Genomic DNA, 144179 nt, shown 5'->3' with positions numbered 1-144179 from the left:
TGATAAAATGATTATGTTATGTACAATTTAAATTTATTCAAATATGATACATACATGCTTCAAGGGAAGTAACTCTTAGACACAATGTATAATAAAGAAAATTCCATACACGTTTCATACGGTAGGTATCACATCTTTAACCGTATTCCTTACTGTGATGTATACTGAAAATGTGTCAAACTATTACAATATTGTATTTTGACATGTCGGCAATCATATACCGAAAAATTTTAAAATATATAACAATATTTTGTTTTTATTTTTAACATGAATTACAAAGCTTGTGTTTCGACATTTCGGCAAGAATATCGTTTTGTATCCATTAAAACTTTATCATCAGATTATTTTCATTCTGTAGTGGCCGTGTGCCCATGTTTCACCACCTGTATTCACACAGTTTTTTACGTCAAAACTACAGAGGCCGGATTGTGTATGCATGAAAGTTGAGCTTGTCACTTCGGGTGGAATTCATATCGCACATTATGGATTTTGAACGAATAGACATTGTAGATACATGTGACTTAAGTCATGTACTATGGTCCTCCTATTGATTCTATCTGTTTAAATTGTTGATCGTAGACATACATTTTAGGCCTCAATCTGACTAACTCTTCCCACCTACTTCCTCTTAACTTTCCCAGTATATTTTTATCTGTGACGGCATAGCTCGGGTGGTAGGTAGGCTAGCTGGAGAGACCGAACAGGTGTTGGTCTTCGTGAAATGCTTCGAACAAGTCTGAAATATCCGTTATTTTTTACATTAAACTGTCGCTGTCATTAACAGACGGATGTTCTCGTATTTAGATTGCATGTGTTTGTAATGGAAATTAAGCATGATACATTTAGAGAGATTCAGAATACACTGGCCGATATATACGGGTTTATTGAGTACTAATTTAATTTGACTGATTTCGATTCCCAGCAAATCTTTGTTGAATATCTTGAATCTTGGAAATGATGGTTTTTACAAATTTTATTGACAAAATACACATTAACATTACAACACATGTCCCCACACAGGAGGGCTCTCACTCGTCACACTTGCCATCCACACTAACAATATAAACAAACCATAAACTTTACTACTATCTCCATTCCATTCCTTTTATATAAACTGCATTACACGTCACATACATTCGTCTCCCTTTCATCCAAAACTCACACAACCACAAATATGAACAAATACATCTATTCAAACAATAAAAAAGGACATTTTTTATAATATACTACTTAATTAGTTCATATAAATTTCTAATTAGTTCATATACACAAATAAACAATACACTCTGCAGCATACACGTTTACATATACACACAATAATTTCTCGTTACATACAAATACATCAGACAATAACAAACAAGTTTACATACACACCTAACAATTACCTGATTATGTACTTTAGACAATATCATATATGTTAACATTTCATTTTACCTAAAAATCCTACCAAAAATTATGTATGACATTTCTGTTTTACCAACATGTGCAATTGAAGGACTTGATATCATGGTTCATCTTGGGAAATTTCCAGCTTATATGAGAAAAACTAATTACATAAATTGTTCAGGGGATTCCATTTTTGATTAAATTTAAGCAGTCCCTTATTATTGTCTGCCACATTTTTTTTCAATTAGGTTTATTTTTTAATACAGTTTTTAACACCAGTAAAAGATGGTAGTATTTTTCTAAAACGACAGTAATAAATATGATTCTTTATAATCAATATCAAGTAATTGATAATAGCTGGACCTTGTTTGCAGAAGAGTAAAACATCTTCAATATTTAATTGATTACTTATTAATCCGTTATTACTAAACTTATTCACCCAGACCTTCAATTCGTTCCATATGTTGTTTACTTTAATACAATAAAAAAAAATGTTCTAGTGTTACTGGTTCATTTTCACAGAAGGTACACAAATCACTGTCTACCACATTTATTTTGTGAAGAAAACTATTTGTTATTAAAATTCTATGAATTATTCTAAACTGGAGATTTTGTAAATTTGTATACATTGTCATTTTGAAAATGTTTAAATAAATACATTTCCAAGCAACATATTCACTTAAGTTTTTATTTAATTTTCTGTTCCATTTCTCTTCTTTCTCCACAGGACAATGTTTGTTTTTCACTACTAGTGATTTATAGACACATTTAAAATCTCTTTTTTCTATTAATTGCTGTAAATAGTTTATGTTTTCCAAGGTGACCTGTTCTTGTCTTAATCGATTTTATTTATTCCTTGGTATTTTATTAGTCAGTGAAAAATACTGCAAAAAATTAATGTTCCTACATTTATCTTTCATTACATTGAATGATAAAAATTGTAAATTTTCATCCAATAAATCCTTTACTGTTTTGACCCCATTTGTCTCATTTGATTTAAATTGCTTTAATAAATTTAGAGGAATATAATTTAAAAGGTCACCATTAACAAATGCATTTGGGTCAATGTTATCATCTTTATACTCATTCCATGCTAAAACAACATCTCTCCAAAAGGGATTCTTTATATTATCTTATATTTCTTCTATTTTTTCCTTATCCAGGTTCCACATTCTGTCCATTCCATATTTACTGAAGTTGGATTTGGCTAAAGATTGCCAATCTCCTGTCCCTTTTAATCCATTTAATTTTCAAATATTTCATAAAACTTTCAATATGTACCATCTTTAATCCTCCTTCTTCATAGTCTAAAATCATTGTATTTCTCTTAATTTTTTCTGGCTTGTGTCCCCAAATGAATCTGAAAAACACTGAATTTATTTCACTAATCATCTGTTTGCTAGGATTTGGGAGAGAATAGAATAGATGTATGAGTAGAGGAAGGGCTAATGTTTTAATAACAGTAACTTTCCCTAAAAGTGTAAGATTTCTTCTGGCCCACATTCCCAGAAGTTTACGTATTTTGGAAATGTTTTCTTTATAATTCAACTCAATCATATGTGACAGGTCCAAGGAAAACCGTATTCCAAGTAACTTGAAATCTTGGGATGACCGGTTGAACTGGTATTCTGGACATATAATCTCATCAGAATACTTTTTATTACCAACTCATATTAATCGACATTTTTCAATGTTTAATTTCAGTCCAGAAACTTCATAGAAAATATTGAAATCAGTTATTGCACTTGATAATGACCTAGGAGAGCCATCTAGAAATAGAAAGGCATCATCAGCATATTGACCTAACATATATTCTTTAACATTTATTTTCACTCCTTTAATGTTTTGATTTTTTTTCGCTGCATGGCCAAAATTTCTATCCCAATTAAAAGTAAGTATGGCGATATCGGGTCCCCTTGTCTACAACCACGCTGTATCTCAAAGAATGAAGAAAAATATCCATTGTTAATTATTCTACTTTTTGCATTATAGTATAATACATGTATCCATTTGAGCAAAGACTGGCCAAAGTTAAAAGATTGCTAAGATTTTTGTATAAATTTCCATTCCAAAGAATCAAAAGCTTTTTCAAAGTCTACCAATAGAAATAAACCAGACATATTTTTTTGCTCTAAATCATGCATTATATCATAAACTAACCTTGTATTTTCACCAATAAATCTGTCTTCTATAAAGCCTTTCTGTGTATCACTGATAATTGATGGCAGTACTTTCTTTATTCTGTTTGCTATTACTGCAGAAGCTATCTTATAATCAGTATTTAATAGAGTCAGAGGTCTCCAATTTTTTATTAATCTTCTATCTTTTGATTCTTTCGGGATACAAGTTAATATTCCTTGACATTGAAAGTCTGATAGTGATCCATTATTATAAGCATAATTTATTGATTTACATATAAAATATTTCATATCCTTCCAGAAAAAACTTATAAAATTCTGCTGGAAACCCATCTGATCCAGGACTTTCTCTATTACTCATATCTTGAAGAACTTTACTACATTCATTAACTATAATAAGACCTTCACAACTTTCTTTTTCCATGGTTAAATAGTGGAAACTCATTATCACAATATTTTTGTGTTGTATAAAGTGTTTTATAAAATTGTCTTTCTTCCTCTAATATTTCTGTTATGTTTGTTAAATGTTCACCCTTTTCGTTGATAAGCTCATTAATCGTTTTATTAACAAAATTTTGCTTTTCAAGACCACAAAAGAAACCTGAGCATTTTTCACCCTTTTCGTACCATGTAACCTCTGACCTAAGCATAATTCCTTTAATTTTCTTTTCTCTTTCCACTGATAATAGTTTATTTTCTTCCTCTAATTGTTCATATACTTCATCGGAAGGCTGACTATTCATTAACTTTTCTAATTTCTTTATATTTTCTGTAATAATGTTTTCCCTTCTTTTTCTTTCTTTTGCTGCTTTAATAGAGTATTCAATTGTTAGGCTTCTAATTTTCATTTTAATTATTTCAAACATCATTTGATCATTTATTTGTAGTTCAACATTTTCTAATGTTTCTGAGTCCCCAGAAATCCTATATTCATTAAAAGTGTCTTTTATACATTGATTTACCAAATTAACCTAAGTTTTATCTTTTAATAAAGCAGTGTTAAATTTCCAATACTCTCTACCCCTGTTACTTTCTTCTTTCATACAAGTCATAGATATACATGAATGATCCGTCTTATAGCCTGGTGATATTTTGGCATCTGTAACTGTACTAAAAACATCTTGTGAGATAATAAGGTAGTCTAAACGACTTTGTTTGATTGGGTTTTTTCTGCGCCATGTGAATTTTCTTTTTTCAGGATTGAGAACTCTCCAAATATCAATGAAGTCTAAATATTCCATATTTCTTATGATACACTCTCTAGAAAATCTATGATTATCTTGAATAATATTGTCAGTATCTTGTTTTTTGTCTTGTGTTACATTCCAATCCCCACCTATTACAATTTTTGTGTTTGAGATTAACCTGACTTTTCTAAAGATATTTTCAAAGAAATTAGGAACATCATTATTAGGTCCATATAAGTTTACTAAAGTGATTCTAGCTCCATTAATTGTAACATCTAATATAATGTATCTACCGTTTGGATCTAACTCTCTACTATGTATATTAGTTTCAACTTTGTTTCCAAAAAATATCGCAACCACTGCACTTGATGTACTACAGTGACTAAGTATTCCTTTTCCTCCCCACTCATCTTCCCATTTAGTTTCAATTTCTACACAGCTATGTGTTTCATGTAGGAATACAACAGTATCATTTTTCTTTTTAATCCAATTAAATAAGTCTATTCTCTTATTTTATCTGAATGGAGTCCCCTGACATTTAGAGACATTATTTGTAAATCATCCATACCTTAGTTACTAACAGCTTAATTGATTAGCCTCTTGGAATAATTCCCTGAAGAAACCTAGTCCAAATAATTTTTTTTCTGGGCACATATTGGCATGTAAACTGAATATTTGGTGATAATGCAGGTATACACATATTACATAAAAACAACATTGAACATATAACCTGTATAAATACACAAATCAATTTCATGACAGGATGATCAGATCGCTTTATGCAAAAAAGAAAAAAAAAACATCTTGATAACTGCTCTTTGACATATGTATGTATATATATTCTATCTACTGTATATATATCTTCTTTTGGTTTGCAGGGATAGGTCAATTTCAATTAATCGCGATATTATACTAAAAAAAAAAATAAATAAAAGCTACTTATATTCCTGATTTGAGACTCTTACATGTGAAGTCAACAGTTATTTGTTCATTTTTTTCTGTATGTAGATCTACTTGTAGGTTAAAATTGAGCTTCTGAAGCGTATTTAAAAGCGGGCCCTTTAAAAGCAGCATACTATAATTGACAAACCCATAGCGTACTAACCGTAGACCTAGTGTAGTATATATACTCACATAAGGTGACTATTGAGTGTTACAAAAATGTTTTGCATTATGATAAAATTACTTGATATTGCTTTTTCATCAGAATGTAATTTTGAAAATTACGTTATTTTGCTTTGATACTGAATAGGCTATCATTGTCTGCCTCTGGACGAGTATCTGTGACCGGTAGCAAGCTGCAGAGTACCTCAGTGTAAATAGGCATAGTATTTGATTTCGATCAATACTTAACAGTATTTCAATCATAACATAGACAATATTTTATATAAAAGATCTGTTTTAACCCATTACGCTACTGATTTATCTTTAATGCACTTCCTCCGATGAAAAATTAAAAAGTTGACCATGTTATCGGCGCCACTCATGGATTTTCACCGGAAGTTCATAGCGTTACACTAATGTCCGACACATCTGACTATAGATGTATTACACAGCACCATGAAATGGCCAGTTTCTTTTAAGCCTAGGGCCTAGTAATTTTGAAAATTTTGATCTTATTATTTTCGTATACGATATAGTATTTTTTATTCTTAATCTGAGAAAAAAAAATAAAAACAGTGTGATGTAAGCTATGAACTAAATTAGAGATCGTCCTGTTACCTATGACGGATAAACGGGGCAGACAACTCTGTATATATATAGTGATACCTAAGACACATCAGTAGTCATATAGAATAAAAACATATGGTTATATATATATATATATATCAAATTTTGTGTTGAAGTTTTAAAGTAAGACCTTCGTAACCCGCTTTTTTCTCTTTAAATTCTGAAGAGTACATTTTTTAACATGCCTTGCGAAAAGTTGCATATATATGTATATACTAACTATTGAGCAATCATGCACACTGCCTCATCATAATAAAGAAAAACATAAAATCTTCCAACAGTTGATTTGTGTTTTGATAAGGAGGACATACTCTTTTCTATGTTGCACATAAAAAATGACTCTTTTACTACATGTATCTATTGTATATCATTTAATGACAAGTACAAGTCTTCACCAAACCGGATTTTTGCTGGCAAAGTACCTTGCCGAGCTCATCGGGATCGTGAAAAGGATCTATATACTTATTTACTTACTATAGAATGCTATTTGATATTTGACAATTGCAATATAATATAACAACTGTATGTCGCATTGGTCACCTCCTCTTGCTAGATTTTAATGAACAATGAAAATGGTAATGAATAGATACATGTATCTGCCTTATATCTGTACTTGCAAAATGTCATTATCATGCAGTATACAAATAGCCTATACAATAGTGTAATTACTTATTATATTACAGTTTCACTTTTACTGCAACTAGAACTATATCGTCGTTTTTACTGAGAGAAAAGAAAATTATCTTAAGCCACGAAAGTTGACATATACTAGATAAAAACTGGTACAAACACAGAAACGGCTTTACAAAAAGTTAACTTACTTACATTGTTATATGTATGAGTGTCTCTCTCTATTTTCTTTTAGCGTTCTCCATAACGTGCTGTCTGACCACTTCTTTAATGTCGTCGAAAAGATCGAAGCGTACCTTCATCTCTGTGGTCTTATATTTTCCGTATATAGCACAATTGTAGTACCATGCATATTCAATGTCTCTGTGTCCGTTCAGTCTTTGTATAAGGTCTAGGTTGTCTTTCGTGATGTCGTCTTGCATCTTCAACCCATATTTTCCTTGATGGTTCTTTTCCTTCTCATGCATGTACTCTTCACTTCGTTGTTGTGAAATTTGACGATCAATGGTCGAGGTTTTGCCCTGGACGGGAGTCTGTGTATGGCTACAATGTCCCTTTTGTTGATGTTTACTCTATCCCTGGCCTCTTCATCCTTTGTTGCTTCCTTACATGTCTGTATAAATCTATCTCTCAGGTTATCTGCTGTCTCATCAGTCACCTCTTTCATCCCCATCAATCGTATATTGCATTTCCGGCTATACTGTTGGTTGTAGTTTGTGTTACACTGTGTCAATTTAACCACATTTTTAAGATTTTCCATTTCTTCGTCTTTTTGTTTTATCTGTTCTTTTAACAAGTCAAATTCCATGAGACAACCATCCACCTTTTCCTCGGCCTTCCTCACTCTATTTTCGACTAAGTTTTTTGTTTCTGTTAAAATCTTATCTTTAAATATTTTTAGTGCACTGCCCACTATCACTTCAATTTCCTCTGATCTTGTAAGTGTGTGTAGTATCTTCATTTCCTCCCGCATATTTTTAAGTTCTTTTTGCACAAATTTTAAAGAAATATCTTCTCCAGCATCTAAACAGCGTGGGTGCATAGCCTGTGATGACTTAGAATTACTGGTCATTCTGGTCCGCATACCACTCATTACCGACTTTTCACGCAATAGTCACTGGACACTAGACACGAGCTAATACAGAGCAGGTATTGCACGCTCACCTGTCCACTGGTAAAAACCGATAACAAAGGAATGTACAAGTCCATGTATAGCACAGCTATTTATAGCACAGGTGTTTGTCCCAACTGAACAATACTCATTAATAAAGTAATATATACTGACATAAGAAAAATAAAATTTTCCGTAAATGTCTCCAAAATACGTCTTGAATTTTGTTATGGGTTATCACATGTTAATCACTGTTCCTTTACACACATTCTGGTATAAAATATGTCACAGCAGGTTTACATTTTCCCTAGTATTGGACCAAATTTACTGGAGCAGACTTACGCTCGACTGGTCAGTCCGATTGCCATCTTCTTTCCCCAAATATTTCTAAGTAAACTTGTAAATATCTTAAGGGACAGTTCTATATCACCATGCTTATGACTTGAATTTAGGTTTTGCCATAACCCTTTGTTGAGCGGAGATGACATCTTGTCTCAGGGAGAAGTGGCTAGTCCGAATGGAGGTGATGTAATTCTGGTGGATATTCTAGCTTTACTTCTACGTAACCAATGTCATCTTTTATGGGTATGTTTTGGACATTAAAAGGTTCTACATCGTCAATACACTGAAAATGGTAAAGGCTCGGCCATGACCTTACCGTGCAGATTGTTTCAATCTGTAGGAATAATGTACTTGTTAGGTTAAGAAAAATCATACATTTCTGATACGTAGGGTTTTTTAGTTTGTGGGCACTTGCTTGATGTCGCGAACACATCACCCCGTACTCCACTTTCCAATCAACAATTCTAAACTCACTGCAGTCATTTTGAGTGCAGGACTCAATGCAAGTCCAGGACTAACCCGTAGTAACACACACACAAGTCTCTGAAATAATCAGTTAGTAACAGTATGTCCGTATGGTATTCTCCCATGTCAAGAATGTCCAAACATGCCAAACATTCTGCGCATGCTCATAATCAACATCTGTTCTGTTTGATATACTCAATTGTCTGTAACAACCGACTTTGGCGGTAAACACAGGCTACGTATTCGTAGGTGTGACCTCATTTTTAACAGTAAGTTTGCATGTTCTGGAGGAAATTCGCCGGCCTAATATTTCAATGAATCTAATCCTTCTTGAGCTAGACTATTGACTTGTGATTCCAAACTCTTGGACACGAATTGAAACGAATCCATATAACGCAATTTCCCCAAACTAACGGAAATGTACTGTACATGTTGTATGTAATGCATTTGATATCGTGATCTTTGATAAACCCATACTCCTCCTAGGTTATGAAATAATAATGGATTAAAAGAGGGCTACTGAAAATTGAAATGACACACAGCTTGACCATCTACAGCGACCCGTCATCTGACAATTCTGACATTTTCTGGAGACATGTTTCCTTGTGTTTTCGAATTTGTTTATCTTCTTTTAGAATATTTTTCAGAACAGTTTTATTCACGTTGGACCGCGATAAGTAACAGGTTTGGTGTATTTAGCATCAATCCTGACTACTTAATATCCAAAAACACAATATTCGAATATCGTATTTTTAGTCGTACTCGACTGTTTTGAATGAGTAATAAAACTACCCACTCTCTGATCAAGTTTCAAAATCAGCATAGCTGACAAGAGGTACTTATACCTTTGGTACAAAATAATTAAAATTCTGACACGTTTTATCTTCTTCTTCCAGCAGTTCTAATTGTAACAGATCGTGCTTTGAACATTATTCGATGTGATATTCTAAATGGTCATTTCTAGTAAACCCTTGAAGACAATAATAGGTCATAACTCTTATGTTTATTTTGTTCTAGATAAACACTTATCGAGACAACAAATGAGGCTACATATGACCTTTCTCATGTTGCAATACAATACAGTGACGTGATTAAGTAAACATATGTTGTTTGTACTCTGAAAGTGTGGATACGATTCTTGTTTGTGAAGTGCTTTGTCTTCCTAAACCAGACCATCTGTATCACTAAATCCCGTGTAAAGTATGGCACTGCTTCGTGACGTGTTTCACTTCTTCCTCATTGGTATTGCTAAAGAAAATGAGTAAGTCAGCATAATGACCATCATTAGAGCAAATGGATCTGACATTAGCCGATCCATTTAAACTGCATTCATCTGAAAACCGATGTGCAGGTGGCGTGACAAGTCCGACCATGGAGACTTTCGCGAGACAGTCAATGTATGGGCGATCGTATGCGAAGGTCTATATATGGAAACGTTCCCACCATATTGATGTTTGTTTGCCACGTGTCTATTCAAATGGTCTTTCCCTGCAAAATAAAACAAAAGCGAAGACAGCGGTGAGGTCTTATATGGTCAGCAAAATGTCTTTTAAAATTGGGTTTTTTTTATCTTCTGATTCGGCTATCAGACGTGGCATTGGTATCCTTCTGAACTGGTCTTCGTTGGTGGTTGATTTTCTTTATTTTCTCTAAGCACTTTTTCAATTCTTATATTTTTGCCGCAACAACATCGTCTGGGTAGTCCATGACGGTCGATTACGCTGAGATAATTTCGTACTGATATACACCTAGGGGATTACAAAGGAATTTGTGAATTGGTCAAGGCAAGTGGATTCCTAATTACATGGAATGTTAAGCAAACATGATACTGTAAAAGCATTTACATTGTAAACGAATCAGACTTGCTTGACACTAATATCGGGGGAAAACTGCACCTTGAAAGAAAACCACTTAAGTTAACAGATTAATGTAATTTTTGTGAAATGTTCCGGCGTATCTTCTACTGCTAGTTGCCGCCCTTTATGTGCTTCCTCCATTTTGCCTACTGCCTTTTGTTGATTTGCTTTACTAACTTATTCACACCAAGGTGATTTACATCATTTACAAGCTCTTTTTCCCTATTGTATCACTTTAATATGTTTTTCGATTAATTTGTCATATTAATCATTCGTTAAGATGATGAGTTTTCTTGCCATTGTTCTCTTTTATTGTTTCTGTCTTATATGTTTTGTCAACGCCTTCCGAATGTCGTGTTGTAGTTAGATACGTTCTGTTCTTTCCATAAGTGACATGGACACGTTGTCAATGACCGTGGTACATATGATTTCCATCCATACTTTGAATAGGTCTCTGTTCAGCGTGATTATAATAGCCACCAGTGGATGGCATCAAGCACAAAACAAAAATAATCAAGAAAATATTTCATTATTATTTTGTTTCGTAGATGATTGGATCTTGTCCAGGTAATATACGAGTACGAAGTGGTGGAGATCTTCCGGGCTGTCGGAGACATTCAACTGAGGATCAAGTGTACAGGCATCGACAAAACGGTATCTATACCGTTTAGAAACGGCAGAAAGGTAACTCTGTCTAGAATATTCTAATCGTCTTGGAAACATCTTCCAAATGTCTCGATTTGTGCCTACTCTTTGTTGTTCCTCAACAGGATGAAACAATGAGTGTTTAAACTTAACGTAGGCATGACTTGCTTGACACTAATATCGAGGGACTACTATTCCTTGAAAAAATAGCCACTTATATTAACAGATTAATGTGAAGCATGGAGCAAATATAATCTAGAAAATATTTCATGTTTTAGTTTCGTAGATGATTGGATCCTGTCTGGGTATTATCCGAGTACGACATTCAACTGACATCGACAAAACGGTATCTATATCGTTTGTAAACGACAGAAAGGTAACTCCCTCTAAAATATTATAATTGTATTGGAAACATCTTCCAAATATCTCGATTTGTTCCTAATCTTTATTGTTCCTCAACAAGATGAAACAATGAGTGTTTGAATTTGAAGTATGCATGACTTTCCTTTCTGAAATACGTTTTGTACCAGAAACATGATCATTACATTTCGGTGATGTGATTATATTCAAAATATTTTCATCACCTGCATAGAATGACATTCTTCTGTCGTGGTAGGACACACGATGTGAACTGGTTTTTGTCATGATTTAAAGAGTGAAAACAATAAAGCGGGGTATGTACATTTTATGGATATTCTTAACATGTCTGGTCTCCCTCAACAGTTTCAAAATCAAATAGAAAAGAATGAGTGACGGAATCATATACAAATTATGCCTTATGTTTAAAATTGTTGCTAAATACACTTACTAAAGTGTTAATGGGTACGTTGCTTAATCGATTAAACAAGTATGTACAAGTTTTAATAGTGTAACTTTAAATGAAGTACAATTTGTAATCGTGTACGTTACATGTTGTACCGATTTCAAATAATAGAATAATGAAATAAGGGAACTTCCAGATCTGTAACTTTACCACCATCAAACAATTGGGGTATTTTGAGTATAGCCAAATTGGTGCCTGTCCCTACGTCTGTATCAGCCATCGGTATCTTTATACCATAATGGTGTCATCAACAGTGATGCTTTCGACATCGCGTTTTCTATCGTCAACTCTGACATCTTTGACATCACTCTGACATCTTTGACATCACTTCCTGTGTCGTCAACTGTGATGCGATTGACATCGCTTCCTGTGTCGTAAACTGAGTTGCGATTGACATCGCTTTCTGTATCGTCCATTGTGATGTCTTTGCCATCGCTATCTGTGTCATCATTTGTGATGATTCACTCGAATATATGTCTTGTATGCATAATCAGTAGTAGTATGGCTCTTCCCTGATACTTGACCACTGCAGGTGAAAATAGAGCTTGTAGCAATAAATTACCGGGTCCCACGAGTGACCGATTATAAAAATGGGTGCTTCTGCCCTGGCAATGGCTCTGAGGACCTTCACTCGACCCTTTTCAATAATATTTCTAGCAGAACGAATGCCTGTCAGATTGCTGGACCATCACTTGAAGCTATAAGACATGGAAATATTTGTTCCGTAGTCTGGAAAGAAATGGATGCATTGGTTTGAAGTTATAAATCATATCGCAAGACTGTAGCCAAAAGCCGCCCCCGGATTCCCAAGTATTGCAAATAGGAAGTAATGGAAATGGAAACAACGGAATTCTTCAGTCAATCAAAACTCTTGTATGTTATATTACACGTGGTAAATAGATAACAGGTGTAACATTACTTGCAGTGAATATGCTTTGTGATAAACAGTATTCAAATGTATAAAAAGTGTGCGTTTCTCGGATATATTACTACATCATCATACATAAAATCGACGTGAACCTCAAAGTTATTCATAGTGCTGAGTGTCTCATTTTCATATCAATTATCTTGTATATATACACTATATACACACTAATAAGTTGATGTATGCAAACATGCGACTTCCACGGGGACGTACATACAGTCAGTTTCTGGTCAGGGGAAAAATAATACTGACGCGGATTTATGAAATCAATGTTTTATTTCAATTCGTAATCATATATTGTCATATTCCGCAAACAAGGTTAATGCATTTTTCCAATATAATTATTGAAATCTGATTAAGGGAAAGCAAAATTGGAAACAATTTTAAAACACATGCAATTCACAACGTAGAATAGTGTAACTTTTCACAATAAAGAATTCTTTAAAATGTAACATATCATTAAATTAATTTACAAATAAATTGGTGTGATTTAAAACACAGCAAAGCTAAGTGATGATATATGTATATATATATATATATATTTGTTAAAATCACATCATATGTTTCAATTGAATTTCGTTCTAGTCCATTGATTGAGCGTAAACAAATAGAATCTCGTTTTCAATCCTTCATCGAAAAATACCAATACTTATATTTTGGGGGCGTTGTTGCCTTTATGAAAATTCGATGTCATCTCCAATCATTCATAGGATATTGCTAATTCATTTCGTTTGAGCCAATTAAGTTAAACCAAATAGGGTGTTATTTCCAATGAATCTCTTATCGACATCAATGTCAGTTAATCGATGGAACTACGCCTAATCAATAATATTTCCATATCAAAATAACATAAAACAATACAAATGATTGTAAAAGAGACATCGAGTAATATAACGTCATGTATTATTACTGTGTCCTGTTCAATTAACTACGGATACACTCCAACCAAACTTTTATAAAAATGATGGTATCCATCAAAAATATTTGTTCTTTTTAATTATTTCACTTCTTCCCGTAACTAATGTTTAAGTAAGCAATGAAATAAAATACGTAACTATCTATAATACGTTCTTGTTAGTAAAGTGTCGTGTAATGGTTGTGTCATCAACATATCTGTGTTAGTTTACAATAGTTCTAGCATCACCTAAATACAACCACGGCATGGCTTCAATGACTTGAAAAACTCATCAACAAATAAGGATTATCCAAAGCAAACAAAGTAGCAAATCAATTGCTATGATTATCAGATTATTTTTATAAGCACTGTTGTGTCTAATACATATCATACTAGCAAAATATGCGAACATCCTTCATCTGGTTTTGATACGGAAACCGATTTTGGTGGGATCAGACAACATATCAATATGTACATGGTTGTATCCGATGAACAACTGCAGTCCATTGATAGAGCATCCCGTTTTCTGCCTCACGATGTAAGATCGTTATTTGAAACGGAACTGGTGCTGCAAATACGGTATAAAATGTATGTATATAACTGACAACATGCTGTGGCATATCAATCTTTATAGGTGTATCGATATATGATATACGTCATAAGCAAACAAAACCAATGTCGGTACACATCTAACTTTATATTTTAGTATATACGTTCATGGACATACGAGTGGTTCACCATTTTTTTTAGTAATTTAGTAATTATATTACTATGTGATTATATCACTTTACACATAGAGTTCCATGACCTTATCATATATTATTTTTTACACATTAAATGATCATAAACATGTATTGGTTGTATGCATGTGAACTGTAGACGTTGTAATACTAGAATATCATTAATTGTTTGGTTTGATCTTGTTCTAATAAAGTCGTTGCGGTGCAAAGTATGAATTATGTTTGCTTTGTTATCATCTCCATCGGTTCTTGTTTCTGATTTTGATTTAAAAAAATGAAGTGAAAGAAGACACTTTCAGCAACAACAGTATCATTGACATATACTGCAGAAACAATAACGATGACGTGTATGGATATCAAATGGTAAGATCATTGTTTATCGGTCTGATGAACTATGATTATCATGGTATTTTTAGTTTTAATATTAGGATTTTTAACAACCTAATTACACTGAATCACTAGCTGTATATGAACTGATTATTATAAATTAAGTTTACAGAATATTCGTTCACACTTAGTACTTTAGATATGAAGCAATATTGTCATAACGACTTTACGGTCACAATATATTATACTTGTTTTTGTTTATAACTGTAATTTCAAAATTGAGTTCCGATACTGTTTTAGTATAAACACATAAATCAACCTGAAATATCTAGACCAGAGTGTCGATAAATCTACTTACCTCGCATTTCGGGCATTCCACTGGTAAAAAATAATGAAAGTATATTAGAACATCTAACATAACTGATATATGACGTTTTTGTCGGTTTATTTCGGAAATAAGAGTATTTACGAACACAGCACACGTATAACAGGAATCATCAAACTTTATCAAATATATACAGTAAGGTAATATGCAATTTATTATATAACGTTACAATATTATGGCGAATTGCATCCAATATAGGGCTGAAATTTAAGGGCTTAATAGAATGTAATACGCAACATGTCACTTTACAATAACAGATTTAAACAAGAGCTTACTTAAGTCAAATGGTTCACTGCATCGAATTCAACGCGCAGTACAGGAAACAAGAAATGAAACTTATTTATTCATTAGTACATAACAAATATATGCTTGTTTATGTAAAATCATCATTACATGTCATCGTACATCAACATTATTAAAGATGTAACTACATATCATAAATATACGTAAGGCTCTCCCACAAACGATGACCATCCAAGAGGACCAACTATCGGCAATGTGAATCTTCACCAAATTATCTGGTTTCCGTCCAGGCGTAGTCCTCTTCATACACTCAGTTATTCATATTTCATCCCAAATGATACACATGATTCATTTGATGTCTTATATGCGATCAAAATGTAATATTTGACTTACGCATGCTACCCTAAACTTTTATTCATTAACACGTCACTATTGATGTTTAAATTTGTCGCAGAAATAACCCTATTACAACTGTTCGTAATAACAAAAATGATAGTTACAGATGGCAAATAACTGTTGTGCTATTTGTATATGAAATCTTGGATGGAATCTAAAAAGCTGACTTATTCACAAGGTATGCACTACTCCCATAACCTAAGCATTGGCGTTAATAGATCTATGCCTCTTACCATATATGAGGCTACGTTAAAGGGAAGTGTTAGATTGGCATTGAAGATATATGATTATCAATTCGGAAAGTACAGAAACAAATAAACAACAAATGTCAACATATTCATGACAGGGAGAGTTATGTATATATTTTTGTCAAAACTATATCTATTCATTCTGATATTACTACTGTTAAAACCAATTGCTTCTGTCAGGATAACTTACACAAATAGTTTAAATCTAGTTCAATACGTTTGTACACATGTCAACTACATGTTAAAAATAATCTAGGTTGTAAGTATGTTTTATGCCCCTGATAAATACTGAAATTAGATAGTTAAACAGTTAAAACTACTTTCAGATGTTTATATAAATCGTATCTGAAGATCTGAAACCATATATACGCGATTCATCATTGTTAAAGACAATATTTTCGTCCTGAAAAAGAAGTGAAAAAAAACCACAACAACACCTTTTCACAACTGACCGTAATGTATGTTTTATATGACCAAAGACGTATATATAAATGATCTGATATTTTCTGATCTAATGATCGCGTTAACAACTATTTAGATGTGGTGATGAACAATGACTGTCTCGGCGGCTTGACGTTGCACGAAAGATCATTTCATATAATGAAACTTTCGTCTCAATGAATACAAAAAGTTGGAAGATATTCGCAATTGATAATTCCTTTTCTGTTGTGAAATGGTTAATGAATGTGGCCTTTTGATTCTTCAGAAACCTTAAAAATGAAGCGAGGCAATACAATTACTGGTGCTGGTGTGTGGCTGATATATCGAAAATAATTATCATTCTGAATACGGACCAGTGTTGTAACAATTTCAGTGATAATGATACAAAAAATGTATTGTTTGTAATTGTTTCCGAGTATTCTATTAATACATGTACACTGACTATCACCATTGTATATCGAAAGCGAAACACAACATACAAAACAGAACTAGTACTTTGCCAGTCAGTCTATTTCATACCGTACTCTTTTCTGTAAATTTGATTGTACAATTCACATATTACTTTTTCAAGTGATGCTTAATCAAGTTCTTCAGTTTAATTCCTACGCTTGAAGACACCAATGGCATCACACAGGAAAAATATCTAAATATTTCCTAAGGTGGAGGGTTAGACTATGGACATAGACGCAAATGTTATGCTTTTCGTAACTGTTGTTGTAATAACGGCCTAGCAATTAATTCGATATTGACTCAAAACAAGTTAACGGGTTGGGGAATTTATTTAGCTTTTGCACACAAATAAAACAAATTGTCTAACGGGATCTGTGCATTTGTGTAGCATTTAAATTGCAATTTAGAAATCAGGTCAAGGGTGCCAGGGAGATAATGCAGGTGATCTGCACAAATTAGACAGGGTGAGTGCAGAAAGCACATCATAAGTCTAATGTATTGTTGAATGATTCGACAATATATCGATAAAATCACAACCTACTAAACACGGATATGCATGCATTGGCAACCATTTACAAATCGACTGTAAAAGAGCAATGATTTAATATTTGTTTCAAGCGAAGACGTGATAACTTCAAAGTTGAAAAACGAAAGCATACATGTCGAATATATTACATCCCAAAGGAGAACTACAGCGGTCATGTGTGTAGTCTGCATTAACTGACATGTCAGCCTATTTGCGTGCTGTTCCATGTTTTTACTCATTTTGTGATGTGTCATTTTCAATTCCAGTTAGATGTACCATAGGATGTTAATCACATATGCAGTTTTATCATTAACAAACGAATACACGACAAATCTCCAATTCAACTTTAGCTTTTGACCGTTCGTGGTGGTTCAACATTTCGAAAAAATATCGGCTGTCACAGAATGAAAGGACTTATCCTAGAAAAGTGCTATATTTCTTGAGGTGACTGTGTTGCAAAATTTGGGAGCAGCATTAATACTACTTGGAAAATTGGGCGCAACCATTTTTCCGGGTATATGTAACTAAATTGAACACTTAAAACGGAATCTGCGTCTCAAAATAGTGAACAGTGATATGTCGTAGTAGTTTTAAAATTTCCGGAATATTAGTTAAATTTGTGAGTATCCACTAAAAAGAAGACCTAACTGCAAAGATTGATTATAACGATATTAACAATAACACAGATACATCGAATTAAAGTGCTCCCACATATGACTGTGCATTATATCTTAATAATTTACCGAAGGAAATGATAGTTACATTGTTAGATATCCGGAAACGGTTGTGCCGAGCAACAAATCTGTGCAGCATTAATAGTTCTCAATTTCTAGGTCACGTGACTCATTGAAATGAACTTGTAATTGCGTTATGCAGTGTATAAATGCTTAAAACATCCACGTATCCGTATCACGGTAATATGCGCGAGAGATAATTATTTGTCGAGATGATTAATACAATCTAAGTTTTCGTTGTGGTGACTATTTTACTTATTTCATGAGGTACTTTCACCCGTGTAATTACTTGCTTGATTGAATGAAATGTAAATAGTAGTCTCCGTATGTAGAAATCGATAATATCATTGATAGCCAACATTTGTCATTTGTTATTGTAATTCGAACGATAAGCTGTTTTTTTTTTTTTTTTTTTTTTTTACCTTTTACTTTTGAACTGAGCCACAGTATGTTTTTTACTTGTATGTCTGCTATTATAGACAATTTCGTTCTAATTACGGATCGACACATTTTCGATGTGTGTACAATACTAGCACCACACTAATAAAGATCACAACACTAGCACTACACAAATATTGACTAAAACACTAGCACAAGGCTAATACAGTCAGTACAATAGCACCACACTAATATGGACTGTACACCGTTAACACCACACTAATATAAACCTACAACACTAGCACTGCACTAACTTAAAGTGTACAACCCTAGCACTTGACTTATATTGTCTACAACACTAGCACCACACTAACATAGATGAAGCACCACACTTATATAGATGCAGCACAAAACTAATATAGATGAAGCACCAAACTGTATAATAAGCTAGCACAAGACTGATATAGACTGAACATCACTAGCACGAGACGTAATATTGACTGTACTAAACAAGACTGATATAGACACTAGAACCAGACTAACATCAATAACAACACTAGCAACATACTAATAAAGACAATAACACTAACACCAGGCTACTATTAGCACTAGCACCACACTAATATTGATTGTACAACACTAGCACCAGACCAATATAAACTACAACACTAGCATTGCACTAATATAGACTGTACAATACTAGCAACAGACTTATATTGTTCTACAACAGTAGCAACCACACTAATATTGACTGTACAACACTAGCACCACACTAATATTGACTGTACAACACTAACACCACATTTATATTGACTGGACAACACTAGCACCACATTTATATTGACTGTACAACACTAGCACCAAACTGTCATCACACTTATACTGACTACAACACCAACACCAGACTAATATAAACTACAACACTAGCACTACACTAATATATACTTTACAACACTAGCAACAACCTGATGCTGTCCACAACACTAGCATTTCACTAATATAGATTGTGCAACGCTAGCACCACATTAATATCGACTGTTGCTTTGTTGATACAACAGTTTAAATTTTAGATAAAAAACAAAATACAGTCTAGATTTTACTTTAAAGCTGATGATGTAGTTGACTTCCTCGAGAGCATGGGAAATGAATAATGGTACAGGTGTATGTGTAATCGGAGTAAGAGGGAGAGAGACTAAGGAAGAGGGACATCAAAAAGGAGTAAGGCAAAGAGAATTATAGAGGAAAGTAAAAAAAAAAAAATGAAGACGAGAGCTGGAAAACTAACATTGGATTTAGATTGATAAATATATTCGATCATCAGTGATAAATTATATAGAAAAGGAATACAAACATACGTGCAAAATCATAGCGATAAAGTGTCAACGACGTGCAAATCATAAGGTAGTTGATAATAACACATTTATTCAGTCCACAGTATAAATAGTAATAGTGTTGTTTTTATGATTCAACAGTTAAATATATCTTTAATCTGACCATAAAAGTGAAGAAAAAAAAAAAAAAAAAACAACGTCTTTTATTCTTTGTATACTTCACCAAGGAAGATTCTAGAAAAGTAACATTGTACAATTACGGAGAATTTAATTGAATATACAGTTTTAGGTTTTACTGTAATATAAAACCTTGGCATTTGAGTGAATGTTGTCTTTGATGACAAATGAACAGAATTTATAAATGTTTTGCTTACGTTTTATTCATAATTAAAAATGTGATTTTTGTCAATGCTACCTGTCTTCGAAATGTTATTATTTTTGTCTGTCGGAAAGACGATGACGTTACGAGTCATTCGGTAATAATGATATACTGTGTTTTACTATAATTACAAATATAGCTCTTCATCATTATCAATTTGATTATGTTTAAATAAAAAGGTGTACATTGATTTCGAATCGATTTAGTGTTGAAAATAAAATTTGTTAAAATAAAATTGAAATAGCCAATACACTTTATTAATTTACATGAAAAATGTAATGCTAATATGTTATGCTAACCAATAGTTAAAATTTGTAATTAATATCTACAATAATGAAAATAACAAGCAATATAACATGTTTGATGTTTGATTCCGGGACGGGTCTATCCAATACTAAGAAAAATATATGTTACTGGACCAGTGTTGAAATGCACTATGGAATATTACAACAGATACAATCATGAACATTGTTACATCCATCATTTAATACGATATTTGATCAACATCAGCTTTCAAAATGAGGATTTTATTACTTTCGCTGACCTCTCTGATCTTCTAATTAAGTACCGTCAATAACACTATTGTATTTCAATTAGCATTGAAAGGATTTTCCGCAGTTTTCCAAACTTGTAAACCTGATGCAAAGTCATATTTTAACAAAACTGATCATGTATTAGATAGTATTAAAACAATATTGCAAAATCAAAATCAAGGTGCAAGAGTCAGGTGAATTAAGATACCGGTTAGAACTGTAGGTTCGATATTGGCTTAAATCATTACCAGAAAAAAGGACTATAAATGTATTTGATGTATTCCCATCCTCTATCGTCCTAACAGATTAACCTTAAAACTGTTGATTAGAATATCCCATTGACTTAAAATAACTTTGATTGTATTCCATGCAACAGTCTTTTAAAAAAGAAATAGACATTACATCATTTCTACTAAAACAAGAGGAAAATACGGCAAGTATTGCACACCTGGTTTGATTTGCTGAAAACGGTTTAATTGTAAGCAGAATCACAACCAACGTTACGCAAATCATTTAAAACGAAATTCGGTCAACTATAAACCAAGGAATTGGTTGAACTCTAACATCTTTTCACAAGCTATGTAACTGTCAGTGACACAACAGTGTTTAATTAGTATTGTTATGGTTTCCATTCGCACTCTATAGATAAAGAAATGGTATTTCAATAGAATTGATCACTAAATGAACGATTGTATAGAAATCATTGTAGAAATGATACTATTTAAATAATAAGAACAAAATCACATGAATCCACGCGGTATTAGAGTTATTTGAATTTAGACCCTTGTTTGAATGTGGGTTTGATAAAGATGAGGCAGCTCTTATAATTCAATATTCGTAATATGGACTTTTGATGTAATTAATGTAGTCCCACTCCGGTACATCTAACAGGTAAGTCTTAGGAAGTGATTTTGAGAATATAATGCTGATGACTTAAAGCAATCTTGATATGATTGTATTCCAGGATAGTGTGAAAAGACATTGCACAATCCAAACTAAAATAAGAGTCAAATAGGCCTGTATTGCACACTTTGAATTTCTGAAATCGCTTCATTTAAAAATTATCCAATCACTTATGTATGTTTCTCCTTATTTTGGACAAAATTAAATCTTTCCTACAGAAAAAAAACCCACTGCTTTTCTCCTTTTCGACCCCGTTGCCCAGGTGCCTGCGGGCCGAGACTTACAAGGTGGTAAAAATAAGTAGCCTTCGTTCATGGATACTTTAAACCAGATGTGGAAAAAAATCCTGTCATGCTTACATCAAAACAAGGGTTTCGAGCATTTGTTATGTATGCACTTATGGATCCTGCCCTTAACGGTCAAAGCCATTGTTTTTTTTTTTTTTTTTTACAAAATCAGTTCTCCCTCGCCTTAGGTTTTTTCGGGTGAATACAGAGTACAATTATTTTGCAATTGTTTCTTCAAGTGTGTATTGTCAAATTCTTGAAAAAACCTGATAGTTCATCACTTAGTCATAGCAGTGGAACCCAACTTTCAAATTGGTGAGACAAAAACATCTCCAAACTTGATATATTTCCCCGAATGATAAATTTAGGAGTCAAATATAATTGGGTCAAAAATAAATAAAAGTGCTTATTGTTTTGATATAGTTAAATGTCTATCTGATCTGTAATAATGAAATCACATTCTGTTTCAGAACTCTTATGTCATCAAGATCTTAAACATACCAGATAGTTTAAGAAAAAGTATATTTGGTAATATTGTCATGTACATGTAATTAACATTTTGTGAAAAAAATCCAGAATTGAAACAATTGTAACCAAATAAACACAGAACCTGTATTATTAAATTAAGATAAAAAGAAAAAAACTGCCAACGTGATACCAATCATTTAGGAGAAAGATATATATTTGTACGTGATAATTGCATAGACTTATATAGATATATATAGCGTTCATGGTATTATGTTTTTCACCCATTTGAAAAAATACAATAGTGTAACCGATTTTCTGTATGAAATATTACATTAGGGTTATTAATTTTCCTTTGAATAATTTTATCTGACGTTTGTATATTAAATGTTGTTAAAATCATTACTGAATTAGGGTCTGGATTCGTTTTGTTACTACATAATTAGTCCCATTTAGTCAACCATTACGACTTTGGTGGAGAATGAGGGAAAATATATATCAAATGACTGCATTACAACAACAAAAGTTTTCTAGTATATGTCATAGCACTTCATACCTAAATTACAATTGCATATTTTACATAGGTTATCATTCATGAAAACAACTTTAATTTGAAGAGAACGCACCTCGCTATTTTCTACACTTTTCCTTTTTAAAACAAAGTTTTTTTTTCTCAAACTGTTTTTTGATAAAAAATATTAATAGTTAGGTTGCCTGTGATAACTCTTAATCATTTCTATAATTACCGCTATGCCCTGGGCTACCGGTTAGAGGTTTAGTATATTGTCTGTACGCACCATTCGCCGATATTTTGACAAGAAGTTTACGTCAATCATAATCCATTTTCAAATAACGCAGTGATATCACTGACCATACATACGAGATTTATCGAGATGTTCAGTTATTGTGTTTGGACATGATTTTTACCATGCCATATTTCAGCACAAAGTGATGGAATATTGCATGTAATCCGCGGTATCCTGTATCTTTCGACTTAAAGACACGAAAGCTTACCTCGTCCATTTTAGATTAATCAGGTGAATATGCTTACTTTGAAGGCAAAACGAGGTCAGGTGACGCGTGACGTAATAGTCTGACGTCGTCAATAGCAATAGTCTATTTACCTATAATATACAACTACACAGCTCACGTATATATTCATTTATAAACGTTCAAAATCGTTTTAAAGTCAAACTTACATTATTATATGGGTAATTGCCTTACATAATGGTATATGTCAGCGAATATACAGTGTATTTCTTGTCTTATTTAACGTTCATGTTCAAAAGGTATGAACCGATCACGGCTTTATGCAGTTACGTGAACGATCTTGTCCAATATGATTCATAGCCTATAACTAAAATAATTATAAGAAAATTGTTACTTTAACTAGATTTGTTCATCATGTGATATTGAGTGATAGCATTCATTGTTTTTAACATAACGCACATTAATGCGTCGCAGCATTCCAATTATTTTACACTCATATCCACCACCTCAGAACCAAACTGATGATCAGTGTATCAAATCAGAAAACGTTGAACTTGAAGAAAATATCCATTTTTGTCATATCTTTATTGTTTTGACATGTACAACAGCTTGCTTCACGTGTGCATTCACAAACAAACAATGTGTACCTTTACATATAGATCAAACATTTCATCCTGCATCGCATATGGCCAATCGAAGCACGTACAGTCGAAAGTACAGTAATCTCAAACTCCTTTAAGTCATTTAACTTATATGTTTTTAATCCTAATGTTTCCTTTCGACTTATTTTTTTAGTTTTTAGTCAAAGATATCCCCAAAACTCTATTGTCTGTGTTACTAGTGTTGACACATGTACACATGAATGGAACCGAGTACACGTGTCATGTGTACTTGTGTAAATGTCTGTCACAGAACCATTTGAAACTTCCGAAACTGAACAGTCGAAATCATTCAGAATATATTACGTTTAATAAAGGGCATGGGGGATAAAACGGGATAATGTGAGAATTCTTTAGTTAAATAAATATCTCACTTTCATTTAAAGACATTGAGATAAAATGGGATCATATGAGAGGTTTATGCCTTCTACACATATTAGACACGGCCGGTCGAAGTAATACATTGGTGTCACATGTACCACATGACCGCATATCTCGCCAAATTTCTCATTCACGCATAACGAGATCATTCGATTGCCTCAAACAGCATACTTGGCGTATTTGAGCTACGTCATTAGGGTCATGTGGGTGATAGCACTATTTATATTAAGATGTAACAGAATTTAATTGAAACCAACGTAATGGCCGAAACCCTTTAAGCGTCTTTCAACTACAATTAATACAGATTAAAAAGGGCGTGTATCGAATATAATCGTAAAGTATTTACAATCCACTTCCCCTTACTATGACCGCCGTCGTGAGGGAATGATTTATCATCCTAAGTGTTACCTTGGGAATAAGTCGGAGAGAATTCAGCTCAGTTATACTATTTCTTGGAACTGCCCAGGCACCCGTTATGATAACAACATAAAGAAATGCAGCTCCATCGAAAACGTTTGATTTTATCTTACATTCCTGATTTTGTTATTATATTGCTTTAACGGTCCATTAGTATCATATCCCTTTCTCATATATATATATTTTAATAGCTCAAGCTCACATCTCGAACATAAGCAGTCATTATATTGTAAACTTAGGTGAATCACTGAAAACCATATCGATACATGCCCTTTTTAATCTGTATTAATTGTAGTTGAAAGACGCTTAAAGGGTTTCGGCCATTACCTTGGTTTTAGTTAAATTATGTTACATCTTAATATAAATAGTGCTTTCACCCACATGACCCTAATGACGTAGCTCAAATACGCCAAGTATGCTGTTTGAGGCAATCGAATGATCTCGTTATGCATGAGTGAGAAATTTGTCGAGGTATGCGGTCATGTGGTACATGTGACGCCAATGTATTACTTCGACCGGCCGTGTCTAATATGTGTAGAAGGCATAAACCTCTCATATGATCCCATTTTATCTCAACGCCTTTAATTGAAAGTGAGATATTTATCTAACTAAAGACTTCTCACATTATCCCGTTTTATCCCCGTTTATTAAACGTAATATATTCTGGTTTTGATTGAAGAAATAAAACTGTTTGAATATAATCAAATTGGTGGGAAATCCACATTGAAGGATCGCGAGTCGAAGATATTCAATTATACAATTACGAACATGTCTGAAATCATGGACGTGGTATCAAAACTAATTGACATTGTTATGAAGAAACGTTTTGATAGATAACATGGAGTATGATTATGTATGTGTTTAACAGTTTTTTCTCCTATTTTATGATTTCGACTGTTCAGTTTCGTAAGTTCCAAATGGTTCTGTGACAGACATTTACACAAGTACACATGACACGTGTACTCGGTTCCATTCATGTGTACATGTGTCAACACTAGTAACACAAATAATAGAGTTTTGCGGATATCTTGGACTAAAAATTAAAAAAATAAGTCGAAAGGAAACATTAGGATTAAAAACATATAAGTTAAATGACTTAAAGGAGTTTGAGATTACTGTACTTTCGACTGTACGTGCTTCGATTGGCCATATGCGATGCAGGATGAAATGTTTGATCTATATGTAAAGGTACACATTGTTTGTTTGTGAATGCACACGTGAAGCAAGCTGTTGTACATGTCAAAACAATAAAGATATGACAAAAATGGATATTTTCTTCAAGTTCAACGTTTTCTGATTTGATACACTGATCATCAGTTTGGTTCTGAGGTGGTGGATATGAGTGTAAAATAATTGGAATGCTGCGACGCATTAATGTGCGTTATGTTATAAACAATGAATGCTATCACTCAATATCACATGATGAACAAATCTAGTTAAAGTAACAATTTTCTTATAATTATTTTAGTTATAGGCTATGAATCATATTGGACAAGATCGTTCACGTAACTGCATAAAGCCGTGATCGGTTCATACCTTTTGAACATGAACGTTAAATAAGACAAGAAATACACTGTATATTCGCTGACATATACCATTATGTAAGGCAATTACCCATATAATAATGTAAGTTTGACTTTAAAACGATTTTGAACGTTTATAAATGAATATATACGTGAGCTGTGTAGTTGTATATTATAGGTAAATATACTATTGCTATTGACGACGCCAGACTATTACGTCACGCGTCACCTGACCTCGTTTTGCATTCAAAGTAAGCATATTCACCTGATTAATCTAAAATGGACGAGGTAAGCTTTCGTGTCTTTATGTCGAAAGAAACAGGATACCGCGGATTACATGCATTATTGCATCACTTTGTGCTGAAATATGGCATGGTAAAAATTGTGTCCAAACACAATAACTGAACATCTCGATAAATCACGTATGTATGGTCAGTGACATCGCTGCGTTATTTGAAAATGGATTATGATTGACGTAAACTTCTTGTCAAAATATCGGCGAATGGTGCGTACAGACAATATACTAAACCTCTAACCGGTAGCCCAGGGCATAGCGGTAATTATAGAAATGATTAAGAGTTATCAAAGGCAACCTAACTATTAATATGTTTTATCAAAAAACAGTTTGAGAAAAAAAATCTTTGTTTTAAAAAGGAAAAGTGTAGAAAATAGCGAGGTGCGTTCATTTCAAATTAAAGTTGTTTTCATGAATGATAACCTATGTAAAATATGCAATTGTAATTTAGGTATGAAGTGCTATGACATATACTAGAAAACTTTTGTTGTTGTAATGCAGTCATTTGATATATATTTTCCCTCATTCTCCACCAAAGTCGTAATGGTTGACTAAATGGGACTAATTATGTAGTAACAAAACGAATCCAGACCCTAATTCAGTAATGATTTTAACAACATTTAATATACAAATGTTAGATGAAATTAACAAAAGAAAAAGTAATAACCCGGATATAATGTTTCATACAGAAATCGGTTACACTATTGTATTTTTTTCAAATGGGTGAAAAACATAATACCATGAACGCTATATATATCTAAGTCTATGCAATTATCACGTACAAATATATATCTTTCTCCTAAATGATTGGTATCACGTTGGCAGTTTTTTTCTTTTTATCTTAATTTAATAATACAGGTTCTGTGTTTATTTGGTTACAATTGTTTCAATTCTGGATTTTTTTCACAAAATGTTAATTACATGTACATGACAATATTACCAAATATACTTTTTCTTAGACTATCTGGTATGTTTAAGATCTTGATGACACAAGAGTTCTGAAACAGAATGTGATTTCATTATTACAGATCAGATAGACATTTAACTATATCAAAACAATAAGCACTTTTATTTATTTTTGACCCAATTATATTTGACTCCTAAATTTATCATTCGGGGAAATATATCAAGTTTGGAGATGTTTTTGTCTCACCAATTTGAAAGTTGGGTTCCACTGCTATGACTAAGTGATGAACTATCAGGTTTTTTCAAGAATTTGACAATACACACTTGAAGAAACAATTGCAAAATAATTGTACTCTGTATTCACCCGAAAAACCTAAGGCGAGGGAGAACTGATTTTGTAAAAAAAAAAAAAAAAAAAAACAATGGCTTTGACCGTTAAGGGCAGGATCCATAAGTGCATACATAACAAATGCTCGAAACCCTTGTTTTGATGTAAGCATGACAGGATTTTTTTTCCACATCTGGTTTAAAGTATCCATGAACGAAGGCTACTTATTTTTACCACCTTGTAAGTCTCGGCCCGCAGGCACCTGGGCAACGGGGTCGAAAAGGAGAAAAGCAGTGGGTTTTTTTTCTGTAGGAAAGATTTAATTTTGTCCAAAATAAGGAGAAACATACATAAGTGATTGGATAATTTTTAAATGAAGCCATTTCAGAAATTCAAAGTGTGCAATACCGGCCTATTTGACTCTTATTTTAGTTTGGACTGTGCAATGTCTTTTCACACTATCCTGGAATACAATCATATCAAGATTGCTTTAAGTCATCAGCATTATATTCTCAAAATCATTTCCCAAGACTTACCTGTTAGATGTACCGGAGTTGGACTACATTAATTACATCAAAAGTCCATATCACGAATATTGAATTATAAGAGCTGCCTCATCTTTATCAAACCCACATTCAAACAAGGGTCTAAATTCAAATAACTCTAATACCGCGTGGATTCATGTGATTTTGTTCTTATTATTTAAATAGTATCATTTCTACAATGTTTTCTATACAATCGTTCATTTAGTGATCAATTCTATTAAAATACCATTTCTTTATCTATAGAGTGCGAATGGAAACCATAACAATACTAATTAAACACTGTTGTGTCATTGACAGTTACATAGCTTGTGAAAAGATGTTACAGTTCAACCAATTCCTTGGTTTATAGTTGACCGAATTTCGTTTTAAATGATTTGCGTAACGTTGGTTGTGATTCTGCTTACAATTAAACCGTTTTCAGCAAATCAAACCAGGTGTGCAATACTTGCCGTATTGTCCTCTTGTTTTAGTAGAAATGATGTAATGTCTATTTCTTTTTAAAAAGACTGTTGCATGGAATACAATCAAAGTTATTTTAAGTCAATGGGATATTCTAATCAACAGTTTTAAGGTTAATCTGTTAGGAGGATAGAGGATGGGAACACATCAAATACATTTATAGTCCTTTTTCCTGGTAATGATTTAAGCCAATATCGAACCTACAGTTCTAACCGGTATCTTAATTCATCTGACTCTTGCATCTTGATTTTGCAATATTGTTTTAATACTATCTATTACATAATCAGTTCTGTTAAAATATTAGTTTGCATCAGGTTTACAAGTTTGGAAAACTGCAGAAAATCCTTTCAATGCTAATTGAAATACAATAGTGTTATTGGCGGTACTTAATTAGAAGATCAGAGAGGTCAGCGAAAGTAATCAAATCCTCATTTTGAAAGCTGATGTTGATCAAATATCGTATTAAATGATGGATGTAACAATGTTCATGATTGTATCTGTTGTAATATTCCATAGTGCATTTCAACATTGGTCCAAAAACATATATTTTTCTTAGTATTGGATAGACCTGTCCCGGAATCAAACATCAAACATGTTATATTGCTTGTTAGTTTGATTATTCTAGATATTAATTACAATTATTTAAAGATAATGTATTAGAAGGACGGCCTTAACTTAATCCAATACACAGAGTAATGCTACATAAGAATGCTATTACCTTTATATGCATCTATTTTATTTCATATAGAATCGCTGAGGTTAAATTTATGTTTTGCGGGGTTACAAAACAATTTCTTTTATTTCTTGTTATGTGAAACTCCTAGAATTAATTTCCGCTATTGGTTAGTATAACATATTAGCATTACATTTTTTTTATGTAAATTAATTAACTATTGGCTGTTTCAATTTTATTTTCAACACTAAATCGATTCGGAATCAATGTACTCCTTTTTATTTAAACAGAATCAAATAGATAATGATGAAGAGCTATATTTGTAATTATAGTAAAACACATTATATCATTATTACCGAATGACTCGTGACGTCATCGTCTTTCCGACAGACAAACTTATTAACATTTCGGAATGACTCGATCGGCTGTATATTCGATGAAGTTTATTTAATGTAGAAAATAATAAATCTATAAATTTTGATAAATGAGGTATTAATCTGCAGATACGAAGACAGGTAGCATTGACAAAAATCACAGTATTCATTATGAATAAAACGTTAGGAAAACATTTATAAATTCTGTTAATTTGTCATCAAAGACAACATTCACTCAAATGCCAAGGTTTTATATTACAGTAACACCTAAACCTCTATATCCGATTAAATTCTCTGTAATTGTACAATGTTACTTTTCTAGAATCTTCCTTGGTGAAGTATATAAAGAAGGAAAGACTTTTTTTCACTTTTGTGGTCAGATTAAAGATATATTTAATTGTTGAATCATATAAACAACAATATTACTATTAAAACTGTGGACAGGATAAATGTTTTATTATCAACTAACTTTATGATTAGCACGTCGTTAACACTTTATCGCTATGATTTTGCACATAGGTTTGTATTCCTTTTCTATATAATTTATCACCGATGATCGAATATATTTATCAATCTAAATCCAATGTTAGTTTTCCAGCTCTCGTCTTCATTTTTCTACTTTCCTATATAATTCTCTCTGCCTTACTCCTTTTTGATGTCCCTCTTCCTTAGTCTCTCTCCCTCTTACTCCGATTACACATACACCTGTACCATTATTCATTTCCCATGCTCTCGAGGAAGTCAACTACATCATCAGCTTTAAAGTAAAATCTAGACTGTATTTTGTTTTTTATCTAAAATTTAAACTGTTGTATCAACAAAGCAACAATCGATATTAATGTGGTGCTAGTGTTGCACAATCTATATTAGTGAAATGCTAGTGTTTTACAGTCAGTATAAGTCTGATGTTAGTGCTGTGCTTTCGTATATATTAGTGTTGAGCTAGTGTTGTAGTTTATATTAGTCTGGTGCTATGGTGTTGTAGTCAGTATAAGTGTGGTGCTAGTGTTGTTATTGATGACAGTTTGGTGCTAGTGTTGTACAGTCAATATAAATGTGGTGCTAGTGTTGTCCAGTCAATATAAATGTGGTGCTAGTGTTGTACAGTCAATATAAATGTGGTGCTAGTGTTGTACAGTCAATATAAATGTGGTGCTAGTGTTGTACAGTCAATATAAATGTGGTGCTAGTGTTGTACTAGTGGTGCTATTTGTACAGTCAATATATTAGTGTAGAACAATATAAGTGCTAGTGTTGTAGTTTATATTAGTCTGGTGCTAGTGTTGTACAATCAATATTAGTGTGGTGCTAGTGCTAATAGTAGCCTGGTGTTAGTGTTATTGTCTTTATTAGTATGTTGCTAGTGTTGTTATTGATGTTAGTCTGGTTCTAGTGTTTTACAGTCAATATACGTCTCGTGCTAGTGATGACCAGTCTATATCAGTCTTGTGCTAGTATTATACAGTCGGTATTAGTCTGTTGCTAATGTGCTTTCGATATTATTGTGGTGCTTCATCTATATTAGTGTGGTGCTTCATCTATATTAGTTTGGTGCTTCATCTATATTAGTTTGGTGCTTCATCTATGTTAGTGTAGTGCTAGTGTTGTAGACAATATAAGTCAAGTGCTAGGGTTGTACACTTTAAGTTAGTGCAGTGCTAGTGTTGTAGGTTTATATTAGTGTGGTGTTAACGGTGTACAGTCCATATTAGTGTGGTGCTATTGTACTGACTGTATTAGCCTTGTGCTAGTGTTTTAGTCAATATTTGTGTAGTGCTAGTGTTGTGATCTTTATTAGTGTGGTGCTAGTATTGTACACACATCGAAAATGTGTCGATCCGTAATTAGAACGAAATTGTCTATAATAGCAGACATACAAGTAAAAAACATACTGTGGCTCGGTTCAAAAGTAAAAAGTAAAAAAAAAAAAACAAACAAAAAAAAAACAGCTTATCGTTCGAATTACAATAACAAATGACAAATGTTGGCTATCAATGATATTATCGATTTCTACATACGGAGGCTACTATTTACATTTCATTCAATCAAGCAAGTAATTACACGGGTGAAAGTACCTCATGAAATAAGTAAAATAGTCACCACAACGAAAACTTAGATTGTATTAATCATCTCGACAAATAATTATCTCTCGCGCATATTACCGTGATACGGATACGTGGATGTTTTAAGCATTTATACACTGCATAACGCAATTACAAGTTCATTTCAATGAGTCACGTGACCTAGAAATTGAGAACTATTAATGCTGCACAGATTTGTTGCTCGGCACAACCGTTTCCGGATATCTAACAATGTAACTATCATTTCCTTCGGTAAATTATTAAGATATAATGCACAGTCATATGTGGGAGCACTTTAATTCGATGTATCTGTGTTATTGTTAATATCGTTATAATCAATCTTTGCAGTTAGGTCTTCTTTTTAGTGGATACTCACAAATTTAACTAATATTCCGGAAATTTTAAAACTACTACGACATATCACTGTTCACTATTTTGAGACGCAGATTCCGTTTTAAGTGTTCAATTTAGTTACATATACCCGGAAAAATGGTTGCGCCCAATTTTCCAAGTAGTATTAATGCTGCTCCCAAATTTTGCAACACAGTCACCTCAAGAAATATAGCACTTTTCTAGGATAAGTCCTTTCATTCTGTGACAGCCGATATTTTTTCGAAATGTTGAACCACCACGAACGGTCAAAAGCTAAAGTTGAATTGGAGATTTGTCGTGTATTCGTTTGTTAATGATAAAACTGCATATGTGATTAACATCCTATGGTACATCTAACTGGAATTGAAAATGACACATCACAAAATGAGTAAAAACATGGAACAGCACGCAAATAGGCTGACATGTCAGTTAATGCAGACTACACACATGACCGCTGTAGTTCTCCTTTGGGATGTAATATATTCGACATGTATGCTTTCGTTTTTCAACTTTGAAGTTATCACGTCTTCGCTTGAAACAAATATTAAATCATTGCTTTTTTACAGTCGATTTGTAAATGGTTGCCAATGCATGCATATCCGTGTTTAGTAGGTTGTGATGTTATCGATATGTTGTCGAATCATTCAACAATACATTAGACTTATGATGTGCTTTCTGCACTCACCCTGTCTAATTTGTGCAGATCACCTGCATTATCTCCCTGGCACCCTTGACCTGATTTCTAAATTGCAATTTAAATGCTACACAAATGCACAGATCCCGTTAGACAATTTGTTTTATTTGTGTGCAAAAGCTAAATAAATTTCCCAACCTGTTAACTTGTTTTGAGTCAATATCGAATTCATTGCTAGGCCGTTATTACAACAACAGTTACGGAAAGCATAACATTTGTGTCTATGTCCATAGTCTAACCCTCCACCTTAGGAAATATTTAGATATTTTTCCTGTGTGATGCCATTGGTGTCTTCAAGCGTAGGAATTAAACTGAAGAACTTGATTAAGCATCACTTGAAAAAGTAATATGTGAATTGTACAATCAAATTTACAGAAAAGAGTACGGTATGAAATAGACTGACTGGCAAAGTACTAGTTCTGTTTTGTATGTTGTGTTTCGCTTTCGATATACAATGGTGATAGTCAGTGTACATGTATTAATAGAATACTCGGAAACAATTACAAACAATACATTTTTTGTATCATTATCACTGAAATTGTTACAACACTGGTCCGTATTCAGAATGATAATTATTTTCGATATATCAGCCACACACCAGCACCAGTAATTGTATTGCCTCGCTTCATTTTTAAGGTTTCTGAAGAATCAAAAGGCCACATTCATTAACCATTTCACAACAGAAAAGGAATTATCAATTGCGAATATCTTCCAACTTTTTGTATTCATTGAGACGAAAGTTTCATTATATGAAATGATCTTTCGTGCAACGTCAAGCCGCCGAGACAGTCATTGTTCATCACCACATCTAAATAGTTGTTAACGCGATCATTAGATCAGAAAATATCAGATCATTTATATATACGTCTTTGGTCATATAAAACATACATTACGGTCAGTTGTGAAAAGGTGTTGTTGTGGTTTTTTTTCACTTCTTTTTCAGGACGAAAATATTGTCTTTAACAATGATGAATCGCGTATATATGGTTTCAGATCTTCAGATACGATTTATATAAACATCTGAAAGTAGTTTTAACTGTTTAACTATCTAATTTCAGTATTTATCAGGGGCATAAAACATACTTACAACCTAGATTATTTTTAACATGTAGTTGACATGTGTACAAACGTATTGAACTAGATTTAAACTATTTGTGTAAGTTATCCTGACAGAAGCAATTGGTTTTAACAGTAGTAATATCAGAATGAATAGATATAGTTTTGACAAAAATATATACATAAATATCCCTGTCATGAATATGTTGACATTTGTTGTTTATTTGTTTCTGTACTTTCCGAATTGATGATCATATATCTTCAATGCCAATCTAACACTTCCCTTTAACGTAGCCTCATATATGGTAAGAGGCATAGATCTATTAACGCCAATGCTTAGGTTATGGGAGTAGTGCATACCTTGTGAATAAGTCAACTTTTTAGATTCCATCAAAGAGTTCATATACAAATGGCACAACAGTTATTTGCCATCTGTAACTATCGTTTTTGTTATTACGAACAGTTGTAATAGGGTTATTTCTGCGACAAATTTAAACATCAATAGTGACGTGTTAATGAATAAAAGTTTAGGGTAGCATGCGTAAGTCAAATATTACATTTTGATCGCATATAAGACATCAAATGAATCATGTGTATCATTTGGGATGAAATATGAATAACTGAGTGTATGAAGAGGACTACGCCTGGACGGAAACCAGATAATTTGGTGAAGATTCACATTGCCGATAGTTGGTCCTCTTGGATGGTCATCGTTTGTGGGAGAGCCTTACGTATATTTATGATATGTAGTTACATCTTTAATAATGTTGATGTACGATGACATGTAATGATGATTTTACATAAACAAGCATATATTTGTTATGTACTAATGCATAAATAAGTTTCATTTCTTGTTTCCTGTACTGCGCGTTGAATTCGATGCAGTGAACCATTTGACTTAAGTAAGCTCTTGTTTAAATCTGTTATTGTAAAGTGACATGTTGCGTATTACATTCTATTAAGCCCTTAAATTTCAGCCCTATATTGGATGCAATTCGTCATAATGTTGTAACGTTATATAATAAAATGCATATTACCTTACTGTAGATATTTGATAAAATTTGATGATTCCTGATATACGTGTGCTGTGTTCGTAAATACTCTTATTTCCGAAATAAACCGACAAAAACGTCATATATCAGTTATGTTAAATGTTCTAATATACTTTCATTATTTTTTACCAGTGGAAATGCCCGAAATGCAAGGTAAGTAGATTTATCGACACTCTGGCCTAGATATTTCAGGTTGATTTATGTGTTTATACTAAAACAGTATCGGAACTCAATTTTGAAATTACAGTTATAAACAAAAACAAGTATAATATATTGTGACCGTAAAGTCGTTATGACAATATTGCTTCATATCTAAAGTACTAAGTGTGAACGAATATTCTGTAAACTTAATTTGTAATAATCAGTTCATATACAGCTACCGATTCAGTGTAATTAGGTTGTTAAAAATCCTGATATTAAAACTAAAAATACCATGATAATCATAGTTCATCAGACCGATAAACAATGATCTTACCATTTGATATCCATACACGTCATCGTTATTGTTTCAGCAGTATATGTCAATGATACTGTTGTTGCTGAAAGTGTCTTCTTTCACTTCAATTTTTTTAAAAATCAAAATCAGAAACAAGAACCGATGGAGATGATAACAAAGCAAACATAATTCATACTTTGCACCGCAACGACTTTATTAGAACAAGATCAAACCAAACAATTGATGATATTCTAGTATTACAACGTCTACAGTTCACATGCATACAACCAATACATGTTTATGATCATTTAATGTGTAAAAAATAATATATGACAAGGTCATGGAACTCTATGTGTAAAGTGATATAATCAAATAGTAATATAATTACTAAATTACTAAAAAAAAATGGTGAACCACTCGTATGTCCATGAATGTATATACTAAAATATAAAGTTAGATGTGTACTGACATTGGTTTTGTTTACTTATTATGAATATACATATATCGATACACATATAAAGATTAATATGACACAGTATGTTGTTGTCACATACATTTTATACCGTATTTGCAGCACCAGTTCAACTAATGATCTTACATCAAGTGGCAGAAAACGGGATGCTCTATCAATGGACTGCAGTTGTTCATCGGATACAACCATGTACATATTGATATGTTGTCTGATCCCACCAAAATCGGTTTCCGTATCAAAACCAGATGAAGGATGTTCGCATATTTTGCTAGTATGATATGTATTAGACACAACAGTGCTTATAAAAATAATCTGATAATCATAGCAATTGATTTGCTACTTTGTTTGCTTTGGATAATCCTTATTTGTTGATGAGTTTTTCAAGTCATTGAAGCCATGCCGTGGTTGTATTTAGATGATGCTAGAACTATTGTAAACTAACACAGATATGTTGATGACACAACCATTACACGACACTTTACTAACAAGAACGTATTATAGATAGTTACGTATTTTATTTCATTGCTTACTTAAACATTAGTTACGGGAAGAAGTGAAATAATTAAAAAGAACAAATATTTTTGATGGATACCATCATTTTTATAAAAGTTTGGTTGGAGTGTATCCGTAGTCTTAATTGAACAGGACACAGTAATAATACATGACGTTATATTACTCGATGTCTCTTTTACAATCATTTGTATTGTTTTATGTTATTTTGATATGGAAATATTATTGATTAGGCGTAGTTCCATCGATTAACTGACATTGATGTCGATAAGAGATTCATTGGAAATAACACCCTATTTGGTTTAACTTAATTGGCTCAAACGAAATGAATTAGCAATATCCTATGAATGATTGGAGATGACATCGAATTTTCATAAAGGCAACAACGCCCCCAAAATATAAGTATTGGTATTTTTCGATGAAGGATTGAAAACGAGATTCTATTTGTTTACGCTCAATCAATGGACTAGAACGAAATTCAATTGAAACATATGATGTGATTTTAACAAATATATATATATATATACATATATCATCACTTAGCTTTGCTGTGTTTTGAATCACACCAATTTATTTGTAAATTAATTTAATGATATGTTACATTTTAAAGAATTCTTTATTGTGAAAAGTTACACTATTCTACGTTGTGAATTGCATGTGTTTTAAAATTGTTTCCAATTTTGCTTTCCCTTAATCAGATTTCAATAATTATATTGGAAAAATGCATTAACCTTGTTTGCGGAATATGACAATATATGATTACGAATTGAAATAAAACATTGATTTCATAAATCCGCGTCAGTATTATTTTTCCCCTGACCAGAAACTGACTGTATGTACGTCCCCGTGGAAGTCGCATGTTTGCATACATCAACTTATTAGTGTGTATATAGTGTATATATACAAGATAATTGATATGAAAATGAGACACTCAGCACTATGAATAACTTTGAGGTTCACGTCGATTTTATGTATGATGATGTAGTAATATATCCGAGAAACGCACACTTTTTATACATTTGAATACTGTTTATCACAAAGCATATTCACTGCAAGTAATGTTACACCTGTTATCTATTTACCACGTGTAATATAACATACAAGAGTTTTGATTGACTGAAGAATTCCGTTGTTTCCATTTCCATTACTTCCTATTTGCAATACTTGGGAATCCGGGGGCGGCTTTTGGCTACAGTCTTGCGATATGATTTATAACTTCAAACCAATGCATCCATTTCTTTCCAGACTACGGAACAAATATTTCCAAGTCTTATAGCTTCATGTGATGGTCCAGCAATCTGACAGGCATTCGTTCTGCTAGAAATATTATTGAAAAGGGTCGAGTGAAGGTCCTCAGAGCCATTGCCATGGCAGAAGCACCCATTTTTATAATCGGTCACTCGTGGGACCCGGTAATTTATTGCTACAAGCTCTATTTTCACCTGCAGTGGTCAAGTATCAGGGAAGAGCCATACTACTACTGATTATGCATACAAGACATATATTCGAGTGAATCATCACAAATGATGACACAGATAGCGATGGCAAAGACATCACAATGGACGATACAGAAAGCGATGTCAATCGCAACTCAGTTTACGACACAGGAAGCGATGTCAATCGCATCACAGTTGACGACACAGGAAGTGATGTCAAAGATGTCAGAGTTGACGATAGAAAACGCGATGTCGAAAGCATCACTGTTGATGACACCATTATGGTATAAAGATACCGATGGCTTATACAGACGTAGGGACAGGCACCAATTTGGCTATACTCAAAATACCCCAATTGTTTGATGGTGGTAAAGTTACAGATCTGGAAGTTCCCTTATTTCATTATTCTATTATTTGAAATCGGTACAACATGTAACGTACACGATTACAAATTGTACTTCATTTAAAGTTACACTATTAAAACTTGTACATACTTGTTTAATCGATTAAGCAACGTACCCATTAACACTTTAGTAAGTGTATTTAGCAACAATTTTAAACATAAGGCATAATTTGTATATGATTCCGTCACTCATTCTTTTCTATTTGATTTTGAAACTGTTGAGAGAGACCAGACATGTTAAGAATATCCATAAAATGTACATACCCCACTTTATTTTTTTCACTCTTTAAATCATGACAAAAACCAGTTCACATCGTGTGTCCTACCACGACAGAAGAATGTCATTCTATGCAGGTGATGAAAATATTTTGAATATAATCACATCACCGAAATGTAATGATCATGTTTCTGGTACAAAACGTATTTCAGAAAGGAAAGTCATGCATACTTCAAATTCAAACACTCATTGTTTCATCTTGTTGAGGAACAATAAAGATTAGGAACAAATCGAGATATTTGGAAGATGTTTCCAATACAATTATAATATTTTAGAGGGAGTTACCTTTCTGTCGTTTACAAACGATATAGATACCGTTTTGTCGATGTCAGTTGAATGTCGTATTCGGATAATACCCAGACAGGATCCAATCATCTACGAAACTAAAACATGAAATATTTTCTAGATTATATTTGCTCCATGCTTCACATTAATCTGTTAATATAAGTGGCTATTTTTTCAAGGAATAGTAGTCCCTCGATATTAGTGTCAAGCAAGTCATGCCTACGTTAAGTTTAAACACTCATTGTTTCATCCTGTTGAGGAACAACAAAGAGTAGGCACAAATCGAGACATTTGGAAGATGTTTCCACGACGATTAGAATATTCTAGACAGAGTTACCTTTCTGCCGTTTCTAAACGGTATAGATACCGTTTTGTCGATGTCTGTACACTTGATCCTCAGTTGAATGTCTCCGACAGCCCGGAAGATCTCCACCACTTCGTACTCGCATATTACCTGGACAAGATCCAATCATCTACGAAACAAAATAATAATGAAATATTTTCTTGATTATTTTTGTTTTGTGCTTGATGCCATCCACTGGTGGCTATTATAATCACGCTGAACAGAGACCTATTCAAAGTATGGATGGAAATCATATGTACCACGGTCATTGACAACGTGTCCATGTCACTTATGGAAAGAACAGAACGTATCTAACTACAACACGACATTCGGAAGGCGTTGACAAAACATATAAGACAAAAACAATAAAAGAGAACAATGGCAAGAAAACTCATCATCTTAACGAATGATTAATATGACAAATTAATCGAAAAACATATTAAAGTGATACAATAGGGAAAAAAAACTTGTAAATGATGTAAATAACCTTGGTGTGAATAAGTTAGTAAAGCAAATCAACAAAAGGCAGTAGGCAAAATGGAGGAAGCACATAAAGGGCGGCAACTAGCAGTAGAAGATACGCCGGAACATTTCACAAAAATTACATTAATCTGTTAACTTAAGTGGTTTTCTTTCAAGGTGCAGTTTTCCCCCGATATTAGTGTCAAGCAAGTCTGATTCGTTTACAATGTAAATGCTTTTACAGTATCATGTTTGCTTAACATTCCATGTAATTAGGAATCCACTTGCCTTGACCAATTCACAAATTCCTTTGTAATCCCCTAGGTGTATATCAGTATGAAATTATCTCAGCGTAATCGACCGTCATGGACTACCCAGACGATGTTGTTGCGGCAAAAATATAAGAATTGAAAAAGTGCTTAGAGAAAATAAAGAAAATCAACCACCAACGAAGACCAGTTCAGAAGGATACCAATGCCACGTCTGATAGCCGAATCAGAAGATAAAAAAACCCCAATTTTAAAAGACATTTTGCTGACCATATAAGACCTCACCGCTGTCTTCGCTTTTGTTTTATTTTACAGGGAAAGACCATTTGAATAGACACGTGGCAAACAAACATCAATATGGTGGGAACGTTTCCATATCTAGACCTTCGCATACGATCGCCCATACATTGACTGTCTCGCGCAAAGTCTCCATGGTCGGACTTGTCACGCCACCTGCACATCGGTTTTCAGATGAATGCAGTTTAAATGGATCGGCTAATGTCAGATCCATTTGCTCTAATGATGGTCATTATGCTGACTTACTCATTTTCTTTAGCAATACCAATGAGGAAGAAGTGAAACACGTCACGAAGCAGTGCCATACTTTACACGGGATTTAGTGATACAGATTGTCTGGTTTAGGAAGACAAAGCACTTAACAAACAAGAATCGTATCCACACTTTCAGAGTACAATCAACATATGTTTACTTAATCACGTCACTGTATTGTATTGCAACATGAGAAAAGTCATATGTAGCCTCATTTGTTGCCTCAATAAGTGTTTATCTAGAACAAAATAAATATAAGAGTTATGACCTATTATTGTCTTCAAGGGTTTACTAGAAATGACCATTTAGAATATCACATCGAATAATGTTCAAAACACGATCTGTTACAAGTAGAACTGCTGGAAGAAGAAGATAAAACGTTTCAGAATTTTGATTATTTTGTACCAAAGGTATAAGTACCTCTTGTCAGCTATGCTGATTTTGAAACTTGATCAGAGAGTGGGTAGTTTTATAACTCATTCAAAACAGTCGAGTACGACTAAAAGTACGATATTCGAATCTTGTGTTTTTGGATATTAAGTAGTCAAGATTGATGCTAAATGCACCAAACCTGTTATTTATCGCGGTCCAACGTGAATAAAACTGTTATGAAAAATATTCTAAAAGAAGAAAACCACATTCAAAAACATAAGAAAACATGTCTCCAGAAAATGTCAGAATTGTCACATGACAGGTCGCTATAGAGGGGCAAGCTGTGTGTAAATTTTCAGTATCCCTCTCTTAATCCCGTATTATTTCACAACCTAGGGGGAGTGTGAGTTTTTCAAGGATCATGATATCAAATGCATTCCAAACAACATGTACAGTACATTTCCTTCAGTTTGAGGAAACTGCGTTATTTAGATTGGTTTCAATTCGTGTCCAAGAGTTTGGAACCACTCTTCAATAGTCTAGCTCAAGAAGTATTAGATTCATTGAAACATTGGGCCTGCGAAATTTCTCCAGAACATCCAAACTTACTGTTAAAAATGAGTTCACACCTACGAATACGTAGCCATTGTTTACCGCCAAAGTCGGTTTTTACAGACAATTGAGTAAATCAAACAGAACAGATGTTAATTATGAGCATGCGCAGAATGTTTGGCATGTTTGGACATTCTTGACATGGGAGAATACCATACGGACATATTGTTACTAACTGATTATTTTAGAGACTTGTGTGTGTGTTACTACAGGTTAGTCCAGGACTTGCATTGAGTGCTGCACTCAAAATGACTGCAATGAGTTTAGAATTGTTTGATTGGAAAGTGGAGTATGGGGTGATGTTTTCGGAACATCAAACAAGTGCCCCCAAACTAAAAAACCCTAGGTATCAGAAATGTATGATTGTTCTTAACCTAACAAGTACATTATTTCTACAGATTGTAACAAGGTAAGACCATGGCCGAGCCTTTACCGTTTTCAGTGTGTTGACAATGTAGAATCTTTTAGTGTCAAAAACATACTCATAGAAGATGACATTGTTTACATATTAAAAGTAGACTCAGAATACCCACCAGAACTACATGACCTCCATTCGGACTATCCACATGCCCCTGAGACCAAAGTCATTTCTGACGAGATGTCAACTCCACTAAACAAAGGGTTATTGAAAAAATTAAATCCTAGTCATAAACATGGTGATATAACTCTTACTCTAGGTATTTACAAGTTTACTTAGAAATATTTGGCTCGTGTCTAGTGTCCAGTGACTATTGCGTGAAAAGTCGGTAATGAGTGGTATGCGGACCAGAATGACCAGTAATTCTAAGTCATCACAGGCTATGCACCCACGCTGTTTAGATGCTGGAGAAGATATTTCTTTAAAATTTGTGCAAAAAGAACTTAAAAATATGCGGGAGGAAATGAAGATACTACACACACTTACAAGATCAGAGGAAATTGAAGTGATAGTGGGCAGTGCACTAAAAATATTTAAAGATAAGATTTTAACAGAAACAAAAAACTTAGTCGAAAATAGAGTGAGGAAGGCCGAGGAAAAGGTGGATGGTTGTCTCATGGAATTTGACTTGTTAAAAGAACAGATAAAACAAAAAGACGAAGAAATGGAAAATCTTAAAAATGTGGTTAAATTGACACAGTGTAACACAAACTACAACCAACAGTATAGCCGGAAATGCAATATACGATTGATGGGGATGAAAGAGGTGACTGATGAGACAGCAGATAACCTGAGAGATAGATTTATACAGACATGTAAGGAAGCAACAAAGGATGAAGAGGCCAGGGATAGAGTAAACATCAACAAAAGGGACATTGTAGCCATACACAGACTCCCGTCCAGGGCAAAACCTCGACCATTGATCGTCAAATTTCACAACAACGAAGTGAAGAGTACATGCATGAGAAGGAAAAGAACCATCAAGGAAAATATGGGTTGAAGATGCAAGACGACATCACGAAAGACAACCTAGACCTTATACAAAGACTGAACGGACACAGAGACATTGAATATGCATGGTACTACAATTGTGCTATATACGGAAAATATAAGACCACAGAGATGAAGGTACGCTTCGATCTTTTCGACGACATTAAAGAAGTGGTCAGACAGCACGTTATGGAGAACGCTAAAAGAAAATAGAGAGAGACACTCATACATATAACAATGTAAGTAAGTTAACTTTTTGTAAAGCCGTTTCTGTGTTTGTACCAGTTTTTATCTAGTATATGTCAACTTTCGTGGCTTAAGATAATTTTCTTTTCTCTCAGTAAAAACGACGATATAGTTCTAGTTGCAGTAAAAGTGAAACTGTAATATAATAAGTAATTACACTATTGTATAGGCTATTTGTATACTGCATGATAATGACATTTTGCAAGTACAGATATAAGGCAGATACATGTATCTATTCATTACCATTTTCATTGTTCATTAAAATCTAGCAAGAGGAGGTGACCAATGCGACATACAGTTGTTATATTATATTGCAATTGTCAAATATCAAATAGCATTCTATAGTAAGTAAATAAGTATATAGATCCTTTTCACGATCCCGATGAGCTCGGCAAGGTACTTTGCCAGCAAAAATCCGGTTTGGTGAAGACTTGTACTTGTCATTAAATGATATACAATAGATACATGTAGTAAAAGAGTCATTTTTTATGTGCAACATAGAAAAGAGTATGTCCTCCTTATCAAAACACAAATCAACTGTTGGAAGATTTTATGTTTTTCTTTATTATGATGAGGCAGTGTGCATGATTGCTCAATAGTTAGTATATACATATATATGCAACTTTTCGCAAGGCATGTTAAAAAATGTACTCTTCAGAATTTAAAGAGAAAAAGCGGGTTACGAAGGTCTTACTTTAAAATTTCAACACAAAATTTGATATATATATATATATAACCATATGTTTTTATTCTATATGACTACTGATGTGTCTTAGGTATCACTATATATATACAGAGTTGTCTGCCCCGTTTATCCGTCATAGGTAACAGGACGATCTCTAATTTAGTTCATAGCTTACATCACACTGTTTTTATTTTTTTTTCTCAGATTAAGAATAAAAAATACTATATCGTATACGAAAATAATAAGATCAAAATTTTCAAAATTACTAGGCCCTAGGCTTAAAAGAAACTGGCCATTTCATGGTGCTGTGTAATACATCTATAGTCAGATGTGTCGGACATTAGTGTAACGCTATGAACTTCCGGTGAAAATCCATGAGTGGCGCCGATAACATGGTCAACTTTTTAATTTTTCATCGGAGGAAGTGCATTAAAGATAAATCAGTAGCGTAATGGGTTAAAACAGATCTTTTATATAAAATATTGTCTATGTTATGATTGAAATACTGTTAAGTATTGATCGAAATCAAATACTATGCCTATTTACACTGAGGTACTCTGCAGCTTGCTACCGGTCACAGATACTCGTCCAGAGGCAGACAATGATAGCCTATTCAGTATCAAAGCAAAATAACGTAATTTTCAAAATTACATTCTGATGAAAAAGCAATATCAAGTAATTTTATCATAATGCAAAACATTTTTGTAACACTCAATAGTCACCTTATGTGAGTATATATACTACACTAGGTCTACGGTTAGTACGCTATGGGTTTGTCAATTATAGTATGCTGCTTTTAAAGGGCCCGCTTTTAAATACGCTTCAGAAGCTCAATTTTAACCTACAAGTAGATCTACATACAGAAAAAAATGAACAAATAACTGTTGACTTCACATGTAAGAGTCTCAAATCAGGAATATAAGTAGCTTTTATTTATTTTTTTTTAGTATAATATCGCGATTAATTGAAATTGACCTATCCCTGCAAACCAAAAGAAGATATATATACAGTAGATAGAATATATATACATACATATGTCAAAGACCATTTATCAAGATGTTTTTTTTTTCTTTTTTGCATAAAGCGATCTGATCATCCTGTCATGAAATTGATTTGTGTATTTATACAGGTTATATGTTCAATGTTGTTTTTATGTAATATGTGTATACCTGCATTATCACCAAATATTCAGTTTACATGCCAATATGTGCCCAGAAAAAAAATTATTTGGACTAGGTTTCTTCAGGGAATTATTCCAAGAGGCTAATCAATTAAGCTGTTAGTAACTAAGGTATGGATGATTTACAAATAATGTCTCTAAATGTCAGGGGACTCCATTCAGATAAAATAAGAGAATAGACTTATTTAATTGGATTAAAAAGAAAAATGATACTGTTGTATTTTCACAGGAAACACATAGCTGTGTAGAAATTGAAACTAAATGGGAAGATGAGTGGGGAGGAAAAGGAATACTTAGTCACTGTAGTACATCAAGTGCAGTGGTTGCGATATTTTTTGGAAACAAAGTTGAAACTAATATACATAGTAGAGAGTTAGATCCAAACGGTAGATACATTATATTAGATGTTACAATTAATGGAGCTAGAATCACTTTAGCAAACTTATATGGACCTAATAATGATGTTCCTGATTTCTTTGAAAATATCTTTAGAAAAGTCAGGTTAATCTCAAACACAAAAATTGTAATAGGAGGGGATTGGAATGTAACACAAGACAAAAAACAAGATACTGACAATATTATTCAAGATAATCATAGATTTTCTAGAGAGTGTATCATAAGAAATATGATTCACATGGCGCAGAAAAAACCCAATCAAACAAAGTCGTTTAGACTATTTTATTATCTCACAAGATGTTTTTAGTACAGTTACAGATGCCAAAATATCACCAGGCTATAAGACGGATCATTCATGTATATCTGAAAATTTATTGGAAATTTAACACTGCTTTATTAAAAGATAAAACTTAGGTTAATTTGGTAAATCAATGTATAAAAGACACTGTTAATGAATATAGGATTTCTGGGGACTCAGAAACATTAGAAAATGTTGAACTACGAATAAAGGATCAAATGATGTTTGAAATAATTAAAATGAAAATTAGAAGCCTAACAATTGAATACTCTATTAAAGCAGCAAAAGAAAGAAAAAGAAGGGAAAACATTATTACAGAAAATATAAAGAAATTAGAAAAGTTAATGAAGAGTCAGCCTTCCAATGAAGTATATGAACAATTAGAGGAAGAAAATAAACTATTATCAGAGGAAAGAGAAAAGAAAATTGAAGGAATTATGCTTAGGTCAAAGGTTACATGGTACGAAAAGGGTGAAAAATGCTCAGATTTCTTTTGTGGTCTTGAAAAGCAAAATTTTGTTAATAAAACGATTAATGAGCTTATCAACGAAAAGGGTGAACATTTAACAAACATAACAGAAATATTAGAGGAAGAAAGACTATTTTATAAAACACTTTATACAACACAAAAATATTGTGATAATGAGTCTCCACTATTTAACCATGGAAAAATGATAAGTCAGATAGAAAAAGAAAGTTGTGAAGGTCTTATTACAATTAATGAATGTAGTAAAGTTCTTCAAGATATGAGTAATAGAAAAAGTCCTGGATCAGATGGGTTTCCAGCAGAATTTTTTAAGTTTTTTCTGGAAGGATATGAAATACTTTTATATGTAAATCAATAAATTATGCTTATAATAATGGATCACTATCAGACTTTTAATGTCAAGGAATAATAAGTTGTATCCCGAAAGAATCAAAAGATAGAAGATTAATAAAAAAAATTGGAGACCTCTGACTTTATTAAATACTGATTATAAGATAGCTTCTGCAGTAATAGCAAACAGAATAAAGAAAGTACTACCATCAATTATCAGTGATACACAGAAAGGCTTTATGAAAGACAGATTTATTGGTGAAAATACAAGGTTAGTCTATGATATAATGCATGATTTAGAGGAAAGAAATATGTCTGGTTTATTACTATTGGTAGACTTTGAAAAAGCCTTTGATTCTTTGGAATGGAAATTTATACAAAAATCTTTGCAATCTTTTAACTTTGGTCAGTCTTTGCTCAAATGGATACATTTATTATATTATAATGCAAAAAGTAGAATAATTAACAATGGATATTTTTCTTCATTCTTTGAGATACAGCGTGGTTGTAGACAAGGGGACCCGATATCGCCATACTTACTTTTAATTGGGATAGAAATTTTGGCCATACAGCTAAAAAAAATCAAAATATTAAAGGAGTGAAAATAAATGTTAAAGAATATATGTTAGGTCAATATGCTGATGATGCCTTTCTATTTCTAGATGGCTCTCCTAGGTCATTATCAAGTGCAATAACTGATTTCAATATTTTCTATGAAGTTTCTGGACTCAAATTAAACATTGAAAAATGTCGATTAATATGGGTTGGTAATAAAATGTATTCTGATGAGATTATATGTCCAGAATACCAGTTCAACTGGTCATCCCAAGATTTCAAGTTACTTGGAATACGGTTTTCCTTGGACCTGTCACATATGATTGAGTTGAATTGTAAAGAAAAACTTTCCAAAATACGTAAACTTCTGGGAATGTGGGTCAGAAGAAATCTTACACTTTTAGGGAAAGTTACTGTTATTAAAACATTAGCCCTTCCTCTACTCATACATCTATTCTATTCTCTCCCAAATCCTAGCAAACAGATGATTAGTGAAATAAATTCAGTGTTTTTCAGATTCATTTGGGGACACAAGCCAGAAAAAATTAAGAGAAATACAATGGTTTTAGACTATGAAGAAGGAGGATTAAAGATGGTACATATTGAAAGTTTTATGAAATATTTAAAAATTAAATGGATTAAAAGGTTATATGAAGGGACAGGAGATTGGCAATCTTTAGCCAAATCCAACTACAGTAAATATGGAATGGACAGAATGTGGAACCTGGATAAGGAAAAAGTAGAAGAAATATCAGATAATATAAAGAATCCCTTTTGGAGAGATGTTGTTTTAGCATAGAATGAGTATAAAGATGATAACATTGACCCAAATGCATTTGTTAATGGTGACCTTTTAAATCATATTCCTCTAAATCTATTTAAGTAATTTAAATCATATGAGACAAATGGGGTCAAAACAGTAAAGGATTTATTGGATGAAAATTTACAATTTTTATCATTCAGTGTAATGAAAGATAAATTTAGGAACATTAATTTTTTGCAGTATTTTTCACTGACTAATAAAATACCAAGGAATAAATTAAATCGATTAAGACAAGAACAGGTCACCTTGGAAAACATAAACTATTTACAGCAATTAATAGAAAAAAGAGATTTTAAATGTGTCTATAAATCACTAGTAGTGAAAAACAAACATTAAGAGAAAGAAGAGAAATGGAATAGAAAATTAAATAAAAACTTAAGTGAATATGTTGATTGGAAATGTATTCATTTAAACAGTTTCAAAATGATAATGGATACAAATTTACAAAATCTCCAGTTTAGAATAATTTATAGAATTTTAACAACAAATAGTTTTCTTCACAAAATAAATGTGGTAGACAGTGATTTGTGTACCTTTAGTTTTAGTAATAACGGATTAATAATTAATCAATTAAATATTGAAGATATTTTACTCTTCTGCAAACAAGGTCCAGCTATTATCAATTACTTGATATTGATTATAAAGAATCATATTTATTACTGTCGTTTTAGAAAAATACTACCATCTTTTACTGGTGTTAAAAACTGTATTAAGAAAATAAACCTAATTGAAAAAAATGTGGCAGACACTAATAAGGGACTGCTTCAATTTAATCAAAAATGGAATCCCCTGAACAATTTATGTAATTAGTTTTTCTCATATAAGCTGGAAATTTCCCCAGATGAACCATAATATCAAGTCCTTCAATTGCACATGTTGGTAAAACAGAAATGTCATACATAATTTTTGGTAGGATTTTTAGGTAAAATGAAATGTTAACATATATGATATTGTCTAAAGTACATAATCAGGTAATTGGTAGGTGTGTATGTAAACTTGTTTGTTATTGTCTGATGTATTTGTATGTAACGAGAAATTATTGTGTGTATATGTAAACGTGTATGCTGCAGAGTGTATTGTTTATTTGTGTATATGAACTAATTAGAAATTTATATGAACTAATTAAGTAGTATATTATAAAAAAATGTCCTTTTTTATTGTTTGAGTAGATGTATTTCTTCATATTTGTGGATGTGTGACTTTTGCATGAAAGGGAGACGAATGTATGTGATGTGTAATGTAGTTTATATAAAAGGAATGGAATGGAGATATAAAAGGAATGGAATGGAGATAGTAGTAAAGTTTATGGTTTGTTTATATTGTCAGTGTGAATGGCAAGTGTGACGAGTGAGAGCCCTCCTGTGTGGGGACATGTGTTGTAATGTTAATGTTTATTTTGTCAATAAAAAAAGAAGTGATGAATTGAAAAAGAAAGACAAGTGATAATACAAGGTTGAGTGATGAGATGTCAGAAAGACAAGTGATAATACAAGGTTGAGTGATGAGATCTCAGAAAGACAAGTGATAATACAAGGTTGAGTGATGAGATGATAATACAAGGTTGAAAGACAAAAGACAAGTGATAATACAAGGTTGAGTGATGAGATGTCAGAAAGACAAGTGATAATACAAGGTTGAGTGATGAGATGTCAGAAAGACAAGTGATAATACAAGGTTGAGTGATGAGATGTCAGAAAGACAAGTGATAATACAAGGTTGAGTGATGAGATGTCAGAAAGACAAGTGATAATACAAGGTTGAGTGATGAGATGATGAGATGTCAGAAAGACAAGTGATAATACAAGGTTGAGTGATGAGATGTCAGAAAGACAAGTGATAATACAAGGTTGAGTGATGAGATGTCAGAAAGACAAGTGATAATACAAGGTTGAGTGATGAGATGTCAGAAAGACAAGTGAAGTTCGAAACTCATTAACAAGTTACAAGTATGATTACAAATATGAAAATTGGATGGCAAAACAAGCAGGGAACTTTATCAATTCCTCTCATCCAAATAATGTCGCGAAATATAGAACGTTTGGTAGAATGCAAGAAGACAACGCCTTCCTGATTTACGTTTTAGATGAACCGTAAGAATTTCAACCGGCAATAATTACAACCGTTATAGTATTGGTATCTTTGTAAATTACAGATAGGTATATCTGCGTAAGTTACAGATGGGTATATCTACGTAAGTTTTAGATAGGTATACCTACGATAGTTGCAGATAGGTGTCTCTTTTTAAGATACAGATAAGTATACTTTTGAATATAAAACATAAACAGATATATAATTTACATCTAACACTATCTACATTTTACAAGTACATATGTCCTATAACTTTAGGATAAACAATGACATTTTTTTATATATCACTGGTAGCTGCAGAGTTCGAATAGAGAATACGGATTTTAGCATTTTCTTTGTATATTACAAATTTTATTTTCTAATTATTCTATTTTCCTAGAGAAAATAAAGTAATTATATATACATCTACCGTGAAAATAATATTTACTGTGAAAACCAAAGCCTATAACATGAATACCGTGAACAATATATCATTGTTACCTTAATTGGTATGTTACCCCGAGAAAACAACCCTGAAAGAAAACCTCAGTAATAATAACGCAGAAAATAATACAGGCCCATTGATTTCAATGGTATCATAATGTGTTGAAGGTAGAAAATAGTTCGCAAGGCCCATTTAACTCAGTATTAACATAACGTGTTGAACAAAGGAAATAGTTCACAACGCCCATTTAACTCGGTAGTATAACAACAATACACACAGAATTTTAGACATGAAGTTGTATACACATTGTACCAAATACATAACTTCCAGTACGTAGAAAAACGCATTGAAATGTTTTGGATTACCCTTAATCATTAAAGAGAGAAGGACGAGGGGGGAAGTGATATGTTAATTCATAGCTTCAGAATATGACGGTGGTTGTTCAGATTGGACAGTTTTGATAGCGTCATCATATGATGGCCTAGATAAAGGAAAATCAGTAAATGAATGGTTTGGTTCTTCCGCATGGTGATCAGAATTGCCTGACTGTCGTCCAACTCTTATCAAAGTTTCAAGCGTCACTCATACCACAGTAGTTTTATACTGATATTGTTTACACAGTAGGTTTAGGGGAATAGCTATTCAGTTTGTTCAAGTAAATGAACTTGCCCCCTTTCAAGGTTACTGAGATCAATCATACGAAAATATTCTCGACTTCTAAATAACTAAAAGCGTCAGGGTGCTGATAACAGGCCTGTAGCGTGCTAACAAATTTGTTCTAATGAAAGACATGACACAGATTCAAAGTTACAAGGGTCAAATGTGTTAAAATATCTCAACCGTTTCTCAATAACCAAAAGATCCAGCTCACAGTGTATGCTCCCTCCGGCAAATGACCCGATACCATGGAAATGACTGTAAACCTGCCTTTGCTTTTAACTAGGTATATAAGAACCTGGTATTATTATTATACTTTATTATACCTATTATACTTTACTTTTTAAAGTCATTAAATAAATCCTTGCTATACCATCAAATTAGATGAAATTTTACCCTGTATTCAGTTTATTACATAGCGTTGTCTTTATAGAGTGACGTTTGTATGTTGTATTAAAATCAGAAAGTATCGAATACTTTTCAGATTGAGCTAAAATGCCGACTGGTTGGGTGATCAAAGCCGAGGGACTTTGACCGATTCTATTAGAAGATGGGAAAACATCTGCGAGCTGGGAATGAGCATATACCACAACGGATAAATCTACGGTAGTCGTATGTTTAGTATTGGTATAACACAAGATTGAAAGTAATGAATAAGAATACAAATCCTTGACATCAAGTTTATTGGAATATATAGGATCTATAAATTACATACAATCCTCGTCAAAAAGCAAGACAATCATTGGTAAAAATATACAGTATATGAAGATATATGTCAAAATACACAACTACAGACACAGATTTCTTGAAAAATGATAAAATATCTAATATACTAGTATATTAAACTAATCCAATATCTGGTATTACAATCTAGGGAAAAAATAGAAAAGAATATTCTATACTTAAAATGAAACCTATATATTCTACACATAAATCACCGACTTCAGCAAAAATTTTATTATCTACATAAAGAAAAGGAGCGAGTTACCTATGTAACATTAATGTATTGGATAAGCAACAGAGCTATAAATCTTTGTGTATCCTTGTGTATAACACATCAAATATAGTCTGTTTACATAACCTCAAAACATCATATATTTTGTCTATTACACATCAAATAAATATAATCTGTTTATAATCCCAACATCAACTATAACACATCAAATATAGAAAGTTTACATAACCTCTAGACATCATTGTCCATAACACATAATATATAATCTGTTTACATAATCTCCAGACTTCGTTGTCTATAACACATGAAATAGGCTGTTTACATAACCTCTAGACATCATTGTCCATAACACATAATATATAATCTGTTTACATAATCTCCAGACTTCGTTGTCTATAACACATGATATAGTCTGTTTACATAACCTCCAGACATCATTGTCTATAACTAATCAAATTTAAAATATTTACATAACCTCTAGACATCATTGTCCATAACATATCAAATATAGTCTATTTACATATCCTCTAGACATTCTTGTCTATAACACATCAGTTATGGTAAGTTCACATAACTTCCAGACATCCTTGTTGGCGCTCTGCATTAGAACATGAATATTTGAACATTTCTGTAAATCTTTACATACACATTCAAAGTCACATTGAGGAACTGCAGAATTGGAACTTTGTGACAACATCCTACAGAATACGATATCCGATTCGGTGCTGCATTTGTCATTTTTAGAAGGTACTGATGTTCCAACCTGAAAAACAATTGCTATACATAGAACATTACTTCGACAAACAAATATACAAATCTTAAAATGATAATGTTTTTGTATTATGCTCCATTGCTCGGAAAATGTGGTTAATGCGCCATCAACTGTTCTCGAAACAAGGTCAGAACAGTTTGATACAGCTTTAAAGACGAAAAATTCTAAGATCCCCTCCTGACCTTTATAATGCCTAAAACTTTAATAGTATTTTAACAATAAAGTCTGAAAAATACCTGAAATTCATTTCGTGACATGACTCTTATCTATAATGTGAACTCTTATTCACGAACACTACGACCTCTTTATCAACAGTTTCTTTTCCTAATCAATATTAAACAATCTACCTTTCTAATATAATTCACACTTCACTGATTAATCACCTCAGTGCTAGTTTCAGTATCAGTAAAATATTCTGAGTCAATGCTGCCAACGTGAATGTCTGCACATATACATGCTAAATTTACATAATTATAACTTACATGTAAGGTTTTTTGTCCCACTCGAGCACACTCTATGTTTTCACCAGTCACGTGAACTACAAATTTCCGTGACGTCACATTGAACAGACTCAAATCTTTAATAATCAGCCACAACATAGGGGGTGAATTCCCCGGCACTGGCAAATCAAAGCAAGTGTTCAAGTCCTGGTCCAGGGCATAAGGTAGCATTTTTAACAATCTGTTGTTGTCATCTTTCATTACGGTAATATGGTGTTTCACTGTAAAAATACATAGGAAACATAAGTATGGATTTCAACCTAAAACCTAACGAATTCTAGAATATATATAATTCTCAGCAACGTGTTATTGTCGTCTTTTATTACTTTGATATATTTTTACTGAAATAGAATGGTATGCTTTTTATTTAATTCTTAACACTCTTCATTTGTCGGTGAAGAATTTATCTTTCCGAATTTTGCGTATTTCGCCGACACGTATTTTCAATTGCTACTATACGCATTGCACAAATATCTACATTTTTAATGTCATGCTAAATTGTAGGGTATATAACTGATTGGAATATCGATTTTTAATTTTTTTTCAAACTGAACATTTTTCTTTGAAATCATGGCAAAGTTATCAACTAGTTCGTGTGAATGTGTTCTGGTATTTTCTTTGTATTTTTAACAGAATCATGCATGAATTATGGACGTCTATCTCATGTGAAATAAGAATGCAGTCAAAAGTGTAGGCATGAAAATTGAAATTATACATGGATACGTAGTCATTGAAGATCAAGGTCAAAGGTAACTACAAAACAAAACACCCAATCGCAGTCATTGCAGAAACACATACATTCAAATTAAACTATCTGGAATAATGTTACACCATCTTGATAATAACGGTAGAAATTACTTTAAAAAATTATCTATGGAGTCTTTTTGATTGGTGAACATCAAAGAAATTTAAAAGAATCACTTGAACTGTCATCCTCGAACATGAAATAAAATTGAAACTGAAGTATCAATGAAAAGTAGGTACAAATGGAATTATGTTGAATGATTATCATCCAAGGAAACCAAGAAGTATTACATTGAACAATCATCATCAACGTAAATTAAAATCGTGGTAATAAAATATAAAATATGTATTGAATTACGTAGAATAATCATATCCAAATAGAATTGAGTGAAGTTACGTTGAAGCAAATGATATTTATCACCAAGAAATGCGTTTTAAATGTGACGATTTCGTTAATTTTATTGAAAACATGTTATTGTAAGCTACTATATATTTTTTCTGGTTTCATCTTTGAGTTGATTGAATCTGAAATTACCATATAAAGATATACTTACGCGGGTCCCATACAGCTGTCAAATTGCAAATCATAGTACAAGGAGTGGTCGAGAAATAGAAGTAAGCTATAATCTTTGGAGATTCTAACACATACACGTTACTGTCGTTCTCCCACTGCATGAAATAAACACGTGTATTTACGAAGTCCATTTATTTTAACACAGCATTGCTTACAAGTAATTTTCTTTATAATAAATAATTCGTTTTCATCTCCTTTTTTATTGATATATTATGAAATATTCAGTCATTTTTCGTGGAATCAATATGTCCCAATAATAATTGATCATGTATCCCTGAGTCTAGCTCCACATTCGCAATGAATAATGGCTTAGCGTGCTTCAGGATTACAATTATTCAGATTTCATATGATCAATATATACCTCCCTCGTCTATATAAGAATTATAAACATCACAATATGAACAATGATTAAATGCTGAATCGTCCCTTTCTTGACAACAACATACCTTCATTCCCCACCTTTAGAATTTGATAGCAAATAATTGGCTCAGAATATATGGTTTTGAATGAAGCAGACTGATGAAGTTTACGGTTGAGTTTTACGGTCGTCAGAATGATCTCATTTGAAAAAAAAAATGTTTCTTGTGACTACATTTTTAAACCCAGATTTTGACGTTTGAAAATAGTTTAGCTCCTGGCACATACATATAAAGCCTAAATTTGTTAGACATTCAAACTATCAAGTGGAACATACACCAATAATGAGGGAGAACAAGGAACAAATATTGACGAAATCAGATTCTGATAATCAGAGGGAAATCACAAGAAACTTACGTTATTTAACATAAAGAAAACTATGTGCCAATTGTAATATATATAAAGTATTTAAAAGGAATGGAGTATGTTTGTTAATCGGTTCTAATTTAATACTTTCAATATCGTTCCATCGGTCAGTATTCAACAGACTCCTTACTGTAGTAAACCAAAAACTTACTAGTAATGCCTCTCGATGGTAGTAGCTACCAAACAGACTATAGTGGTACCATATGCTCTGAGGGTCAACATCAGCAACCTTCACAATTGCTTTCAGAACTTTAAAATCGGGATGGTATTCCTGGCAAGAAAAGAAGCCAACCTCAAAACTATAAAGCATCCATACAAAAACAGAACGGATATATATTGGAATCCATTGGTAAAAGACAATCTTGTACGAGATATCATTGTAATTAGTTATATCTAAACACACCTAATGGATATTATAACGTTCATCTATGATTGCACGAAATTTGATTTGCAAACCTTTATCAATTTAACTTTAAATAATCTCAAACTCCACATTTATTCACGAATAGTGCAAATGGCGACTTCGCCATCTTGTTAGAAGATGATATCTTATTGTGGTGAATATTGTTGTAAGGGTATATAAATATAAGGAGAATGATGCGTAAATATGTAGTACAGAACAGGTCTGTATGATATAGTTTGCAATCACACCGAGAGCGTGGAAAACACGTCTATTCTCAGGTATTATCGGGTGCAAACTACACTCAATATTGTAACGCATCGTCGCACATCACCTTCGGGACGAGTTGACATGATCGAGCGTGTCGCGATGGCCAACTCGTCAAAGATAACGTCAACACAATGTGCATCCAAAGATCCTTTTCCACAACAATATTGCTCTCGATGTCAAGCTTAAATGCATTAGTTAAGCTCCTCCAAGTATCATAGTAATTATGACGTTATATATTTCTAACGTAAGCATCCTGTAACATAATTGCATGTATCATTTTATCCATTCCAGTAAACAATGATTGCCGAAAATGCCCCTGTGTATATGACCAAGGTTTACATGGCATGTGCTGAATCGTTCGGAACTGCTGGTATGATTTTCTATGAACTGAGTAATCTCCGTGTAATTGAAATTATATACGAGTACGATAATATTGACATGTTTGTATTTTCTTGCTGTTTAAGTAACATATTTCCTGTTATGACACGGATCAAATTTTCATGACCAGGTTAATGTCACATGAAATAATGAAAACATCATCCATGCGAAAATAATCTACGTATACGTGTTTTCGACCAAATTAGATATTTTCTTCTATAAGTTTCAGTTTAGTTCCAAATTTGTCTCTACTGTATATAATTGAAATGTACTATTCATTACTCTGTCCTTTGTTATTTCATTTATATATATACTTTTTTTACAATTAGTTCGTCAATGCAACCAGTTAGATCGTGTAAGTATATAACTATATATTTGATATATTTTCATAACAACATTGAAAAACAATATTGATATTGTGTATATTTCCATTGACTATTTACTTAATTTTATTTCTACTTACGATTGTTGGTTTTGGTATTGTCAGTTCTTCAGTCCAGATCGATACGTTGTTGCTGATAATCCTGGGTTTGAACGACGACGTTTGAATGTTGTTAATATCATTGTCGATATAAGTTAAACGTATGTCCATCTTAATTTTGTCACTGTAATCACGAAGATTCACATTTGACAACGGTGAAATATCGACAAGGACTTTCTCAATCATCCCATCACTGCGTCTGTTAAAAGAAAATAAGTAAGTTGAAAGATAGGCATGATTATGATCGAAAAAGAAAGATGTTGAGTTACTTTGAGAATAACAATTACTACCTCGAAAAAAACTATGACCCTATCCACCTTTCTACTCTTAGTCTGGAAAGTATTTTGGGCTGCACGTTTTTATAATGATATTAAATATCATTAATAATGTTTTGTCTAATTGTATCCTTTTTTCAAACATATATCAATATCTAATATTGTTAAAGGAAAAAATCCTCTGCTGTAATCGGTCCTATCTCCAACAGGTTTCGACAAAATGAAATGTTAACATGAAACTGGTTATTTCCTAGTGATCAGTTCAGATCGATAACCTTCATCGTCTTTAATGCCGTGGAATATATAAAAGCAGTTAACGACTTTTTTATGATAATGCAATGTTTTGTTGACCACAGAAAGACTATTTTCACCTTGGGAATATCACCCTTTTCTAGTTCACTAACCTCTAGATTAGCCTGAAAAAGTCAATAACTCTATACCATTCTACGTCAAACATGTTTAGAAAAAAATGAGTCATGTGATTAAAAAATGGTACAGAAAACCCAACTTGTCCGTAGGATGGTAATACAAACAGTACAGATATTTCCACCAAGCTGTGTGATAAGGATGATGATTTCAATATCCCATTGTGAATTTTGCATTTTGGATAGCAACAATCCTGAATCCCCAACCTATGGTGTTAACATGTCGCAGTTAATTCGATATTCAAGGCCATGTTCCATTATAACCATTTCCTTGCAATACGTCATATACTGATAGACAACTCTTATATCACCAACATCAAACTTATCTTCACTTGGGGGTGAAATAGGTCTAGTAATGTTTCATTATTATGTGATTAGAATACTTCTATACTAAACAATCAGTATCATTATTTTTTTTCTATAAATAGATAAAGATAAAACTTTACAGTCAATGAAGAATTTTCCCAAACGATCATTGCTTTATATACTCATTGCCAGTGATCCTGTTTTTTTTAGTCTCTCCGAATAATAACCATTAATATCCTAAACATCATATTTCTTATATCAGATTGGACTGTTTGTGTTATTTTAAAAATAAACGCCATATATCTAATGCAAAATCTGTGAAGTGTTAGCAGGACAGACGAAAGACTTTCTGGTAAACCAGACCAAAGGAGCAATTGATGATTAATACTGTTTTCTTTCTGTTTTAACCACGCGTTTATTTTTAGTAAATCAAAACATCGCGCTGAATACTTTCAAACATTAAGAAAGTCATTTTTACACTGATATTAAGTAATGAATGTAGTTCACTATAATCCAATTTCAATCATTTCAAACTATTAAAAGTGAGACTAGCTCTCTAGTGGTCATACAAAAGAAGAAGAAAAAAAATTAAAAACCAAAAAACACACACAAAAATTAAAAAAACAACATCAACTCAAAACAAAAATTGAAAAAATTGAAAAACATTTTCTCTTTCTCTTCAGTGGCCCATGATTTCCTACAATCAATCTGTTTTTCTACATAACTTATCCTTTCAATACACCGATAGAATTAAGAAAAAACATATTTATTTGATTAAACTAAGATTGAAAAACTATGAAAGCTTTCAAACACCTTCTTTCTAAAAAATCTTTTTTTTATTAATATGAAGGATTCATTTCATTACAATTGTCACATTTTCTTACAGAGAAAATATCTTAAGATTTTATGCTTGTTCTTACCTCGTAATATTTTCATGAAATCTACCGAAAATATTGTAATCTTTTGTTAATTCAAAGCTACACATGGCAAATGAAGATCCTGTTGGCAATTCGACAGATAGACGACCGTAAGATCGATCCCTCTCAGTAATTAGAATGAATACAACATCAGTGGTGAAGGTGATGGAGCGACATTTCTCGTGCAGCAAAATGTTCATATCAAAGTCTAAAGATGGTTGTGTCTAAAACATTCAGCAAAGGAGTCAACAATGATTTAATGATTGGTACCTATGTTTATACATAAAGAAAATTCTGGAAACAAGTTTTAGGTTTTGCTGGACCAATTTAACTCGTCAGAATTATCGGTTTAAACATTACTACCCGACAAAGATGAACGTCAAAATTGTTCTTCGGGAATGAAAGCTCTTTAAACAGTTATAAATACTTTAATTATCGATCATCACCATTCTTTTAGTACAGACAATTGATGCCAAAAAGTGTCTAATCGACAATTAACTAAGACATTGAACATTTGTTTGATTTTTCGATTCTTGCAAATATTTTCAGTTATACAGCATCTCCCCCACTACAAAATTGTCCGATGCTCCATTGTAGGATAAACAGACCATCATAAGAAATTACATACCATAAATATTTCCTGGTCGGTTACATTAAAGTAAATCTTGAATATCTGTGGTGACACTTTTCCCGGGTTTATAAATTCTATTGTAAGTTCATGTGATGAATTAGCTTCTACAATATCCGGTTGTGCTATAACCCATAATTTAAAACCAAACTTTCCGTCAACGGATGTTATTTCGTTATTGATAGGTATGTTAGCAAGCAACACCCTCATTGTATCGGGTATTTTCGATTCTTTCAGCTTTGAGGAACATGGAATGTTTCCACCAATGTCGTCAATAGTTCTGACTGCTGCCATGACCATTCCGTCCCCGCCTGGTCCATCGTACCGCCTTGTAGAACAATATAGTACAAATAATCCAGCAGTAAGTGGTGGTACTGTCCAGGTCAATGTCACCCTACCTTTACCACCTTTTGGCAATAACGGCGATGTTTGGCTCGTCGTAGCGTTTATCCCTTCAACCTGCAAATGAGACATTTTACCATGCATTTTCGGATTACTGGAAAGCAGAAATTCATGTTCAGCAATAAAAATGATGAGAGAGAGATCCATATGAATTATCAACTTTTTGTTTCGGTGATTTTTTATCACCGATCACCGTTTCTCAGTCTTGCTAACTGATAATCTTACAAGATCAATACTAAACTGGTGAAAAGTAAAAAAAAAAAAAAGACAATCTGACAATGAATTTCTACATCCTCATTTATAAACTTACAGCTATTCTTTCGGTTGCGTTGAAATGTTTTGTTGTTTTTGCGACCGACAAGAAATCCACTTCTAAAGATATGTTCAGGGGGTAAGTCTCTCCAAGAGTCACGCCATTGGTCAGTAGTAAGATAACTTTGAAATCGATGTTATCGGCAGTAGATGATGAAGTGTTTGCGTCAACAAATCCTGTATTGAAGACAAGTTTCCCGGCATAATTAATGAAATGCATATTAACGCGAAAAAGTCCAGTAAAATTAGTATATATAGCCAAAGAACAACTATCCTGTTCGTGATGGAAATCGACATTATTTAATGTCAGGTGAGAACTAATTGATGTTTAAGAAATATCTTGAATTTCGTTTGAAATAGTCTTATCTTAAAGTTGATGAATTACAACGTATAGCTATCATAAAAGATACATAATCATGAAATACACATTAAATAACGTTATTGAACTTCTGTCAGATTTTTGCACCCGTTTTGCTATATTAGTATACTGTACAGTTCTCTGATTACCTTTGTTCGGCACGTAACCGAAGTCTATAACTCGAGTATCTGGACCTTTACCACAGAAACCATCAGAAGGTAAAATATCCACACTAGTTGTAGGTATGATGTCTTTGTAGTGCTCTCCAACAGACTGTATAGATATCGAAGCAATCCTAAGAAACTTGGTTGGGCTTCTTAGCACTAGTTTGTATGTTGATAAAGGATTCCTAAACGACGTCTTTAGATAGAATACTTTCAAACTACTTTCTGAAAAACCTCCTATGTTCGGAATGTCTGTCGACAAGTTGGACTTAATTGTTGATTTCTGCAATTAACGGAAACATTGTAATATATGTGATTTGTTTTGATATGGTAACAGTCCGAAGGGAAAAGAGACAAAGAAAAATAATTATTATTGATATTAAAAAATCCGAAAAAGAGGAAAAGGACAGAATCGAATAGTGTTTGACTTTTAATGTGGTAAAAGAAACAAAGTAAGAGTAATGAAATTCAGTTACAAAAAAATGAATATTTATTCCAATGTCCTTTTTGTTTCATGATGTTAGGTACGGAGATCTTATCAATTTAGTAACTATGTCTCAATGTGCCGCATTGATATACAACAATCCGGTTTTTGCTACCAAAAAAAGGCAAAAGGGCAGAATCAAGTAGTTGCGAATGCTTCTCAATTATCAGTAAACATTAGAAAATAAGAAACCAGATGATATAGATAGAATAACAAAAGGGTCACAGAAGATATAAATGCATCTGAACTTACATGAACAGGTCTCAACACAAGGACAGAAGACACTGCTATTGATGTGTTTTCTAAACTGAGAGCTGCGTTTATAGTTCGCGTAGAATTTTCAGAGATGCCATCAATGTTAGCCATGAGGTATTCTACAGCTACTTTCATAAGGCAGAAGGTACATTTGTCTCCAGCATCTTCGTCAGAAGTAGTTGTGACATGTGTAGACGTGGAAAGATCTGTAGTATTATCGAAGTATGTCGTGTTGTTCGAATCGGCAAGAAGTGAAGATATAGTGGTTACATTACTTGTGACAGTAGGTACAGAGTTGAAGGTTGAATTAACGGTGATGGTCAAATTGGAAGTAACGGAGTTGGGGACTTCAGAAGTGATTGGTAACTCAGTAGTAATATCTAGCAATTTCCGAGTACCTTTGCAGTCAATGTTTCCGAAATGATATGTAGCCTCGATAGGAAAACGTGCAAGCTGGAACGAAAATAATAGTATGCCTTATTTACGCCCTATGGATAATGCTAGAGTGAACAAAGGACGTATTCATGTTAAGGGCATGCTAAGGTATACTGGTGTAGGAACTATCATGAAATCAAAATCAGACATTGTAGGAAATGTAGATTTTATTCAAAATGCTAGATAAAAAGCGTCAACCTAAAGAATCTGCGAGACATTTTCCGCGTTGAAAACCAAATTTTGCATATACTCTTATTGTTATGTCGTCTGTAATTAAACAGAATTGATACTCTTTGTCAACCCAAGAAGGTATTACACTCTATACCTGCTCTTTTGGTATACACATTTGGTATAGCAACCATTCCATAATCACTTACCCCCCTTCTTGGTCTCTTGATCACAGTCGGTTTAAATATTCCTTTTGCCATATTTAAAGAATCGTCATGAGAATCCAGGTAAACATCTGATATCATCACCGACGTGTCGGGGGGTGTCACGAGATGGATGAACGCGTTTTCTGTAAGTCCATGTGGGATATACAAATCATGAACAAGCGTTTTTATTCTTCCCGGATAAATATATCTGTCTGTGTCTTCAATGCATATTTTGTATTGTGAACAATTCCTAACAGCAGTGGTTTCACATGTTTTCGAGATAGTATCTGGAAATCCTGTGGAAAAACAAGAACGACACTCTTTGCTTTGGCAGGACTCATGTAATGATATTTCACTTTCATGTTTTAACTTCTTTTGTAGACGTGTACCTAAATGGTGTTCTGAAATTATCTGATATATGAAAATAAAGAAATTTATAGTATTAGGGAACTAGTGCACCTTACGTCTAGAATTTGACTTTTTTAGGCCCTTTACGTCACTGACGAATCTTTGAAGACAAAACATCCATATGTTGCAGTTTAGTTCATTATTTGACTCTACTGTACCTAATTCTATATTGGTATTAAAAACGTGCTATTACTAATATATCTTGAACAATCTTCTGCTTTACTTCATCATCACACCATACATCCAGACTCTCTTCAAATACGATTAACAAATATTCAAATAAAGAACGGCACCTCTGAATCCAAATGTAAGTTGTAATTCTGATTAAGGACCCCTTGATAATTCGGATAAACTTCGTCGGTTTATCGGTGATTATAATCAATGAGAATAAGACTAACTGTATTTCACGCTTGTGAATCATATGTTGTGACTTATTTGATTCTGATCGCAGAACTGGAAATTCTCTATCTTTTTCTTTAACGTTGGGGACTCTCAAAGAACTGGGAATTACGTTTCTTTTGTGAGATATATCTGAATGAACCATTATACTTTAATCTGAAAACATATTTGTGAACTAGTTCAAAAATGTTTATTAAGCCTTGACATTATTCAGTCCAACGCTAGAATAAAACCAACACTTCTAGTTGGTGATGTTTGTTCAAATGAGAAATGCATTATTCTTATTTGGTATCACTTACCTTGAACGTTGCAAGTCAATATAAAAAATATTCCAATGAAATGCAAAAACATGATAAAGCTAGTTAAGTATCCAGTTATATCTTTGTTCCGTCTATTCATATCATATCACTTCTGAGTTGTTGTTATAATGATATATATCACATATTGTTCCTTAGCTCAACTGATTTTTAAAGGTACTCGCTAACACGTCAAATGCGTATTCAACCAATCATGTCTCTTGTTTCAAATTATTTCGCTGACATGTCCACTCAGCTATTTGATTAAAAGTATATCAACTGTAATGGCTACATATCACGATACACGGAATCAGTTAAAAAATTAAAGATAAAATGCAAATAGATACCAAAAGAAAACCAATATGATTTAAATATTTATCAAGAAATTCTAAAAACAAATGTTAATAATTGCTCATGTATGTTCTGGAACACCTAGCTAACAGTAAACTGAATTTTTCATATCCAGGTAGGCGATATATATCTCTGAAGTACTTAACATGGACAGCATGATTGTTAAAGAAATGTAAAATTAATGTCGACTAATGCAATCTTGAAAATGTTTGGACGGTGATGTTGAAGGTTTTCGCCGAGATTTTTGCTTAGTTCAATTCTGTTTTTCATGATCCATATAGTATGTGGACCACCGAAATGGCGTCCCAATATCATGTACCGTTACTTTGTTTTGGAAGTCAGTTTGGTAGAGTACGAAATTAAATATTACATGCATTTCAAGAGTGTTGCTTCGAATGACTATGTAATGATTTGTAACATATGAGTTTAAATTAAGATGATATGTTGTTATTTTTCTTGTTGCTTTGTTACTTTGATATAATGTAAGTATGATTAGTTTATACTTATATTGATTTTGATTGAGTTTTTTTCAGTTCTTCAAATGCAAACAAAAGCCAATATGTTTAACATTTTCAGCAATATCCATGGTGCAATGTACATACAATAGACAGTGCTGATTTTTCTGGTATATTTGTACAGTACATTGGTAAGTTTCGCACTGTGACCAACAACCCATATCTTGTGTTATCCATGATATTACACTTCAAAGTTGGTCCAACAAGCAATTCTGACAAATGTCTTTAACCAATAAAGGGAGAAAAAAACATTTTCCCGAAGTCTGATTTTGGTAGACCTGTAATGAACATTTCGTCAGAAGAAGTTAAAATGTAACTTAATGTTAACATACACAGCCATCACCCACAAATAGTACAAAGGGAAACAATGTAAGGATTTTGTGTTATTGGCAAACCAAATAACTTATTGAGCTATACAACCAAACAAGTAAGTGTGAGCATGGTTAATTGTTTTGACACAGGTAGGCCGAAAGACAGAAATGCTTGATTTTCCCCCTCAAATGACTTTGATGAAATATTATTTTTTTTGCATATTCATCATTAACCTTGCCATCTGGTCCGCCGATAGTCTGCACATTGCTTTCAGCGGTTAACCATATTATCTGCCATAAATATGTCAATAAGCAAACAGTTATGTGAGTGATATAAACATCTTTTATGTGTTTCATTGTGACAACATCTAAGAACAGGAGGGTGTTGCAATATGAAAGTAAGTAATTGTTGAATTTCTTCTAACGAATTTCACACCAATACGCTGTTCGTTATAATCATTATCTATAACAGGATTTAAATATTTCCTTCTGAGAGATATTCACCAATCCTCATTCCTTACACACTATAGTCAGTAAACCATTTTCTGTACGGAATATATGATATCTGATTAGGATGTAAGCTCTGCAATCATTTCTTTTTCAAATCAGAACAGGAAGTATGTTTTGTAAATTATTTGTCAGGAAATAATTGACACAGATCGTAGTTTTCCAGAACGGAGTGAACATGCAGTGGCATTTGTTTTGGAGCTTAATTGTAGGATTTACAATCAGCATTACTGGTAGGCAATGTTTAAACATTTAGCAATATTTTCTAAAGAGCTTACGAAGAACTAGGGGTTATCTTGAGGTTATTGTGACTCATTTTGCCACGCCATAGGTTTATTAGAATTTTGAAAATCTAAGACTTTCCGTAAATCTCAAATACAATGAATCCTTTAATGTGTGAATTCATACACAATTGAAGTCGAAATGTGTGTCAGGTCTCTGTGTGCATTTAATTATTACATCTTTGGTAGGTGTGTCATAAAAACCGTTACTGTATAATTTATCTCGACCATCATTGGTTTGACAACAGACAACATACACATGTACTTAACTGTCACCTTCGTGCAAATAAGAAAATTAATAGTGATGTTTAGAACGACCCTACTTTGAACATATGCACCAAGAAGATGAACTGTCCACTTTGTGTGATCAAGAGCTGTATATCACGGAGGTTGTAAAAGAGAAAAGGACATGCCATTCAAATCTGACATCGCCAGAGTATCATGGCGCTCCATGCAGTCTAAAACAGACAATTGATTAATCATTACTTATAACTTATTCATTTAATGTGAATGTCTTTTCACTCGGAGACAAAACCCATGACATTTTTAGATTTCGCTGACACGTAAAAAGAGTAGCAACGAAAGTTTTGCTAAGACAAAAAAGGACAACAGTCGCAAGGAAACAAACAAACAAAAACAGGTAGATATAAGATCAATTGTAATAGACAGAGTAGTTCCATTTTGAATTGTGTAGCGCATTTCAAATCCGTGTTAAGCAAAACACCTTATACTGACGCCCATTTCACTATGATTAGTTATTGATGATGATTATTGGACTATGAAAAGTATACTTCTGTTCAGAATGTCATTTTTATATAAAACTGACCCCACATAATTTCATTATCATTTATTCTCTTCTCTGTTGAATCATATGGCTGAGTCACTTTCGTAACACAAGGTGAACTAATTCCTTGGAGATTAAACAAAAAATTTTTTTCTTGTGTGATTTCATTTCAGACTGCCGTTCATTAGTAGAGTCGACGACTTTCGACGACGCCTTCAAGTGGCCGGCCGTTCAACCGACCTAGTTCACAAATAATTTCAATCGACCTTAGTATGTATATCCCACAAAACAGATCGCTGTTCAATCTTCCGTATATACTATGCATACCTTGCAAACCAAACTTAAGTGACATTCTAAGGTATTGGGTACAATAGAGGTCACATCGCAAGTGACCACGTGACACGATATGCCATGTAGTTAAATATACTTCATTGTGAAATGGCGTCACTACGTAGTGTCCAAAAGCTTCCGGTATGTTGATTCAGTTCTACTTAATTCATTCGTAATTTGATATTGATTAACTGATTTGCGAATTGGATAAAAGTTTTTGTCAAATTGTCAGATGATAGTTAACTAAAACTGGTTGCATTGCTATGGCCGTTTATCAGTTTAACAAGGCATTTATAACTGGTATGAATGACATAACTTTGCAGACAAGCGTACCTTGTGTGCATAGAGAACAAAACAGTTTGGATTTGTTCGTTAAACTTTGACATATGTGACTCTATAAATGTTTCATCAGTACAGTTCGATAGTTAAAATAAGTTATTTATCTTATCTTTATTCAGCAACAACAACTATTATTTAGGTGAGTGTATTTGTTGAGTGTTTGTGTTCTTGGACGGTTGCAACATGTTCTGTAAACGTGTAGAAATGATGCCAACGTTATAGTTAATTTGAAGCACTGTATTTTTGTTTTTACTAAATGTCATCATTAAAAACATTTTTTTGATGATGCCACATTACCATTTTAATAAACTAAATTAACATTTCCATTTGATATAGATGTTCTGCAGTACTTCATTCTAGAATGCCGTGCATATAGAAATATATTGAAAAAGTACGATTACTATCGGGAAAGTCAGTCTGATTTTAAATTGATTAAATAATTTAGCGTAAAAGTTGTAAGGAATTGTGTACTCTGGGTAAATGTATTCATGAAAACAATGGAGAATAAAGTGTATTATGTGGATCATTAAAATCTCATTCTCATTTTGATAATCCATACTGTAAATTGATTGATGTTCGAGGATGACAGTTCAAGTGATTCTTTTAAATTTCTTTGATGTTCACCAATCAAAAAGACTCCATAGATAATTTTTTAAAGTAATTTCTACCGTTATTATTAAGATGGTGTAACATTATTCCAGATAGTTTAATTTGAATGTATGTGTTTCTGCAATGACTGCGATTGGGTGTAATTCTATATAGTTTACCTTGATCATGATGAATCGAAGAGTTTTGTAGTTACCTTTGACCTTGATCTTCAATGACTACGTATCCATGTTTAATTTCAATTTTTCTTTCATGCCTACACTTTTGACTGCATTCTTATTTCACATGAGATAGACGTCCATAATTCATGCATGTTTCTGTTAAAAATACAAAGAAAATACCAGAACACATTCACACGAACTAGTTGATAACTTTGCCATAATTTTAAAGAAAAATGTTCACAGTTTGAAAAAAAAATTAAAAATCAAAATCAGTTATATACCCTACAATTTAGCATGACATTAAAAATGTAGATATTTGTGCAATGCGTATAGTAGCAATTGAAAATACGTGTCGGCGAAATACGCAAAATTCGGAAAGATAAATTCTTCACCGACAAATGAAGAGTGTTAAGAATTAAATAAAAAGCATACCATTCTATTTCAGTAAAAATATATCAAAGTAATAAAAGACGACAATAACACGTTGCTGAGAATTATATATATTCTAGAATTCGTTAGGTTTTAGGTTGAAATCCATACTTATGTTTCCTATGTATTTTTACAGTGAAACACCATATTACCGTAATGAAAGATGACAACAACAGATTGTTAAAAATGCTACCTTATGCCCTGGACCAGGACTTGAACACTTGCTTTGATTTGCCAGTGCCGGGGAATTCACCCCCTATGTTGTGGCTGATTATTAAAGATTTGAGTCTGTTCAATGTGACGTCACGGAAATTTGTAGTTCACGTGACTGGTGAAAACATAGAGTGTGCTCGAGTGGGACAAAAAACCTTACATGTAAGTTATAATTATGTAAATTTAGCATGTATATGTGCAGACATTCACGTTGGTAGCATTGACTCAGAATATTTTACTGATACTGAAACTAGCACTGAGGTGATTAATCAGTGAAGTGTGAATTATATTAGAAAGGTAGATTGTTTAATATTGATTAGGAAAAGAAACTGTTGATAAAGAGGTCGTAGTGTTCGTGAATAAGAGTTCACATTATAGATAAGAGTCATGTCACGAAATGAATTTCAGGTATTTTTCAGACTTGATTGTTAAAATACTATTAAAGTTTTAGGCATTATAAAGGTCAGGAGGGGATCTTAGAATTTTTCGTCTTTAAAGCTGTATCAAACTTTTTCTGACCTTGTTTCGATAACAGTTGATGGCGCATTAACCACATTTTCCAAGCAATAGAGCATAAAACAAAAAAATATCATTGTAAGATTTGTATATTTGTTTGTCGAAGTAATATTCTATGTATAGCAATTGTTTTTCAGGTTGGAACATCAGTACCTTCTAAAAATGACAAATGCAGCACTGAATCGGATATCGTATTCTGTAGGGTGTTGTCACAAAGTTTCAATTCTGCAGTTCCTCAATGTGACTTTGAATGTGTATGTAAAGACTTACAGAAATGTTCAAATGTTCATGTTCTAATGCAGAGCGCCAACAAGGATGTCTGAAAGTTATGTGAACTTACCATAACTGATGTGTTATAGATAAGAATGTGTGGAGGTAATAGGAACTGACCATAACTGATGTGCTATAGACAAGAATGTCTGGAGGTTATGTAAACATTTTATATTTGATTAGTTATAGACAATGATGTCTGGAGGTTATGTAAACAGACTACATATTATGTGTTATAGACACTGATGTCTGGAGGTTATATAAATAGAATCTATTTGATGTGTTATAGACATTGATGTCTGGAGGTTATGTAAACATTCTATATTTGATGTGTTATAGACAATGATGTCTGGAGGTTCTGTAAATATATATTATGTGTTATAGACAATGATGTCTGGAGGTTATGTAAACAGACTATATATTATGTGTTATAGACATTATATATATGTGTGTTATTGATATATATTATGTGTTATAGTGTGTGTTATAGACAATGATGTCTGGAGGTTCTGTAAATAGACTATAAATTATGTGTTATAGACAATGATGTCTGGAGGTTATGTAAACATTCTATATTTGATGTGTTATAGACAATGATGTCTGGAGGTTATGTAAACATTCCATATTTGATGTATATATTCTGGGATGTAAACAGATTATATATTATGTGTTAGTGACAATGATGTCTTGAGGTTATTTGAATAAACTTTATTTGATGTGTTATAGACAAGAACGTCTGGAAGTTATGTAAACAGACTATATTTGATGTGTTATGCACAAGGATACTCAATATTTATAGCTCTAATGCTTATTCAATACATTAATGTTACATAGGTAACTCGCTCCTTTTCTTTATGTAGATAATAAAATTTTTGCTGAAGTCGGTGATTTATGTGTAGAATATATAGGTTTCATTTTAAGTATAGAATATTCTTTTCTATTTTTTCCCTAGATTGTAATACATACGATATTGGATTAGTTTAATATTCCTAGACTAGTATATTAGATATTTTATCATTTTACTCAAGAAATCTGTGTCTGTAGTTGTGTATTTTGACATATATCTTCATATACTGTATATTTTTACCAATGATTGTCTTGCTTTTTGACGAGGATTGTATGTAATTTATAGATCCTATATATTCCAATAAACTTGATGTCAAGGATTTGTATTCTTATTCATTACTTTCAATCTTGTGTTATACCAATACTAAACATACGACTAATGTAGATTTATCCGTTGTGGTATATGCTCATTCCCAGCTCGCAGATGTTTTCCCATCTTCTAATAGAATCGGTCAAAGTCCCTCGGCTTTGATCACCCAACCAGTCGGCATTTTAGCTCAATCTGAAAAGTATTCGATACTTTCTGATTTTAATACAACATACAAACGTCACTCTATAAAGAAAACGCTATGTAATAAACTGAATACAGGGTAAAATTTCATCTAATTTGATGGTATAGCAAGGATTTATTTAATGACTTTACAAAGTAAAGTATAATAGATATAATAAAGTATAATAATAATACCAGGTTCTTATATACCTAGTTAAAAGCAAAGGCAGGTTTACAGTCATTTCCATGGTATCGGGTCATTTGCCGGAGGGAGCATACACTGTGAGCTGGATCTTTTGGTTATTGAGAAACGGTTGAGATATTTTAACACATTTGACCCTTGTAACTTTGAATCTGAGTCATGTCTTTCATTGGAACAATTTTTTTATTTAGAAATCTAGAATATGTTCGTATGATTGATCTCCGTAACCTTGAAAATGGGCAAGTTCATTTACTTGAACAAACTCTTCCCCTCAACCTACTGCGAAACAATATCAATAGCCTTGACATATTTGATGTCGTGAAATTGTTTGAAGATTTTAATACATTTGACCCATGACACTTGAAATTGAGTCAATGTCATTTATTGGATCAAATTTGATGTTTTTGAGAAGGAAGTCTTATACAAAATTGGTACAATTATAATCCGAACCGTGCAATACAATATAAAGTGCCAAACGTCAAAATATTCAAATAATGTAATAATTATTACAATAAGCGTTGCAACGGCTACGCTAAATATAATAGTTATCTTTATTACATTAAGCGGGCCAAATGTTACGTTTAATGTAATAATGATTTTTTTTATTACATAAACGCCGAAATTGTACTATTGACAAATTTAAGAAGGTCCTTAGTGTAATAAAGTCCGAAATGAAGGGGGCATATTGAGTCTTCTGTTTTGTATTGTTATGTCATTTTGGGTATTATTAGGGCCCCACATCGAGATGCGAAAGCCCTATAGGAATCACCCTGTCAGTCTGTTCATCCGGATAGCCGAATGTACGGACGTCAGCACTTTTGTTTTCCAATGATAGCTTCAGTTATGATTAGATTAATGATTAGAATGCCATCAAACCTTGCATGTGGCTAAATTGTCAGTTACCTCACTTTTGTGTCATATCAAAGACGTTTAAAATGTAATTGTAATGCAACAAATATCACATTTGTGGTAGCAGTTAGCAATACATGTCCTGCCGTTAATATAATAATTTTCTACTGACTCGAAATTGATACTACACGAATCTGTCATTAACCGTTATCCAACTTGTTCAAATAGTCCAAAACTAAGGAGTATCTCAAAGCTCTTGTTCGGCTCAATTTTCAGGTCTATTTCTTCTAATGCTTACATGTTAACTGTTCACTCTTTGGCTTTCCAAATATTTGATCTCGAGCAATGCTGACGAGGAATTGTTTTTTGAAGTGTATACATACACTGCACCAAAATTAATACTGGCTTCATCGATGTTTATTATTACAAGTGGAAAGGGTAGTAATGCAGTCCCTACCGTTAATGTAATAATTATTACAATAGCAGTAGGGGAAGCAATGCAGTCCCTACCGTTACTGTAATAATTATTACATTAGCAGTTGGGACTGCATTGTTTCTCCTACCACTAATGTAATAATTGGCAATCGTGGAGTTCGATTCTCGGCCGGATCGTAATACCTAAACCTATGCAACGTACGTCATATGCTATGCTTACAATTTGTCATTTCTCGGTCAATCTCGCATAAATATTTCCAATTTACTCTCTTCATTTCTTTCCTAGCATGTTCAAGGTAAAGTTAAATATATCTTGCCAGATCTTGACGCGGAGAATTAATTGGTTGATTGTCCGATCAACACATTGCAGGTCATTTACGGATATGCCAGTTTAAGTTGCATAGGAAGACCCTGGAATATCAGCATAAATCACCGACCTCCAGCAAGTAACTGCCAAATTTCGACCAAAAGGAAAGGAAATCCTTAAAAATTTTTATCTTCTCCGAACGGGATTCAAACTCAAAACCTAGGAGGTGATAGTCTACAACGATCATGGGGCGCAACGACCTAGACAGTTCGGCCACCAACACCCCGGCCCCTCCAAACCTTGACGGGAACATACACCATTATATTATAGTATTGCTATATTGTCTTGTAATCGACACGCAGTGTACTTCCGTAACAGTATAAAAATGGTTACATTAGCGGTATTTTAAATACAATCACAACGCTTACAGTAATAATTTATTTTGTATTACTCTATTGCAACTCTTAATGTAATAAAGATAAGTTTATTACATTAAGCGTAACGGTCGCAACGTTTAATGTAACAATTATTACATTAGCGCCGTTATTACATTTAGAGTTGCGTCATCAATCCTGGCTGGACCAGGCAGCTCAAGTCAGCTAAAATCAGACCAAATCAGATCACATCGATTATGAATGGACCTGGGCAGCTAAAATAAGTCAAATTCAGACCAGATCAGTCTGACTGAATCGGAGCGGCTCAACTGAGGCGAAATTATATTGGACTTTGGTTCGATTCAAATATTTTATATTTATTGGCTGAAACAATATACATAGAGTATACACAATTTCTAGAAAGCAACATTTGTTAATGGGTTGAATAAAGGTTCCATGCATTAACAAGAAGCAATACATATCTAGCAATAGATTGAGTGTATGCTGTGTAACAAATATACGAAAATTAAAAAACGCTCAAATCCTTTAATACCAAAAAAGTTTTGGTGGGAAAATATACCATTTCGACTATGTGCGTATGAAAATTTCATTTTTCCCATTCTCATAGATGATGTATCATTATTATTGCATATCACTAGGAATTTGAACCTACAGGTAATCAGGGAGTGAAGAATGAGATTTCAGAAAAAAAAACAAGTGATCATACAGAAGAGGTGTGGATGGTGCAATATCAGAGAAAAAAGTCATTCTACAGAAGAGGAGTGAGTGGTGAGATTTTGGAGAGACAAGTGATCATATAAAAGAGGAGCAGTAGTGATGAGAATTCAGAGACAAAACATCTTATTCAAAAGTTGAATTATCAAGCTGAAGGTGAGAGCCCATGTTATATAACTTTTTATGCGAAGATAGCCTTTACGAATGCTGTTCTAAATTCATATTCTAAACATCAGTTATGTGTATCGATTATACCAACATACTACACGTGATCAATGTCAAACGTTAGTGCTTATATTTAATATTAAATACTTAGATGACCAGAGTACTTGTCAGTGTTTTAATGAAGTAAAAATGTTTATTTTGGCACTAATAATATCCTAGCACTTTTCCCAGCACCAAATATGAAAAATTTAATTACAGTAGAGCTTAATACGAAATACTATAAAAGTTTTCATTTTCCAGCAGTTCTTCTTTACATTTATACTTATTTTGTTCATTTCCAACATTTTAAAGTTACAAGTTTAATTACAAATAGTAAAATTGGATGATAAAACTATAAAGAAACTTCATCATCAATTCTCCTATCCACTTAGTTTCGCGAAACATAGAATTGTTACATAGAATACTATTTACAGTTTCTGAAAGATAAAGTCTTCATGTTACGTATTAGGTAAACCGTAAGAATGTCAACCATCAATAATAACAACCTATCTAGTATTGGTAAGTTACGGAGGGGTGTATCTTTGTAAGTTGCAGATAGGTATATCTTTGTAAGTTACAAAAAAGTATATTTTTTAATATAAAACATAAACAGATATATAATTCAGATCTAGCACTAAATAGATAAACATTTTGATAATATGTATCTACATTTCACAAGTACAGTATAAATTTAGGATAAACAATGATAGTTTTTTTTTATTTCACAGGTAGCTGCAGGGTTTTAATAGAGATTAAGAATTTTACAGTTTACTGTGAAAACCAAAGCATATTTCATGAATTCCATGAAAAATGTATTAGTTTTACCTGAATTGTGATGTAAACCCGGGAACATTTGAACAACCTTTACAAAACAAACTCAATAAGTTCAGCGCAAAAATAGTATCATTATGTGTTGAACATAGAAATTTAGTTCACAAGACCCTTTTAACTCGGTTGTATCGTATTGTGTTGAACATTAAAAAACAGTTCACGAGGCCCATTTTACTCAGTAGTATCGTAATGTTTTCAACATAGAAAATAATTCACAAGGCTAATTTAACTCAGTATAAAACTAATACACACATAATTTTAGACATGAAGTTGCATACACATTATACCAGATTAAGAACGTCCAATAACATTATCAGAAACACATTGAAATGTTTTATCATTCATCAGTATCGGGAGGAGGACGGGGAGGAGCGATATCTTCATTCATGGCATCAAAATATGACGGTGGCTGTTCAGGAGGAGCAGTTTTGATGGCGTCATCATATGATGGCGGAGATAAAGAAAAATCGGTAATTGAAGGATTTGGCTCTTCAGTATTGTGATCGACATTGCTTGACTGCCGTCCGACTCTTATAAAATTTTCTATCGTCGCTATTACCAATGTCCGACCTGAAAAAACAGAAAACAAAAGTATTTTTATCCCATTTCACTATTGAACATTTTTCAGAATGAGGTGAGTGATATACTCCATTATATTTATTATAGTACATATGTATATAGCTATGCATCATTATGATAGATGTTTATATCTGTCTATCATTATGCTACAAATGTAGATAGCAATCTATCATTATCATACAAATGTATATATCTGTCTATCATTATAGAGAAACTTCAAGACGAAGGAGCCAACGTCAGGTATATATAGGTGGGTTCATTCCATTGGTACTTCGCTATGAGTATGGATACCTAATGGTATGCAGGGCGATTAAACAAAAACTAGAAGTTAGGACGGGATAATTAATCGCAACCTACTCAAGCGTGACCAGTTTAGAGGTTGATTTATTGTTGACTAGTTCCGCCTCCCTCGCGGAGACTTCATCAGTCTATCATTATAATACAAATGTATATATCTATCTATCATCATGATACAGATGTATATATCTATCTATCATTATTATACAGATGTATATATCTATCTATCATTATGATACAGATGTATATATCTATCTATCATTATAATACAAATGTATATAGCTATCTATCATTATGATATATATAGCTATCTATCATTATGATACAGATGTATATATCTATCTATCATTATTATACAGATGTATATAGCTATCTATCATTATGATACAGATGTATATATATATATCTATCATTATGATACAGATGTATATAACTATCTATCATTATAGTACAAATGTATATAGCTATCTATCATTATGATACAGATGTATATATCTATCTATCATTATGATACAGATGTATATAACTATCTATCATTATAATACAAATGTATATAGCTATCTATCATTATGATACAGATGTATATATCTATCTATCATTATTATACAGATGTATACAGCTATCTGTCATCATGATACAGATGTATACAGCAAGCTATAATTATGATACAGATGTATATAGCTATCTATCATTATGATACAGATGTATATCGCTATCTATCATTATGATACAGATGTATGTAGCTATCTATTATTATGATACAAATGTATATCGCTATCTATCATCATGATACAGATGTATATAGCTAGCTATAATTAGGGAGACTGGGTATGACAATACGTTCTAGATAACCATTTACTTTATACTCAATGTTTTCCGTATTTCAATATTGATATCTTATATTACATTGATATCAATTTAGTTTTTTTTTTATTACTTTTGGCTTTACAGTTCATCAGTCAACAAAATCATGATACAAACAATTTACAGCATGGATTATCAAAATGAGAATGAGATTTTAATGATCCACATAATACACTTTATTCTCCATGGTTTTCATGAATACATTTACCCAGAGTACACAATTCCTTACAACTTTTACGCTAAATTATTTAATCAATTTAAAATCAGACTGACTTTCCCGATAGTAATCGTACTTTTTCATTATATTTCTAGAACATCTATGTCTAATGTGGCATCATCAAAAAAATGTTTTTGAATATGACATTTAGTAAAAACAAAAATACCGTGCTTAGAATTAACTACAACGTTGGCATCATTTCTACACGTTTACAGAACAGGTTGCAGCCGTCCAAGAACACAAACACTCAACACATACACTCACCTAACATACACACGGATGCTGTCGGTAAATTGTCATACTTGTTTATAGGTCGTTAAACGATATCAAAGCAAATGAAACATTAAAACTAAATAAGTGTTGTTGTTGCTGAATAGACAAGATAAATAACTTATTTTTAACTAATGAATTGTACTGATGTGACATTCGTAGCAGTCATATATGTAACAGCATAACAAGTATTTCCAAACTGTTTTGTTCACTATGCACACAAAGGTATGTTTGTTTTGTCTGCAAAGTTCTGTCATTCATACTAGTTATAAATGCCTTGTTAAACTAGTAAACGGCCATATCATTGCAACCTGTTTAAGTTAACTATCATTTGACTATTTGGCAAAGACATTTACCTAATTCGCAAATCAGTTAAACAATATCAAACCATTAATAAACTAAGTAGAACTGAGACAACAAACCGGTAGCTTCTGGATACTACGTAGTGACACCATTCCACAATGAAGTATATTTAACTACATGACATATGGTGTCACGTGGTCACTTGCGATGTGACCTCTATTGTACCCAATACCTTAGAATGTCACTTAATTTTGGTTTGCAAGGTATGCATAGTATATACGGAAGATTGAACAGCGGTGAAGTGTTTGAAGAGGAATTGATCTGTTTCGTGGGATATACATACTGAGATCGGTTGAAATTCTCTGTGAGTTAGGTCGGCTGAACGGCCGGCCACTTGAAGGTGTCGTCGATGGTCGTCGACTCTTCAAACGTGCTACTCTGCCCACACAGCACACGATCAGTAAAAACAAGATAAAGACGGTGAGTGCGTAGAAGAATATACTGAACGGCGGTCTGAAATGAAATCACACAAGAAAATTCGTAGTAAAAACATCGAAGAATGTTTTTTAATCCCCAAGGAAGTTAGGTATTAAGGTACCTTGTGTTACGCCTGCAAGTGACCCAACCATATGATTCAACAGAGAAGATAATAAATGATAATGAAATTATGTGGGGTCAGTTTTATATAAAAATGACATTCTGAACAGAAGTATACTTTTTATAGTCCAATAGTCATCAACAATAACTAATCATAGTGAAGTGGGCGCCAAAAATAAGGTTTTGCGCTTAACACAGATTTGAAATGCATGGTAAAAATGACATTCTAAACATAAGAACATATACTTTATATAGTCCAATAGTCCTCAACGGTTACTTTTTATAGCGGCGTGGGCGTCAAAGATAATTCAAAACACATCATGCCCTCAGTATCACTATAAAGTTTTCACGAAGGTTACAGCGAAGTATATGTGTATGTTGTCTGTTGTCAAACCAAGGATGGTCGAGATGAATTATACAGTAACAGTGTTTATGACACACCTACCAAAGACCTGACACACATTCCGACTTCAATTGTGTATGAATTCACACATTAAAGTATTTATTGTATTTGAGATTAATGGTAAGTATCTAAGAGGGTTTTTTTCTTTATTCCGCCGAGCCTTTGGCGAGGCAAAATGAATCACTAATGGACAGTTCAAAAAATCTCATATGAAATTGATGCGATTGTTAGATTCTGTTTATCACATAACTAAGATGACGTTATTCGTCTGATACGAAATCTAAATTGGTGATATTCTCAACCTGTGCCCCTTTATTTTGTGATGAAAACATACATGATACCATGAAGTTATAAGTCACTTAGGAAACAAATGGAAACTAGCACAAGATTATTTCACCACACAATTCTAAGTCCGGGGTTCCATGTTTTACTTACATGGAGGGTGAGTCGTCATCTTCCGACACACAGCACGGCATCGTGAAGTTGGTACCACAGCATCCATACCTACAATACACCTTCATATCTGTTCCATCAAGTTTACCACAATACATTGAGATGTATGCTGAGGCATATCTACACATCGTTAAGCCTGTAAAAAAGAAGAATTGATCACTTTTAACAACCTTATCAGCAATTTCCAGGTTAATCAATTTATTTTTGAAAATGTTTGTGTCAAAGTTGATTCTAGTTTGTTTTCACAGATTTAAACAGATTTTCTGCCATTATTTATATACCTCACATGACAACTGTTGTGTATATGTACTAATGGGTTGAGGGAAGGAAGGTAACTCAAATTGATTGGTATGAAATTACTGTTTGGTTCAAGTTGGAACTCTTCAGAGGGAGGAGGAAAGAAAAAGAAAGTGATGAATAATAAAAATTTTGGAAAGGAGACCACGCGTCGTTTGCAATTTTCCTCTCAACGTTCAAGGTAGCGCTAAACACAACCGGCAACCATTTTCTGTTAGAATCTTATCTAACAATAATGCAGGATTCACCAAACAACTTCTAATACATCACCCTCGTATCATTCCGATTATGAACGCGTCGTTTGCAATCCTACATGAATGTCTTTTGCACATTATGTATTGCCAAATCTAGAACAAGAATTAGGCGCAAGCAATTTGAGCTCAGCATTGAGATACGAGTGCCCTCTAATAATCAGCATGCCGTTCAATCCACTGTCCGTGTGTCCGTTTCTTGCTTTCCGCACAATAACTTATGTATTTGTTGTAGGATTCTCACCGGGTTAATATTTATGTAAACTCCGCATGGGTTTGGTACCCAGTGAAATCCGTCAATATTTGCAAGAGTTGTGGGACTTTGAATGCTGAAAATTGAACATTTTATTACTTTTTGCACTACTTGCGTATCTGTAGTCGGATATTCTCCAAATTTCGTATGCAAATTCATATCAGTTAGATATGCCATGTTTATATCCGACTTTTCACCAAGTTTTTATGTTGTCTCTGATACACGACACCTTGTGTAGGTTCGATAACCAGTGATATCCGTCAATGATTTGCGAACTTGAAGGACTTTGAACGTTGAAAAAATTGCAATTTTATGTCATTTCACACATTAACGTCCGTTGGAGCTATAGCGTATTCTAACAACTCTGTGGTTGGATTGGAACGTCACACGATAAATTAATGTATTGAAAAATTCCGCATATATTTCAATAGGCTGCTGCTGATGTATTCTGTTTTTTTTCAATATTGTTATTATTATTTCAAAAACAACATTCAAGCATAAGCGAAACCTTCTGTGTCGAACCTGATAGACGGGGTCCTTCCTCGGTATTGGTCTAGTTTCATCTCAAATACACCTTATCTATACATACACATGTACGTGTCATAAATATATATATATATAATCAATTGTAATAGCAACAGTACGGACAAGCGAATTGTCAAATTTTCGAGGCATCCTGCCCCTTTTTCAATACACAAATATTACATAAATTACATCATATACATAGAACATAAAACAAATGCTAAATTATAAGTCTAAATCGAGATCCGTTATATAAATTTAGGTGTCTCGATCATTCCTTCGGCCGATGAACGCCGATGGCCCTTTATAGCGGACAAAAAACATCCCGAGTTGTTGTATGTAAGATGGTGATTGTCTAACGGGCCGATTCGACACACACGTTAATGAGAAAACGTGTAAAAAATAGCGCACAACACATAGAACTAGTTTATTACGTTAGAAGACAGGAGAGTTATTTTAACAGGGGCGATAACAACATATGACAAGACCACCAAGGTCACACGACACTGTTATTAAATCAATTAATTAGAATAACTATCAACAGTGATTAAGATATCAAAAATGTTTTACATAAATCTAGGTATGTTTTGCACTCTAGATACATAATATATATGTGATCGCAAACAACTGCACGTCACACTCCGAGGACATTTAGTCTACCGGTACATCTCGGACACGTTCTAAATGAGGAATTGTTTGAATAAAAATAAGAAAATTCATTGTAAACAATGTGAACTGTATGTGTAGTTACAATAAAAAGTAATTTTATAAAAAAAAACACAAGCTAAATGCAGAAAAGTATATCTATATAAAAAAAATATCATTTTGAATATGGCCAAATAGTCCCTAAACTCGTCAACTCGCCCAACGAAAAGTCGTTCCATAAAACTTAAAAAATCTGCTTCCGGACTAGAGTTGATAAATGGCGCCAATCTCAAAAAGTAAGGAAAGCTGATGTAGTAAAGAAATTAAAAGTGCAATAAGTTAGAGCAAGTAAGTTTATTCGAAAAAAAAATATATTTTTTTTTCGAAAGGGGGCGGATAGGTGGGTGATATTATACTAGTATTTAAAAGGTAGTCATACATGTCACATTGTAATTTTAGTATTGTAAGATACGATCGGTTTACATATAAAGCAACACATCGTGACAATATCTGAAAGTGAAAATGGATGACTTGTCTACCAGAATCAACCGTGCGAATTACGTCCATGTGCTTACATACCACATTTACATATCATGTGTATCGAGCAAGGCTTTTAATCAGTTTCATCGGAGTTCCAGAAATTTTGAATTATTCGTTTACAACAGGACGATGAGGCATGTCGTCGTTTTGTATATCAATTCAAAACACATCATGTCCGTATAAGGGCCAAGACGTTTCCGTTTTGTGTGGGGTTTTTTTTCTGGTAATTACAAAGACGCAATGATGTTCGTTAATTTCACCACAACGCACAAAAGTTAAAAAAAAAAAAAAAAAACCAAGCCAAAGCGGATGTGTTCAAGTCTAATGATATACCATATTTATAGACAGTTCTCCACTACGCTCCCTGAGTGAATAAAAACGTGATAGAATCTCATGCACGTGGAATTATGTCTATATAAAAATATGTATCTATAGTTTATATTCACCAGTTTAAACGGGATACGGAGTCGAGAGAAATAAGGTTTCTGTTGATATATACGGACTTAAAACCCATTCTAAAACCGTGGTTAACACATTTTATTAACTTAAACATAATATGTACTTGTCCCTAACCATTTGATTTCGAAAAGCAGACCTTAAGAGAAATATTGATTATGTGTTATCCATGGATTTCTATTCGATGTCTGTGAGCTATCTCTGTAAACTTCGATCTAAGCTAAGGTTTGTAATAAAAAAAGGAAAAGCGGTTTAAATTAACGTGACCCCGGAGATGGTAAAACCATCACATAAAGAGATGAACGATTACACTGTACATTTAAACAAGTATGGCACTTAAAATGCATGCTATGCACAAACTGGATGCGGAGTCTACATCCAACCAAAACCATACCTGGTCAACTCACTTACACCCCTTCCCTAACAAAGGGAAATTTACTATCACCCCTTCCTCACCCCAGGTCAATCTACAAACACCTCCTCCTTTCACCCCAGGTCAATCTACGAATACACCCTCCCCTCACCTCAGGTCAACCAACAAACATACCCTCCCCTCGCCCCAGGTCAATCTATTAACACCTCCTCCCGTAACCCCAGGTCAATCTGTTAATACCCCCTTCCTCACCCCAGGTCAATCTACAATCACTTTCTCCCCTCACCCTAGGTCTATCTACAAACACACCCTCCTCTCACCTCAGGTCAATCTACAAACACACCCTCCCTCCTTCCCAGGTCAATCTACAAACACACCCTTTCTCCACCCCAGGTCAATCTACAAACACACCCTCCCCTCACCCAAGGACAGTCTATAAACAACATCTCCCCTTACCAAGTCAATCTACAAACACACCCTCCCCTCACCCCATGTCAATCTATTAACACCCCCTTCTCTAATCCCATGTCGTTGTGTAATATTTTCCGTGTACATTAATAGTATATCAGTATATTTACACCTGTGTGAACATGTATAGATTAACCTACCTATGAATAGCAATTGCACGCTTGCCTTCTCCATTGCGGACTCGTCCAGTCTGTTGTTTACTATCACTCACTTAAGCCAGTACATCGTATACCTGCCATTTTGTCTTACCAAATGCTAACTACTTCCTTATTGAGTTGAACTGCGTATTATTAAATAACCCGTTCTATTTTACGGGTACAGAGGTACTTGTTTTGTCACGCTCGACTTCCCCTCGTGCATGGATACGTGTTCTTAAGTCGTAGCCGAAACTTGTTTACCATATCTATAATATACATAAACAATGTATATCTTAAGATAAAAACAATATATATTTATCGACATATGCCCTGTTATGTACACCTGACGGTAAAGTAAACATTGCAGATACAAAATCGTGTTTTCGTGAAATAATGTAGGTTATTTATAGCTATCCTTAGGTAAATGTCACACTGGGGTCACCCACAGGGGACAAACTCAATGAAAATGTCTATTATTTTTTTTTTCAGCTGAACAGTTTCCCAACCTCGCACAGACGACGTGTTTTTTCTCATTATGCATCACCTCCTCGATTTTTTAAAACTAATTCAAATTAGTTTTTTTTAAAAGAACAGACCGCTTGACAAAGCAAATATCAAATTGAATATTTCTTCGGTTCAAGCAAGTATATTGGATATGGTGAGGCTACTTGCCTCCAGAAAACAAAATCAAAATGTCTGCATCAGATATACATAATATGTCCGTCCAAAAGTCGATCCACACAAGACCAGAGAGATGTTCTCCACACCATACATCGGTTCACAAAATGTCCACACGAGACATACGTACATACAGATATCTGTCCGTTAAAATGTCCACATCAGACATCTGTCCGTCAAAATGTCCACATCAGACACCTGTCCTTCAAAATGTCCACATCAGATATCTGTCCGTCAAAATCTCCAGATCAGACATCTGTCCTTCAAAATGTCCACATCAGACATCTGTCCGTTAAAATGTCCACATCAGACACCTGTCCTTGAAAATGTCCACATCAGACATCTGTCCGTTAAAATGTCCACATCAGACATCTGTCCTTCAAAATGTCCACATCAGACATCTGTCCGTTAAAATGTCCACATCATACATCTGTACGTCAAAATGTCCACATCAGATATCTGTCCGTTAAAATGTCCACATCAGATATCTGTCCGTCAAAATGTCCACATCAGACATCTGTCCGTTAAAATGTCCACACCAGACACCTGTCCTTCAAAATGTCCACATCAGACATCTGTCCGTTAAAATGTCCACATCAGACATCTGTCCTTCAAAATGTCCACATCAGACATCTGTCCGTTAAAATGTCCACATCAGACACCTGTCCTTCAAAATGTTCACATCAGACATCTGTCCGCTAAAATGTCAATACCAGACCTGTCCTTTAAAAAAATTCTACTTAGACAAACGTACATGTATTTATAGATGTTCATGAAACTTTTAACACCTGATCTGTCCGTCAAAATGTCCACATCAGACATCTGTCCGTCAAAATGTCCACATCAGACATCTGTCCGTTAAAATGTCCACATCAGACATCTGTCCTTCAAAATGACCACATCAGATATCTGTCCGTCAAAATGTCCACATCAGACATCTGTCCGTCAAAATGTCCACATCAGACATATGTCTGTTAAAATGTCCACACCAGACATCTGTCCGTCAAAATGTCCACATCAGACATCTGTCCGTTAAAATGTCCACATCAGACATCTGTCCGTCAAAATGTCAACATCAGATATCTGTCTGTTAAAATGTCCACATCAGACATCTGTCCTTCAAAATGTCCACATCAGACATCGGTGAGCCAAAAAGTCCATATTGACAGACATAAAGATATGACCGTCAAAATGTCTGTATCATGTATATATATATATATATGTCCGTAAAAACATTATGTCCACACCAGATACGTCCGATAGCTTTCCACAAGACATGCCATCTATAAATATCTAATGTCAGCGGTTGGAGTCAAAAGAAAGCAAGCTTAACAGAGTTCCATATCCTTTGTTAGATGATACTCGTTAGAAACTGAAAAATCGGAGGCAATTATGATTACATAACTGCCATAGGATACAGATAAGTTGTACATTTTAAGATTTGTAACAGGTCAGGATTATGAGTCAGGAATGCATGACAGCACTCTTCACTCGTAAAATATATAAGTGTAGGAATTCAGTGTAGTGCTGGACACCGAGGAGTTACTTCTTCGACGTTGACGACTTTTTGAAAAGATTGGTATTTTTTTTATTACTATTATGCAGTTTTACTGCCAACACGGCCCTAGTAGACACCGCCCTACATGTATATCCGCATTTGATCTTTTCTTGGTCGCGGAGCGATCGGTCAAAATAAAATCGCGTGTAGATTTCTGAATCCTGCGGACCATTTCGTGTGACACTGCTGTGATGTAACCTTTCAAAGACGTTCTTGTTTAAAGCATGTTTAAATGTCATTTAACATTTCTTTTAAGGAATCGTTACGATATTTCGTTCATTTTCCTGTCTACACTAAGTCTGTATTAATTAAGCATTTCAGAATTTGCGATTCAGAGCTGTGTGTCTGAATATCGGAACTAAAAAAATGCCGTTTCAAATCTGTCCGCTTTCATATCATTCCAAGATGCACGAGTGAGCCGACACACAAATCAGGCCAATGTAGCGATAAAGCGAACAGGAAGTGTACATATTAAAATCGAGCGCCTTTTCCGGTGAAATGGCTGTCAATACTGAAAATCGAGTAAACTTTCGAGTTGTCAGATTTATGTATGAAGCTGGTAAGTATTGTAGAGCATCTCACGAAATAAATCGATCACAGCTTGGATTAATATAAAAGAAATTTGCACCCAAACATTGTAACATATAATAGGTATCAACCTGTGTTCACGTGCCTGGGTGTTTCACTGTCACCAGTTTTGACGAATAGAATATTCACGCTAATCTTATTAATCCAAAGCTTTGTCTCTTGTGAAAGCAAGCATATGCCTAGCAATAACATTCTGTTAGACTACTGTCGATAATATTCGATGATTTGTGGAAATTGTCCATATCGTGATTAAAAACAAAAACGATTTACGGGACTGGTTTTATTACGGAATGGAATTTCAAAATCCGCCTCGGCAAGAGAAAATATTTATGCCTACGCATAGGGTCAATGGGATACTAATCAAGAAAAAATCTTTCCCTTATATTTGTTTGCTTAATATTTTATATTTTCAGGAATTGTCAACGTGCGTTATATACATGTATATATATTTTACTAAAATATTCTAAAGCTTTGCTATCATGGAGAAATTATACAAGACATTTTCTGAAAAGAAAGATTTTACGTCCTATTAACAAAACAAAAATAGATATTTAAATAAATAATTTCATGAAGTCCTACTTTGATTTCATTAATAGAAAGCACTTACTGTTTGTACTTCATGATAATAACTGATAATAGGCTGACCAAATAGAAGCAGTGCTTGATTTCTCAAAGGCATTCAACAAAGTTCCACACCAAATACTTTCGCACAAGCTCCACTATTGTGGTATCTGAGGGTACACACACAAAAGAATTGAGAGCATCCTGTCCAATCAAACTCGGAAGGTAAATATTTGAGGGCTAACAGTCCAACATCCCCAGTAACATCAGGGTTTCCCTCATGGAACTGTCCTTGGACCATTACTATTCCTGGTCTTCACCAATGATCTACCCTGGAGTGTATTTCCACTCCTTGCCTGTTTGTGGATGACTGTTTGTTGGTCAATGGCCTCCAAAAAGATTTTTAAATGAAGGATTACTTTTTCTTAGTTAGGTGTCGCTATGATGTATTGATCATTTTGACTGCACATAATTAGTTTTCATTGATATAAATGTGTTAATATACTTGTATAATATGAACACATATTTTACAGATAATTGTCTGGTCATCTGACAAGTTTTTATACAAATAACCATACAGAGAGGGAAACAATGAAAAGAATGATATACCTGGGGTGTATGGAATTATACATGCAGGTATTGAAAGAATTTGGTGTTGAAATTTTTAACACATCTCACTGATTTCCCAAACCATAGTGCATGGTTGTTAAAGTAGAAAAGAAAAATTGATTATTAATAGTAAAAGTCTGAAATGACCATGGACTGAATTGGTTTTTTGTACACAGGTCAGAAGTTGCAGCTAGCTTACTCAAATAGTGTTTTCACATCGAGAAAATGATGAAAGGCATCTTATCCCAGCAGCACAATATTATATAATGTCAGATGATAAATTGACTGACTCGCAGCCTCTTGTGTTATAGGAGTATAACTAGACTTGAGTTTGCACCACTGACTACTGATGAAAGTAAAAATTTGTTGACAAATGAACAGTAATTTCATGTTTTGTGTTAACAGGTCTGAAGTTGAGGCTGGAGTCTGTACCACTGGCTACAGCAGCTGTCATCTATCACAAATTTTTCCGAGAAAATTCCTTACATGATTATGACCCATATGTAAGTCCAAAATAATTCAAAAGTTTTCTTTTAATAGGGATTTCTGTATGAACCTTTGTTTTTTGTATACATATATGTGAAGGAGACTGGTCATTTATAATTCAATCTTTAAAATCAGAGACCTGACCAACTTGTTTAGATCGATGCTGAAATTGACAATGCAGATAAGTGATTTCTTATTCTACATGCATATTACATGTGACTATTTAACCACCGTAAATTAATGCTTATTTTATGCAATGTCAATTTGAAACAATAAAGCACAATGATGAATTCAGGCATTCACAATAGTTGCAATATTAATGACACACAGAAATTGCAATAGGCACTACCATATTCAAGTGTTATGTTTTTTGTGAAAAAGACTCTACAAGAAGATTGACATTAAAATCAGTATGTTAAAAGTGCAGTTGTAAGCTTTGGCCAGCTGATTTATTTGAAGTATAACTACACTACAATGTGTAACTCAATGTTGTTCATCTGCTTTGTAGACAATAGCCACAACTGCAATATATCTGGCTGGGAAAGTTGAAGAACAGCCGCTGAAGTTAAGGGATGTCGTCAATGTCTGTTATAGGTAGGATCCATATATATTTATCTCCCTTTACAAGAGGCCAATTAGAATCATTTGCACATGTGTGCAATGAGTGCAGATAATATGAAGCCACCCTCATTTCATCTTTGTGACAATGCCATCAAACCAGACTAGGTACATTTTGTATTATAGTATTAGTCTCAATAGTTCTCAGAAACTGTAAGGTGACAGAAAATCAAATTCCACAGATTTTTCATCAGGATCAAGACTTAGCAAGATGCAGATATAAAGATGTGACTTCCAGTTAACAAAGTTTTTATTTGTGCAGTAAACGTTTTTTGCAGATTGTATATTGTTACTTTGCATGACATTTAGATTGCTGATATGTGTATATAATGTAAAAAATGTACTTCTTCTTTGTGTGTTTTATAAGGTTATGTAGGTAAAAATCTGTTGTAGTGTAGAAATCAGGGTTATTAGTTTGATCATCCTCTGGACATTATTCTAATGTTACTGTTTTGAAAATCTGAGCTAATATTGAAAAATAGGAAGTTCCCAAGTAAACAGTGTAAAAAAGGTTAAATGCAGACCATGAGAATTCAGCAAAGCAAAAAACAGTTTTGGAGGATTTTTTTTTCAGATATATCCAGGACAACATTACCAAAAATTTTGATAAGTCCCAATACATCTGTGTTCAGAAATATATAGACCTAGGGCTGTTCCAGCAAAATACCTATTTGACCCTGGACTTCTAAATAAATTACTTCTGTCCTTGGTTTGGTTTCCTGTCTATTACTTCCAAACATATTGTCAAGTAATTCTATGGGTGGTACCCTTAAACAAAACCTGGAGTCCTGGGTGGGATAGATATTTAACTGGAATAGCCTTAAACAAAACCTGGAGTCCAGGATTGGACAGATGTTTACTGGAACAGTCCTAAACAAAACCTCGAGTCCTGGGTGGGATAGGTATTTAACTGGAATAGTTCTAAACAAAACCTGGAGTCCTGGGTGGGATAGGTGTTTTACTAGAATAGCCCTAAGCTAATCCTGAAGTCCTGGGTGAGATACTCTGATGTTTTACTAGAATAACCCTTAGTTGGTTCTCAAAATTTGATCAAGTCTAAAATTCCCCAATATCACAGAATTCAGATGAACTGACATCCATACAGAATTTAAATTGATAACTGATGATTATAATGCAAAATAAGTAGAGAAAATAAGGTCCTAACAAGTAAAATAAGTCTGAAATGTTAAAATCTGAGGCAAACAAAGATAGGTAAGCCTGTTCGTAATTGTGTACCAATCAGAAAAATCTGTGGCAAATATTCATGAAGTTACTTATATTTGTGATCTGTATGTTGTTGATTTCTGTTGTTAGGACACTGCATAAAAATAAACCTCCATTGGAGATGGGCGACAAGTACTGGGCACTGCGAGACTCTGTGGCAAGCTGTGAACTGTTTGTTCTTAGGATGCTCAACTTCAAAGTGGTGTTTGACCACCCCCACAGGGTAAAATAGTTTCAAGAAAAATAGCGATGGTTATTTGAATATCAATTCACTGTGATATAGACTTGTATACCTCAAACCAGATGGCTCAAGTCTTTGAACATTTCAATTTTTTGACAATGTAAAGATTCTGTACTTGGTACATAGATACATTTTGTCATAACGTCACATATTAAAAAAAATAATGTCATTTTCCAGGGTATATGAGGGGAAAAAAAAGACGAGAGTGCACTTTCAGGGATATATGTAATTATTAGATTGAATAGATGGTGTTGCAGTGATAACCACCTTTGATCATATTTGGCGAGACTTTTATACAAAATCTTGCCAGTGGTCTATGGGGATGCAGAATTAATGAACTAATGAAAGCCTGCAGGTAGCTTCTAAGTCTCCTGACAGTTTCAAGCTTGAAGAGAAATTACGTTTGAATTCAAATGAAGATATACTGATATTAATCAGTGCTGTAACTTTTGTAAACAATGTATATACAACCATATCTTTTATTTGTAGTACCTTTTACATTACCTGAAGTTTCTCAAAGACTGGTTCGAGCCGTATCGATGGGAGGATTTACCAATAGCTAGGACAGCCTGGGCACTTCTGCGAGACTGTTACCATAGCAATGTCACTTTGAAGTACAAACCAGATCATATTGCTGTGGCCATTTTATATCTGACTCTACAGTGTCACGGAGTTGATGTTCCATATCTGTACCATTCAGATACTCCATGGTGGAAGGTATTTACTCCAACAGGAAGAATATATATGCAGTCACCATTTTGTTATTGTTAGGTCATCTGACCCAAAGGGTGATCATTGTCCATTTACTAATGTTGGATTGTTCCATCTTACACAGTAATATATGTTGTTAACCACTAGCCAATTACTGTCATGCTTCCAAAAGATGACATGTGAGAATGGTATCTGGTTGTACTTGTCTGACTAAAGTGAGTTGAGCTGTAGTTTTAGTTGTCTTGATATGTGCATCATAGCTTCATGTTTAAGTACAAATTTACATTACAAGCTACAGAAGAGAGTTGGACTTTCATAGTAAAAGGTATCCAGTTGGTGAACTCAATCTGTGTTTATACTAACAATTGTTGGGATTTATTTCCCTTGAAATGTAAAGCATGGCTCTTTTGTTTTTTAGGTATTTGCTGAAGATGTTACAATAGGAAACTTGAAGGATATAATGAGTGATATTATGGACAATTACGATCTGGAAACATCCTTACAACCATGAAGATTGATTGCTGGTGTGTTACGGCAAAAGATGTTGGCCCGAGCTCTATCTTGGCCAGACGTTATGGCAATTCTGATAAATGGAATGACCCATACACTTCAGGCCTTGTATGGCTTGACCAGGGTATTTGACCATCAAGTTTCAACTGATGAGAGACATGTGTCCATACTCTTCAGGCCTAGTAACTCTGGCTGACCAGTGTAACTGATCATCAAGTTACTTACATAATGTAACAGAGATGAGTCAGCATACCTTATGCCTGGTTGCTAGTTAACTCCAACTGACCACACCTAATGACCAGCAAGTCCTGAATATTCACCAGAAATGTACTCCAGAAATGACAATATCTGTGACTCAGACTGGGCAAACACAGCGAACCATACTTGCCAAGCTGTCTAACTTCCTGCACTATCTCTGTGTAAATGTCTCTGCATGCTTGCTAGACCAAAGGTAGATTCAGTACAGTATTACACTTATTTTAACAATTTGGTGATGTGAAAATTAATACAGATGAAATGATTATTGCTGAGAATGATTGGAAGTACATGTATAACAATATATTTATATTTGTTATTTTAAAATAAAACATTTTATACACTAATATTCTTGTAAAGTGCATTTTGTAGAATTTTCCTAATCATATATGTTAAATTAATTGGCTCTCCTCCATTGTCTTGCCCGCATAGTCTTGACAAATATTTCATTCATACAAGTATATAAAATCCTAACACATGTATTACATAAGTCTTTCTTAAAAAATTTTAGGTAAGTGTTGGAGCCGGAGACTTGTTATATAGTAGCCTACAGAGAAAAGTGTCAGTACCATTATGACGCGTCAGACGTACGTTGAGACAATATCAATGTCAAAGCTACAGAGTCTTCAGATTTAGACATTTTCTTTTTAAAGTATCACTGATTGAAGTTTTTAACCGCAATAAAATTGGAAGAAATTCACCGTATTGAGTACATTTCAAGGCCAAAGCTATAAAAATCTTCATTATTAACGAATTTGCACATAACTAATTTACTTGTGGAGTTGAACTTTGCTGTGGATATGTATTTATCAATTATGGAGATTATGTTGATTTCAAGGTGTGAACATCTGTTCCATGGTTACATGTATGCAGTATCCTAGTATATATTTACAGAGTATATAGAGTGTCTTGTCTACCTATTCCTCCTTATTCATGAATGAAGTTTGTAGAGTCAGGACAGAATATATATAGTAACAATCCCATCAATTCAAAATTCAGTTGTTAAATTTGAGGACTTAGATTACTATTTATAGTAGCAGTGACCTCAATATTGTATAATATTGAGATGTGAACTTTAGAAGATGATTTTAAGTAAGTGTATTTAGCTTCAGGACAATCAGATAACATGAAGTTAAATTCTATGTATAGCATCAATGATATCAATTGCAAGTGAAATACTTAAGCAACTTCCTCTCAATAACCAAACGGCCCAAGATGCTATTAGGCCTATAGCACCCTGGGATGTAGGGCTACCAACTTCCTTAATATGAATGACATTGACCCACTTTCAAGGTCACAGGGATCAAATGTGTAAAAATGTTTAAATGACTCCTTTTCAATAACCAAAAGGCCCATGGTGCTGATATTGGACCAGCTTTTGAGGGCATGGGTCGAATGTGTTGAAATGCTTAAGCAACTTCTCAATAACTGAAAGGACAAGGGTCTTGATATTGGGCCTGTTGCTTGCTTTTTCAACAAGTCCTGAGTAATGGCAATGGTGCAGTTGATGTATAAAGAATATGATTTCAAATTGGTAGATGCCTTGATAACAAATAATGTCTTCTATGTAAGCTGTTAAAAATAGTTGAGCAATTTATTTTTTGCCTATTTTCGTAGGTCTTTATAGTCAGATGACCGTTAAGGCCCATGGACCTCTTTTACCGATATTAGTACAAGTATTTATTGGAAACGCCACGAGGGAAAACAGTGCTTCTGATTCAAGGCTTTAATGGGTTGAAAACTTCTGAGAAAAAAATCTCTGGAAATGTTGAAACGCTGAAAGGCAGTTATTATTCCAAATATTGTTGGATCAAAATGTTGGTCATTAAATCACGATTACATATTATGGTGATAAAACTTTCAAAGAAATCTGTTTAAAATGATGGGGAATATATTTGGACATGTTTAAATGTTGGAAAAAATAGCATTAAATCATCCAAAAATTGTTTTTCAGAAAAACACCATTTTATGACAAGGTTATAAATCTCCAAAGTATGAAAGAGATCAGTGGAAAACTTGGGGAGGTTTCCAGACAATATTAAAATGCTGAAAAATACAAATAGCTATAACTACTCTAAAAATTGTTGAATTGAGCCACTCTTCAGGGGAACACATGTTAATCTCAATCAGAGACCAATTGAACAGTTGGAGGAAATCTCCAAACAAGAGTTCACAACAGGATTGATGGACAGGCACACCATAACATAATATGTCCCATAAACAAGAGGCCCAATGAGTTGACAGCGCTCACCTGGTATAAACATACCATCAAATTTGACCCCTGTGATCTTTAATATAGGTCAAGGAAATTTCTTATCGCAAACTTTGCAGGCTGCATCCTAGGAACATACCAGTATCAGCCAAATATCATGCAGCTATGCCTTTTAGTTCACGAGAAGTCATTTAAATGTTTTAACAAATTTGGTCACTGTGACCTTGAATATAAGTCAAGATCATTTATTTTCCCAATCTGACCCCTGTGACCTTGAATATACATCAAGGTCATTTCTTTCTGCAAGCGTTGTTGGGCTTTATCCTAGGAACGTACCAGCAAAATATCAAAACATTTGGTCCATTGGTTATTGAAAAGAAATTGTTTTTTAAAAAGTTGACAGATGCTGCACCACAGCATGAGTAAGTCTTGTCCCTTCGAGCCAGGTGAGCTAAAAATCTTGACAAGTGTGATAAAAATAAGTTGGCAGAGTATATAATTTGGTTGTCATGCATATAAGGATTCCCATAACGGTCATCTGACAAAAAGCAAGCCAAACCTAGAAAGTGGGTTGAGGTCATTCATTTGAACAAACTTGGTAGCCTCTCCTCCAAGCATCTTACAGGCCCAATATCAGCACTCATGGACTTTTGCTTGTTGAGAAGAAGTCGTTTGTATATTTTAACATATTTGACCCCTGTGACCTTTAAAGTGGGTCAAGGTCATTCATTTGAACAAACTTGGTAGTCCTTCATCCCAGCATGTCACAGGCCCAATATCTACACTCTGAGCCTTTTGGTTAATGAGAAGAAGTTGTTTAAAGATTTTAACATATTTGACCCCTGTGACCTTGAAAGTGGGTTGAGGTTATTCATTTGAATAAACTTGGTAGCCTTTCCTCCCAGCATGCTACAGACCCAATATTGGCACTCATAGACTTTTGCTTATTGAGATGAAGTCCTTTGTATATTTTAACATATTTGACCCCTGTGACCTTGAAAGTGGGCCAAGGTCATTCATTTGAACAAACTTTGTAGGGCTCCATGCCAGCATACTATGGGCCAAGTATTAGCCCCCTAGGCCTTCTAGTATTTGAGAAGAAGTTATTTAAAGATTTTGACATATTTGACCCCTGCGACCTTGAAAGTTGTTCAAGGTCATTCATTTAAATAAACTTGGTAGCCTTTCCTCCCAGCATGCTACAGACCCAATATCGGCACTCATAGACTTTTGCTTATTGAGAAGAAGTTGTTTAAAGATTTTAACATATTTGACCCCTGTGACCTTTAAAGTGGGTCAAGGTCATTCATTTGAACAAACTTGGTAGTCCTTCATCCCAGCATGTCACAGGCCCAATATCTACACTCTGAGCCTTTTGGTTAATGAGAAGAAGTTGTTTAAAGATTTTAACATATTTGACCCCTGTGACCTTGAAAGTGGGTTGAGGTTATTCATTTGAATAAACTTGGTAGCCTTTCCTCCCAGCATGCTACAGACCCAATATCGGCACTCATAGACTTTTGCTTATTGAGATGAAGTCCTTTGTATATTTTAACATATTTGACCCCTGTGACCTTGAAAGTGGGCCAAGGTCATTCATTTGAACAAACTTTGTAGGGCTCCATGCCAGCATGCTATGGGCCAAGTATTAGCCCCCTAGGCCTTCTAGTATTTGAGAAGAAGTTATTTAAAGATTTTGACATATTTGACCCCTGCGACCTTGAAAGTTGTTCAAGGTCATTCATTTAAATAAACTTGGTAGCCTTTCCTCCCAGCATGCTACAGACCCAATATTGGCACTCATAGAATTTTGCTTATTGAGATGAAGTCCTTTGTATATTTTAACATATTTGACCCCTGTGACCTTGAAAGTGGGCCAAGGTCATTCATTTGAACAAACTTTGTAGGGCTCCATGCCAGCATACTATGGGCCAAGTATTAGCCCCCTAGGCCTTCTAGTATTTGAGAAGAAGTTATTTAAAGATTTTGACATATTTGACCCCTTTGAAAGTTGTTCAAGGTCATTCATTTAAATAAACTTGGTAGCCTTTCCTCCCAGCATGCTACAGACCCAATATCGGCACTCATAGACTTTTGCTTATTGAGAAGAAGTTGTTTAAAGATTTTAACATATTTGACCCCTGTGACTTTTAAAGTGGGTCAAGGTCATTCATTTGAACAAACTTGGTAGTCCTTCATCCCAGCATGTCACAGGCCCAATATCTACACTCTGAGCCTTTTGGTTAATGAGAAGAAGTTGTTTAAAGATTTTAACATATTTGACCCCTGTGACCTTGAAAGTGGGTTGAGGTTATCCATTTGAATAAACTTGGTAGCCTTTCCTCCCAGCATGCTACAGACCCAATATCGGCACTCATAGACTTTTGCTTATTGAGATGAAGTCCTTTGTATATTTTAACATATTTGACCCCTGTGACCTTGAAAGTGGGCCAAGGTCATTCATTTGAACAAACTTTGTAGGGCTCCATGCCAGCATGCTATGGGCCAAGTATTAGCCCCCTAGGCCTTCTAGTATTTGAGAAGAAGTTATTTAAAGATTTTGACATATTTGACCCCTGCGACCTTGAAAGTTGTTCAAGGTCATTCATTTAAATAAACTTGGTAGCCTTTCCTCCCAGCATGCTACAGACCCAATATCGGCACTCATAGACTTTTGCTTATTGAGATGAAGTCCTTTGTATATTTTAACATATTTGACCCCTGTGACCTTGAAAGTGGGCCAAGGTCATTCATTTGAACAAACTTTGTAGGGCTCCATGCCAGCATGCTATGGGCCAAGTATTAGCCCCTAGGCCTTCTAGTATTTGAGAAGAAGTTATTTAAAGATTTTAACATATTTGGCCCCTGTGACCTTGAACGTGGGTCAAGGTCATTCACTATAACAAACTTAGTAGCACTTCATCCCAGCATGCCACAGGCCCAACATCTACACTCTGAGCCTTTTGGTTAATGAGAAGAAGTTGTTTAAAGATTTTAACATATTTGGCCCCTGTGACCTTGAACGTGGGTCAAGGTCATTCACTTGAACAAACTTAGTAGCACTTCATCCCAGCATGTCACAGGCCCAATATCTACACTCTGAGCCTTTTGGTTAATGAGAAGAAGTTGTTTAAAGATTTTAACATATTTGACCCCTGTGACCTTTAAAGTGGGTCAAGATCATTCATTTGAACAAACTTGGTAGTGCTCCATGCCAGTATCCTCTGTGCCAAGTATTAGCCCCCTAGACCTTCTAGTATTTGAGAAGAAGTTGTTTGAATGAAAAGTTTACGCACGGCGGACGGCGGATAACGACGGACGAAGCACGATGGCTATAGGTCATCTTGACCCTTTGGGTCAGATGACCTAAAAACATACTATCAAATTAAATTACCAACATAACACAATACAGGTTTTACCAATTTTATTACTGCACATGCACAGTTATTGATGAACTGTAATTACAAATGACAGCAGTTGATGAAGCTGCTAAATGGGCCAACCCATTAGTTTGTCCGTGGAAACTAATCTCAAGGATAACAGTGTATGCTGTTTTACAACCAATTTTTGGACAGTTGAGAAGTGAGGTATGCAACCACAGCAGTTAAATATGTGCTTGATTTCCTTGAGCGTGGCATGTTAAATATATGTTGTACAATTAAAAACATCCATTTTCATCAGACATTTTTAGTATTCATGAAAAATGTTTGCAAAACTCCTCTTTTGTCTTAGTCACATGACAGTTAAAAAATAACTGAATTTATAATAAACAAATATTAATGTGTTTATTACATAACAGGTTGACAGAGAACTTGATTGTTAAACATATTAACAAACAGTATTTGTTATATTATGTACAAGTACATACACTTGTTACCAGATCAGCCCTATAAATATATGGCGCATACTGTACTCCGTACATTCAATATTTAGAGGTACCTGTATAATCAACAAGAATGCCATTTTGTTATTTTGATTCAAACTTTCCCTGATCACTGTTTTAAGTACTGTAACAAAGCTGATCAACACTTCACTTCAGATGATGCACAGTTTGAAACAATCATAGACATGATGAAGCTTTTGTGAAAATTTTGGATGATCTATAAAAAAAAATCCACAAAAATCCAATTACTGTATACATTCTATATATTTACCAATTACAACTTTTACCATCTCAAAAGCTGAATTGAACAGTCAAGTAGGACAACTATGGTAAAAAATTACATAAATCTCATGCAATCTGGTTCTGTAATTTCATCATAAGATTACTGTAAATCAGGATATTTTTGCCATACAAAATAAGTTACGATCACCCATGTACCATTATATATGAATTTGCCCTCCATGGATTTTATGAGAGGGTGATATAATTGTTACAAATTTTCACTCCATCTTAAGTTTGCCTCCCTGTTCATGGGCGAGAAAGGTGAAGTTTAAGCTGTGGAGAAAATGTCCCGTTGTACACAGGTATACAGTATATGAATTGTTTTTTCTGTACTTTGTATCATCAAAGCTGTGAAATTTTCAAGGTTAAAAAACTTATTTCAGTTTAAAAAAATGAAGATGTAATTTTAAAGTGAAAAGGAACTATCAATATATGACAATATATTTTTTCAGGGTTATTTATATTTTGGGTCAGAATAAAAGTTCCAATTGGCCTTCTAAAAGTGTCAGGATTTTAAAATGTAAAACCTCCGAGATTCCCCCACCAAGAATGTGTATATTTGTATTTTGCAATGTCTGTACTTAAACAGAATGGGAGAGGTGGATCAAGTTGACTAGGTACTATGTACCTCATGACTGCTAATTACAAAACATAATGGGAGTTGTTTACATATAAGCAAATCGCTCAATAATACCATAGGTAAGATATATACATACACTGAATGATGATGATGGGAAATGCACACCAAACTTAAAATATGTCAATCTCAGGAGAAAAATGCATGATACACATTCAAAAAGTTATATAAATCTTCACTGGTACTAAATGTTTGCAAATATATGAGCATATATTTTGACAGTTCTGACCATTCCTGTTATAAAGTACCCCGTTACTATGCATTAGGCTTTGTATATGCCAAGTCAATATAAATACAGTCATCTGAGGTTCTATGGATGGTATGCAGTATATACATGTTTCATCATAAATAGTTCAATTTGGGACACCACAGCGTATTAATATTTGTCAAGTAGACAATGTATATACGAGCCATGTACGCATGATATGTCTCCATTTGGAAATAATTAACATCAGTAAAAATTTCCTAAAATATCGATGGCATTCTAAAGAAACAGGAAAGAAGAAAATGTATATGTATTAATAGAATCTACACAAATTAAAACTTGTTATATATCAATTACAGGTAAATATAAAAGTTCATTAGCTGCTACCTGAATGCAACTCCTACAGTACTTCATTAACTCAAACGAAAGAACAGCATCTTGTGGGTTTGATGACAGTACTTCAACTTGACAAAATATGAAATCGATTTTAGATAGAATAAAAAACACTATCACCCTTTTTCCACTGAAAATGGTAAAATATTTTGAAATTAAACACACAGTACCTTGGCATTGCAACAAAACATGAAAATATACATTAAGAATTTTCTTTCATTGATAAAAGCCTACCTGAAGCCTAAAAGTGCATGTAAAAGGAGACAAATGTTCTAAGATATTATTCACATGCTGTAAACGTACTTAATTTGGCACAAATCAAACTTTAGTGCATAATCACTGGCATGTTCATGCAATGATAAATTCATGATAATTATTATATAGAGGATATGTAATAATGTCTTCAGTACCAGATATGTTTCATAAGTGTGTCTAGTATTTTAGTATCTTTCACGAGCAGCCCTCATGAAAGATACAAAAATATTAGTCACACAAGTGAAAAATATTTGTTATAACTGAAGACACTGTTAGATATTCTATTTATTAAATTTTCACAAGCAAAATAGCCAAATTACTGGCATGTTTAGAACAAATATGAAACGAGGAAGCTGACAAGGCTTTTCGCAGACACTACTCACTTATTATAGCTTTGCAGTACGCGACAATTTATAGACCATTTTTTTATTTTTAAGTCATTCAAAATAAAAATAAAATAAAAATAAAATTCATTGTAAATTTATTTTCATATTCACTTAGAAAGTATAATGTGTTCATGTCACTAAGAGACAAAATTTGCTGTAAAACATTCAAAGGGAGTTTTACCTGTGTCAAGTTACTACACGACTGAAAATATGGTGGTAACCTACAGCTGTTGCTGTTGATAACACGAATCCCCTAGAAACATCTCAGGTGTTAGCTCCACATTCAAGGCGTTCAGTTGGGAAGTAGATTTGTTCTCTGATAAGGTAACTTGCGTTGCATTGTTTGCTGACTTTCACAGAAATGAATGTTTACCTTGGAATCGATGGTTGTGTCACAAGTAAACAACCCCTTAAGGTGTCTGGTTTTGTGTTTTTTTTTATTTATCAATTCTATCAGATGATTTGTGTTCTCTTTTCTCATTGGCTTAAGTCTGCATATATCGCTTTATTTCACTGGCAAAAACGTAATAAATATGCAGCAGAGAGAAACTTCAATTAGCACACTCATATTAAGTGAAATACTTTCAGGACACAAGTACTAAGATAACTGCTAGAATAGTATGCGTTTACAGCATGTAAGCAATAGACTGAATACATAGTGCAAATCTTGTTATCAAGTAATCTAGATTTGACCAAAATATATAAAGATTTTACAAATGTGAAATATTTTAAGTTGGATTTGGCTAACTTCCAGGCATTAGTTCACTCTTGCACAGCTCTAAATAAAATCCTTTCTCTTAGAGAGTCTAGGTTGTCATATTTCTATCCCAAGAGAAGAGAAGTCCCCCTATTCTCCCACATGTTGAAGGACCACCTCAGAATCGGTTGAGACCACATTTGTCAAGATGCCAAACACCTCTGTTGAAAGATCTCCTCTAAAGGGAGACAACTTCTATCAAGAAACCACCTCGTTCGATTAATTACAGATCCTGAAGAAAGCACATATTTTTTTTTTATAAATTGGGACCAATTTATTGTTGGAAAATTCCAGTACAAAATCAGATGTAAGATTTAAAGGGGAGAGTTAAGGATTGATCTGTTGATCAGTCCTGACCAGTGGCTATATGAAGGTTGGCATACCTGTTATACAGGAATCAAAGATGTTTATGATTGGGATTACACATGATAAAAGATATATAACACACAACCATTCACTCAGTAATAACTATGAAAATAATCCAACAAAGAAATACCTTTTTTTCAGAATATAAATGAGTCTCTATATATGGTAATTTTATATATTCATTGTGTAGCCACATGTACACAACTCCTTGTATCATTTCATTATGTCAAGACTCCTAATAACTTGTGAGATCATTTAATATTCATTACAACCAATTAGCACATATACATTATCTAATTCAAAGATTTTGGATTGAAACCAAGGCAAAGTTTGGTTGAAAAGTTAAACCATGTGTTGTTACAATTTGAAGGGTTTCTGTAGTTTTGGTTAGAACAAAACTTAAACCTATATACTACATATATATAGTCACCAATAAAATAAGTAAAGTTAATGGACACACAAATTTTAATTTCACTTGTTTCTTTCAGTTTAGCTATACAGAATGTATCTTGGTTAATCAAAGTCATACAAAATATTGATTCGAAGACAAACCTGTCCTAATTTTAGGCACAATGGTAATTATCCCTGCCCAACAACTGTATACATTATTTGACATCATCCAAGACATATCCACTTTCTTTCTGGCAATAATCATCTTGCATTGTTTTAATTGAGTTGAAACAACATACTGAAGATCTATGTAACTTGGTAACTTTTTAACACCAATTAAAAAGAGCTCCACTACCAAACTTCCAAAGGACTTAAATACAGCACTTATTTCAACTCCCTTCAAAGGAAGATTTTTTTTATTATTTTTTTTTCAATTTCCAAAAAGAATTGTCCAGAAATATATGGTACAAGTTAATAGTCCTTCAGAAATGAATAATCAATTTTAGGAATTCATTGAAAATGATATCTTTTCTCCAAGTACATTACCAGGGGATATATTACTGTTACATGCAGAAATATCTATAAATGTATTTCTAACTTCAAAACATGAAGGGGTACACATACAATGTGTAACATGTATCTTTAATATTACATAATATCAATAATATATAAATAATACGAGAAAGCACTAATAAGTAACGAGACCTTTGTTAATTACAATGGTGTTTTTTTTTTTGTTTTTTTTTCTCTCTTTTTCTTTTCGAAAATATACAATTTACAGTGAGTTCAAAAATTAAAATTACAGTTAAAAATCAGAAAAAGGAAAGTCTGACTGAGCAAGTGTGCACAGAGGTCACAGCATATCGACTCACACAATTTTAAAATGAGCACTATAAGAATCAATTATTACATAGCAAACAATGTATAAAGATGAGGTTAAAATGGAACATTCAATCAATCTTTGTTCTCATCACAAAATATCACATACATTTTATGATAAAATCAATTAACAGCCACATACATACAACGTCACAGAGACCTTTTAGCAGCTACATGTAGTATTTAAGTTTTTTTTTTTCATATATAATGCCAAAAACAAATTTTTTTCAAACCAAAATGTGCCAGCTAGTATGATTTTGCTCTTGTTTTATTTTTGCTCCTAGATCTTATCAACCATATACATGATGCTCAGTGATTATGATTCAGTAATTCATCAGGAGGCAAGTCAATCTTGCTAGCTTTCAATTGAAAAGTGTAATTATTATCAAACAAGATATACAGGCTAATTAAAATATTTCTAATTTTTGTTGAAACCCAGTAATAAAAGGATAAAGAATATACAATGCAGTGTAGAAATGTGACCTAAAATTTCCTATCTTTATTGCCATTTAACAGTATCAATGAGTTACTTCCCCTTCAAAATATCATTTCTAGGTTTTAGTTTGATCAAGAACTATAGAGGTCATAGTCTTCTTATAGAGGTATCTATCTATGTAGAAGATCAAATCTACTTTGGTATTGTTTGATTTGCATTTGTAGAGAAACAAGAAGCTGTGGTATTCCAATATCACTAATAACTCCATCATTAATTTCTCTTTGGTTACAGGGGCATTCTTTTAAGCGAAGCTAGAATTATGCTATGCCATTGTTTTTCAATTTTTTTGTCTAAATGAGTCTCATTCTTATACACATGCCCAACAATGATGAAAAAGGCATGGAATTTAACAGAAAATACAGGTTTATATTCACTGTTTGGATTAATCCGGGCGCTTCTGGTCAAAGTTTTGTTTTTTGTAACTATGAGTTAGCTTTGAATTTCAACTGCAATATTAGTGTGAAGTCAATAACTTTCACTATTTCAGAAAAATACACTATTTTCATTTAGTTTTATATTGATATAAATACAAATAGCTTCAACAATGTGATGCCCCTTTCAACCTGAACAACTAGACACTGCTTCTACATGCATTATTATTGGGAAATATAGCTGTGATTGCATATTACATGGAAAATTATTACCAAGGTAAATAGTTGATGATCAAACAAACCCATTACTGTGTCACCTACACACTTCCACAGAGAAGATTAAGTAACCTAAAACCTGGTGCCACTTTCACACATTACCATTAGTCAACCACGAAAGTCATTATTAAAAAGGCTGACCACTGACTGTCACCTAACACATAAGGAGGTGCACATTCAAGAAAAGGTATGAATTTAGTTTTATTTCTAGAGAATATCTTAAGAAGTTTCAAATATCTATGTTTCTGGTACTACTACATAAAAACCTGGGGGTCTTTGTCTTGGAGAGCTGTCATTCATTTCTGTTTTTGAAACTCTTCCTGGTTTAATTTACTTTAGTCTGAATCATATACCATTGACTTTTACCAGGATAATTATCAAAAGACTACAAACAATGTTTAAAACCGAGAACTGTAAAATTCATAATTCTGTATGATGTACACATCGTCTTGACATTTAAAATTGTTATAATATTATAATAAAGAAATTTTGTTTTGTTTCTAATTAATTATGTTGTTGGACTTAAAATTTTTAAGATCAGTCATCAGACTGGATAAAAGTTCTATGCTTAAATTTTAAATTATCTTGTATTTGACTATGTAGTTTCAGTCAATCTTCTAATATTTCTTTATACATTGTACACTATGTATAAAGAAATTTCTACTCTACATAAAACAGTTACCATAAAAAAGTATCTCCTATAGACATGTAGCTTAAAATCTCTCATCACATTCAGCTTTGTAACCGGTCATAACAGATATTAACAAATATCATTTTCAAATTGATCAAATGATCATAAAAAAGTTCAACTGTATAATATTCACCTCACAAAACTTGCCACACAAGGTAATGATATAAAGGGTTTTCCACACAACGATAGCACTATCAGTCTCCGGCAAGTCCAACACATCAGTGTTCAGTACCTCAAGAGGCAGAGCCTTCGGTCCATATGTATTTATGATCTTCTCTGGAACTTAACCACCTCAAACTGGGTCAAATCCAGCACACAACATCAGAACATATTACATGTTGTATCCATGCCATCCTTTACAACAATTTACGAACTTTCATTAACAATTTATAATTTCTACCTGGCATGTGTAGTTAGTTTCAGGAAATGAATACATTGTCCATTATTCATCACCAACACTTATGTCTTCACAACAGCAATACTTGCTCTAAAACAACACTGTGGACTCGTCCTTAGTCAAAGTAAAGGAGACAGTACCATTATATTGTGTAGTATTGTGCAAAACAAAGATATCTCTTATAATCGCCTTTCGAAAGAGACACATAGAGTTGTGTGTAATTTGCTGTTCAGATTAACGTGCTCATTTAGTTGTTATCGGGACACCTTGTACAGAATATCCAGCTATTCCAACAGGTGCACTGTCCCAAACGCTAGTGCTTATCAACCAAGTGGTGAGTCCCCGAAGACAACATTATACAAATTGGAGAAAGTGTCTCTATGTCTTTATTCCATAACCAAGATGACTGTACTAATACTCTCAATCTGAAGGAGCTTACAATATGTCGCTGAGGTGTTGACACCAATATCCCAGGGACATGAAGAAGCATTAATAGTCTGTGGCATAATGGAAGGCTCATCAAGTTTAGCACAGCTGCTAATCTGGTGTAGATGTTACCACAATGCCAGTCTATTATAAGGTAGGAACACGTCCTAATCCAAAGTAAAGTTTACCACAATGCTAATCCACTTAAGCATTACCACAATGCTAATCCACTTAAGCATTACCACAATGCTAATCCACTTAAGCATTACCACAATGCTAATCCACTGTAAAATATTACCAGGATGGTAATCCATTGTAAAGGTAACAAATAATGCCAAAAAAACACAATCAGTGACAATCTATCTTGGAAGGTGACTATCACACTAAGTAAGTTAAGAGCACTATTCTGACAGTGTGTGGACAGATTGCAGCTCCTGCCAGTCATCATTTAGTCTGTTGAGAAATTTCCATCAAAGACTTCTTGATGCAGTGGAGGAAAATCTTTCTGTTGCTCCATGCCCTGCAGCTTCATGCTGTTGAGCACCTCGGAATGCTTGTTGTTAAGGTTCCTAAAGAATGGTATGAGTGATATCGTCTTCGTGAACACCTTATTTACACCTGGAATGCACCATAAAAGATATATCAGTTATTTGCAATGAGTGTTTAAACAAGAATCTCCAACCAGATGAGAACATTTTTTACCAGTTAAACAGCCTGAATGGTAAAATGTAAGCATCATTAATAAACATTACACTTAGACATTATCCTTTTATTTTCCAACAAAAATGAAAGGTATATTAAAAACTTACAAGGAAATACATGTATTTATCGTTTTTGAAAGATCATCAAACACAAAAGTGGAATTCTTGAGTACTTACCTTCTTCTCCTTGTGAAGTAAGCATGAGATGATAAAGGCACTGAAGCAGCAGTATTTGTAGTTTGTCAATAGCTTTTGCATTCTTTAGGTTAAGGCGATCTGTGTAAGAGACAAAACATAAATCAGGAGACAGTACAAACCAAGTCACCCAAGTGACAATAAGAGATTCAGAGTCAAGAGACAACGACTTCACTGTATCATGAGTGACCCTATGTCTCAGACTTGAGTCACCCAACTGATTATAACTGGATAGAGACTGTAGTCGTCCAAGTGAACCTCAGTCACCAAAATGACAATATGGGATTCAGACTCAACTTATTACACAGAATGATTCAAATGCAAGTATTATGAGTGACAATACGTCTCAGACTTAAGTCCCCAAACTATAATGGAGATTCGACTGCAGTCATCCAAGTGACAATAGGACTCTGACTTGAGTAACTTGAGTTACAATAGGATTCAGACCAGAGTCACCCAAGTGACAATAGGATTTAAGACTTGAGTCATCAGAGTGACAATAGGACTCTGACTTGAGTAACTCAAGTTACTATAGGATTCAGACCAGAGTCACCCAAGTGACAATAGGATTTAAGACTTGAGTCATCAGAGTGACAATAGGACTCTGACTCGAGTAACTTGAGTTACAATAGGATTCAGACCAGAGTCACCAAAGTGACAATAGGATTTAAGACTTGAGTCATCAGAGTGACAATAGGACTCTGACTTGAGTAACTCGAGTTACAATAGGATTCAGACCAGAGTTACCAAAGTGACAACAGGATTTAAGACTTGAGTCATCAGAATGACAATAGGACTCTGACTTGAGTAACTCGAGTTACAATAGGATTCAGACCAGAGTCACCAAAGTGACAATAGGATTTAAGACTTGAGTCATCAGGGTGATAATAGGACTCTGACTTGAATCACTTGAGAGACCCATGCAGAACTACAAGAAATTGCTATAACAAACATTTACTGTCAAGATCAAAGCTAGCCACCTGTCAACTATCCATGACACCTACAAATGAAATTTGACAAAGATCCATCCAGTGATCCTCAAGAAGTAGTGATAATGATAATGATGACGGGCTAACAAAATATCTACGTTGAAGACGCATGCTTCTTACAAAATCTAAACACATTCCTACTTCTATAAAAACCTAATTGTTTTGTCAAAGTGTGTTTGGTTACATTTCCTTCAAGCTTATGTACAATCTGTGCCTCAAGATGGAACAGCAAATGTGTACAGGTCTGTATATATTTGTGTGGTAGTCCATGAAACATGCAATTAGCCATGAAACATTGTGAACAAAAAGCTTTACCTTGTAAATGTAATGGATGTGAACAAATTCCTTTTAGAACAAAAAATATTCACTTGCCTTTAGCAATATACCCATATACAAACTTGAAAAATATCAAAGGATAAGCTGGTCAACGCTTTGTTTCACTTACGAGGACAAATAATCAAAATAGATGAAAAGAGTGCAATTTCTACATCTGAGAGACATAGCGGGTTCAGCTCTCCTGCCACAATGAAAAACTCGTCCATGAAACTCCCCATTGGCATTGACTGTATCACCATCCTGAAAAAAAAAAAAGATTTAAAAAAATTAATGTCAAGGACTAAGTTATTTCCATGACACAAAAGGAAAAAATAAGGAAAACCTTCTTCTAGAGAATATATATTAATGAAAAAATCTAACTTACACCACTAAACATATAATATGCTTGCCTTTATTAACATCTGTGACAATACAATATGAACCAATATCATGTATTCCTATCATTCAACCTTTAAGTAAAATGTGTTTGATCAAATTAAATTGAGAAATGAAGTGATTAAACTAGTTAATGTCTCAAAGATAGTTAAATGTGACTTTGACCTTGCAACCCTGAAACAGATACTCGGGAAGGTATCGCCATTTAGGTGACCTTTGAAGAAAAATCAATAACCCTGACGAGAAATGATGAGGTCACTTCTAACACTAGAATGCCATTAAATCTGAGACCACTATCATATAGCCTGAGAGTAGATCATTCCCTCTTCTACACAAAACAAATGGACACAAACGACCATGTTTGTACAGCTCTAGCATCTCTAAATGTAGATTCTAAACTATTATGAAATTATCCATCTTTATTTCTGACTCACAGTACAGAGGTAAGCTTTTATTACAGTGTCATTACAATTGATGACAATTTCTGTTGCCAATTAATAGCGGCAATAGATGCTTATTAAAATCCCAATTTTTTTGCCATATCAATATCAGATATGTATGGTTGAGAATATTGGACAAGTTATATTCAGGATATATGAATGTACCTGGGACATTTCATTTTCATATCTGGGTCAAACATCTCTTGTGAATCCACGTCTACCAAGTTACACATACGACAGGCCAGTATCTCAAAAGATCCTTGCTTAATCAAAAGAATCTGGTCTTCCTGGCTGATCTCACTAAAACCTGTCACATAAACCAAACAATGAAGACTGCTGTTTTACAAAGATACAAGTGATTTCAGTTCAAATTTGTTTTAAAAGATACATGCTGTTTATATCAAATAAAAGTAAGTCAAAAATTTCAAGAGAAACTCTATGAAACTCACAAAATGCAAGATAAGAAAAGTAATTTGATAAAGTGAAGAAATATTCATTGTCAACTTACAAAAAATTTACAAGTACTTTCATACATACAATTATATATTACATATTCAGTGTACATAATCTGCAACTCTCACCAGAATGTTTACATGTTGTGTAAATGTCAAAGCCTTTTACTGATAACAATTATGATACATTTGGAAGTCCTTTAGATTCAATGTAGACATTTACTACCAATAAAGCTACACCTATGGACTTTCTTTCTGTACATACATTTTTATATCATGACTAACATAATATTATTTATATCCGTATACCTTTTTCTTTATACAATTATGCAAGGACATATAAAACTTACCAGGAATTCTTTTACAAAATTTGACTGCCTGTGTGATCTCTGGTACCATGTTCTGTAGGAACTGTTTCCACATCATGCCAGGGTCTAGAGAAAGTTCACTGAAGTCAGGCTGACAAACGAAAAAAAAGTAAAAGTAAGCTGCCACTGGCCATAATGGCGGACATATTATGTTAAATTACATTACACCAGGGTCTAAGGAAAGTTTACTGAGATCAGGCTCCCAAACACAAAACAACATGTAAAAGTAAGCTTCAACGGGTCAGAATGGCAGACATATTATGGTTAATTACATTACACCAAGGTCTAAGGAAAGTTTACTGAGATCAGGCTCCCAAACACAAAACAGCATGTAAAAGTTATTATATAAGCTTCCACCGGTCAGAATGGCAGACATTAATTACATTTGTACCAAAATAAAGCAAATGTTGAACAAGTGATTACAAAACTTGCAAATTCAATCCATATTCTAATGATAATAATGATAGAAAATGGCTGACTAATGAATATCACAGTCTGTTCAATTTCCTAGACAACAACAGAATATGATTGAATATACATAATATAGTATGTTCATTTTACAGACAACAGATAATGATTGAATATACATAATATAGTATGTTCATTCTTACAGACAACAATAGATAATGATTGAATATACATAATATAGTATGTTCATTCTTACAGACAACAATAGATAATGATTGGATATACATATTACAGTCTGTTAAAATGACTATGTCTTGTTATCAAAAGCAATGACATTGTCAATTATAACTGTGCTACTGATTCCTGCACTTTTGTTTTTTAATTCAGTAAATACAATTACCACTTTTAGAATAAAAAGAAAGTGCAGAGAATCAATAAGTACCGTTAACACTAATTGATTCTCTAATATCATACAATGAACATGTTGATTTTTTAACACTAGTTATTCAGTTATTTACACTCTTGAAAGGTTAGTGATATTTTGTCCTACCCATGATATAATGTATTTAATAGAAAACGATAAAATATTCTCTACACCCCATTTAATTATTATACAAATGTAATATAGAAGAGGGTATCTGTTTTAAATCATTTCTATGTTTGGTTTTCATTGTTTAATGTCTTCGCAACATCTTGTGTCATTTAAAGTCAGCCTCCTGGTAAACACGAGGTGAATGCACGTGTTGAATGTGTGCGTTTTTGGTATGTGTATTCTAAACATGTGTATTCTGTTAGCTCATTGTAAACTGTGAAGAGAGAATTATCAGTATATACCTAGTTTTTTGTCAAGAAATCATTGAAACACTGGGTAACAAAAACATAACTGTAGATCTCACTTATCAGATACTCTGTCAATTCCAATTATCTATTCTGCATAGATTATCAGAAAAGAAAACAAAATACACAACATCACAGACTTTGATGTCTAATTCAGTGATGGTTTATAGGTACATATCAGAAATTTAGGATATTTCCTGTGCTTAATCATGTCCATGATTAAGATGTCAATTAGCAGGCACAGTCCTCATTCCCCAACTTTCCAGGAACAAATTTGTGACCAAAATTCAATAAAACTACCAACCTCAACTGGTCAAAATTCATATTATAATCAACTTTCTAAAATCATGGTCTGTTAGAAGTAAATAACATCAATAACAAGAACTAGATTCCAATGCCTGGATAGCAACAATTCCAGTATTTTAAGCATTTTAAAAACATTTCCTCAATGAGACAGAGTATTATCACAAGTTATGGTGTTAAACCTTGCGAACGACAACAGCATGTTCCATTTGTAACATGTTTTGTTTTGCCCTTGACATAGTTCAGTTCGATGTGTCACGTATAGCAGCACTATGTTGAACATGTGTCTGCACTTACATGTACACAACTTGTATAAAGTTAGAAATGCGGCCATAAAAACAATTTAACAACATGCTCACAATATAGGATATTCTAACGAAATTGAAAATTAACAGGCACAAACTGAATATTGCTAGTGTATATAAAAACAAATGCTTGGATATATACACTGTTTCACTATACAAAACACTTAAATAAAATAACTGATAATCATATGATTTTTAAGCAGAAAATATGAGTGTTAAATATCTCCAGAATGAACGTACAAGACTGGTTTTCAAGTTCTATCCTTAATAAATATATTATGGTATGTTACCCCTAGTTTCAAAATACAAGTTAACACTGTAAACTTTGCATGCCCATTATCATTTCAAGTTGGGAAATGATATGTCAACAATCATGCTAGTTTCTGTCATACAAGTGGTGATGATATGTGTGGTGAATTAATAATCTCCCACTCTATGTTATTGTATCACGCACTGTAATGGAATCCCATGCACTTTTGAATGTCTTTGATAAAATAAAGGCTGTTTGAAATATCATCTTTTAAGACAAACTTGGGAAAATACTGAGGATTTATTTTAAGCGATCTCATTAAAACTGATGCATTTTGATAAAAATATTTCAATATCTGACGCGTTTGAAGTGTTGTTTTGTAGCTTTGGTATCTGACCTGCTGAAATAATTGGTTGCTCCAAAATGGTGGTTTGAATGGTGTCAAACAGCATGGCAGCGATACAGAAAATCAGTAAATATAAGGATTGTAACTTTCTAAATGGTTTTGCTTATTAGAGAGTAACCACCATTGAACCTACATAACCTGAGCTTTGCTGTTTGTTGTTATTTCCCAGTAACCTAGAAGTTAACCTATAACTTAACACTATATTATATAGGTCAAAGTTCACTTAATATAATTTCACATATACTTCTTCTTTTAACAATTATGATGTATAATTATTAACCAGTAACCTACAAGTTAACACTACATCACATAGGTCAAAGTTCACTTAATATAATTTCACATATACTTCTTCTTTTAACAATTATGATGTATTGTTATTAACCAGTAACCTACAAGTTAACACTACATCACATAGGTCAAAGTTCACTTAATATAATATCACATATACTTCTTATTTTAACAATTATGATGTATAGTTATTCCCCAGTAACCTACAGGTTAACACCAAATCATAGAGGTTAAAGTTCACTTAATATAATATCACATATACTTCTTATATTAACAATTATGATGTATACATGTAGTTATTCCCCAGTAACCTAGAGGTTAACACTCCATCATAGAGGTCAAAGTTCACTTAATATAATATCACATATACTTCTTATTTTAACAATTATAATGTATAGTTATTCCCCAGTAACCTAGATGTTAACACTACATCACATAGGTCAAAGTTCACTTACTATAATATCACATATACTTCTTCTAACAATTATGATGTATAGTTATTCCCCAGTAACCTAGACGTTAACACTACATCATAGAGGTCAAAGTTCACTTAATATAATATCACATATACTTCTTATTTTAACAATTATGATGTATAGTTATTCCCCAGTAACCTACATCACATAGGTCAAAAGTTCACTTACTATAACATCACTTCTAATAACAAATTAGATGTTTTAGTTTCTTATTATGATACTGAACTTACCATTGCAGACTTGTTGCCTGCCACCCGAGCATTAGCCTCCTTTACCCTCTCATTGGTTGGCTTGCACGTGTCCATGTGAGCTGCGTAAACATTCTCGGTTACCTGCTGGATTAATACTTTTCTCAGCTCGGACGGTGTCTGGGTAATGCTAGCCATCATGCGTTCAAATTCTTTGTCACTGTCTTTTTCATTGTCATTTTGTGTGGACATCTCGGGCAAGAACGATGGGTCACTGTTGGGGAATTGAGGTGAAGCATCTGGGTTTTGATTTGTGCACATGGCAACTGACATAAAATTTGCCCCATCGTTAGAAGAACTGACCATGTTCCCCCCACTACACGACAGATTGGAGGGTTCAGACTTGATACTCAAGACATTGAAATTGTCAGGGCTCTCAAGTTCCGACAACATATTCTCATCAACAAGATTGATGGTTGCCAGGTCAATGTCATTTTTGTTGTCATGCGGTAATTCTGGGTTGTTGTTGAAAGCCATGTCTCCTGGAGAGTTATTGAACTCGCCTATGGGAGAATGGCTTTTGCTGCTACCAGGGCTACTGAAGCTTGAGTACCCCGATTCCCCTCCTGCCTGGGGTCTGGCTTTGCTTTTGCTTTCCTCGCTGTCATTAGAGCTAGGGTTACGTTGGTGCTCCTTGAAGCTTGCCTGAGCTGCAGACAGGAAGGCCTGCATCAACTCAGACTTAAATGTGCCATTCTGTTGAAGCAGCGTTTGTAACTCTGCCATTTTCAGTTTGTACAAATCGGATTGAGTTGGAGGATAAGGTGCTATGGCTGGCAGATTCCCAGACCCTTGGGATTTGTTCTCTCCATTAGAGTCTTTTAAACGCTTTGGTCTCCGTCCCAATCTTGATGCTGAAAATAAAAATAAATACAAAATGCTTTCAGAATTTAATTGCACTGAATAGTGACCTTTTGAAGAATGATTAATTTTGCCTTCATACAATTTAAATATATCAAAATCGGTTAAACTCCAAATGATAAAGTTTATTTCTGACTCGGTCAGTGGTATGCTTCTTGCAGGAAGGTGAAATAGCATTTATAGCAATTCTACAAAGCTGAAATAGATTAAGGAACTGGTTTGCCAGACAATGGCTTCACTGTCACATAAATAACATATTGGACTTGATGTAGCAGTCCAGATAATCTTGAGTGCTTTAAAAATAAATTGTGACTCAGAAGCTTCAAGTCCTGATTTCAGTAAATTAGATAGATATCTCATATTGTGTATGCTACATATTTAAGTATAGGGTACTTTTCAGTTTTATTACTGAACTCGGATCAATGTATGAAAATCTTTTCTTTTGTAATCTTGTAAAGAATAATTGATGCATACACACTTATAAACATATGATCTTTCAATCCATCATATACATTACCCTGATCAATGATTAAGAGACTCATGTATTGATCAAGAATTTGTCTGGGTGTTAATTTTACTATAATCACAGTCAAGTGAATGCTAAGGGAAACAAATATATCATTATTCTACATAATTCAAAATCCAATACGGAGTCATTGAGGTGTAAAGTTTACCTCCTGTCCTTCTACCAGGTACTACTAATTAGGATAAGTGTAATGAACTACCCGAGTGGAAATTTTTCAGCTGTGACATCACAAGTTCAAGGACTGTAGCAGTCACCGTCGAAGAAATGGATATGCAACATCAGACTTACAAATGAATATTTTCTCATCTTGAAGAATCAGTTATAATGCCAAAAATAACATTATGTAGACAGTATCCAGCCATTTGAAATTTTTAAGAACTTTTTGACAGTGAATTCAATTGAAACCAAACAGGCAACTCAAGGGTACCATTAAGACTGGTAGAATTGAATATAGCTTCTAAGCACTAATGAATTTTGAATTACCAAATATTAAGAGAATTAAACAGAATAAATTGTCGATGTTGTCGATCAAAGATGATTTTTTTCTATGTCATATGAAAATCTAGTTTGCAATCATTTTATTTATCGTACAGTGAGAACAATAATTCAATAACATTCCAAATTAGTTATAAATCATTTTAGTTCCCCTACAGTCCCAAAATAGGAAAAAATGTTAGAAAACAAAGTGTTTTTTTTTTTAAAAAAAGAAATGTGTTTTGATCCTACAAGAATGTTATAATTCTCAAGCTGTTTTTTTATGGGTTAATCAAGCATCTAGTATACATTCTGATGATTAAAATAACCTGTACACATGTAAATATGTTTACTACAAAATACGTGTTGCATGAAATGTCCATATTCCTTGTCACTTGTAACTTAACCATAGCAGTTCACACATCAAGCCGTTCTGAATCAGATTTATGTGCGAGTGGTTATTAAAAGCCATACATGATCTAAAATGGGTTGCAGGTGAACAAGACGTGAAAACTGAAATTATTATGACACCCTCAGGCATTTAAAGGTACATTACTTCTCACCAGCCTAGTACTGTATACTGCCTTGCTGTAATTACTATTTTAGAAAAAGACTTTGTCGAAACTGTTTACATCAAACACATGTATGTTTTTTTATTGATTTGTCATATACACAGCCAACAAATCAAAAACATTTTATGTGTTAAAGGAATTTGATATTTCATTTCATCAAAAGGGAAATCAATAAATTTTTCAACCGAACATTTTACAAAAGCTTTTAGAGAAGGAACCCAAAGATTAAAGAAACACTATTGAAATGGCACAAAAACACTAAGGAAATAGTAAGGATATGGTATAGAAGTATGATACAAACACTACAGAAATGCTACACTTGAAATGGAACAGAAAACATGTATAGTTCATCTTAGGACCTAATACTTGTATACTTGTAAAACTATAGCAATCCAATGACAATCACCCTTTTAAAGAAAAACAGCACATCTAACAACCGAAAACAACCACTTATTTACACGAATACATTAATTGTTTCAAGCAATCATAATTTCAGTATAGACATTATTCAAGATGACTTGCGCTGTGAACTTTTGAAAAAGTTTGACGCAATTATTAGAAAAAAGTTTAGGGTCTCCTGCTCGCAGAAATACTAACAACACTGCTGTGTGCCTTACAGTGCAGGTTAGCCAATACCACAGGCCCCGTGTATACACTCATATATCCTTTTCTAATACACACAACAATAAACTGAACTCCAACCATCTCCTAACCAATAAAATTCACCTAAAAATGCACAACAGATATGTTACTTCATGAATATCAATTTCAAAATATTTTCACTTTCTTAACTTTTGCAACTTGATAAATAAAAAAATGTGTGCATCACTTTTAATGAGTAATCTGAATGCATAAGTTAAAAAAGGGGGGAGTTATTCAAAGAGTGACTAATCTAATTCAGAGAAAAAAATCTTTTGATGCAATTGACAGATTCCACAAAAAAAAAAGCAAATAAAAGATACAAAAATAAATTTTCAGAGTATAGAAGAGCGTTTTCATCGGTACATAAATTGCATGAAAACCAGAATAAAACAAATTGAGATGCATTTTTATAAACATTAGTTGATTGAAACCAAAATCAGTTGGACATCACATCTGATACTCAACAGCAGCGCCTTTCATACAGAACTTCAACCTTACGGAGATTGTATCACAAATGTTGTATCCACTGGGATACGATATCTAATTTGGATATGCTAGCATATAGGCGTACGATATATGTAATATGAGCTGAAGTGCTTCATGCATAGAAGTTTATATAGCAGTATGGGACTTGTTTTAAACAGCAGCTGCTAGTTTTTGTAAGTGATAAAGGGTAATGGTGTATTCTGGTGAGGTCAGGCCAGGGCACCAACGTAGTAATGTATACCATAATAATGCTAACTAACTAACTTCTTTAACACACTGTAATGATTTTCTATGTTAGTGTACACATTAATGTACCGTAATAATGCTAACAAACTTCCTCTTATTTTATAACATACTTTAACAATTCACATTTATCTACCGTAATAATGCTAATAAACTTCCTCTTATTTTATAACATACTTTAACAATTCTCTATGTAAGTGTCCACATTTATCTACCGTAATAATGCTAACAAACTTCCTCTTATTTAACATACTATAACAATTATCTATGTAAGTGTCCACATTTATCTACCGTAATAATGCTAACAAACTTCCTCTTATTTTATAACATACTTTAACAATTCTCTATGTAAGTGTCCACATTTATCTACCGTAATAATGCTAACAAACTTCCTCTTATTTAACATACTTAAACAATTCTCTATATTTATCTACCGTAATAATGCTAACAAACTTCCTCTTATTTAACATACTTAAACAATTCTCTATGTAAGTGTCCACATTTATCTACCGTAATAATGCTAACAAACTTCCTCTTATTTAACATACTTAACAATTAATAATGCTAACAAACTTCCTCTTATTTAACATACTTTAACAATTCTCTATGTAAGTGTCCACATTTATCTACCGTAATAATGCTAACAAACTTCCTCTTATTTAACATACTTTAACAATTCTCTATGTAAGTGTCCACATTTATCTACCGTAATAATGCTAACAAACTTCCTCTTATTTTATACTTTAACATACTTAATAACAATTCTCTTATGTAAGTGTCCACATTTATCTACCGTAATAATGCTAACAAACTTCCTCTTATTTTATAACATACTATAACAATTATCTATGTAAGTGTCCACATTTATCTACCGTAATAATGCTAACAAACTTCCTCTTATTTAACATACTTAAACGATTCTCTATGTAAGTGTCCACATTTATCTACCGTAATAATGCTAACAAACTTCCTCTTATTTAACATACTTAAACAATTCTCTATGTAAGTGTCCACATTTATCTACCGTAATAATGCTAACAAACTTCCTCTTATTTTATAACATACTTTAACAATTCTCTATGTAAGTGTCCACATTTATCTACCGTAATAATGCTAACAAACTTCCTCTTATTTAACATACTTTAACAATTCTCTATGTAAGTGTCCACATTTATCTACCGTAATAATGCTAATAAACTTCCTCTTATTTTATAACATACTTTAACAATTCTCTATGTAAGTGTCCACATTTATCTACCGTAATAATGCTAACAAACTTCCTCTTATTTAACATACTTGAACAATTCTCTATGTAAGTGTCCACATTTATCTACCGTAATAATGCTAATAAACTTCCTCTTATTTTATAACATACTTTAACAATTCTCTATGTAAGTGTCCACATTTATCTACCGTAATAATGCTAACAAACTTCCTCTTATTTAAACATACTTAACAATTCTCTAAAGTTCCACATTTATCTACCGTAATAATGCTAACAAACTTCCTCTTAAACATACTTGAACAATTCTCTTGTAAGTGTCTCACATTTATCTACCGTAATAATGCTAACAAACTTCCTCTTATTTTATAACATACTTTAACAATTCTCTATGTAAGTGTCTTCACATTTATCTTTACCGTAATAATGCTAATAAACTTCCTCTTATTTTATAACATACTTTAACAATTCTCTATGTAAGTGTACACATTTATCTACCGTAATAATGCTAATAAACTTCCTCTTATCTTATAACATACTTTAACAATTCTCTATGTAAGTGTACACATTAATGTACCGTAATAATGCTAACAAACTTCCTCTTATTTTATAACATACTTGTTCTCTAACATTTATCTACCGTAATAATGTGTCTTATTTTATAACATACTTGATTTATCTATCCGTAATAATGCTAACAAACTTCCTCTTATTTTATAACATACTTTAACAATTCTCTATGTAAGTGTACACATTTATCTACCGTAATAATGCTAACAAACTTCCTCTTATTTTATAACATACTTACTTGAACAATTCTCTATGTAAGTGTCCACATTTATCTACCGTAATAATGCTAATAAACTTCCTCTTATTTTATAACATACTTGAACAATTCTCTATGTAAGTGTCCACATTTATCTACCGTAATAATGCTAACAAACTTCCTCTTATTTTATAACATACTTTAACAATTCTCTATGTAAGTGTACACATTAATGTACCGTAATAATGCTAACAAACTTCCTCTTATTTTATAACATACTTTAACGATTCTCTATGTAAGTGTCCACATTTATCTACTGTAATAATGCTAACAAACTTCCTCTTATTTAACATACTTAAACAATTCTCTATGTTAGTGTCCACATTTATCTACCGTAATAATGCTAACTTACTCGTCCTGTAATTTGACTTATTGATACAAGAAAAAATTATGAATTCTACACTGACAAGAAATTCTTGTAGTAATTGACAAAAAATGACCAACTGCATGAAGTAAAATAACAACTTGAAACTAGAAAATATTTCACTTATTTTAATCTTCCCTCTATGGTCCAGAAAAGGTCACTGCTGAATCATGTATCTATACAGTACAAGACAATTCCTACAACTTCATCTTCTTCGTTATAAACCCACCTTTATCAAAAGTATCAAAAAGTTATTAAAGTTATAAAGTTCAGATCCTCGATAGTAAGTCTGTTTAATGATACAAACAGAACAAGACGTATTATCACAAAATGTCAATTCACCCAAAAATGTTAAGTTAGTCAATATGTATTTGGGAAATATATGGCTCAACGGATTCTATCAGCGATTTCTTTTTTAAGGACAACTTCATACATTGTCTTATTGTTTAGTATATATGTAAGCTGGTGGTTAATGGCTCAATACATATGCGAGTGCTGTCAGTCTTACGTAACCAAGTAACAGTAAGATAATACATTTGTCTGAGTCTAGTACCGGTTATAGATCAATCTGAAAAAGCAATCTCATCTTGTGTATTGTCTGTCCTAGCAAACCCATTTAAATCTGTCAATACAATACCATATCACAACAGGGTAACAAATCTTGAAGCAAAATCATTTCTGTAAAATTTCCTCTCCACTGAAGCCAACAACGGGATGAATGGGTTATCTGATCATTTCTACTGTGTTATCAAATACTGATGATCACACAGAAATGGTATTCATAAAATACAAACATCTCTAAAATTCCACCGGAACTGCTGTTATCTGGAACCTAGCTAGCTGACAAAGGAAATTAACTTTCATTTTAAACCTTGAAATTTAACATTCAACAAGAAACATGCAGAAACTCAGAATTAACAAAATATCAAAAAAAAAATTACACAAAATGATTGAAGACTCTTCTTTAAAATGTCTGCATTCTGGATCTTTATCAAGAGATATGAAGCGCTGAACTGGAGTCCACATTCCCCTCATTAATTATACTGGGCCACTAAAACTATTCATTGATAACTTCCCTGCAGAAAGAAAATAACAGTAGAATTGTATTTCAACTTGATCTTGTGGATCTAGTTAAGAGCAGGTCACCCAAAATAAAAACAAGGGTCATGTATTTATAGCATAATATATTCTAACACATGCATAGTCATTCATACACATGTGTCAAGTCTGTCATTGTGCCAACATACAGCCCCTGATACAGAACGCATGCTTGAAGGAAGGATTATACGAACATCTTTTGGCTTGGTCTACCAGGACAAACACTTGGGACATAAGTCCTCGGGAATGAGTCTTACACATATGCATGTTATTCCACTGGACTAGGTCAAACACCTGGGGGCATAAGTCAAGTTTGTCTAGGGGTAATAACTTGCCTAATGGTCAAATACCTGAGGGCATTAATCCAATAGACTTGGTCTTACATCTGAGGCAGGCATTAATCTATTTTGTCTCTCTCTAACATCTGTCTATTTTCTCCAAGTTAACATGTGTGCACCTCGACTATAAAACCTGAGGGTATTTAGTCTCTCAACACTTCGACTAAGTCTGACACCTGAGGGCATTAATTAATTTCATCTCAGTATAACACTTCAGAACATCAGTCCACTAAAACCATGTTTAACACTACCTTTATTTTTTAATTGTGACCTCAATTAGGCATAAACTCCTTAACCAAGCCCTCAGAAAATTTGCTTTAAGTCATTAAATAATTGTATTTTTTGTTTTTTTTTTTGTTTGTTTTTTTGTGGTTAAGTGGCATATTGAAAATGCGCTTGCTTTTCAATTTGGCAGTGTTTGATTTCCCTATCAGATTTAAAAGCTATGGGAGTCACTTGCCCCATCATATGGCTATTTTTAGCTGTGTACTCTGGTTTTACTTCCACAGAAAGCCTGCTTGAGCATTTCAATCAATGCACACGAACAGAGTAATTAATTGTTTTGCAATTGATATCCAATAAATAAAGATTACATTTCATAGCTGTTTGAAGTGAAATCAGTAATTTATGGAAGTTTTTACTAGATAAGATATAACAACACATTTTTTCGCATCCATAAATGCTGACAAAATTTGATTTTTTTTTACAAGATACAGGAATATATCAACTGGAAAAAAATTAATCAATCACTGCAGTGATGATATAAGAAATCTTATATATTTTCACTTGTGATATAATTTTTTCAGTGATATTTTTAATACACTGTATTTTTAAGTATTTTGTCAATGTGTTTAATTAAGTGAAATGAAGCGAAGGTTGAGTAAGTTGGTCTCCCATCATATTCTTGTATATTTTTAATTCTCCCTGATTAGTTAATTTCTGATGGGATATTTTTTTGTTATCTATTTTTCTTTTAAAAATTGTGATAAAAAAAGAAAATTTAACGGTTTCCCATTTAATATATGTATATATTTCACTCATATGACAGAATATCTCTATATTTTTCACTTGGGGAAAAAGGTACTCTTTCATATTCATGAAATATATACAATAAATGGGAGACCATTTAATATCCTCTAGACTCTCATTTTTGGACAATACCTACCTTCTCTGGACATGCCCACTGAGAAACATTTTTTGAGACGACAGTACTGACAGCTGTTTCGCGTGAAAGGTGTTATCTCGCACTTCTCGTCATTTGAGCACTTATGTGTCATCCCTTGGGTAATACAGCGACGAAAAAAACCCTGCAAGTTTCAATAAACAAATATTGGTTAGATTTAAGTGTAACATCCATTGTCAAAGATGTTCCACTGACATATTTCCTCGCAATTCCAACCGTTCCGTTCAAAAAATCACGACATCAGAAAGAAACCAAAACCAAATTGTTTTTGAACTGATCTTAAATGAAATTTCAGTCTCAACTAGGCTAGAACTTCATACCTTATCTATTTAATATCTCATTTCTTTGTGAAATTTAAGACATTTTTATTTTATTGTCACTGCATTGTAAGAGTCAGCATTTTATTTGAAAAACAGGACCCTATAAAATGCAATGATATAAAATATGTCTGAATATGTTCCTGAACAGGGCTGCATATGCTTCTCCAACAATTTACATCAACAAAAAAAATCCAACATATGAAGATGGAATACTTAGAAAAGGAAGGAAGAAACAAGTAAGCAAAGGGAATCAGATGTTCACCTGATCATATCCTGCAACTGGTGCTGCCATTGTTGGAATACACCAGCCACATATAGTTTTTTGCTGTATTTGGCAGTGATGGAAAACAGCTGTATTTAAGCATGTGCTTTAATCTGGACAGAATTACTTTCTGAAATTACTTTAAAAAAAATCGTTTAAAAATAACTTGAAATAAGTGATTTTATTTGTTGTAATAAACAACGTTATTTAAGAAAACTCATAAAATCGATGCCATATCTGTTGAAGTTTGGAGCTCTATTTCTCCACTGAACAATGATTTTTTTGGCGTACGTCATCAGTTAAGATTTGGCTTAACATCAATGCAGATGAACAGAGATTGAAAAACAAAACTGTTCAAGTTTGCATAGTCTGATTTTCAAGCAATGTTGCAGGACAAATATAAGCTGCAATTTTGCTTGGGACAGATAGACAGAGGCTCAGCACTTTTGTCTCTCGTCACCCTCACAAAAATACTGACAGTGACCTTGTATTCTCTATATATCAGAAATATTTACTGGCGTCATGGTTACCTGACCTTCACATTGGCTCTTGCCTTCAAATCTCAATTGAGGGCGATAAACACATTATGATTTATGTTTACAGTTGACAAATGACATTTATGTGTCATTTATAAAATTTTATAAAAACAAAACAAAAAATGTTTGCTATATGTTATGTGTACTATAAATTTAATGTCTGACAGATTTTGAAATGACCTTCATAATATTTCATCCAGAAAAAAATTGAGCATGTCATCAGAAATAACTAATGAGTGCATAAAACTTAAAATTTAACTGAGCAGCAAGTAATTTCTCATTATATCAAACAGTATCACTTTGACCACTAACTAGGAATAATTATCATAAAGTCATCCATATTGATCAGAGAAATATATGTCCAGAGTATCTTAAGACAGAGAAATAATGTCTAGAGTATCTTAAGACAGAGAAATATATGTCCAGAGTATCTTAAGACAGAGAAATATATGTCCAGAGTATCTTAAGACAGAGAAATATATGTCCAGAGTATCTTAAGACAGAGAAATATATGTCTAGAGTATCTTAAGACAGAGAAATATATGTAAAATAACTGTTGTCAAATAAAACGTTTACATTGATGTCACTGATGGCACAGAAAACATTTACACTGATGTCACTGATGGCACATAAAACATTTACATTGATGTCACTGATGGCACATAAAACATTTACATTGATGTCACTGATGACACATAAAACATTTACATTGATGTCACTGATGGCACATAAAACATTTACACTGATGTCACTGATGGCACATAAAACATTTACACTGGTGTCATTGTTGCTATATAAACATTTAGCATAATCTAACTGTTGTCACCTAAAACATTTAAACTGATATAACTGTTGTCACACAGAAACAGTTAAACTTATGCCACATAGTAACATAAACAAGAGGCCTAGCAGCCTTGATGGTTATCTGAAGAAATAATGAACGTAAAGCATTGATTCTACAAAGGGTGCAGAGACAAAGATTTTTGAAATAGGCATCAATTTGACCATTTTTTGCCCTGCCCATCAACACCTGGGCATATACCAGTAATTCTTACTAAGTTTGAAATATTTCAAATGGAAATTCAACAAATTATGCTCAAATATGTACTTTTCCTATAAAAACAGTAAGCTTTACCCTGGCTCAAGGGGAAATAAAAAACCCTGAGGCTATGAAATTCACAATTTTTGGTGTTTCCATCCTAGAGGAACATTTGATTCTTCCATATTTTGGTGTTGAGAAGAAGATTTTTGAAATTTGAGTCAATTTGAGCCTTTCTGCACATACCCTCAGGCATTTGTGGGGTTGGAACTGTATGAATCTCCATTTAAGTTAATCTTCGACCAGGGAGGGTTTCCGTAAAATTTCATTGAAATCAATTTCCCTATTGTTAATTTTCCATTTTTGATGGTTACATTCCCCAACCTATGGAGTTGACATGTCAGAATTTGGATTCAGTATTACATAAAACAGAAGACGCTTTTTCTTCAGGAACACCTAGTCTTATTCCCCTTGTAAATCTATTTTTTGTTCATATTTTGCCCTTGTATTGCTGAAATTAACTTTAAGTGCTGGTTTGTTATATTTTGTGTGTACTGAGTTACTTACCTTACATCCCTCACACGAGTCGACGCCATAGTGATATCCAGATGACTCGTCACCACAAACCTTACAGGTGGGCGCTCGTACACCACATTTGGTAGTCATCGCTTGCCTCACACCTGAAGGCTGACGTTGTCTGTTAAAACACAAACCAAGATGAGTTAGATTTAACAACTGTGTGTTTTATATATCTTAGCATTTATATTTCATACTGAACTCTATACATAGGTGATACAAATTTTAACAAAGTTTCAATTAGCAAAAATCTCATTGCAAATCAACTTGTCTTGCGTTAGAAAACTGATCATATTAAGCAAGAAAAATCAACAATACTGCATGCCGGAGAAATATCAGTCAAATATGCATGCATCAGAATAATTTATTTAAAAGGAAATTTTCTTGTCATTCTATCATTACACAACGTCATACAAGAACTAAGAATCTAGAGAATATAAGTCGAAATATACTCACTCTTCCACAGTTTGCATTGAGGTCTAATCTACAGTATCATCCTTCATATAGACAGATATCAGTGACAGTTTGTAGTGTTAAACAACCATTCTCATCTACGTCATCTTCATAGTTACCTGCAAATACAAAATGGTATTAAAAACATAGCAATTCCTTCCAATATCTGAAAAGAAACCCAGGACTGAAAGACATGTTTGTATATTACATACATCACAATTCTATCCAAATATATGTTACATGAGGAATTAAGGTGATTGACAGTGAAGTATTCTTGGAACGAAAGTGTATCACCAAAACTGTACTGTATGATATGTATATACCTTCATCAATGTTGAAATGATGAATTTCAATTCTTACAGTAAGTATGCATTTACAAGAAATCAAAAACCTTTCAGTTCTAAATTGATTCAAACAACCTTTTCAACAAAACAGTTTAAAACAACTTTGACAGGAGCTTGTTCCATATCATATGTAGAATTTCATGACCAGCCAACAGAGGTAAGAAACCATTTGAAATTTTTTTTCATATTTTGAGTTTGGTGTTTTTATCACAGAACATGATTGGCAGCTTGTTTCTCTTTTTTCAATAGAGTCATCACTTCTAAATGAAGATGATTCTGTACTAATTTTCATATCTTGTTTTTGTTTATACAAAACAAGAACATGTATGTTTGATATGAATATGCACATCACTTATTTACAACAAAGGCTGATCACTGTTCTGTTTAATTTTAAATTATTTTATATTACCACACATCATGCAGCTTATCTGATATTCAAGAAATCCACAAATCACACTTTAACAAAATCAATAAATTCTCAAAGCCAGGTCTTCAGAATCATCCAGAAATCTATGAAAGGCCTCAGTCCTATATATATACTTTTTATTGGTATTGTCAAGGAGGCGCTATACTATGTTCAACTAATGAACTTTATAATCGCTCTTAAAAAACATTAAGTGAAAAAACTTTTGCAACTCAATCATTTTCAAACATGTACATTGCAACAGAGAAAAATATATTTTTTAAGTGGTTTTTAGGCGAGGGGAGACATCGGAGACAGCGGGGAGGCATTAAGGAAAAGGCTAAAAATGTTCAAATGCATACTGCATATAATTCCAGCTCATAACTTCAGACTCAAAATTTTAAATTCATTATCATATAAAATCACCGACAAAACCACTACTTGTGTAATATCTGAAGAGATTCTTTCATCAGTTCATTACTTTATCAAAAACTTACAAACATTTACAATCACTCTGTAACCATTATATAACTATAACGTAATTAATAAAGCCCTGATGTTAATGATGAGAGAATACCTCAGCTCTAGGTATCTAAATCATTGGCCTTTTTGCATTATTGGCACTTGTTACACCCGATTATCCGTTCTACACTTCGACTGCCTTTCTGCACTTTTTATGTACCATACAGCCATATTAAACTGTCTACTCACTTAAGGTTTTTTTTTGCCGCTAACATTACATCATCAGTAGCAGTAACAGCCAAATTCATAGACAATTCCCAGCCAGGGATGACTTTTATAGGCTGTTATGTTGGTATCAAATGTTAAATGATACTAAAACTTAACATCAAGCTATGGTATGCTACAATGAGCTTGATTACTATGCAGATGTCGTAACTACTGGTATTTCATGTCTATATTACGATCTTCCATACAAATATCATTCTTACACTGCCATACTGTATTAATAAAAGAACAGTAACTACTTATTGTCATTACCATGTGATTAAGACAATTGTAATTATGTCCACGCTGAGCCGTAATTTAAACCTGAACTGTGTAAATATTTATACTGTTGTTCTGATGACAGCTAGCCTAGCTAGCCGAAACATATATAATAATAAAACCACGGAATCCAGATGTTGATGCTCCATCTTCTATGTCAGTTGTATTGATAAAAGAAATATTTCTCAAAGGACTTTATTTTCCAAATTATATTGTTTTATTTATCATGAGCAAATATTTCAGAGAAGTTCCCACCATAGTAATGCATCATGTTGCTAATAAAAAAGAAGCTTTTTAAAGAATTTGTCTTCTATCTTGATCAAAGGTTTTGTTGGATCATTGATTAAATAATAACATATTGTTTGGTGTACATACAGTTGTTATGTATTAGGTTGCAGTTTAAGCATTAAGCAGTCCATAAATCTGATAGTTTTTTAACACTAATGAACTATTGACAGTACCATAGCAGACTGTAATTTGTTACTGTATAATGCAGTAGTAACAACATGGAATTTTGCCAGGAAATCTAGAACTCATCAATAAGGTCACTGACAGGCCAGGTTTCTCAATAATGGTCAAACAAAGGGCAATTAACAGAGCTAGATATTAGTGTTTGCCTGTCTATAAATGATCCTGTACAGAAAACATCTAAACTAACATAACAGTAAGTGGACTCAATTTTATAGACAATATTCTCAGCTGGTCTGTGTACTACCATTTTTTTTTTCTTAATTTTAATCATTTTTTGATCCAAAGTCTGGAAACTTTTTGTGTGCCCCATGCAGTTGGATATATTCACAAGATTTTACAGATATCAGAAACACTTGTTTTTTCTATTTGTTCACTTGGAACTTTTTATATACTGCCGTTTTCAAGACAAGACTTTCTTCTTCCAAAAATTATTATCTGCAGCTGAACCAATGTTTTATGAAGATTGTAATCGTTTCAATTTGGCCTTTTCACCTTTCATTGTCTTAATGATATTGGTGGGTTTAGGTTGTCCATCTCCATGACTACTGCAGGTCACTGATGACTGAACGTCACTGTTCTAGGGATCATTTCGTATTATGGGTAGCATTATAGTTAAGTTGAAGGCGAATTACCTTTATACCTTATTTTCCATACACAACAATTCATAGATGTGGGCACTGAATTTCAAATTCAAAATGAAGTTTAACATTACAGGTCATTCTAGGGTCAAAGATTCTAATAACATGAAAAAAATTCAAGTTTAACACGAAATAAAAAGTAAACATGTCAATACATTCTAGAGCTGCATATTCCGTGAAGTTCTGCCATGACAATTTACAGAGAAGTATCGGCTGTATTAAGATCGAATTTAAGAAAAACGTGATATTGTATATTTCATCGGTTTTCACACTTCTTTCAATTATCATTTATCAATTTCTATGAAAACAGTTTCAGCATGTTGTGTCATTTTCATGCTTTTTCCTAAAGTTTCCAATAACAAATTACATTCAGAAGCAATGAAACAAGTGAAAATTAAATTCTTTAAAAATAAAAATTGTTTTATAAAAATTTTACCAATCCTCAAAATGCATAAGTTATGTATGATACGTAAGTATCCTTTGTTGTAAACCTGAGATGTTTTGGCCTGTCCTCCAGTAGATTTGAGACATCACACAGCCTAATGTGTATCAGATTACAGTTATAAATTCTCTGCCAACACTTTGCATTATTGAGATAATATGGTTGATATTTACCTTCTCTTTACAAGTTCACAGATAAACCAACATGGCTCAAGGTCAACTGACAAACACACATGGCTCAAGGTCAATTGACAAACAACATGGCTCAAGGTCTGGACAGACATACATGTACAAGGAAGTTAATTAAACTTCAACAAGAACGTGACAAAGTTTTAGTACTAAGTGTAAATTCATATAACACTAAAACACACTACTGACTTTCAGTAACACTAAATATAAAGCTTTCACCAGCCTAAATGTGTCGAGTCAAGTCAGTTACTATATAAAAACAGTTAAACAGACCGTGACCAAGTTAGCTATGTATCCTTTCAGTTGTGATCATGACCTGATAGGACTGTGACACAGCATATATCAAATGACACCCAGTTTTTATGATATCTACAAGGACTTTCTGAAATACACAGAGGTATATACCTTGTAATGGTTTCTTATCTTTAACTCATTTCATATCAATATCATGTTTTTACATATCAATATTGTGTTTAACCCCTATAAAAAATGTTTATTTTTTGGGAATATTTTAATTATTCTACATAATTTTTTCCTGATTTGTCTTCTTCCAATGTTGAAATTAGTTTGTGGTAAATATATGTATATGAACAACAATTATGTTTGTTGAAAGTAAAATATGATTATAATTTTTTTATATCACTTTTAATAATACTAGATGTATATATTTATATAGGGTGTCAGGAATTAGTGTGCTAAATTAATTTAAAGGAAATGTGCTTTCTACATGTAGATCACATTGAAGAGATTTAAAACTTCACACAGGCCACTGTTGGCAATGATTATATAACACAAAAACCCACTAACATTAGATTGACCCCAACTGGTTCGGTGAACTATTGAATTATATCATACTCTGTGACAACCAAGCAGTAATGCTAATCCCTGGTCATGTCCAAGGCTCATATACCTGGTAGATATTGACAGTAAACAAATGGTAAATAAGACGGATACCACATCATCGATATAAATAATACTTAATTTCTATTTCATCACTGTAAATCAAATTAATGTAATAAATAGCAGTTGCCTACTACAATGTAATTATATTCATATCCCAGGTTTCATAAAAACAACAAATTTTATTTAAACAATTAACACAAAATATTAAAATAAAATTAAAACCAGCCAAGATATGTTGAAGTTGGATTTAACATACTTTTCGGCAATATATTAACTTTTTGAAAATATAAAACTGAAAGATAAATTAAGGATGCCGTCAGTGCTTAGAAAGCATTTCACAGAAATGACAATTTTTCACTACAAGAGAGACAAAATTTACATGCTATATTTTGCATGGTAAATTATATCTGTATTAACACTGGTAGTGTGTGCCTGTCTCTGGGTTGGCTCAATTAGCTTTATACAAAAACCTTGTTTAACTATTTGGTTACCTGTAGGAAGATTGTGATTGAGTCAATCAAATTATGTCCAGCTGTAAGAACAAGTGTGATTTTACCTGGTATATTTGTTGATATCAAATTTCAATGAATTTAGCAATTTTACTCTGAATTTCCCTATCTTAATCAACATGCAAAATCGTATCAGTCAAACCGGGATTCATCAAAACACATTTTTATACACATAAACTACATGTTTTATCACTGTGCACTTTAACGTTTTGATGTGCACATTAGATATGCAGTGTAACTTATTTAAAGATTCTTTTAGGAAATAAATCTTTCATATGTTTATGCCTTACATGTGCTGTAAATTGATGAGTGTCAGTGAACATAAGAAAAATACAATTAAAATACCACTTTGTATTTTTCCTTTTGAAAATTCTTCTGTGTTTTTATTTTTCAATTAAAAAAAAAATCAATCTTACAATGAAACATCTCACAGTCCTTGCTGAGCTAGACGATATATTAGTCTAGTTTGACTTGCAGTTCATGCAAAACGATTCAGTATATGTACCATTTAACTGACACCCTTTTTATATTTGACTCGAGGACACCTTTACACTACTTGCATAGATATTAGAAAATTATGTTAATTTTGGGTTTCAAACATGAAGTGACACAGTTGCTTAACACCATTCCACTAACTGAACTCCATGACTTATTCTGATTAGTTACTGGTTTCACATTTGCATTGAATATCAAAATAAAATCTTGTTGACTGAAATCCCTGTGGTAAAATATACCTCCAGACATTTTGATAGCCAAATATCAATACTAACTCTTGTTCAGCAAGACCATTTTTCTCCCTATAAATCATCTGTGAGGATTGACTCTTTTTTTCATTTAAAATTTCATATATGACGTAAATGGATTTTAAATAACTTTGGCACTGTTAAAGGCTGACATTTTTCCTCTTAAAGCCTTTAATTAACACTGTAGCAGCTGTACTCTGATACTGCATGGTTCTATTGATTCTGATCAAAGAACTTGCTATATATAGCTACAGGTCACTAGACTACTTAATGGCCAGATGACAGCCAACAGCCTCAGTCCACAGCCTCAGTCCCCATTACCGGACATGGGTCACAATGTACTTTACACATAGTATACCTCTCAAAAGCTGTTTCGGGAAGGCTTTAAACATGGAATCAAACTTGCTGTCACTTACCTTGACCAAGATACATAATAATATCATACATATACTTGACCAGAAGGTAAACTTGTCTTTGACTCATTCTATTATCAAGTATAAATAAAGACTATTATTATTATTATTGTAGTATGTCAGAAATACAGTTTTAATACAGTTTTCTTGGAAGTAAATAAAGTCTCTTATTTGATACTAACACATATGAATCACATTTAAATCACTCACAAGCAGCTGGTGATAAACCCCTTAGCCCATGTATAAATACCATGCTTGCGGATAATTGTTTGTTCACAAGGGTTATTGTCCAGTCAACAGCCTGCTGGGTCGTATTGTAGTACAGTAGCTGGTGGCAACCGCACTAAATAACATACAGGAGGCCCATCACAAATGCTATCCAGAGACCAATTAGGTTAACGTGTTTTGCTCATGTACAAACAATTACACCAGCAGTACTTTCAAGCAGTACTTTCTTATATCATCAATAAATATCTTTGCCTTTTTTGAAATCAGTGTAAATTATAATATATTAAGACCTAGATCTATTTATTTATTTATTTAGTTCATTTACCTGACTGGTTTTACAGGTTTTATGTTCACAATTACGGCATTTCAGCAGCCAAGATATTTATATTTAGTAACATATATATAGACAGACAAGAAGTCTAAACAGACCTTCTCCTGTGACCCTGACATTTTTACTTATCAACCCAGCCAAGGTCAAGGCTGCTTGTCAGCTGGGCTTGCAATCAGCATGCTTATTACATGATGTTCTACAGCAACTGTTTAGGCATTAGCACACAGCAAAATCATGTCACAACTTGATTTCTTTTTTCTGCTGTGAACTATGACGATATTGCGTGTTGTTTTTTTTTATCTCATTCATTACTCAGATCCGATCTATCTGGATGCAGCCAGCTGTCGTCATTAACTCTGGTATAGTAATATTTAAATATTTCATCAAGAACTTGTTTGAAACAGTGCCTTAAATGCAACTCTATTTTTTATACCAGGGTTATAATAAAAGCAATTCAAAATTATTTCATTAATAAAAAGTTTTAATAAAAGCAATTCAAAATTATTTCATTAATAAAAAGTTTCAATAAAAGCAATTCAAAATTATTTCATTAATAAAAGGTTTCAATAAAAGCAATTCAAAATTATTTTATTAATAAAAAGTTTCAATAAAAGCAATTCAAAATTATTTTATTAATAAAAAGTTTCAATAAAAGCAATTCAAAATTATTTCATTAATAAAAGGTTTCAATAAAAGCAATTCAAAATTATTTTATTAAGAAAAAGTTTCAATAAAAGCAATTCAAAATTATTTCATTAATAAAAAGTTACAATAAAAGCAATTCAAAATTATTTCATTAATAAAAAGTTTCAATAAAAGCAATTCAAAATTATTTCATTAATTTTATATGATTACTTATATAAATATATACTTAACAAAAAACAAAGAAAGTTTCTAGACAAACAACTATAAATGTGAGGAAACAAAAATGAGATTTTCACAATGTAAGAAAAGGGCCATAGTTACATGTAACACAATCCAATGGGGTTACCAAAAACGTGAAGTAATGGAAGTCTTAATCAACTGAAGAGCTTCATAAGATTTTCCGAACTTCATAAAAAATCAAACCGACAGTCATGTTCCATAGATTACCAACATCTTAACAGAATCATAATCCAAACTCGATATAAAGGGATGGAGTGGTATTTGTTGGGGTTACCATACTAGACCTTTGGTAAGTGACAATTTAACATAATATGGTGGCAACATGTTAAGACTAAAGGTTCTCCTATCCTTTAAAAGATGTCATGGCATTTGCACCATGTCCAGCACTATAATTTGCTAGCTTACACCATTCACATTGGCAAAACAATGTGCAGCAGGAGTTTAGACAGGCCAACGGAATCACCTGATTTATCACCAAGCATGTTTGGGGTGTTCTTTGGCAACACATAAGAGGACATTAAAATCAGTCATCAAACTTGCAGAAGGTGGAACAAGCCTTGAAACATGAATGAAACAACACATCCTGGAACCACAATGAATTCAGTCCCATGCAACACTGTGGTAGTCAGGCTAGTTACTAGTGGTGTTTCATTGGAAATAGATTTCAACATTCTTTCGCATGGAACAAAACCAAATAATTGCAATTAACCGTGACAGCAGTTGAATCTGAACAGACCAATACTACAAAATTGATAATGATTTCTAAAGGGAATATCGATCTACTACTGTAACATAAAGTAGTTGCTTTGGTACAATATTCATCAATTATTCATCCAATTCAAATTCTAATTCTACATATGAACAAGTTTGATATTGAATTAACTAAAAGTTCAACAGCACCATAAATTCATTGTGATATAAAGATACTTTTAGTGTAGTCCTTGGTATTTTTTTTAAAATTCTCATCAAATGTAGATCATCCATTTTAATACAGGTTTGTGTGTAATATTAGCTTGATATTTATTTCATCTTAACTCATGATTTCAAAATTTGTAGTATTGTTGGTAAAATTGCTGACCTCAGCATGAATAGATGACAAACCAGGCTCCAACTCTCTCTGCACACTGATATGTTTATGAGTGACAGGTGGGTTATACTGTTCAATAGTTCTAGAAAGCCTGTGTCTGTATCACAACACTTGAGGAGAGGAAATAAGATGGAGTTTGGATTGATAAGGAGGCTATAACCAGAATGATTGCCACATAATACGAGTACACATTGACGTCATTCAAACCTCCTAAAGACTCCGATCAATGTCCATTCTCTTGTCAATCTCTGGCCCTACATGACATAACTGCATTTTTCATGTTACATGTTGATGTTCAAACACATCACAAATCCAAGCACATTAAAACCCCCTCACCATTACAGTACAATGTCGAGAGATAAAATTTTATTTACGGATGTTACGCACCAGCTTCATAAAAGATTATTGATCGAGTGTAATGGTTTCTCTTATACACTAAAGCTGTTCCTTAATCAATACAGTGGATGCGTTTAGTATCTGGTAAAATGGCTCTTTTAAATACCTACTTGCCTCATAGTTCAGACGTTCTTTATTGTGTACATAATTTTCTTATGAATTTCACTTTGAATCTTAAATCAATGAATGCAATTTTAGACGGGATGAAATGATGTTTTCTGTGATCAAGGATACAGCCAATGTCTATAACTAATAGGCCCTGATAACATCCTTGGTCCTGTCCTCATTTTCTCAGGGTCCTGTAAGTACATGTGCACTTAAAGCAGTTGGCAATGCCTAGAACGTCTAAAAGAGTAAACTCCCCTGAATTACCATTAAAGGTATTATAGTGTTCAACTTCCTGAAACCAATCTTTTCTCAAAAACTGATTACCTCCTAAAAACGAACAAAATGATGACATATATGGAATGGTAACCTCTTTAGAGTAGTAATAAAAAAACTTTCAAATAACGATTCTTCTAAATTCCAAATTCCAACGTGAAAAGAAGTACTTATGAAGAGCTAAAAAATCCACAGTTTTGTATCTAAATTGTGAGTCATGAAATAATGTTTTTTAACACATAAAAAATGGAAACATCAATGAATTGTTTTTAGTTTTTTTTTTAATATATCTTTTTTATACTGATCAACTGAAACATCTTTTCATCAAATAAACATTGCATGTACTTTCAGCTGACAATGCGACCAAGGCCAGGTCTGGATCCAGTCTTTTATAATGTTGACGTCACCATCTAACGGCCAGATAATTACTTTCTTATTAAAGTCACATATTGTTTACAGGTATCACCTTTTTTTTCACTTTATCAAATTAATTTTACTCTATAAAGTTTTTTTTCTGCATTCAGTTGGATGTGTGAGTGAATGCTCAAAGCCGAAGGAACAGTTAATGTAACGTACAGAAACAGAATCATTTTAATTAAACCAGTGTCCTGACCCATCAACTGTTTACTTCTGAACACTGAGCTCTGCCTAAAAATAGCCAAATATTCCTGTCTCATACATGGTAAGTTTGAATTGGAGAAGTCACACTATACAATTGTGACTTTAAGGTGACAGTTCATGTATCATACGGGATCTTAATTCTTCACTTTTTATTTATATCAAGGACCCCACTTTTTTGTTTTTGTTGACTTGTTAACATATATTCACCACAGGAGGCCAACGACCATGCATCAAAACACTGATGTCTGATTATAGGAAATTTTCAGTTCATCATTTATCTCCGACGCTTTTGACCAGTTGACCTTAAACTTGAATATCAAGTCATATTTTCCTGTTAAACTCTAAATAACTCAACGTTATAGTTCAAAATCGTATGATCAACAATAATGACTTCTATAAGAAACATTTCTAAACTAATAACCCATCTTCACCAAGCCTTTGATCTGGTTAACTTGGCCAGTGAAGACAATCAGACAAAGGCAACAAACTGTCAATGTCAAATCATGATACAACCCATCAAAGACAAGCATAAATAAAACATAGCAGGAACATCTTCAATCATCCCAATCCTAACTCCCTCTATCCTCAAGATGGTCCCGGTTAAGATAGAAAGCAAGCTTATTTCCTTTTTCTTCTGCATCTCTATGACATGAACGAACCAAAATCCATCTTCCATACTCCAGGGGTTACAATCATTTTCGCTCTCTGCACCCCAGGAACATGTCATGGCAAAATTAGAGGCACATGCGAAGTAAATAGATTGGTTCCAGGAGAAAAAAACTGACCAATCAGAGGTTGATACATGCCTTTTGAATGTTAAAATGAAGCAACACTCAACTTCAAAGCCATTACAATATACCTTTATGCAAGCTCGAGATCCGATTGATGTACATCAAAGGATCAAACTAGACTTTTCGTCTTGTAAACAAAATGTCGCTCATGGATCCTTCATTATTGCCATGACGAGTCAAATTTTTCATAATAATCAATATCCTATAGCTAGCCAACCCTAGCTATAAGAAACAGTCAGTATTGTTTTAATATGATCAAAGATACACATATACCATAATATGGTAAGGGTAAAAATCATATTTTGTATCAAGTTAGTGCATAAATTTAGAAAAATAGAATCATTGCTTTTGTCATTTTACCTATATCAATTACATGTGTACACAACAGTGATGACTAATTTTGTAAACAAATCTGGACTTGTAACATTTGAAATTTAAAAAAACTGTACATTTTTAAATTGTTTAAGTACCGCTCGAGATTGCTTTACAAGTCTCTGCTTAACAACTAAATCACATATGTGGCTGTGGTTTGTGACTAATTATGTTTAAAGAGTTCAAGGTTCAGTGGTGGTCTCGTAATGTCTTATGCATATCACGTACCCTTGGTTCTTATATCTCTCCTTGTTTATGGACAGCTAAGGCTGCATATAAAATCTCTTGGTTTCAAGTTCACCAAACCTATATGGCTACCCTGACTGCCAATTATTCCTGCTAATAAGATCAAATCTAGTTTTGCTATACTATTAGATTAGCTCACTACAATACTATGACGTGTACAAAAATTACAATTAGTGTTTTTTCCTTACAACAAAACATTTTCAAAATTTGACCATGACCTTAAAGATCTAAATCCATTTGGTACATGGTGTGTACATACGTGACACTCTATTTAACTGGCAGCATGCCTGATTTCAAACTGGAACATTTAAACATTTGTTTTAAAATGTATTCAAAATTAAGTCACTATATTCCTATCTCTGTGCTCACTGTGCATAATTGTGGTTTAAAAGAAGTGATGACTTTAACTGAACAAAAATTTGTGAAATTTTCTGCCTAGTTCTATGATCTTAACACTTCAAAAACATGTATGTCTAAAGATATGGAGAAATTTTTCATGAACCATCTAAAAGGCTTCCAATTACATAAACTCCTGGCAAGTGACCATTTTCTGCTAGAATGCTAAAAATTTCATCATTCCAATGATAAACTGAAATTTCCTCATCACAAGCATATGCGTACAGCAATGTACAATGTGAGAGTGAGGGCATTATTTGTAAATATTCATGGAAATTTTGGGGCTATGCCCCCAATCAGGCTTTGAACTATTAATTTGCTTTACTTATGGGTAATATCATTGATAAAATTATTACTTTTACTACTAAAATATTACTTATGTCTTTCTCCATCTGTATTTTTTTGGTTTACAATCCATCCTCGGCTAGAATGTTCCCAAGGGGAGGGATACCCTATTATGTACAATGCAGTATAGTTTTTAAACTTACAACATTACTAAAATATTTTTACCCTCACCCCACCTAAAAACATTCCTGAATCCATGCCTGCAAAACCATACATTGCACAGTCCAAGGACATATTTAGATCCACACATCTCTTCGTTATTGATCAGAAATTTCAACATGAATATATTTTTCCATGGATTTTATACATATATTATTATTGTGGTATTCTTTATGACTCACCAACTGCAGGATGTTTCGCAATTGTTTTGTATGTAACATTAAATTGCTGCTAGACAATTATCTTAAATGTTCAACTTTTTAAAAATGGACTGCAGTCAATAATAAGTCGGATGAAAGAAACATATTTAACGCAATGACAAATTTTCTTTTTAAAATGACAGCAGTGTTTACCAAGATGAACAAACATTTTAGGAACGGTTCAGGTATCAACATAATTAAATTTAAGTCGTCTAGAAAAAATATATTTTTAACACTTGTTATTTTTATTCTAAATTCTGTTAACTCTTATTCACGAGTGTCGACTGTTGGCTCCTCATGAACATGGGACATCCAGTAAACGCCTTATCAAAAGTATACAATTTCCTAAAGGCAATTATGCAAAAATCAATGCAAGCATGGATTCATGTTACAGAAATTGTGTGTATAACTTCTTAGTTTCCAGTTCATTTAATATTGTTGCATGACGAAGCCTGTCCAATGCACACAACATGCAATATAAGGATGTTATATTTTCATACCAGATGTAATATGCAAAAGATTTTACGACTGCAGAGTCCTTAATTGCTTTGCTTTTTTGCTTTTTGTAAGAAATTAGAAATAAGAATAAGACTGATATAACCCTAGGCAAAGTTATGTATGTATATATGTACGTATATAACTATAGAAATGAATCGTTTATCTAGACTTCATAGAGCTAGGTATACATATACACACATAGACAGTACATGTACATACTTGCTATGAAAATAATATGTATGCACGTTACTTTTTTAATGTCAATTTCTTGCATTTTTCTTTACAAATTTACTGACATCCCAAGTAAAACACAGACAGATCAATATTCAGGTCAATATTTGGGTCTGATCTTACCGTCTATGTACAGTCAACCAACCTTGAGATCAGCTGTAGTACTTCCAGTACAAAGCTATTTTTAGACTGTAGATCAGCTGTTAGCGGCAACCATGTGAGAGAAGCATGACTGGGTGAAATCCAACAGTGAATCACATCTACATTAAAACTACATAAAAAATTCACATTCCATGTGTACTAATGTCCATGTTTCAATCCATCAAACAAGAAAATAAGTCACAAGCAGAGGTGTTTAGGATAATGGAACAGTTGCAACTCTGACAAAATCCTCAGCAGGTCAGACACTTGAAGTTCCTGTGTATAAAGTACACAGGCACTGATCCACTACACATGCCTTGACACACATGTATCTACCTCCACATAGGTGTGTCGTTATCTATCAAATCCACTCAAATAATTATTTCATTATTTCATCCTTGTACACTGTCTGGACAAAATGCGTTGTCAAATGGCAGCTAGCTATAGCCTTAAATCTTGTGTACCTATCAACATAAACAGCTAACGCCGAGTGCTTCTAGGGTAAATCAACCGGTTCTGCCTTGAACTCTCTACGTCATAATAGTGAAGCTTTAGTTTCGTAATTCTAGGTAAATGCATTCGCTGGTAATCAGAGTCTTCTGGGATAGATTACTTCTGCTACAGTCGGGGCAGCAGACTGAAACACTCTTTTATTGAATACTTATTATGCTATAGTGTAAAAAATTCATTAGCTTTGCTATTGACCGAAGCAATAACCTCACTCAACACTTGACCAGCACTAAAATATGCAAGTTAGTCTGCATCAAATTGCTTAAGATCTACCATCAACTGTAGACACTGACATAAAGTGATTACTATGCACTTTGCAAATAAATGTACATTTTATTATCATATTATCTATATAAATCTGCTGATGATTAATACAATTTCAAGTGTTACAAACAAGTTAATCTGTTGCTTTAAAAATTCCATATTCTGTAGCTTTGTTCCATCTTGCGTTCTGCAGATCTGTTCTGTCACATGTTCTCTGGCATTGTTCTGTCTCACGTGTGGATCAGTTTTCTCATGTTCTGTAGATCTGTTCTGTCTCGCATTCTGTAGCTTTGTTCCGTCTCATCTTCTTCAGATCTGGTCTGTCTCGTGTTCTGAAGCTTTGTTCTGTCTCACATTCTGCAAATCTGTTCTGTCTTGCATTCTGTAGCTTTGTTCTGTCTCATCTTCTTCAGATCTGTTCTGTCTCGCATTCTATAGATCTGTTCAGTCTCGTGTTCTGTAGCTTGGTTCCGTCTCTTGTTCTGTAGATCTGTTCCTTGTTGCTTTCTGCAGCTTTGATCTGTCCTGCATTTTGAAGATCTGTTCAGTCTGTGTTCTGAAGCTTTGTTTTTTCTTGTGATGTATAGATCTGTTTTGTCTCCATTCTGTTGCTTTCTGTCTCACCTTCTTTAGATCTGTTCTGGCTGACATTCTTTAGATCTGTTCTGTCTCGTTCTGTAGATCTGTTCTGTCTCGTTCTGTAGATCTGTTCTGTCGCGTTCTGTAGATCTGTTCTGTCTCGAGTTCTGTAGATCTGTTCTGTCGCGTTCTGTAGATCTGTTCTGTCGCGTTCTGTAGATCTGTTCTGTCGCGTTCTGTAGATCTGTTCTGTCGCGTTCTGTATCAGGTTCTGACGCTTTGTTTTGTCTCGCATTCTGTAGTGGATCTGTTGTGTCTTGCATTCTGTAGCTTTCTGTCTCATGTTCTGTAGATTGGTTCTGTCTTGCATTCTGTAGCTTTGTTTTGTCTCACATTCTGTAGATATGTTCTGTTTTGAGCTCTGTCGCTTTGTTTTGTCTCGCATTCAGTAGACCCTGATGTGTCTTGCATTCTGTTTCTGGTTCTGTAGACCTGTTTTGTCTCACATATGTTAACATTGTTCTGTCTAGCATTTTGCAGCTTTGTTCTCTCTCATTTTCTGTAGCTTTTTTCCATCTGATGTTTTGCTTTGTTCTGTCATGTGTCAGTTTCATTTTCTCAAATTTTGCCAGACTGTAACTGACCATCTAATAACCATCTCCTAAAAATCTGTTGAAGCTTTGGTAATACAAAGAAGGTAAATATCAGAATTTTCATTTTTCCGGTCTTGTAAATTTTTTTTTAAGTTTTGTACACACCAACTTTGTTATGTCTCATGTTCTGCAACTCTGATTTATCTCTTGAACTGAAGCTTTGTCTTAGACTGCCTACAGTTTAATTCTGTCTTGTACGTGTACAGATGCTCCGCTCTTTCCAATACATTGTAGCTTCGTTAATGTTCTGTAGCTTACACTTTTAAAATAAGTTTTCATGTACATAAATCAATCCGTATTTGCATAGGTTATTTTTTCTTTAAATAGACACTTGTAGCTGAATGCCACAATTCAAAAACATCTTAAATATATGTGTGGTAAACAGTGCTATCAATAATGACGTACAAATATGAAAACAGAGACATGCTTTTTCTTGCCTTAATCTGCGTCAGCAATCATTGGCGTTGGGTAACTACTGAGTGACTTACCTACCATCAATTAAGTACAATGAGTAGTTAAAGTAATATAATCACTATCAAGCTGCATTCGTGTTATGACAAATTCAAATCGATATCATTTCCATTTTAAATTCTACTCCATAAGAAATTAAAATCAAATTATTTGCATCTCTAGAGTAAAGACGTGATTAACATCGGAAAGATGTTGGTGATACAACTAACTGTTCAGAGCTGCCAATAGGCAGATACTCACTTGTTTAAACGATACAATTTGTCATAGAATTTATGTGCCTCTACAACAAATTTAAGGAAACAAGAATGAAATGGTTAATATAATAATGCATAATTTCACAGAGCTCCCCAATACTCCAGTGGTCAAGTGGTGATCACCTCTGACTTCCACCTCTTGATTACTGATTCGAGGCCTACAGGAGGCAGTTGCCAGGTACTTGCCGCAAATTGGTGGATTTTCAGTGGCTATTCAAGCTTTTCTCCACCATCCAAACCTGGTACATCCTTAAATGATTCTGGCTGTGTGTAGGACTCAAAGCAACAATAAACTAATGAACTAAACATGGAAGGGAGGTACAAAACCCTCAAAATTGGTGAAATTCTAGATTTATACCTCTGGTTTTCAAGGCCAGTTCTCCTGCATGAATACATTTTTCTTGGTAAATTGTACATCCAGTTTCAAATCACAAGGGGAGACACTTATTTAAATCAGAGACTGCATTATGATTCAGAAATTTACCAGATGAAGACAAAAGCAGTTATGACCATATGACAATTCTACTGGCAGTGATATAGTGTTATGAAAGTATCATGACACAAGATAAAATGGGCTATTTCTAAATGAAGAAGAGGTAACCCATAAACACTGGTACCTGTACAACAAAGCACCGTATGTTTGAATGTAGTAATGTATACAGTAAGGGCTGTAACAAGTACCTGAGTACCCAGGTCGAGTTTGAGAAATAACTGGGTCAGAAAATGTTTACCCTGGCACCTGTCAAAACAGGAAACATTCTGTCTTCCCTCTGTGTTTACATTTCAGATTATCAAGGTTATACAATATCTCCATCATTTGTTGTATTTTCATTCATCATGAATGACACTTTATCTGTTTGTTACATTTCCACATTCAATACTGTTGTACTTTAGTTTTCTCACGACCACATTTCGTTGCGAGAACCACCAAACAAATGTGTATACTCGGCAGACTTGTTACCATGGATAACACACGGCAGACTTGTTACCATGGATAACACACGGCAGACTTGTTACCATGGACAACAAACGGGAGACTAGTTAATATGGACAACACACGGCAGACTTGTTACCATGGATAACTTGCGAGGATTCATAAATTTCTTGTTTGAATTAAACAACATTCTTATTAATTTATTTTAGTGTGCTTTGATTCCCGGTTGAAACTTTTGCTGTCTCAACCCCACTTTACTTACTGTTGCGCATGTGCAACTAACACCATCCTGTCATATCTGCAATAAGCTTAACTGGCATGTTTTGTCTCGATGCGGCTTGTCTGAAGACCATTTAAAGTACAAAACAGTTGATAGGTGCGAAGAAAAGAATACAATTATACCGGCAGTGAAGCATTGTGTTCATACAATGTATATGGTTGATTTTTTATTTGTTTCCCCCAAGTTACAAGTCGTTTTCAACAAGGTAGCACTACGTTTTATTATATGTTAGATTAAAGTCGGGTACCCGGATATGAGTCAGGTGTTAAAATTTGGGTACCCTGGTACATGTCAGGTATTAAAATTCAGGTACCCTGGCCCAAACTTTTGTACCCATGACAGCCATACACACAATGTTGGTATAGTGAATTAACAAGTTAGAGTAAAATACTTTATTGTAAAAGTTCCTTTGCCAGTATGGTAATGTCCTAGTAATTCCTTCAGATTAATGTTTGAAAGTGAATCTCTCAAAATAAACCCCAGATATATATTATAAACCACAAATCCATGCACCTGATATTTCAGGTAGATTTTTCTGAAATTGTGTACTTCCAGGTGTCTTAAATGAAACTTAACTAATTTTAATTAATAAACTGAAACAATAGTGTCTACAACCTGTTTCATTGTGATATACACTATATATAGATATCACTGCCACAGCTACCAGAGTCATTTACAGGAAATGTAGCATGTTAGTGTAGATTAAGGCTGTCAATTGTTTAGATTTGTGCAGTAGGCCTTTTATTCAGCATTAATCCAATGATATGGTGTAAAATCCTCTTTAGTATGTTTCAGTCAATGATCAAGAGTTTAAAGATAACTACTGTGTAAGGCCTGAAGGGTTTACCTGTTTTAATAGAATTAGAACATTTACATAATGTTGACTCTGTGGAGTAATGCAAGGAAAATACAAGGTCATACCTAATCCAATGATTATGAATTTTGTAAACAAGGTACAAGGTCATGTCTAATCTTCTGATGAATTTGTAAATAAGATCATGAATTTGTAAATAAGACACAAGGCTATGCCTAATTCAATGATCATGAATTTGTAACTAAAATTTAAACTTTACATATACATATATGTTGCTATCAATAACAAAGCAGTGGGGCACCAAAACTTAATTTGTCATTTTGTTACAATATGTACTGAACATATCTGGTGTTTATAAGGTAACATTCTCTGTCATAATTTTGTTTTTTACTTCCTATATTTCAGAAAGAAAGTGTTCTTCAAATTGTTTTCTAATTTGTATCTTTATTTTATCTGGTGTTTATAAGGTAACATTCTCTGAGAATTTGTTTCCAAAATTGTCTGGATTACAAGTTCTCTGGACTGTCAAGTTTTGTCCATCAGCCAATCTAGCAAGAGTTATTTCCCTTGGTTACATGATGCTATTGTCAGTATGATGCTGTGAATTGTTTTTTTTTTACAGAATTTTGTTTAACTTTCCATAAATGATCACACATGAATTAATATTACCTAATTGATAATTGTGAATGTGATTCATTTTGATGACAGTGCAATAATACAGATGATTCATAGTTTGTTCAATATCAAGTGTGATGTTTTACTCAAAAATACCTAAAAAGCCAAGCTTTCTGAATATGATTTACATTTTCTGACACAATGCCAATGCTAGTTTCCTGATTATTAAAGAGGCATCAAAATTTCTTTTATCAACTCTTTTTTAAAAATTAGTACATATACAGTAAAAGACAGATAACTCAAAGTCAACTGGACCAAATGAAATATTCAACTTCTTCAAATGGTTCGACTTAGTCATGTTTCTATGAACGGAGACATTATGCATCGAAGATTGGCCCTATTTCAATTGTTTACCAGATACGTGACTCATATCATAGAATGACAGTAATGAATAAGTTATAAATAAATGAAAACATTTTGTAATTTTAATTACTAACGAAATCTATTATTTCAATAAATATGAGTACAAATATATGAATTAAAAAAATGTAATGTGAACGTGTGGATATGCACCTGCTCTTTTAACTTAAAGAAATCAATACCTAAAGTAATAGAAATGTTGTATGCCTTGTGAGTAACAAGGCCCTTTCAACAACATTTTAGAACTCAATAAATATGTAACATCGACAGCACTGAGGTGAGTTACGAAAAGGTGAAAACCACAACATCATTGAACCATAACTTTACATGAACAGCACCATAAGAGTGTTACCGTAATATAGAAAAAAATTAAACTTTGTATATGTACATCCAGTAAATGTATCTAAAATCATAAACAGCCACAAACTAGTATTTTTACTAATCTACAACGGCGTGATAGTTATCACTACACCTGTATTAACGTAAGGATTATGTTCGATCAAAAATTAAATAAGGCTTGTTAACACAGTTACAGTTGACCGATCACATTTGGTCATTCAAGTCAAAGCCAGGAAATTCTTACTTGCGACATCTCGACGCCTGAATGTTCCACACATAAAAAGAAAATTTGGAAGAATTTAGAAAGGATGGACCATGAAATACATTCAACATTTGTTTATCACCTTCTGGACAATGGCAGTTGGTTTCTTGCGGAAATATGCTCATAAATAGGTCAATTAAAAATCTTTTAAATTTCAAAAAAGAAAACCTTATCTGTTGATCAACAGTCTGGATATGTAAGCACATGCACACAAAACACTGTTGCCGGTAAACTAAAACAACTTCCTGTCTAAATCGGTCAAGACAATGTTGGCGATGAAGGTCACTAATTTCGTAACTCTGAATTGACTTAGAGATATCAAATAACATTTGCCACACCCACAACAAAATCCAGTGCCAAAAAACAGGATTTCATTTACTCTAGCCTCCACTGTCACTCTCACTAAAATTTGCCTGTCATCATCAGTTCGTATTTACAAAACGAATGGCCTCATTTTCAAAAACTATCATGTAAACACTATCAGTGCTAAATTTGAGAGGGGTTTCTTGAACCAAATAGGTGGTCAATCTGGACATCAACTGTGAATATCGAGACAGGATAGAAATGTAAATGGAAGGATGAAAAACACACACAATCAATAACAGTATTAATGTTTTTACTGTGATGTCCCTTTAAGTAGCATTTTCAAAATCAAATGAGTCACTTAATAAACATACAGAGGACATGAATTCACTGCATGATAAACAAATAACCTACATGCAGAGTAAGTAATAAAACTGAAATATATAACATAGTACATAAAATGTGACATTATCAGCCACAAAGCAAAAGAAGGCCAAGTGGGTATAAGAAAATCTCAAAGATTCATTGGAAAAGATTACCATGGCAGATGGAATTTATATA

General features: G+C 33.3%; 3 protein-coding genes across 3 annotated transcripts; 1 reads left to right on the top strand and 2 right to left on the bottom strand.

Moving 5' to 3' along the window:
• Positions 1-75207: 75207 nt before the first annotated feature.
• Positions 75208-82851, bottom strand: LOC132554700 (uncharacterized). The gene is made up of 4 exons (XM_060219011.1): positions 82818-82851; positions 78855-79008; positions 77763-77932; positions 75208-75459 (listed from the first exon to the last, which is right to left on the bottom strand). The coding sequence occupies exons 1-4, from the start codon at positions 82849-82851 to the stop codon at positions 75227-75229; spliced, it is 591 nt and encodes a 196-aa protein (XP_060074994.1). The 3' UTR covers positions 75208-75226.
• Positions 82852-85548: 2697 nt separating this feature from the next.
• LOC132554709 (cyclin-Q-like) lies at positions 85549-91200 on the top strand. The gene is made up of 6 exons (XM_060219021.1): positions 85549-85609; positions 87214-87311; positions 87803-87888; positions 89227-89359; positions 89867-90094; positions 90507-91200. Exons 1-6 carry the CDS (start codon positions 85549-85551, stop codon positions 90597-90599), a joined length of 699 nt encoding a protein of 232 aa, XP_060075004.1. The 3' UTR covers positions 90600-91200.
• Positions 91201-96474: 5274 nt separating this feature from the next.
• On the bottom strand, positions 96475-136989 carry LOC132554708 (nuclear receptor ROR-beta-like). The gene is made up of 10 exons (XM_060219020.1): positions 136925-136989; positions 123557-123672; positions 123092-123221; positions 120350-120491; positions 111515-112386; positions 107994-108102; positions 107357-107498; positions 106486-106616; positions 105034-105132; positions 96475-104773 (listed from the first exon to the last, which is right to left on the bottom strand). Exons 2-10 carry the CDS (start codon positions 123571-123573, stop codon positions 104604-104606), a joined length of 1812 nt encoding a protein of 603 aa, XP_060075003.1. The 5' UTR covers positions 123574-123672; positions 136925-136989; the 3' UTR covers positions 96475-104603.
• Between the last annotated feature and the right edge of the window lie 7190 nt (positions 136990-144179).

The sequence above is a fragment of the Ylistrum balloti genome, unplaced genomic scaffold (genome assembly GCF_031769215.1).
Source record: "Ylistrum balloti isolate Yb309-2 unplaced genomic scaffold, AGI_CSIRO_Ybal_v1 Utg370432, whole genome shotgun sequence".
NCBI lineage: Eukaryota > Metazoa > Mollusca > Bivalvia > Pectinida > Pectinidae > Ylistrum > Ylistrum balloti.
Note: the sequence above shows the minus strand (reverse complement) of the source record. Positions and strands in the feature narration are given on the sequence as shown.

Excerpts from the sequence above, each read along its gene's own strand:
- LOC132554700 (XM_060219011.1), bottom strand. The coding sequence starts at position 82,851 with ATGGAGAAGGCAAGCGTGCAATTGCTATTCATAG. Across the intron at positions 79,009-82,817 it reads CGTGCAATTGCTATTCATAG|GCTTAACGATGTGTAGATAT; the intron begins GTAGGTTAATCT and ends TCTTTTTTACAG. Across the intron at positions 75,460-77,762 it reads GAGAATTTCAACCGATCTCA|GTCGGACATTGGTAATAGCG; the intron begins GTATGTATATCC and ends CTGTTTTTTCAG.
- LOC132554709 (XM_060219021.1), top strand. The coding sequence starts at position 85,549 with ATGGCTGTCAATACTGAAAATCGAGTAAACTTTCGAGTTGTCAGATTT. Across the intron at positions 85,610-87,213 it reads CAGATTTATGTATGAAGCTG|GTCTGAAGTTGAGGCTGGAG; the intron begins GTAAGTATTGTA and ends TTGTGTTAACAG. Across the intron at positions 89,360-89,866 it reads TGTTTGACCACCCCCACAGG|TACCTTTTACATTACCTGAA; the intron begins GTAAAATAGTTT and ends TTTTATTTGTAG.
- LOC132554708 (XM_060219020.1), bottom strand. Across the intron at positions 120,492-123,091 it reads ACTCGTGTGAGGGATGTAAG|GGTTTTTTTCGTCGCTGTAT; the intron begins GTAAGTAACTCA and ends TGAAACTTGCAG. Across the intron at positions 106,617-107,356 it reads ATGAAAATGAAATGTCCCAG|GATGGTGATACAGTCAATGC; the intron begins GTACATTCATAT and ends TTTTTTTTTCAG.